The sequence below is a fragment of the Mauremys reevesii genome, linkage group 1, assembly GCF_016161935.1.
Source record: "Mauremys reevesii isolate NIE-2019 linkage group 1, ASM1616193v1, whole genome shotgun sequence".
Lineage (NCBI taxonomy): Eukaryota > Metazoa > Chordata > Testudines > Geoemydidae > Mauremys > Mauremys reevesii.
Genome location: NC_052623.1, coordinates 359,948,283 through 360,090,579, shown reverse-complemented (window position 1 = coordinate 360,090,579; position 142,297 = coordinate 359,948,283). Strand labels below are relative to the sequence as shown.

Genomic DNA, 142,297 nt, shown 5'->3' with positions numbered 1-142,297 from the left:
CCCAACGGGGACCTATGGAGAACCCCCACCAAAGGGGAACATCCAGTGTCAGGTCTGTCCGACCCGTTCGAGGGGACCCACGGGACATGGGCTGCTACCACTGTGGCCAACGAGGCCACATACGGGCCCAATGCCCCAGATTCAGGGACAGACAGAGCAGACCCAACCCGCAGAGGGTTGACTAAGTAAAGACCCAGCCAGATGAGGGGCAGCGTTCCCAGGAGAGAAGGGCTGACAGCGTACCACCTGGGAAGGAGGGAGGAGGGCCCCAGGTCAGCTCCTCTGGGGGGCTGGATGCTCCAGGCTCCGGGTTTTTGGTTTACAGGGTGGGCACGGGGCTGCCCCTCCGGAAACAGTGCCTTGTTCCCCTGGAGGTAGATGAGAGGAAGGTCACTGGGTACTGGGACACAGGTGCAGAGGTGACGCTGGCCCGGCCTGAGGTGGTGGCCTCAGATTGGATGGTACCCAGGTCACCTACCAGATTGGTTGGCCAGGTCACCTACCTGACCCTGATGGGCGTGAGTGGGACCCCATTCAAGGTGCCCGTGGCGAGGGTGCACCTGAAGTGGGGGGCCAAGGAGGGCCCCAAGGATGTGGGGGTGCACCCACATTTGCCCACGGAGGTGTTAATGGGGGGGACCTCGTGGACTGGCCAAGCAACACCCGGGGTGCCCTGGTCGTGACCCGTAGTCAGAGTCGACGCAGGGCACTGCGCCCTGACAACGGGAAAGATACTCTGCCTGAGGTGCAGGACCCTAACCGGGTGGGGAGGTAACGCCCAGGGACCCGGCTCAGAGAGGCTGCAGCCTCAGACCCAGCCAGAGAGAGAGAGCAGGTCCCCATCCCTGTCCCAGCTGCCGAGTTCCAGGCCGAGTTGCAGAAAGATCCCTCCTTGCGGAGGCCAAGGGACCTGGCTGACCTCAGTGCAGTACAGACCATGAGGAGAGGTTGCAAGGAGAGGTTCCTGTGGGAGAAGGGGTTCCTGTACCGAGAATGGGCTCCCCCCGGGGAAGTGGAGTCATGGGGGATCAGGAGGCAGCTGGTGGTTCCCCAGAAGTTTCGCCACAAGCTCCTGTACCTGGCCCATGACATCCCTCTCGCAGGGCATCAGAGAATCCGGCGCACCAGGCAGAGGCTGCTACAGAACTTTTACTGGCCTGGGGTCTTTACCCATGTCCGGCAGTACTGCCAATCCTGTGACCCCTGCCAGCGGGTGGGGAAGGCCCAGGACAAGGGGAAAGCAGCTCTGAGGCCTTTGCCCATCATAGAAGAACCTTTCCAGAAGGTGGTCATAGACATGGTGGGACCTCTCAGCAAGGCGACCCGGTCAGGGAAGAAATACATCCTGGTGGTGGTAGATTTCGCCACTCGATACCCCGAGGTGGTGGCCTTGTCCTCTATCGAAGCAGACACTGTGGCAGATGCGCTGCTGACCATTTTCAGCCGAGTGGAGTTCCCCAAGGAAGTCTTAACGGACCAGGGGTCCAACTTCATGTCGGCCCTGCTCCGGTGATTGTGGGAGAAATGTGGGGTCCGGCACAACTGGGCCTCAGCGTATCACCCCCAGTCCAACGGGCTGGTGGAAAGGTTCAACGGGACGCTAAAGATGATGCTAAAAACATTTATGAACCAGCACCCGCAGGACTGGGACAAGTACTTACCTCACCTGCTGTTCGCATACAGGGAGGTACCACAGGAATATACTGGGTTTTTGCCTTTCGAACTGTTGTATGGAAGGCAGGTAAGGGGGCCCCTAGACCTGATGAGAGATGAATGGGAGGGGAAGGCCGCTCCCGATGGAGAGTCGGTGGTGGAGTATGTCCTGACCTTACGGGAAAGACTTGCCGAGCTCATGGGCCTGGCCAGGGAGAATCTGGCCCGAGCCCAGAGGAAGCAGAAGGTCTGGTACGACCGCACAGCACGGGCCTGCGCCTTCGCCACCGAGGATCAGGTGATGGTTCTCATCCCTGTGAGAAAGCACAAACTCCAGGCTGCCTGGGAAGGGCCCTTCAAGGTTGTCAAGCAACTAAATGAAGTAAACTGTGTGGTGGAGCTGTCGAACCGGGCGCACCACGGCCGGGTGTATCACTGCCGGGTGTACCATGTGAATATGATGAAGCCGTACTATGACGGGGGAATGTGGTGTTGGCCATGTGTGGACACTGGGAGGAGCCGGGAGATGACACTTTAGTGGATCTATTCCCTGGGACAAAAGCTGGTTCCCCCCTGGAGGCAATTCCCCTCTCTGATCAGCTGACCCTGGCCCAGCACGCTGAGATCCGAGGGGTGCTGCAGCTGTACCGACAGCTGTTTTCCAACCAGCCTGGACGCACTAATTTGACTGTCCACTGGGTGGAGATGGGGTCACATCCTCCTGTAAGATGCTCCCCTTTTCGGGTCACTGGGAAAACTGCCCAGGACCTGGAAAGAGAGGTCAGGGACATGCTAGCCTTGGGGGTGATCCAGCCGTCCGCCAGCCCTTGGGCCTCGCCAGTGGTGCTGGTCCCCAAAAGGGATGGGTCGATCCGGTTCTGTGTGGACTATCGAAAGCTCAATGCCAGCACCGTATGCCTACCCCATGCCCAGGCCTGACTAGCTCCTAGACAAGCTGGGAGGCGCTCGGTACCTCACCACCATGGATCTTACCAAGGGCTACTGGCAAGTGCCACTGGACGCAGATGCCAGGCTGAAATCGGCCTTTATCACCCCTCTGGGGCTGTATGAGTTTCTTACCCTGCCCTTTGGCCTCAAGGGAGCGCCGGCCACCTTCCAGCGCCTGGTGGATCAGCTACTGAGGGGGATGGAGAGTTTTGCCGTGGCGTATATTGACAACATATGTGTCTTTATCCAGACCTGGGAGGACCACATGTCCCAGGTTAGACAAGTGCTGGACCGACTCCGAGAGGCTGGGTTAACCGTAAAGGCTGAGAAGTGCAAGGTGGGGATGGCTGAAGTATCTTATCTGGGCCACCGGGTGGGGAGCGGCTGCCTAAAGCCAGAACCAGCCAAAGTGGAGGTGATCAGAGACTGGCCCGTTCCCCAGACCAAAAAGCAGGTCCAGGCCTTTATCGGGATGGTAGGGTACTATCGAAGGTTCGTGCCCCACTTTAGCGCTATAGTTGCCCCAATCACTGAGCTGTGCAGGAAGGGGAAGCCGGACAAGGTGATCTGGACCGAGCAGTGCCAGCAGACTCTCCGGGCACTGAAGGAGTCTCTGGTCAGTGGCCCAGTTCTGGCAAACCCAGATTTTGACAAGCCCTTTATGGTGTTCACCGACGCCTCAGACACGGGACTGGGGGCGGTGTTAATGCAGGAGGATGAAAAGGGGGAGAGACACCCCATCGTGTACCTGAGCAAGAAGTTGCTACCCCGGGAGCAGAACTACGCGGCCATCGAGAAGGAATGCCTGGCCATGGTGTGGGCCCTGAAGAAACTGGAGCCATATCTCTTTGGGTGCCAGTTCACTGTGTACACTGACCACTCTCCCCTGACCTGGCTGCACCAGATGAAAGGAGCCAACGCCAAGCTCCTGAGGTGGAGCCTGCTCCTGCAGGACTATGACATGGACGTGGTCCACGTGAAGGGAAGCGCCAACCTGATAGCGGATGCGCTGTCCCGGAGAGGGGGCTCTGAACTTCCCCGGGTCACTGGACAGAGTGACCCCGCTCAGTTCAGTCTCGAAGTGGGGAGAGATGTGATGGAGTAGGGACTGTCTGCATGGAGGATGGGAGAACCGGGGAGGACTTTAGGTGATGGACAGGACCTGAGCCTGTAACCTGAGCTAGGCAGGGGGGAGGGGAGGTCAACACCTTTGCCCGGGCAACTAGACAAAGGCAGAGAGACGGCTGGAGAAGGTTGGGTCAGTTTTGGTTTTGGGCTGGGGGGTGCAGTGCAGGGAATTCCAAGCTGGGAACTAAGCTCCCTGAACTCCCAGGAGGACTTGATTGAGGGGTCCTGGTTGTGCCTACAAGCTCTGCTGTAGCCTGCGTTCCTGTTGTCCAATAAACCTTCTGTTTTACTGGCTGGCTGAGAGTCTCTGTGAGTCCCAGGAAGAGGGGTGCAGGGCCCCGACTCTCCCCCGCATCCGTGACAGATTCAAACCCCAAATAAATCCATTTTACCTTGTATAAATCTTATACAGGGTAAACTCCTAAATTGTTCTCCCTCTATAACACTGATAGAGAGATATGCACAGAAGTTTGCCCCCCCAGATATTAATACACACTCTGAGTTAATTAATAAGTAAAAAGTGATTTTATTAAATACTGAAAGGAGGATTTAAGTGGTTCCAAGTAGTAACAGACAGAACCAAGTGAATTACCAAGCAAAATAAAATAGAACACCTAAGTCTATGTCTAATACAGTAAGAAAACTGAATACAGATAAAACCTCACCCTTAGAGGAATTCCAGTAAGCTTCCTTTTACAGACTAGTCTCCTTCTAGTCTGGGTCCAGCAATCACTCACACCCCCTGTAGTTACTGTCCTTTGTTCCAGTTTCTTTCAGGTATCCTTGGGGGTGGAGAGGCTGAACACAAAATGGAGGGGTCTCCCAGGGGTTTAAATAGACTCTCTCATGTGGGTGGACATCCCCTCCTCCCTCTGTGTAGAATTCCAGCTCCAAGATGGAGTTTTGGAGTCACATGGACAAGTCACATGTCCATGCATGACTCAGAACTTACAGGTAGCAGCCATGGTTCACATGCTACCTTGAACATCCTCAGGTCGACTTCTTATGTGGATTGGAGCCTCCCAAGATCCATTGTCCGTTAAGTGCTTCTTGACTGGGCACTTCACTTCCACATTCCTTTCTAAAGAAGCTGACCAAATGCCTTACAAAAGCTATTTAAAATCAAACAAGTAGACAGCCAATATTCATCACTTCGAATACAACAACGACACATGCCTACAACCAGGATGAATACATTCAGTAAATCATGACCTTTACAGAGATATGTTACATGGCACATGTAGCATAAACATAGTCCAGTTATGTCATATGTACATTCATAAGCATATTTCCATGAAGCCTTCTGGGGTGCACCGTCACACCCTCCTCCTGAACTTACTGCAGAGACTTGGACACTGTCCCTGGCGGAGGCAGTAGATGTAAAATCCCTGTTTGTCTTTGGCCACACTCCCTTTCAGTACCTTTAAACCATATGATGTCATTCATAAGTGTTCTAGCTAGCAAGGTTTGGGTCCCCAGGCTCCTGAAAAGAGGTTGGGGTGTAGTATTGCTAACAGAATGCAGACAGCAATATCTGTTAAAGTGTAGGTGTCTTGGCATTTAGCTACCAATGTCATGAGGCGGTGTGCCTCAGCTTCCCCTTCTATACAGCAGCAGGGGCCTGTTATGCTTTTGCTGCTGTGCCAAGCTTCCAGCCTGTTGACAGGTATAGGCTGAAAAGTAACATGCTTGTGGGACTGTCTCATCACCATCCCTAGTATGTACAACAGTTTCTTCCACAAACTATACCAGCTATGACAGACCCTTCACTGGCCAGCAAAGTCCCCCCCCCCTTTCCCCTCAGGTTGGGTTTGCTTCCAGCTACAGATTCCTTGGGGTCTGTTCCCACCGCATCGGTCACCAGGACCCCAAATTCCAACCTAGGACACTGTCTCTGTGCTCCCCAGGGCAGGCCCTGCCCCCTGCTGACCTGCAACTTCCTGGCAGTCAGCGGCTGGGGCGCCCCCCTGCTACAAGGTGGTACATCCCCCTCCCCTGGGGAGATGATTGCGGGACAGGAGCTGGCTTCGTCCAGCCCCTCCCTCTGGAACTTGCCTTGAGCCAAGGGGCTACAGGAACTGGCCACAACCATCCCTGCCCCCAAAGCTGCATCCTTTACTGCTGCAGAGGAATCTAAGAGACACCCTCCTATTCCCCCAGCAGCCCCTTTGACTTCACCCCCCCCCCCCCGGGCCTTTTAGCACAAGATGCCTTCTCACTGCTAACCAACCCTGGGACAGATTCTACCACACTAAAGAAATCGTTCCCTAGTAGAAACGGTGCAAAATTGCGCACCACTGTCACAACAGTCAGTTCAGCCTGCAAATGACTAGTTTGCATATTTACTTTAGCTAAAGGTACAAGGACTTTGTAACTTCCCACCAGCTCAAATTCTGCCATTTTCCCTGGCAACAAATCCTTCTCCTGGATCAGGTCCCTCCTGACCACAGAAATCTCAGCACCCATGTCCCTCAGTCCAAGAAGCACGTCACCATTGATTTTAACTGCGTGTATATGCTCCTTGCTTGGTTGTGTGGAAGCAACCTTTCCAAATCCTGTGTGGAAAGAGACCACAGCCTGGCTCTGAAAAGTAGCAGTTTCATGTGTTACCTGCTGCCTGCTCCCACTCAGCAAGGGACATTTATTCCTCAGGTGCCCAGTGGACTTAAAATTATAGCACCTCTTGGACTCCTCTGCTTGTACAGGAGATTTGGGACGCGTACCAAGGGAATGGGGAGGTGAACGTCCAGCCTCCTTTTTCCCCAGGGATAAAACAGTGATTCTGCTTTCCCCCAACCCTGGACCCCTCTGCCAGTGGTTTATGTTTGATTGCAGCTTGTGCTTGCTCATACGAGTCTGCAAACCCAGCTAACTCACCCACTGCATTTACCTTTTTGTCCCACAAATACTGTTTTACATCATCCCTGCACATATTCAGGAATTGTTCCTGAGTAACCAAATCACACATTTCTTCCAAGCTTGTAATGCCTTTCCCCTGCACCCACTTATCTAACACATCTCTCATTTTATTTACATAAGCCACATTACTCAATCCAGATCCCCCCTTAAGACTCCTGAATTTAACACTGTAGGTTTCAGGTGCATCCGACGAAGTGGGTATTCACCCATGAAAGCTCATGCTCCAATACATCTGTTAGTCCATAAGGTGCCACAGGACTCTTTGCTGCTTTTACAGATCCAGACTAACACGGCTCCCCCTCTGATATTCTGTTTCAAAACCAGTTCCTTAAATTTACCATAGTTTGAAGCATCATCAATAGGCATCTTATTGAATATGTCCAGAGCTCTGCCAGTCAATTTTGCTATCAATGTGGTCATCTTTTGATCTTCAGGGATTGCATGGAGGGTGCACAGTCTCTCAAAGGTGATGAAATATTTGGCAGTATCGCTGGATTCATCATCCTGTGGACATAGTCGCTCCCATTGGTGGATTTCTGGGGAAGTGGAACCAGCAGCTGGAGGGTTTTGTCTCTTCAACTCCATAACAGCCAGTTCATGCTTCTGGGCCTCCATCTGGGCGTGTATTTCTCTGTCTCTTAACTCCAGGGCTCTTTTGTGGGTAGCCGCCATCCTGGCTGCCTCTGCCTCTTTGAGTTTCAATGGAAACTCCCGGTCCTTTGCCTTCTCTGCTACCAGTCTAGCCAGCTCCAGTTCAGTAGCTGCTTCCCTGGTAGTCATTGTCCTGCTTTCTTGTGCTGGGCCTCACCCCCTCTGCAGTTCACTGAAACTGGGATGCACTCAGCTCAGGGGCTGCTTAGTTAACAGAGACTTTCGCAGCGCCCAGTGTTCAGCCTTTCTGGGCAATTTGCACCCTGTGCAGTTCTAGCTTCTTCTGATCTTCACTCTTACTTATTTTGCTTCCTTTTCTGTCCCTACTTCCCTCACCCGAAATAAGCAAACAGAAAATAACAAACCAGTAACCACTTTGTCTGCCCTCCAGCCACCATTCCTAAAACTCACTTAAAATCACTACCAGTGTCTCAGAGCAATCAGCTGTGCCCAGACCCTGCTCGACTACGCCACTGTGACGGGTTGGATCACAGAAACCCCCTGGGGGCTGCCAACTGAAGTGCCAAGACTACTTCTGCCCCTGCCCTCCCTGCCAGCCTGGGAATTCAGTGCCCTGCCTGGTTTGAGCCAGACCCGCTAGCCTGCTGCAAACCCAGACCCAGGTCTGAACCACGTCCCCTAACAGCTGTAGGCTTCACTGAAAGCAGGTTAATAAGTGTTCCTGTTTTAACACTCAGATGCCCAACGCCCAGTGGGGTTCAAACCCCAAATAAATCTGTTTTACCCTCCTGAGTGGTGGCCTCCAACACAACCTTCCCGTACATTTTGGAGGCCGCCACGACAGCCGTGGGCCCCACCACCTGCGCCAACACCTGCTTTGAGCAGGGGGTTGGACTAGATACCTCCTGAGGTCTCTTCAAACCCTAATATGCTCTGATCCTACGGTGTGAGTCCAGTGACCCCTGTGGAGCTCTGGCCAGTTCACACCCTCTGGGGTTCTAGCCCCGGTGATTCCAGCGGAGCGCTGAGCAATGCCCCCCCGCTGGGGCTCTGACCCCAAGGACTCCAGTAGCCCCACACCAGCCTGTACCCGCTGGGGATCCCCCCACTGACTTCAGGGGGCTCCAGCTGATTTACACTCCCTGGGGCTCTGCCCCGAACTTTCCATGGGACAAGATGGACGTGAGCAGTTGGGCCAGTCAGGGCCAGGGCACGATGGCTCCCCACAGCCACACTGACCTCAGCGCTGACCGACGGCGGGTGGGGAGGGGGAGGAAACAGCTTTTATTTTATCTGTTCTCTCAGCCCTGACAAACGCTTCCTCCTGCTCCCAGCCCGGCTGGTGGCTGGGTCCTGGCTCCTCTTAGCTCTGTCTGCCTGGGCGTTCAATGATTGTAGCTGCCATCAGCACAGATCTGCATGTTCAGTACTAGCAGCAAAGAGTCCTGTGGCACCTTATAGACTAAGGGCAGGTCTACACTAAGAGCGGGGGTCGAACTAGGGTACGCAAGTTCAGCTACGTGAATAGCGTAGCTGAATTCGAAGTACCCTAGTTCGAACTACTCACCCGTCCAGACGCTGCGGAATCGAAGTCCGCGGCTCCAAGGTCGACTCCGCCACCGCCGTTTGCAGTGGTGGAGTACCGGAGTCGACCGCGGCGCTTCCGGAGTTCGAACTATCGTGTCCAGATTAGACGCGATAGTTCGAACTCCGAGAAGTCGAACTCACCGCGTCGACCCGGCTGGTAAGTGTAGACTAGCCCTAACAGACGTTTTGGAGCGTGAGCTTTCGTGGGTGAATACCCACAGGACTCTTTGCTGCTTTTACAGATCCAGACTAACACGGCCACCCATCTGATACATGTTCAGGATTGACACCCGGTCCCCTCCCTGCACTGGTCTATAAGTGCCCTGGGCCCGGCCAGTGTCCCATGCAGGCTGCACTTGGACTGGCCTTGCACCAGAGCAGCTACCCAGCGAGACACTCAGGTGAGACCCTGGCTTCCTCCAGCTTCCTCCTCCTCCTGCGCTGGGGGCTGGCAGCAGCTGATCTGTTATGGGGGTGGGTGGCCAGGCTCGTCCCATGTGTGTCCCTGAGCCCTGACCCTGGGGCCATCTCTGTCTCCCGCCTTCCTCCCCCCCAGCACAGCCCTGCACGTGGCACCCTAACGCCCTGCGGAGCTGTGCCCAGCGCTCTGCCCCTCCGGGAGCTGGGCCCAGCCTCCAGTCCTGTGTCCAGTCCCTGCTGGAGCATCTCTCTGCAGGGCGGCTCTCCCATTCGACCCCTTCTGCTAATAATGGTGCAACGGGGTCCCAGCCCCCACCATGGGCTGCAGTAACTATAACCCCTCCCCATCCTCCCCGGCCCAAGCACACGGTGTTGGCTTTCCAGACACCCATTGTCCCTGGAGCTGGAGATATGAGTGTGATTGAAACACCTGTTAGTGGGGAAAGGCCCCGGGGGTGGGGTCAGTGGGTGTTTCATGTACCAGGTGCTGGGTGATAACACGAGAGGACTCCATGTTTCTAACACTAACCCAGCTCTCTAGTCAGAGAACAATTGCAGAGGTGCTGCACCTGCAGCTGGCATTCCAGCCCTATGCACACAGACTGCCCTCCATCCTGGTGGCACTGGGGCCTCTTCCAAACTCTCCCTTCCTGCCACCTGCGCCCTCCCCCCAAGTTCCATGTAGGTGGCTACCGAGGGGACCTGCCAGCCCCAGCACTGGGGGAGAGAGGGGCAGCGGGAGATGGCAAATGCCCCTTCTGAGAACCGCTTTGCTCTGCAAATGGGACCCTGTTGCCTGGGACCCAGGTCCCATCTGAGTGACCACGGCCTCCCTGCTGACCCCCCCTTCTCCCCACCTGCAGCCCTGGTCTGGGGAGTCCCTGGAGATGCTGCTTGCAGAGCCCAGCCACTGAGGAGCTGGGACCTGGCTCCCTGCTGGGTGTCCAGTTCTGTCCCTGGGGCCCGGCTCAGGGAGGGGTGGAGGAGGAAGGGCCCTTCGGACCCAGGCAGATGGGCTCCAAGCTCAGTGCCCCAGGGCTGGGGGATGGGATCCCTCTCGGGGCCCTTCCAGCCCAGCCAGGTACTTTAGCAAACAGTCCCAGCTCTGAAGCACCTCCCCCTGTGAAATGCCCCATTGGAGAAGGGGGGCTGCTCTGGGGGGTGTCCCAGCCTCTCATGGTCCCATCTCCCTGGTGTGTTTTCTCCCCAGAGGAAGCGAGAAGATGGGGCCAGTCGCCTACTTCAGCCTCTGCCTCCTCGGCTGCCTGATCTTTAACCCCTCGCTGGCCGGTTAGTCCCTGCCCGCCCCCTCGGGAAGTGGATTCATTTCCCTTGTCGCTCCCAGAGCCACTGCCCATCTCCTGCTGCTGGGGGTCACTGCCTGGGGGGAGCCCAGGCCCTGCAGCCCCTCCCCAGGGAGCGGGTGAGAGAAGGTGGGTGAAAGGCCCCCCAGGGTCGGCTCTTCCCATGAGGATTGGGTGGGGCCAGTCCCTGGGCAACGGGCGCTCAGCCCCCGTCAGCTCCAGGCTCCCATCCCCCCCTCCCGTGGTCCCCTCCCACTGGCCGGCCGTGTCCCCACGGGGTCCCTCTCCAAGGGCTGCTCATGGCTCCGCTCCAGCCCCAGCTTCTCCCTCATCCGGCCTCTGCTCCCGGCTGGGCTGCCCCAGTCCCTGCACACTGTGTCTTTCTCCTCAGACTGTCCCGTTCCCTCCCCCGCTGGGACGCGGCTCCACCCCGTCCCTCTGTGCCCCCAGGCCTGAGAAGGGCAGAGCCTGCCCAGTGTTCCCCTCCCCTCTGCCCCAGCCCCACAGATCCCTGCTATCCCCCCTCTATGTCCCACCTCCCTGGGCACCTCTCTCCCTTCCCTCCTCCTACAACCCCCCAGCTCCTTCCATCCAGAACTGGGCCCCTGCCCCGATTTCCTGCCTAGTCCCAGTCTGTGCCAACCCCACTGCTCCCCTAGCTTCACCCCGTGGCCCTGGGTGCTCCCTTCCTGCCCCCCTGCCGGCTTCCCTGGTCCCACTGTCCCGCATGGCCCAAGGGGAGAGGGGGAGAAGCTCAGGGTGGCAGGAATTCCCTCTGCCCGAGGGCTGCAGCTGAACGGGGGCCACTGTGGCTGGCAGCTCCATATTTCCCTGTTCCCAGGGCTGGGAGTCCATGGGGCTCTGTGGGGCAGGAGAGGGTCTATCAGCCACCCCACAGTGCACTGGCTCCTTCCTCCCCCCCAGGGAGCCCTGGGGAAAGGCACCAGGCCCCATTCAAACCCAGAGGCCCTGCTCTGCTGGGATCCCTGCTCAGGGATTGGTTCCAGGGGCCCCGTTCTGCCAATGTGGGGTCTGGGCAAACCCAGCTTCTTCCTGCAGCGCCAGGGCCTGGAGGGTCCTGCCAGCCAGACACAGCCCCAAACGGGATCCCGATGTTTTTGTGCTAATGGGAAAGCTGTGGCTGTGCCTCTGAAACAGCCTCTAACCACGGTGTCCTGTCCCCACCATTGCCCCAGCCCCCCCTCTCTCAGCAGGGGCACAGGCTGGGCCCTGTCCCAGGGGCTGGCTACCCTTCCAAGGCTACTGATATGGATACTTCTTCCAAGAGAAAACCTGGCTGGAGGCTGAGGTGAGAGGCTGGGGGCATCGGGGCTCAGCGGCGCTGGGCTGGAGTCGGAGGCTGGGGGGATGGGGACGTTTAGGTTGAATATCAGAGTCCGTGGGCTGGGCTGGGGCTGGGCTGGGGAATCCGCTCCGGTGGGAGGGGTGGGAGCCCAGGGATGGCACATTTCCCACTGCCCCAGACAGAGCCCTGGGAACAGGCTGTGAGGGAACAACCTGCCCTGGCCAGGCTGGGGAGCAGAATACAATGTAAACGTAGCTCCCGGTGGGGTACGATCTCCTCTGGACCCGACGCGCTTGTCATGCGCTGTGTCTGCCAGGGACACCAGGGACGGCCTGGGCCCAGGTGGGGTCATGTCTCCCTCTAGCAGCCGGCTCAGGAGGGGCCTGCTCCTTACTCGGTGTTACCAGAGCAGCTCCCTTAGCTCCGGTGGCAGGGCTGTGCTGAAGGTCTCCAGTTCGATCCCCATTGCTGGCTGGCATGTGGCCAGGGAGTCGCTGCACAGGACATGAGGGTGGTGGTGGGCCCTGTGTACATAGGAACGGCCAGACTGAGTGAGAGCAATGGGCCATCTAGCCCAGGGTCCTGTCTTCCGGCAGTGGCCAGTGCTGGGTGCTTCAGAGGGAATGAACAGAACAGGTCAATTATCAAGTGGTCCATCCCCTTCAATGATTTAGTCCTAAGTGATGCACAGGATTTGGTTCAAGAGGTGAATATAGTATAATATATTCTTGCATCTGAAGAAGTGGGTATTCACCCACGAAAGCTCATGCTGCAAAACGTCTGTTAGTCTATAAGGTGCCACAGGATTCTTTGTTGCTGGTACATGGACGTTTCTGGTACTCTTTCCTCTTCTGGAAGTCACATGCCGCCAATTATCCTCGCTGGCCTTCTGTCCCCGCTGCGTAGCCTGCTCTGAATCTTCAGAACATTGTGCCCGCTGAAGCTGATCCTGACGTCTATCCAGGAAATCCTCATTTTCTTTTATGGAATGCAGGGTTGATATTCATTTCTCCAGACCTTGAATCTTCTCTTCCAATATGGAGATCAGCTTGCACTTTGTACAGACAAAGTCGCTTCTATCCTGTGGAAGGAAGACGAACATGGCGCATCCTGTGCAGGTCACAACAGCGGATCGCTCAGCATCCATAGTCTCTTCCTTGTAAGAGCTCCCTTACTTGTGGCAGAGGCTACTTAGAGAAACCTGCGAGAGGGGGGCCTCAGTAGGCTCTCTCCAGGCGAACTCCTTCTGTTTGCCTCTCTGCTGTTCGCTGCTCAGCTGGTTCGCAGCTGACTGCCTTTTTATAACAGTCAGGCCCAGCTGGAACAAAGCACTCCCAGTTCACACTGTTCAAACAAGCAATCAAACACTCAAGCACACGGTCAAACTGCCAAACTGTCCCCTCAACAGACTCTCAGATACTCACCAGTGCAGTCCCCCTAATGCAGCACTTAGCGTACCTCTGCTCAGACAGATCCCAGGCAAACTCCTTCTGTTTGCCTCTCTGCTGTTCGCTGCTCGCCTCTCTGCTGTTTGCTGCATCATCTAACCTGACCCCTCCCCACCCCCTGCATATCACAGGCCTCCTGTAGAGCAAAGTGGCTAGTTAAGGACCAAAGCCTGGTCTTCATTAGAAGACACCAGTAGGTGGAGAAACCACCACTTCCCTAGGGAGTTTGGAGGAAACTGATGCAGTGAGGGGAAGGGAAATGACGCCAAAGCCACACTTGTGAGTCTGTATCACAATAGATAGCACAACGGCTCTGTGCTAAGGTTGTACAAGCAACCTCAACGCTGGCGTTTCCTAATGTGTAAAGGCCTGTTCTACACGCAGTTCTTTGTACTAATACAACTATTCTGGTTAGGATGCATTTATGTATTTAGTGCTACCTAAATAGTTGCTCTGGCACAAATTGTAGGGTGGACACAGCCGTATCTCTGTAAAAGTGCTTTACAGCAATATAGCTTATTCCCCTCCCTGTACTGGGATATCCTGGTACAAAGCACCTTTACACCGATATGACAGTGTCCATACTAGGGGGGTTGTACCGCTTTAACTATACTAGTGGTGCTCAAGCAGCACAACTTTCTAGTGTAAACAAGCCCCTGCTCACCAGCACTCATGCACCTTTATATTGAATTAAAACAAGAGAGTCGGGCTCTTGTTCAGAGGGAAGAGAGATTGCCTCCCCCCAGGAAAAATGGCAGTCGGCTACTTGGCCCTCAGGTACTATGGTGATGGGCACCAACTGAAAAACCTAGATAAATAGCTCCCGTGTTCCATGAAGACTAATGAACGTTGGTGCCGAGGTGTCATGGGGTTGCTGGTCCCTTTAAGGGGAATCTGGCCCAGGTTACGTATGGGAAGCTAATTTAAAAGGAAGGAGCCCGTGTAGCCAGTTGATTGTCTGTCGAACACCTGGCCCTGACAAGGCCCATCCGGACTCAGTGGCAAGGCGGTGCTCTTGGGGACAGGAGCGAAGAAGGAGAGCTACAGCCTGTCAGACTCTCTAGGCTGTCAGGTAAAATGATGGAGTAGAAAGGGGACTGCGTTAGCCCCCAGCTCAGCCAATCAGCGTTGAGACACTGAGGGCAGGAAGCTGAGGGTTCTCACCAGTGAGTCAGCTCATCAGATGATCTGAGCATTAAATGAACATGCCCTGGGTGGGTTGGCTTTGGCTGCAGTGCTAGCATTTAGATGCAGCATTTATAAGCACGATCCTGAGAAATTTATTCACTTCAAAGCACTTAGTATAACCTATTGAGCCACATTCATTACAGTTTGTTTCTGTTGCTTTTGGGAGTTGAAGGGCACTTGTCATCTTCTCCTTATTTGTGCTTTAAATGAAAAGGTCAGACAGCCCAACTTTTAAAAAGCTGTAACCCTGGCTTCTGTAGCCTATTGGTCACCCCACTCTGAAACTGTATTTTGGAATGATTCATTCCCTACAGATTTAACAATCATTTTTCAGCTACAACCACTATTCATTCACTTTCTATCCCTGGGAGAATTATGTGCCCAAAATAAATAAATAAATAAATAAATAACGTATGCACCAAAATTTTAAAAAATGCTGCACACAATATTTTAAAATTCTGCAAAATTCTGCATATTTTATTTGTCAAAATAACACAGTATAATCACACCAGTTTCAATTACTTTGGAAATTTATTTCAAAATACCTGTCAGCAAGTATGTCTGTAACAATACAGACAACAGAACAGATTTGGAAATGTTTATTGACTAATACATTCATTACTAGGCATATTAATACAGAACTCTGAGTAATAGTTCGTTTAAACTATAGTACAGACCTATATTTCCCACGCCCCTTAGAAGCAGTGCAAAGGCTTCGGGGGAGTCAGGGTTGACGGAGGAGCTGAGGAAGAGGGAAGTAATTGCAGGGAAGGAGTCTGGTTATAAACTTGAAGGGTTGTTGGGTATGGGTTAAATAATTATGGAACAGTAGGTTTTTTTGGAGGGCGGAGAGAGATTGTTAGGGAGCATCCCCCATGCAGACCCTCACTGACCCCTGTCTCCTCACATTTAGTCAGGCCCAGCTGCCCCTGTCTCCATGTGTCCCTCCACCCCCCACTCAGACATCCACTCCCGCATCGCCAGGTAGCCCTGTACCCCCTTCCTCTGTCCCCATGTGTGTCTGTGCCCCCACTGAGCCACCTCTCTCCCCAGGTGTCCCTGAACCCCTCAGCCAGCACCCTCCCCTCATTTCCATGTGTCCCTACATCCCTATCCACATGTGTCTCTGTGCCCCCATTCAGCTGCCCCCTCCCCTCATGTGGCCCTGCACCTCCCTCCCCCGTGTGGCCCTGTTCCTCTACTCCCATTCAGCCCCTGCCCCAGTCTGTCCTCCCCCACTAGCCCTTATGAGCCTCTCTCTGTCTCCCCATGTCCCCTGTCTCCTGACCTGTGAAGAAGCTATTTTCTGCAAGAAAAAACAGAAATGTGTGCAGCACATGAAATGTATGTGTGGATAGTGGTGCAGAATTCTCACAGCAGTAATTTTCTTTGGAGATGCCTTGGTTCACCTTCAGCCTATCAAGTACACACGTAAGATCCCCTTTCAAAGAGGCATTTATCCGTGAAATTCTTCTGCTGGCTTTTCACCCACTCTTTGGAAGCAGGGAATTAGTTCTCCTTTTTCAAACAAAGAGGGTCACACTTTTAACATCTTCCCTGAGTTTAGCTGTGGTTCTAGAACTGTATAGTGCATACATTGTGATCACGATAATGTGAAGCTTTCATCTTAGCTTCAAGTAGCATCTGTCCACTATAATGTCTTAGAAATCTTCATTGATAAAGGATCTAGACCTCTTTTAAATTATCGTACTTGGCAAGGGATCAGGGTATAATTCCTGCAGCTAATACAGAGAAGGGTGTAGAATTCAGACTTGTGCTTGCCTTCTGTGACAAAGTGGGACTGTTCCTAATGTTCCCTCTGAATACTGGGTGGGTGCCTCAGTTTCCCCAATGCATTTCTTAAGTCTCCAGTGTGCATAAATGACCAACACTCTGTCTCCTGGCAACAAATGGCTGGGGCCCTTCCCCCCCGGCAAGGGGATGGCTAAAAGTGAACAAAGAGATCAGGTGACCTCCTGGCCAGAAAGGAGGGTCTGAAGGGGGTTTCTCAGTTTGGGGCTGGCTGGGGACGGGGAGTGAGCACAGATAGGGTTGTCTGGCTCGCTGGGCCCCAGAATGGACCCAGCTGAGGTATCCCGTTCTCTGTACCTACAAGCTCTGTTTTAGACCGTGTTCCTGTCATCTAATAAACCTCTGTTTTACTGGCTGGCTGAGAGTCACGTCTGACTGCGAAGTGGGGGTGCAGGGCCCTATGCCCCCCCCAGGACCCCGCCTGGGTGGACTCACTGTGGGAAGCGCACGGAGGTGCAGAGGATGCTGAATGCTCCAAGGTCAGACCCAGGAGGTGAAGCCGTGTGAGCTTCTTGCCCTGCAGACAGTCTGCTCCAAGGGAGAGGAGGCTACCCAAAGTCCTGACTGGCTTCATGGGGAGCAGTTCCAGAGCAGTGCCCAGGGACTCCGTGACACCTTCACCTTTCAATATTAGAGAAAACATAGATTTTAGAACCTGAGAGATTTACTATTTTTATGAGAAATATGGAGCATTTTACTGCTCTTTTTGTGTATAAATAGAAGGCTTGTTGGCTTTGTGTATTTGGGACTGAAAGGAATTCAGATGATTTCAATTATTTAATAAATTCATACTTCCAAAATCAAAAGGAAAGAAAAATTTTCCAAGTTAGTAATTATAACCTGATTTATATTTTTCTACTAAGTGGGCCAAATTCATTGTTGAATCATGCCCACTAAAGTCAGTGGAATTACATCAGTCGTTAGTTCTGCCACATTTCTCTGATAAAGTGAAATTTAAAATGTGGTGCACGTTCCATATTATATTGACAACAAAGATGTCTGCAAATTCTGGTTTTGCTATCTGGACTCCTGCCAGTCAACTGAACCATATTTTATTTACCAGTCCACCAAGTCTTCTGTCATCTGCTAATATCACCATCAACGATTTTAGATTTTCTTGCAGATCGTTGATGCTGATATTGAATAGCACTGGTCTGAGAACCAATCCCTGGATGGGACCTTCTCCCCAGAAACACCCCTGCTGGATGATGTTCACCTTTTTGAGATCTATCCATTAGCCAGTTCTTAGTTTATTTAATATGGGCTACACCAGTGGTTCCCAAACTGGGGTTCGCGAACCCCTGGGGGTTCACAAAATGTTACAGAGGGTTCTTGGAAAAAAATTCCCTAATGGCAGACAGTCCTTGGCAAAGGACCTACAAAGTCAATCTGCAAATCCACCCAAGGACCTTCATACACTTGAGATTTTAAAGACTCATTTCTTTTGGATGGAGTTGGATTGACTTGGGCACTTGCCAGGCAGTTATCACAATATTGTTGCACATCTGTCCTAAGAAGTGGCCACCATCCCACAGATGCAAGATGCTGGACAGTTTTTTCCACTCCCTGCTGTTCTCCTGTAGGAGTGTCATGAACCACGTGCATCATTTCCCTCCGTAAGTGAGCTGGAACTACCCACACAGGGAAAGGATCTCCTGTGTACATGAGAACTCCATCCACTACCTGCAAATGCTGCTTGTGTCTTCTGTACAAAGGATCTACTGATTACTCTCTCTATGCAATTTCTGCATATCTTTTGAATCTGGTATGTCAGCCTGTACAACTTTAGTTGTGGCTATGGGGCATCTGGGACTAGGGGTATTAACGGAATATTCCTGATCCTTTTCTTTCAGGAATTCCCCTGATCAGGCGCCTTCTCGGGCCAATTTATCAGCCTTTTCATTTTCTATAGCATAAAGGTCTAATTTCCAGTGAGCTTTTATTTTATTTTTTTACTTTAATCGGCCACCCTGGAATAGTGATTGTAACTGCTAACCAGTGGATGTATCTCATCAGCAAGGCATGCCTAATAGGTGTGCCATCAGAAGATGTGAACCCATTTGTTTCCCAACATGGTAGAAACTCTGTGAGAGAATTGCATACCCATGCAGAGTCTGAAAACAGACAGATACTTTGGGATGTGGTGGTGATGGAGAACTGCACACAGTACTCCAACACACATGCCACTGCAGCTAATTCAGCATATTGAGCCAAATGTGGAGTGCATGAATATGCCTTCTCCCAAGGCTCCCCTTTCCCCTCGGGAGGAACTGCATAGATTCTGAACCCGGTATATGGTTTGACTTGATGGTAATAACTAGAACCGTCAAGAAAGAAATGATACCTATGTGACAGGTTGGATCACAGAAACCCCCTTGGGAACTGCCATCTGATGTGCCAAGACTACTTCTCCCCCTGCTTTCCCTGTCAGCCTGGGAATCCATCACCTTGTCTTGTTGAACCAGACACGCCCGTCTGTTCCAACACAGACCAGGGTCTGAACCATGTGCCCCAGAGCTGCAGACTTAACCTGAAAGCAGCTCACAGACGTGTTCCTGTCTATAACACTCAGATGCCCAACTCCCAATGGGGTCCAAACCCCAAATAAATCCATTTTACCCTGTATAAAGCTTATACAGAGTAAACTCATAAATTGTTCGCCCTCTATAACACTGATAGAGAGAGATGCACAGCTGTTTGCCCCCACCCCCAGGTATTAACATACTCTGGGTTAAATAATAAGTAAAAAGTGATTTTATTAAATACAGAAAGGAGGATTTAAGTGGTTCCAAGTAGTAACAGACAGAACCAAGTGAATTACCAAGTAAAATAAAATAAAACACGGATGTCTGAGTCTAATACAGTAAGACGACTGAATACAGATAGAAACCTCACCCTCAGAGGAATTCCAGTAAGTTTCCTTTTACAGACTAGTCCCCTGCTAGTCTGGGTCTGACAATCACTCACACCCCCTGTAGTTACTGTCCTTTGTTCCAGTTGCTTTCAGGTATCCTTGGGGGTGGGAGGGGGGGGAGAGACTATCCTTTTAGCCAGCCAAAGACCAAATGGAAGGGTCTCCTAGGGGGTTAAGTAGACTTTCTCTTGTGGGTGGAGATCTCCTCCTCTCTCCTATGCAAAGTCCAGCTCCCAGATGGAGTTTTGGAGTCATGTGGGCAACTCACATGACCATGCATGACTGAGTTTCTTACCAGCCAAGCCATATTCCTGGGAAAGCTCCGCTGTGTACTGGTGTCTTCGAGGTCATTGTTGGCTTAAGTGGATCTTGACTGGGCACTTAATTTGCACACCCCTTTCTCAAGAAGCTGACCAAATGCTTTACTAAGGCTATCAAGCAAGTATACAGCCAATATTCCTAACTTCAACACAAAAATGACACGTGCATACAGGTAGGAGGAATGTATTCAATAGATCATAACCTTTACATAGATATGTTACATGGCATATGTAGCTGTGACGTTATTGATATAAATGGGGACCATATAGAACATGGGTTGCAACCAAGGTCCTGTAGTGGCACCAAATCTTAAGTGAAGGGGGTCATATGAGGTGTCTAAGACCAGGTTCTGGGTTGCTGGTTATGATTATGCTGTCTGTATGTCTGTGTATCATTTTGTAGTTGAAGTTATAAGTATTGGCTCTATACGGTCTGTAGTTTGTATTATGCTCTGCCTCTGGGAAGTGTCCCAGACAAAGCTGATGTTAGCCCGGCATAGCTGGCTTGATGGCCCATTAAAGGGCCATCGGCTACACAATTGACCCATGGAGAGAAGGCAGACACGCCTTGTGACTCAGCAAAGTATGCAGGGACTGGCCCATGTGACTCCAGGCTCCATTTTGCTGTAATTTTCCACAGTGAAGACAAAGGGATTCTTACACCTGGAAAAGTCTATATAAGGCTAATGCCTCGTCTCCATCTTGTCTTCAATCCTGCTTCTGACCTCTGGAAGGACTTTGCTACAAACTGAAGCTCTGCACAAAGGACTGTTGACCCATCCCAGCGGGGGATGTTCCAGAGACTCAATTTGAACTTGCAATTTACTCCAGCACTGCTGCAAGCCTGAACTAAGAACTTTGCCATTACTGTATGTAATTGATTCCATTTAACCAATTCTACCTCTCATGTCTACCTTTTCCCCTTTGTAAATAAACCTTTAGATTTTAGATTCTAAAGGATTGGCAACAGCGTGATTTGTGGGTAAGATCTGATGTGTATATTGACCTGGGTCTGGGGCTTGGTCCTTTGGGATTGAGGGAACCTTTTTCTTTTATTGGGGTGTTGGTTTTCATAACCATTCATCCCCAGGACGAGAGCACTGGTGGTGATGCTGGGAGACTGGAGTGTCTAAGGAAATTGCTTGTGTGACTTGTGGTTAGCCAGTGGGGTGAGACCAAAGTCCTTTTTGTCTGGCTGGTTTGGTTTGCCTTAGAGGTGGAAAGACCCCAGCCTAGGGCTGTGACTGCCCTGTTTAAGCAATTGGTCCTGATTTGGCACTCTCAGTTGGGTCCCGCCAGTATCGCTCCGTCACAGTAGCATAAAACATATTCCAGTTATATCATATATACAGTCATACGTATATTTCCATGAAGCCTTATGGGGTGCACCGTCACAACCTATTAATGGAATCTGTCTCCTGGATTAATGGTTGGAAAAGCTTTCTTTTTCCTCCCACCTTAGATTCAGTTGATCAAGATCGGAACACAGCTGTGGCTCCCCTTGGTACAGTAGGGCAGTTGGTAACAAGGATGGTGTCCTAATAGGTTTGACTGCAATATCTTTCCCTTGCAGCAGCAATGCCCAGTGGGCCAGGCGAGCATTTGAGACTTGTCCATCTTTTACCCTGTTGGTCAGTAAGACCTGAAGGGGAGTGTGCGATGAGTGTAATATGATGGGCTGAGGCCAATTAGAAAAGAAAAGTGTTTTATGGCCCAACTGGTGGCCAATAGATACTTTTCACAATTGTCATACTTCAGTTCAATTGATGACATTAAACGTGAGGCACAGGCCACAGGTCTGATTTTCCCATGCCTTTCTTGTGAAGCCACAGCCGCTAATGCATTAACATTCACCGCTACCTCCAGATGACAGGGTATCTCAGGATCTGGAGTGATCAACACTGGAGCCTTAACAATGGCCTGTTTCAGCTGGGATACTGCTTCCGTTTGTGCTCAGTCCATTTCCATTGGACACTTTTCTTTAACAGTTGGTACAAGGGACCTGCAATGGAAGCAAAATTCAGAATGAAATCCCTGTGGTACCCAGTTAAACCCAAAAAGGATCTTAAAGTCATTGGGTCCTGTGGTAAAGGCAATGTTTGGATTGCATCTACTTTCTGTTGCGCTGGGGTCCTACCCCATTTTGTCAGGGTGAGGACCAAGAAAGAGACACGGTTGGCCATTAGCTGTGCTTTGGCCAGATCACACTTTAGCTCTGCTTCCTTTAGGAGCCGCAGGAGCTCATCAAGCCTTTCTAGATACTTATTTTTTCTCCCTGTTACTAAACACGGGTCATCTACATATCGAAATAGAACAGTTGGTTTAGAAAATTGTGACAGTACCCGCCTCATTTGTGCATGAAATAAAGCTGGAGAATTTTTATACCCCTGGGGTAAACGTGTCCAGGAATATTGGACTCCCTGGAAACTAAATGCAAATTGGTATTGTGAAATACGGGCCAATGGTAGTGTCCAAAAGCTGTTACATCATTACAACTGAGTCCTCATCTTTGTGGGGAGGTGGTGACTTGGGTCTCTGCAGCTGTGAATTGTTCTGGGCAGCATCTGAAAAGAAAAGAACACAGTCCCAGGCTCCTACATGGGATCCAAATGCGTAACCCTGTTGACGGGCCTGGCCACTCCAAGCTCCAGGATTCTTATGTGGGTTAGGGTCGTTTTGCCAATGCTGGTACCTAGGAAATTTAGGAATACCTTGGCCTAATCCTGGGGGTCCCTTAATCCTCACAGTGGGATTAGCTCATGGTTCCTGAAGTATTACAACAGGGGCTCCACACCAACCTATTTTAGGGCCTCCCTGAGAATATGCCTTGGCCAGTAAGGCTAATACCTCCTTTAAAGAAGTATAATCAGTTATATGCATGTAAATGGGGAAGAGAGTTATTGACCAAAAAACTAACGTATGGTGGCTCATCTCTTTCCGCTTTCATATAACTGTGCTTTAGGTAAGACAGGATGGCCACTCCAGCTTGCCCTGGATGCTGTTTATGTTCCAGTAGGGCTACTGTGTCTTTAAAAGATCTCTCTCCTACCTTAAACTCAGATGTCAAAGTACTCCATAATGTTCGATTCACTGTGAGAGGTAAGATTTTAACCCAATCTTTTTTGGTAAGCCAAACACTTTTGCTGTCTCTTGTACATGTTGTGCATGCATTGTCACCGAAGAATCCTCCATCATCCCTACTTGCTTAGCTACAAGATCTAGGGTCTTAATATCTGTAACAACTGTTACAGGACAATCAGAATTAGAATCTGAGGATCTTCTCTCCAGATCGGGATCTGGGCTTCTATCTGAGCTTGAATCGATAATTTCTATGTTTTGACTTCTACCCAAATCCAAATTTTCCTCATCTAAGCTACCAGAACTTTCCATTGGAGATAATCTTGGATGACCAGGGTAACTTTCCAAAAAACCTCTACGACCTACACTCAAGGTATCTCCTCACTGATGCAGGACATCTCTTAGCCTGTTGAGATCTGGTGTAATAGGGTGTTCTACCGGTACACCAGGTGATACCAGCATATACCAAGGGGGTGTAGAGGGTCCATGAAATTCTAGGGACCTAGACAATCTTGTTGATTGCCCAAATGCCAATAATTGTCTATCCAAAGGGGCTGGATCTCCTGATCTATATGGTGCCAACATAACATTGGGTGGAGGAGCAGGAATTGCATCCCTTGGTTGTTTTATCTCTCTCTGTTGTAACCTAGAGATTAATACATCACAGGCACTAGCTACTCGTGTCACTTGTGACACTGTGTCTTCTAGTCCCTGAACAATCACAGTCTCTAAGGTACTCCCTCTTCACTATCAGGGGTGGACACTAACAGAGGAGGGGATATTTCCTCCCCCTTTGCTCTGCTCATCTCATCCTTTACATCACTAGTCGCCTCCTCTATCATGACACTTAACTCCGTCTCCTGTGGTGCCACCCTGGGACTTCCTTTTCCTATCTGTAGATTGCTGGTAGCTTCTGCACTGCTACCTTCCTCTTTTGACTCTCCCTATGGCTCCTGAGACTCAATCTCCAATTCCGCTTCTAAAGGTACTGTATCAGCCTGAGCTAACTCTCTCGTCCTACTTCTAGTCATTGGCCCTGCAGATTTCTCTATCTCCATCAGTTCCACCATACCAATAGGGATGAGAGCCAATTCTTTGTCCTCCTCTAACACATCTCCAGCTCTCTGATTCTTTCCAACAGCCCACCATGGTCTGTTTTATAGCCTTCCAGCAATTTTAAGCTGGCATCCACTCGCTCCTGCCAACAACATGCTTCCTCTCCTGCTTCCTGTATCTGGTACCTACAGCATTCTAATGTTTTTTCTAACTCATGCTTCTTTTCATAGAATCATAGAATTCAAGATCAGAAGGGACCATTATGATCATCTAGTCTGACCTCCTGCAAGATGCAGGCCACATAAGCCGATCCACCCACTCCTTTAGCAAGCGACCCCTGCCCCATGCTTTGGAGGAAGGCGAAAAACCTCCAGGGCCACTGCCAATCTTCCCTGGAGGAAAATTCCTTCCCGACCCCAAATATGGCGGTCAGCTGAACCCCGAGCATGCGGGCAAGACTCTCCAGCCATACCCTCTGGAAAAGGTTATATCATATCATTGACCCATTGTACTATTTACCAGTGTGGCACTTAATTGACCTATTGACTAAGCCCGTTATCCTATCATACCAGCTCCTCCATAAACTTATCTAGCTTAATCTTAAAGTCATGGAGGTCCTTCGCCCCCATTGTTTCCCTCGGTAGGCTGTTCCAGTATTGCACTCTCCTGATGGTTAGAAACCTTCGTCTAATTTCAAGCCTGAATTTCCTGACTGATAATTTATATCCATTTGTCCTTGTGTCCACATTAGCACTGAGCTGAAATAATTCCTCTCCTTCCCTGGTATTTATCCCTCTGATATATTTAAAGAGTGCAATCATATCTCCTCTTATCCTTCTTTTGGTTAAGGAAAACAAACCGAGCTCCTCAAGTCTCCTTTCATACGACAGGCCTTCCATTCCTCGGATCATTCTAGTGGCCCTTCTTTGTACCCGTTCCAGTTTGAATTCATCCTTCTTAAACATGGGAGACCAAAACTGCACACAATACTCCAAATGAGGTCTCACCAACGCCTTATATAACGGGACTAGCACCTCCTTATCCCTACTAGAAATACCTCGCCTAATGCATCCCAAGACCGCATTAGCTTTTTAGACCACATCACATTGCCTACTCATAGTCATCCTACGATCAACCAGGACTCCTAGGTCCTTCTCCTCCTCCGTTACTTCCAACTGGTGCGTCCCCAGCTTATAACTAAAGTTCTTGTTAGTCATCCCTAAATGCATAACCTTACACTTCTCACTATTGAATTTCATCCTGTTACTAATACTCCAGTTTACAAGGTCATCCAAATCTCCCTGGAGGATATCCCGATCCTTTTCCGAATTGGCAATACCTCCCAACTTGGTGTCATCCGCAAACTTTATCAGCCCGCTCCTACTCTTGGTTCCCAGGTCAGCAATAAATAGATTGAACAAAATCGGACCCAGAACCGAACCTTGAGGAACTCCACTGGTAACCCCCCTCCAACCTGACAGTTCCCCCTTCAATACTACCCTCTGAAGTCTCCCCTTTAACCAGCTCCTTATCCACCTCTGGATTTTCAATTCGATCCCCATCTTTTCCAATTTAACCAGTAATTCTTCATGCGGTACCGTATCAAACGCCTTACTGAAATCCAGATATATTAGATCCACCGCATTTCCCTTGTCTAAAAAATCTGTTACTTTCTCAAAGAAGGAGATCAGGTTGGTTTGGCACGATCTACCTTTCGTAAATCCATGCTGTAATCTATCCCAGTTGCCATCGGCCTCATGCTCCGGAACCACTCTATCTTTTAAGATTTTTTCCATGACTTTGCATACTACAGATGTTAAACTAACAGGCCTGTAGTTACCGGGGTCACTTTTTTTCCCCTTCTTGAATATAGGAACTACATTAGCTAATCTCCAGTCAAACGGTACAATCCCCGAATTTAGAGATTTATTAAAAATTATCGCTAACGGGCTAGCAATATCACTCACCAATTCCCTTAATATTCTAGGATGAAGATTATCCGGGCCCCCCGATTTACTTCCGTTAAGCTGTTCAAGTTTGGCTTCTACCTCAGATACCGTAATGTCTACCCCCATATCTTCATTCCCATCGGTCCCTCTATCACTATTCCTTAGCCCTTCATTAGCCTCATTAAAGACCGAGGCAAAATATTCGTTCAGATATTGTGCCATGCCAAGATTATCCCTAATCTCAACTCCGTTTAAAGTTTTAAGCGGTCCCACTTCTTCTTTCTTGGTTTTCTTCCTATTTATATGGCTAAAAAAACGTTTGCTATTGGTTTTAATCCCCTTCGCTAGGTCCATCTCCACCCGTCGCTTTGCCTTTCTCACTGCTTCCCTACACCCTCTGACCTCAATAAGGTAGGTTTCTTTGCTGATCCCTCCCATTTTCCACTCCTGGTACGCTTTCTGTTTTTTCTTAATGACCCCTCTAAGACGCTTGCTCATCCAGCTCGGTCTAAAACTGCTACCTACGAGCCGTTTTCCCCTTCTCGGGATACATGCCTCTGACAACTCCTGCAACTTCAACCTGAAGTAATCCCAGGCGTCATCTGCCTTTAGTTCCCTAAATATGTTAGTCCAGTCCACTTCCCTAACTAGTCGCCTTAATTTAGTAAAGTTAGCCCTTTTGAAATCGTAAACCCTAGTCTCAGATGCACTATTGATTATCCTCCCATTTATTTTGAAACGAATTAGCTCATGATCACTCGAGCCAAGGTTGTCCCCTACAGCAATTTCCTCAACAAGGTCCTCGTTACTCACCAAAATCAAATCTAAAATGGCATCCCCCCTCGTCGGTTCAGCAACCACTTGATGAAGGAATTCATTAGCTATCACGTCTAGGAAAAGCTGAGCCCTATTATTATTACTAGCATTTGTTTCCCAATCTATATCCGGGAAGTTAAAGTCCCCCATGATCAAGCAGTTCCTATTAGTATTTACCTCCTTAAAAACATTAAAGAGCTCTCTATCCGTCTCCAAGCTAGATCCCGGCGGTCTATGGCACACCCCAATCACTATCCCGGGTGAGGTTCTGGTAGTTTTCTTCCCCAATGTGACCATTGCCCAGACAGACTCCGTATTATCCATTGCATTGCTAGTTATTTCATTACATTTCACCTCATTATTGATATACAATGCTACTTCCCCACCTTTACCTTTGCATCGGTCTTTCCTAAACAGCACATACCCTTCCATACCTGTACTCCAGTCATGGCTACCGTTCCACCATGTTTCGGTTATTCCTACGATATCCGGTTTCAATTCTCGGACCAGGAGCTCCAGTTCCTCCATTTTGTTACCTAAGCTTCTTGCATTGGTGAACAAACATCCTAATTTTTCCTGTTGGGCTCCTCTCACTCTTTTCACCCAACTCGGTAGGGACACAGTACTTCCAGTATGACTTTTGGAAAAGTACTGACCGCTCCTCTGACACTATATGCAGCCGATTTGTTAAATCCTGAATGACCTGTCCTCCTTCATCCAAAGTTTGCTGGGCTTTCCTGAGTAACTCTAATTTTTTATTCTATTTCTTTCCCAGTGAACTACAAGCCAGGAGCCGACACTCAATAGCTATTCCCTTCACCAGTTAGCTCCTCTTTTTTTAAGTTCTGTTTCTACATCAAATACCTCACTCACAAAACCCCCTGGGTTACAATGCTCAGAGATCATCTCGCTATTCCTCAGCTGTTCTAAACCTCCTCCATGTTCCCGAATGTATTTCCTGGCCAAGTTTTCTAAAGCCAGACTGCGGGTAACTCCAACCGACTCTACTCTTGCCCTTACTCCATTCACCTTAACACGTAACATAAAACTCATTTCAATTCTAAAACTTCACTAGCTTATGTAATAAACTATATAATGAACACTCTACTGTTTTTTACTCTGAGACTGAAGGTGTCTCTTCACAGAAACAACAGGAAACAATATCCCAAACCAGTTTTTACACTTAGTTCAATAAGTCCTAAGTAAACAATAGAGAGTTGGGGGTGCATTCCCTCTCTTCCATCGAGGGCTCATAGATGATTGAGAGGTCTCTTTCCTCTGTTGGGACCTGCCAAACAGCTGGGAGATACTGAGGCAGATGGATCAGAGGTGCAGCCCGGGAGAGCTGAGGGGATTGAAATAAGGTAGCTCAGACTGTATGAGATCTGAGTTACTGTGTCCTCTTGGCAGCAATTAATACCTAGATTTATCAGCTCGCCCACCACCACTAGTGTGGGACACTGGGCCCGATGCTACTGCTAATATCTTATTGGTACCATTTGTTATAACTTCAACCTTTAACAAAGCCCCTTAAATGCATGTATCACTTGAAATACTAACACTATAACTCTTTATCTTGCAAGATTAAATTCAAAACCTCAAAGCTAAAACTCTAAATCAAACCACAGTACAGAACAGGAAATACTGGGATCACTGCCAAGAAGCAGTCACAGGAAATCAGGTTCCTGTGTTCTTAAGAATAAGTGAGTAAGATACTGATTTTGCTCTCTAACTCTCTGTAATTTTAACTCTTTACTTATGCCTCAGGCGAGCCTCTCAGGGGCTAAGGATGCCTGGAATCCCTGAAAATTCCTGTCACATACTCCTCGAGTCTCCTGGATGGCTCTCCAGACTGTTGCCTGATTTAGGGTATTAATATTAATTTGGATAGTATGGGTTTTAGGCTCTGTCATGGACTCACAGATCGTGCCCACTCTTGGCCCCATGCGGTCCGTGGGGGTTGCCCCTTTCAGTGAGACAGCCCTTCTCGGGGGCCCACTGTCTCCTGGGGGTTAAACCCCTCCACCTCCTGGAGCCGCAGCTCTCTGAGCCTTAGCACATCTGCCTCTGCCGTGGGCCCCTCAGGGAGTCCACTCGCTCTGGACCCCCCAGGTCTCCACTCCCTGAAGGGGTTGATGCCCCCTGTTCTCTAGACCGGAGTGACTCTCAGCCAGCATAAAACAGGAGGGTTCATTGAGCATCTGAACACAGCACAGGAAAGTCTCCGGGCCTCAGGCCTGGCCTCCCTCAGCACAGCACACCCAAGTCTCCCCTGCATCCAGATGGACTCTGCCTGCTCCCACTTCCAGCCCCAGCCCAAGCCCCCCTGCTTCCCAGCTGGGCATCTGACATCACCAGCCCCAAGCCCCCTCTGTCCATTGTCTTCTCTTCAGGTAAACAGGGTCATAAACAGGGTCGCCTGGGCCTCCTCTCCTCTCAGCCCTCCTCTGGCTGGAACCAGCTGGTCAGGTCACCGGGGTCCTCTCTTCGCAGCCCATTGTCCTCCCACTGGCCAGAACCAGCTGTGACTCCTGAGCTGGGCCTCCAGGTCACCAGTCGCTGGGGTCTCCATTCTACAGGCCATCGGCCGGGGTCCCGAGTTCCCTCGCAGGTCCTCTGTAACAACAAACTCCCTCTCCCCTCACCTCGTTAAACCCATAGCACCTAGGGAAACTGAGTCCCACATCCTCTGCATGCAAACCATAGGAAAACCAAGAAAATCCCCCCATAGGAAACAAGGAAAAACAAGAAACTCCCCCACTTCGTCACAGGTTCGCCAATCTGTTTGATCAGAAGATAAAAGTTCTTGTCCGGAATAAGGCTCCACAGAATTTACAAAGGACTCTCGGGGGTATGATAGGAAGCTCGCACTGAGACAGATAGAGCCTTAAAGACTTTTTATTAAAATAAATGAAACAGTAATTAAATGGTAAAATAATCAGAGTTACAAAGTAACAATTGTATTGCTACTGTTCAAAAGATACATATGGTATTATGGTATTATATGCTACAAAGCTTTGGTTAATATACTCACACCCTTTCTTGATAGCTTGGTGGTAAGCGACACAGGACCAACCTCGTCTCGGCGGCTCAGGTTTCTTAACTCTTGAGTGAGAGGTGCAGCGCTTACAAGAAGCCAATGCTAAGAGATATCAAAGCTAACTTAGAGTTTACTTGACTAACTTAAACTTAAAATTAAAACCTAATAAACAAAGCTAAGAATAGCAAAGAATCCTGTGGCACCTTATAGACTAACAGATGTTTTGCAGCATGAGCTTTCGTGGGTGAATACCCACTTCTTCGGATGCAAGCAGTGGAAATTTCCAGGGGCAGGTATATATATATAAGCAAGCAAGAAGCAGGCTAGAGATAACGAGGTTAGATCAATCAGGGAGGATGGGGCCCTGTTCCAGCAGCTGAGGTTTTCACACCTCAGTCCCTTTGAAACTTAAAGTTAAGGAAAACAAGTACAGCCTACTAATAGTAGTAGTCATCATAGCTAGCTAGCTAGATGATAGCAAGGCGGGTTACCTCTTTTATAGGGCACAGGTACTGAAAATCTTTCCTCCTACGCCCAAAGTTTATTTCCTTGCTCACAAAAATGTTAGGGTACACTTACTTCATAGGCTAGTATGTTTGTATGTATTGATGACATGTACATACACACATATGTTATTTTTGTCCTCCATGTGGTGTACCTGTTAAGTTTGTGGGTATAGACTTGGAAACCCCCTATGACATTTTTCCATTATCTATCTGTCTAGGTGAAAGGTCCTAGACATATGCATGGGTGTTACTTGTTATCTAGGTGAAAGGTCTCAGACAGATGTAGGCCAACTTTGCTATCTGGATGAAAGGTCCCAGATCTAGATATGCTAACTTTGCCTTAGCTTAATATACAGGATATGGCCTGTTGGTTCCTTGCATTACAGACAAACTTACTTTAATATAAATCTATAAACCTATTACAATAAACCAAATACTTAAACTATAAGAAAAGATAGATATATATGCAAGCAAGCAGGTTAATCCTATAAGATACACACAGATGTCAGCGAATACCCTAAGCATGGTGAGTTTACCCCAGGGCGAGGGCCATTCTACATGGGGAGAAAAGCAATATGAATGGGTCATGATGCAGTAGACTAGGGACAATATTCTAAATTTTCCCACTGTGACATTATTGATATAATCTGGGACCATATAGAACAGGGTTGCAACCAAGGTCCTGTACTGGCACCAAATCTTATGTAAAGGGGGTCATATAAGGTGTTTAAGACCAGGTTATGGGTTGCTGGTTATAAATATGCTGTCTGTGTGCATGTATCATTTTGTAGTTGAAGTTATGAATATTGGCTCTGTTCTGTCTGTACTTCAAACTTATGCTATGCTTCTGGGTGACATCCCAGACAAGTTGGTGTTAGCTCTGCCTAGCCTGCTTGATGGCTGATTAAGGACCATCAGCTACACAATTGACCCATGGAGAGAAGGCAGATACGCCTTGTAACTCAGCAAAGTATGCAGGGACTTGCCCATGTGACTCCAGACTCCATTTTGCTGTAATTTTCCACAGTAAGAACAAAGAGGTTCTTACACCTGGAAAAGACTATATAAGGCTGATGCCTCATCTCCATCTGGTCTTCAGTCCTGCTTCTTACGTCTGGAGGGACTTTGCTACAAGCTGAAGCTCTGCACAAAGGACTGAATGACCCATCCCAGCGGGGGATGTACTCCAGAGACTTGATTTGAACCTGCAGTTTACTCCATCACTGCTACAAGCCTGAACTAAGAACGCTGCCATTACTGTATGGAATTGATTCCATTTAACCAGTTCTAGCTCTCATCTCTATCTTTTTCCTTTTATGAATAAACCTTTAGATTTTAGATTCTAAAGGATTGGCAACAGCGTGATTTGTGGGTAAGATCTGATTTGTATATTGACCTGGGTCTGGGCCTTGATTCTTTGGGATTGAGAGAACCTTTTTTCTTTTACTGGGGTGTTGGTTTTCATAAAAGACGGTTACTCAACGTAGTAACTGTTGTTCTTCGAGATGTGTTGCTCCTATCCATTCCAGTTAGGTGTGCGCGCCGCGCGTGCACGGCTCTTCAGAAGATTTTTACCCTAGCAACTCCGGCGGGCCGGCTGGGCGCCCCCTGGAGTGGCGCCGCTATAGCGCAGGATATATACCCCAGCCGGCCCGTCCGCTCCTCAGTTCCTTCTTGCCGGCTACTCCGACAGTGGGGAAGGAGGGCGGGTCTGGAATGGATAGGAGCAACACATCTCGAAGAACAACAGTTACTACGGTGAGTAACCGTCTTTTCTTCTTCGAGTGATTGCTCCTATGCATTCCAGTTAGGTGATTCCCAAGCCTTACGTAGGCGGTGGGGTCGGAGGTAGATGTCGCAGAATGCAAACTGCTAAGCCAAAGGCTGCATCAGCTCTGGACTCTTGGACCAAAGAGGCAATGGTCTGGATAGAGGACCAGGTAGTAGCACGACACATCCCCTGAAAGGGTATGTGAGCCAGGAAGGCAGCAGAGAAACCTGAGCCCTGGTGGAATGTGCAGTAAGGTGGCTCTATGGAACATGGGCCAAAACACAGGAGGTGCGGATGCACAACATCATTGAAGATGAAATCCTCTAGGAGGAGACAGGTATGCCCTTCGTCCGGTATGCCGGTACAATGAAGGTTTTGGGGGCGTTATGAGAGGGCTCTGTCCGCTAGATATAGATTGCGGACACCCTACGGATGTCAAAGGAGGGCAATTGTTGCTCTCCTTGCAAAGAGAGTGGCTTCGGAAAGAAGACCGGAAGGAAGATATCCTGGTAGATATAAAAGGCCGACACCTCCTTAGGGAGGCAGGTCGGACCTGGTAATAACTGCCCTTGTCCTTGAGGAACACAGTATACCTTGCGTCTATTGTGAGAGTCTGAAGCTCGGAGACTCGTCTGGCCGCAGGAAAGGCTACAGGAAAACTGTCTTGCAGGACAGGTATATCAAGGAGCATGTTGACATTGGCTTGAATAGGGCAGTCATAAAACTGGTTAGAACCAGATTGAAGAGGCAGGTTTATGGCGGGGCCCCACTGGGGGTGTGTGTATAAACGCTCCAAGCCCTGAGGAACCAGGTGGAATGGAGTGGGACCTCGGTGGGAGAAACATTGCATGTTTCGGAGCAGCAGGAGAAACGCTTCCACTTGGCCAAATACTTTAACCGAGTGGAAGATTTTCTACCACCCCGGAGAATCCTGTAGAACCGAGGCAGAACAACATAACTCGGATCGGTTTAGCCACGCAGGAGCCCTGCTGTGAGGTGCAGGGATTACAAGACCGGGCGGTGAAGGCTGCCGTGATTCCGTGTCATGGGGTCTGGGCCAAGAGGGTTGCTACCGACAGGTGTAGCAACATGGTGTACCAGTGCTGTCCGGGTTACGCTGGAGCGATCACGATCAGGGGTGCTCTGTCCCTGTAGAGTTTTAGTAGGACCCTGTGAACCAGCGGGAACATTGGAAAAGCGTACGGCAGATGGCTGATCCACGGCTTCAGGAAAATCCTCCAAGACCGAGCCTGGGGAGAGGCCTTGGAACGAGGAGAATTTCTCTCTCTTTCCGTTCTCGCGAGAGCGAGGAGGGCTATGCGGGGAAAGACCCACTTCTGGAAAACGGGATAGATAAAGCCCCGAGGAAACGACCACTTGTGAGACAGGAAGGATCTGCTGAGACGATCCGCCAGTTGAATCGCCTGATACACAAGGCAGACTGCTCTCAGCTCTCGGACATTGATGTGTAAGGCCAGCTCTTGCGCTGACTGAAGGCCGAGTGCGCGAACTACGCCAGGTGTGCACCCCGCAGAGAGATGGGCTGTCTGTCATGAGGGACCGCGAGGGGTGAATGAAACAGCCTCCCTGGATACACCAGGGAGGGTGCTGACTCACGGTCGAGGGAGCGTAGGATGCTCGGGGGGAACGAGATGACCACGAGTATGCTATCGCTGCCCGGGTGGCACACCCAGGTGAGCCACGATAGAAGTGAACAGAGGCGAAGCCTGGCATGTTTGGGTGCAAACGTGCAGACAGCCATGTGACTCAGGAAACCTAGGCAAGTGCGAGCCCAAGTTGGCGGGAAGGTCCGTAGACCTTGTACAATTGTTACCCTCGCCTGAAACCAAGGCTGAGGTAAGTAGGTTCTGGCGAGTCTGGAGTCCAGGACGGCCCCAATGAATTCCCTTCCCTGTGTGGGAATCAGCATGGATTTTACTATTGATCATCTGGCCTAGACACAGGAATAGGTCCGTGTCGATGCCCACATGACTGGTAACTTGGGCCCGGTGGTCCTTCGAATGAGCCACTCATCTAGATACGGAGAACGTGTATTCGACGGTGGCGATGAAAGGCGGCGACTACTGCCATGTACTTTGAATACCCCTGGGCTGTATAGAGGCCAACCGGGAGGGCCGTATACTGGGACTAACGATGGAAGGCCCCAAACCGAGGGTACCTTCTGTGTGGAAGAGAAATGGCGACGTGAAAACACGCGCCCTTCATATCGAGGGCGGCGTACCAGTCCCCGGGATCCCAGGATGGGATGACAGTCGCCCTGGGTACCATGCGGAACTCATCTGCATCATGACTTGTTGAGTTCCCGCAGGTCTAGGATAGGTCTGAGACCTCCCTTCGCCTAGGGGATTAGGTTTCGCCCTTAGGTACCTCCTGTATAGCTCCGATGAAGAGGAGCGTCCGCACCTCTTGCCAGAGGAATCGCTCGTGAGAGGGGTCCTTAGGAGGGACGAGGATGGGTAGGCTTTTGCCCCATTGGTGGTCAGAAGGACCCTAATTTCGGCTCCTTTGGCGTCTGGATTGATGGCCATGACCGTGTAAGCCACGCCCGCTGGCCAAGTCCTGACTTTGTCAAGGCGCAGGGTAAGAGCGGAGGTTGGGGACGGCAACGTCGGCGCTGAATCACCGGCGTTTGCATGCCAAGAGAGAGAGAGCAAAGTGACCCTGCTGCCCTTTAGGCTTTGCAGCCTAAGGCCAGTGTTTTCAGAGGACAGGCTTGTGCCGTTGAAGGGCAAGCCCTGTATAGCGTGCCGCAGCTGCGAGGGAAGGCTCGATAACTGGAGCCATGAAACGCGTCGCGTGGCAACACCCGAGGCCAGAGTCGTGGCAGTGGAGTCAGCTCCGTCCAACGAGGCCTGGAGGGAAGCTCTCTCCAGCTCCGTCCTTTGCTGCAGGAGGGCGTCGAACTCTTGACGGGAGTTCCGAAGAACCGACTCTGTAAATTTGCCCACCGCCACCCACAGTAGCGGCTAAGCAGGGCTTGCTAGTTCACTACATGAAGTTGCAGGGCCCCCTCCAGGTACATCTTACGGCCCAGTAAGACCACACGCCCAGCCTCTTTGGATTTAGGGGCTGGTTGCGTTTCGATTAGAGGAGGGCCGGAGGGGTATGTTCCTGCCCCCGCCTCATCTGGGGAGGAGGAAGAAGAAAGGCCAGGGACAAGCGGGTCCTGTGTGGGCCCGAGCTCCTGGACGACCTCCTGATCCGGTGGGATCTGGGAGCCCGGTGCCGAACCGGGGGTTGCTCTGTACCGGTCGGATGGGGACGACTAATTGTCGCCTCTGGCACCCAGAGCTCCGAGGGAACGGAGTGAGATGGGATCACCGGTACGTCTCTGGCGTGGTAGTACACCCAAGGCGTCTGGAATGACCACTGATAGGTCTCCTGGAAGACTCTGGAGGGCACATCGGAAAACAGAGAACTACGCATATGAAGTGTCCGCACGGGACGACACTGATGCGTGGCTGGATGGCCCTGGAGGAGCTGAAAAGCCCTTGGTAGAGTCTCCGTCTGTAACTGACGTCGCTCGATGCGGCACCGGGGATCAGTACCGGTAGACATACCAGTACCGAGAACGGGACCTGCCCCCAGAGCAGTGTGCCGGGCGGTCGACTGAGGGTGCGAGGCTCGATGATCAGGAGTGGCTATGGGCGTCCCAGTGCCTGGGGCGGTGCCGGGACCTGGATCGGTGCTGAGTGTCCCGGACCAGCGAACGGGATGCTGACTGGTGCCGCGAGTACTACTGGTACCAACATGGAGAACGGTGCCGAGACCGTGAGCGGCGTCGGGACCTAGATTGGTGACGGGACCAATCTGCGGGACCGCGATCATGAACGGTGCCGCTCTGCGGTGCTGACGGAAGGTGGTCTGATCAAGGCAGGCTTGCCCATCGACTATGTAACCCGCACCGGCGGTGCCGGGGGTTGTGGCATCGCAGACACTGTCATTGCAATCAGCTCCCTCGCCGTGGACACTGTCTCCGGCGTGGAGGAAATAGTGAGCTCGACCATAGCTCGCACCATGGACGCAGCTTCATAGCGAGCCCGACCATGGTCCGTACCGGGGAGTGTTCCAGCGCCGGACTCGGCGGCTTTTGCCTGGCCGGAGTTAATGGTGCGGGCATCGTTGGTGCCGCGGCAGACATCGGTACCGGGCGATCCGACTGAGCATAGCACTCGGCTGCGGAGCAGGCGGCTGGGACGCAGCTTCAAAGCGAGCTCGACCACGGTCCGTACCGGGGAGCTTTCCGGCACCGGACTCGACGGCTCTTGCCTGGCCGCAGTTAATGGTGCGGTTCTTGTCGGTGCCACGGCAGACCTCGGTGCCGGGCGATCCCACTGAACATAGCGCTCGGCTGTGGAGCAGGTGGCTCAGATGCAGGTTCCTAGCGAGCTTGACCACGGTCCGTACTGGGGAGCTTTCCAGCACTGGACTTGACGGCTCTTGCCTGGCCGGAGTTATTGGTGCGGGTATTGTTGGTGCCACGGCAGACATCGGTACCGGGCGATCCGACTGAGCATCGCGCTTGGCTGTGGAGCAGGCGGCTCGGACGCAGCTTCCGGGCGAGCTCGACCACGGTCCGTACCGGGGAGCTTTCCAGCACCGGACTCGACGGCTCTTGCCTGGCCGGAGTTAATGGTGCGGATGCTGTCGGTGCCGCGGCAGACATCGGTGCCGGACGATCCGACTGAGCAGAGCGCTCGGCTGCAGAGGCGGCGGCTCTGACGCAGCAAGGACATTGTGTATCTTCATCCTCCAGGAGAGGGATCCATGCCGAGGTTACGTCGGAGCCAGCGACGGTCGTGCCAGGAGGCCTTGGCGGTACCGGCGATCCGGTGCCGAGGGAGCGCGCCTTGAAGACTAACTAGCGCTCGGCGCCGAGAGCGGAGGAGCAAGAGCTGCCTCCCTCAGGAGCTGTTTAAGACGAAAGCCCCGCTCCCCTTTGTTCTCAGATCAAAGGCCTCACAAATGTGGCACTTATCTGTGAGGTGAGATCCCTCGAGGCACTTAGGAGAGGATCTCTTATCGGCAGCGGCTTGTGGCCGGCCGAGCATTAGAAAAACCTGTGGACCGGGCATCGGACCCGGCACCGGGTGAGGGGAAGGGGATAAACCCTGAAGCCCTGTAAAATAAATACACTAAACTAAACTATTCTACCAACAAACAGAGTTAACTACAACTATAAACAGAACGAGAGAAAACTACGAGTAGCTAGGGAAGTGGAGGTCAGCTAAGCTGCGCTCCACTGTTCCAACGGCCGTCACGGGCGGTAAGAAGGAACTGAGGAGCGGACGGGCCGGCTGGGGTATATATCCTGCGCTATAGCGGTGCCACTCCAGGGGGCGCCCAGCTGGCCCGCCAGAGTTGCTAGGGTAAAAATCTTCCAAAGAGCCGTGCACGCGCGGCGCGCACACCTAACTGGAATGCATAGGAGCAATCACTCGAAGAAGAACCATTCATCCCCAGGACGAGTGGCACTGGTGGTGATACTGGGAAACTGGAGTGTCTAAGGGAATTGCTTGTGTGACTTGTGGTTAGCCAGTGGGGTGAGACCAAAGTCCTCTTTGTCTGACTGGTTTGGTTTGCCTTAGAGGTGGAAAAACCCCAGCCTAGGGCTGTGACTGCCCCGTTTTAAGCGATTTGTCCTGAATTGGCACTCTCAGTTGGGTCCTGCTAGAACCGCATCGTCACACCCACCCTTTCCCACAGGCGGGGGTCATTGTAGCAGACATCTCACCCCTGAGAGTAAGGGTATGTCTACATATGAAATTAGGTTGATTTTATAGAATTCGATTTTTTAGAAATCGCTTTTATGCAGTCAATTGTGTGTGCCCCCCTAAGTGCATTAAGTCAGCGGAGTGCGTCCACAGTACCGAGGCTAACGTTGACTTTCTCAGTGTTGCACTGTGAGTAGCTATCGCACAGTTCCCGCATTCTCCGCAGCCCATTGGAATTTTGATTTAAGCTCCCAATGCCTCATGGGTCAAAAACATTGTCACGGGTGGTTTTGGGTACATGTCGTCAGGCCCCCCCTTTTCCTCCATGAAAGCAACGGCAAACAATCATTTCTCACCTCTTTTCCTGGGTTACCTGTGCAGACGACATACCACAGCAAGCATGGAGCCTGCTCAGCTCACTGTCACCGTACGTCTCCTGGGTGCTGCTGGCAGTTGTGGTACCGCAGTGCTACATAGCAGCAGCTCCTTACCTCCATGGCAGCAGATGGTGCAGTAGGACTGCTAACTGTCATCATTGTCTCCTGGGCAGACATGGGTGATCCTGACAGACCTCGGTGAGGTCAGCCAGAAGTGCCTGGACATAAATGGGAGTGATTCCAGGTCATTCCCTTCTTTAAGTTTAATGAAGATTCAGTCCTGCCTGGAACATCAGGCGAGCTGGAGGCTTCTGCCTCAGGCTGCTCTCCCAGCCGGCAGCACCGCATGGTCGCACCCACCCCAGCCTGCCCCTTGCTCCCAGGGCTCGTGAAGCCTGGACAGTAGCAAGGAGCAGTTCAACTATAGGCTGAGCAAGTGCAGAATGGTGGTATGTCACAGAGTGTGGGGGAGTCCGGCTCTGCACCCCTCTTCCTGGGACTCACAGGGACTCTCAGCCAGCCAGTAAAACAGAAGGTTTATTGGACAACAGGAACGCAGTCTACAGCAGAGCTTGTAGGCACAGCCAGGACCCCTCAATCAAGTCCTTCTGGGGGTTCAGGAAGCTTAGTTCCCAGCTTGGGATTCCCTGAATTCCACCACCCAGCCCAAAACTGAAACTGAACTCACTCCCTCCAGCAGGCTCCCTTCTTTTGTCCAGTTTCCTGGGCAAAGGTGTCGACCCCCGCCCCCCCCTTCCTGGCTCAGGTTACAGGATCAGGTCCTGTCCTTCACCTAAAGTCATCCCCGGCTCTCCCATCCCCCACACAGACAGTCCCTACTGCATCACATGGTAGAATGTGCCTTTGGATGTTTAAAAACTCTCTGGCGCTGTTTGCGATTAGAAGAGCACAGCAAGGCGTGCTGCACATCACAGAGGCTTTGAAAACCAGTTTCATGACTGGCCAGACTTCGGTGTGACAGTTGTGTGTGTTTCTCCTTGATGCAAACCCGCCCCTTTGTTGATTTTAATTCCCTGTAAGCCAACCATGTAAGCCATGTCATCAGTCACCCCTCTCTCCATGACAGCAACGGCAGACAGTCGTTTAGTGCCTTTTTTCCTGCACAGACGCCATACCACAGTAAGCATGGAGACCGCTCCGATCACCATGGCAGGTCTGAGAACTGTAAACACCACGCGCATTATCCTGCAGTATATGCAGCACCCATGGGCGGCGAGTTCTATGGGTGGGCCCAGCTCCAGCAATGTTTGGGCCCCAGGCCCTGTGCTTTCAGGGGTCCCCGCGCTGCCATGCCGGGCGCTCTCACTGCAGCAGCAGCTCCCGGCAGAGGCTCCAGCAGCGACAGGGCTCACAGCCCATTGGCCGGGAACCCCAGCCAATGGGAGCTGCCGGGGGCGGTGCCGGAGCTGCCTGGCCACGCCTCCACAGCAGGGAGGGGGAGCGAGCCACCGGCAGCGTCTGAGCCCTGAGCAGAGCAGCAGCAGGGTCTGTGCCTGTCAGACAGACTCAGCCGGTGAGCTGTGGGGGCAGCCTGAGCCAGAGACACAGCCGGGGAGGGGGGGTTGGTGGGGACAAACAGACACAGCTGGGGGTTGTGGGGGCAGCCAGCCAGACACAGCCGGGGTTGTAGGACAGACACACACAGCGGGGATGGGACAGACAGACACAGCCGGGGGTGGTGGGGGCAGCCAGACACGTACACAGCTGGGGGGTTGTGGGACAGACAGACATAAGGACACAGCCAGGGGGGTTGTGGCACAGACACACACAGCCGGGGGTGGTGGGGACAGACAGACACAAAGACGTAGCTGGGGGGGGGCCTTGGTGGGGACAAACAGACACAGCTGGGGGGTTGTGGGACAGACACACACAGCCGGGGGTGGTGGGGGCAGCCAGACAGACACAGCCGGGGGGTTGTAGGACAGACAGACACAAGGACACAGCCAGGGGGTTGTGGGACAGACACACACCAGGACACAGCCAGGGGGGTAGTGAGGACAGACAGACGGACACAGCTGGGAGGTTGTGGGGACAGACAGATGGAGCTGTGGGCGGGGAAAGGAGCAGCAATGGGCACCCCGGGGCTGGTATAAAATACACAGGATGGGGGGAGCTTCCTGAGGGGACTATAGCAACACCCCCCGTAGAGCAGACCCTGGTTGCAGCTGGCTCTGCCCATCACAGCCCCCTGCCCCACAGAGACCCACACAACCCTCTGCCCCCTCGAGAGACTCCCAATGACCCCTGTGCCCCTGTCACTCCTCTCCAGAGAGCCCTCCCCTTTGTGCCAGCCCACTCCCCTCCCCCACTGCCTCCCCTCCTCCAAAGCTCCCTACAATCTCCCCCTTTGCCTTCCGCCCCCCAGCCCAGCCCAGCCCATTCCATTGGCCGGGAGGCTCCCAGTCTATTGGCTATCAGGGCCCACGGGAGCTGCACCTGAGGCAGGGTGCCTGCTTACAGATGCAGACCTGCCTGGCTGTGCCTCCACAGCACAGGGAGCGGGAGCCACAGGTGAGCAAGCCCTGGTCATCATCACAGGCCCAGTAATTCTCTGGATATTTAATTTCACTGAGGCAAAATGTGTGCAATTTTATGGGTTGAATGATTGAATGACATAATACCCACCTGCCCGCATTGTCCAGCACTAAGTCCAGTAATTTTGTCAAGTGTTTGTTGCACAACATGGTGGTGCCTACCCCTACCTTGTGCTTCAGGGGGTGATGGGGTCCAGGGCAGCCTGTTATAGAACTACCTGATTAGTAATTGGATATGTTGGCTGGCATCTTTTTTTACATGTTTGCTCCCCCTGACGTTAGAACCTGGCTACACCACTGGGGAGGGGAGCTTCCTAGACCTGTGCAGCTGGGGCTTAGGTGAATTTTGTGATACTGTGCCCCTCCCCAGCTACCACCCTGCAGTCCCCACTCCTGCACCATGCTGGGCAAGGGGCAGCCCCATCCCCAGTGGCAGCAGGGGAGGCCACACGTGATGGCAACCTCCCCCCTCGGTACCCACCATAGGGGAGGCGAGTGGGCTTTCTGGACCTGAGAGGGACCTAGGAGCATGTGCAGTGAACTGCGGGGGAGAGGAAGGGTCCCTCCTGGAGCTTGCTGCTGCCAGGGAGGGTGGAGGGAGTCCTCTTTGGCCCTAGCCCTGGGGCAGCCTGTCTGCACCCCAAGTTCCTTATCCCCAGCCCTGCCCCAGAGTCCTCACCTGACGGGAAAAACACGCAACTTAAATTTGGTGGTCAGTTTAGAGTATCATAGAATATCAGGGTTGGAAGGGGCCTCAGGAGGTCATCTAGTCCAACCTCATGCTCAAAGCAGGACCAATTCCCAACTAAATCATCCCAGCCACGGCTTTGTCAAGCCGGGCCTTAAAAACCTCTAAGGAAGGAGATTCCACCACCTCTCTAGGTAACCCATTCCAGTGTTTCACCACCCTCCTAGTGAAAAAGTTTTTCTTAATATCCAACCTAAACCTCCCCCACTGCAACTTGAGACCATTACTCCTTGTTCTGTCCTCTGCTACCACTGAGAACAGTCTAGATCCATCCTCTTTGTAACCCCCTATCAGGTAGTTGAAAGCAGCTATCAAATCCTCCCTCATTCTTCTCTTCTGCAGACTAAACCATCCCAGTTCCCTCAGCCTCTCCTCAGAAGTCATGTGCTCCAGCCCCCTAATCATTTTTGTTGCCCTTCACTGGATTTTCCAATTTTTCCACATCCTTCTTGCAATGTGGCGCCCAAAACTGCACGTAGTACTCTAGATGAGGCCTCAACAATGTTGAATAGAGGAGAATGATCATGTCCCTCGATCTGCTGGCAATGCCCCTACTTATACAGCCCCAAATGCTGTTAGCCTTCTTGACAAAGGCCAGAGGAGGGAGTGTTAGTGCCTTTGCGGACTTCTGGGAAGTGCATGGGGTGGAAGGGGATGCTGGGATGCTCTGGAACCACTCCTTCAAAGCCAGTCAGGACTCTGGGGGAGCCTCCTCTCTGAGCAGACTGTCTCCAGGGCAAGAAGCTTACACCTTACTGGGTCTGACCTCAGAGCATTCAGCATGCCCTTCCACATCATGCACTTTCCGCAGTGAGTCCGCCCAGGCGGGGTCCTGGGGCAGCCAGAGGTCCCTGCACCCCAATTCCACAGTCAGATGTGACTCTCAGCCAGACAGTAAAACAGAAGGTTTATTAGATGACGGGAACACAGTTTAAACAGAGCTTGTTGGTACAGAAAACAGAACCCCTCTGTCAGGTCCATCTTGCGGGGTGGGGAGCCCAGAACCAAATTCTGAGTCTCTCCCCATTTCCCCAGCCAGCTCCAAACTGACACTCCCTCCTCTGGCCTCTGTGTCTCTTCCGGACAAGGAGGCCACCTGATCTCTTTGTCCCCAACACCTTCAGTTGGCATCTTGCAGGGGAAACTGAGGCACCCACACAGTATTCAGAGAAAATATTAAGAACATTCCCACTTCATCACAACAGGTGCCTACTTCAATATACAGTATTATATTTTGTTGTAAGTGCTGCTTCTGACTTTCCACTTTTAATTGACCCTTGTAATCTTGTGGCGCTGACGCGTTGTAGCTTCATTTTATATCGGCTTACAGGGCAGGAGCGGGGGGGCACCACCATTTTGGGCCCCACCAAAAATTATACAAACCTGCCGCCTATGGCAACACCAGAAACCTCAAAAGCAGGTGAGGAGGTGACGGCAGCATGGTGACAAGCAGGGCCGTCCTTAGGATTTATGGTGCCCTAGGCAGGCTTATTAAACTGGTGCCCCTGTTAGGGTGTTAAATGACAATATAAATGGCAACACAGCACTGCTTTCATGCTTAGTTCACCCCCCAGCCTGCTGGTCAAACAGCTGCAGTAGAGGAGGAGATAGGTGGAAAACTGCAGGACCCCAAAATCCACCTCTTGGGGTGCAGAGTGGCAACAGCAGCAGCAAACTCTCAGGTCCGATCACACGCCAATGGGCACCAGTGCCAGCCCAATGGACCACGGTGAAGTTAGCACAGCATCTGATCTCAGGGACGGGGCACCCATGGAACCACTGGAGCTCATCCTGCCCTGTGCAGCTCCCTCTGGATGAGATGGATCACTGCCAGTCCGGAGGAGAGAGGTGTTCCCCAGCTAGGGTGACCAGATCCAGATGTCCTGATTTTATAGGGCCAGTCCCAATATTTGGAGCTTTGTCTTATATAGGCACCAATTACCCCCATCTAGGGTGACCAGAGAGCAAGTGTGAAAAATCAGGACAGGTGGTGGTGGTGGGGAATAGGAGCCTATATAAGAAAAAGACCCAAAAATTAGGACGGTCCCTATAAAAGTGGAACATCTGCTCACCCTACCCCAACCCGTGTCCTGATTTTTCACACATGCTATCTGGCTATTCCCAGCCCAGCCCTGTGCGACCATTCCAATCCTGGCTGCCTACCGAGGAAGTGAGTTACTTTCACCTTCATTCCTCAGCAGGCAGCCAGCCAGCCTCCCCCTGCCCCCAGCACCTCACCCAACCCAGCCCTGGGAGAGAGACAGGGTGGGTGCTCCACGGGGCAGGGGGGGAGAAGAATGGACATTATGGGGGACAACAAAGGATACTGCCAGAGCCGCGGAGCCTGCCTCACCTCCTGCCAGGGGAAAAAGTCACACTCACAGGTGAGTTCCTTCCCCACTCCTCCTCCCTCCCCTTCCCAGAGACTTCCCAGCAGCCAATCCCCTCCCTCAGACTGTGCTGCATTTGACTCTCTCTAGGACCCAGCAGCCTGCTCTTCCGTGCTCCACTGCTTCCCATCTGTCCGGGCTCCCGGCAGAGCGGTGCCCCCAGACCTAGTGGTGCCCTAGGCGGCTGCCTGTTCTGCCTATGGCTAAGGATGGCCCTGGTGACAAGAGTGATGAGGACATGGACACAGACTTCTCTCAAAGCACGGGCCCTGGCAATTTAGACATCATGGTGGTAATGGGGCAGGTTCGTGCCGTGGAACGCCTATTCTGGGCCTGGCAAAAAACATTGACTGGTGGGACCACACAGTGTTGCAGGTCTGGGATGATTCCCAGCGGCTGCAAAACTTCCGCATGCGTAAGGGCACTTTCATGGAACTTTGTGACTTGCTTTCCCCTGCCCTGAAGCGCAAGAATACCAAGATGAGAGCAGCTCTCAAAGTTCACAAGCTAGTGGCAATAGCCCTCTGGAAGGTTGCAATGCCAGACAGCTAGCGATCAGTCGAGAATCAATTTGGAGTGGGCAAATCTACTGTGGGGGTTGCTGTGATGCAAGTAGCCAACGCAATCACTGAGCTGCTGCTATCAAGGGTAGTGACTCTGCGAAATGTGCAGGTCATAGTGGATGGCTTTGCTGCAATGGGATTCCCTAACTGTGGTGAGGCAATAGACGGGACGCATATCCCTATCTTGGGACTGGAGCACCGAGGCAGCCAGTACATAAACCGCAAGGGGTATTTTTCAATGGTGCTGCAAGCACTGGTGGATCACAAGGGACGTTTCACCATCAACGTGGGATTGCTGGGAAAGGCACATGACGCTCGCAACTTTAGGAACTCTGGTCTGTCTGAATGGCTGCAGCAAGGGACTCACTTTCCAGACCAGAAAATAACTAATGGGGGTGTTGAAATGCCAATACTTATCCTCGGGGACTGTGACGGTGCTGCCCGTGGGAACCAGCTGAGGTCACTCAATCAGGGTGAACTGCAAACCAAACGGGGCAGAGAAACCCCAAACGCTGGTGGTTATTCCAATACTTAGATTTACCAACCAGCAGAAGACAGCTTCTATAGCACCTCACTGGTCACTTAGAAGTCCAAACCGCGCAGTTCCCTTAAAGTACCCAGCCCCAGGCCTCTGTCCAGACACACATGTCAGAGATGATGATGATTCCTGAAAATCTTACTTCATCATATAAAAGAAAAGGTTCTTCCAATCCCAAAGGATCAGCCACGTACCCAGGTCCAATTATAACTTAGATCTTACCCAAAGTACACGCTTAGAGCCAAGTCTTATTAACTAAGCTAAAATTTATTTAAAAAGAAAAGAGAGAGAGTTGGTTAAAAGATCAATATACAGACAGACCTGAATTCAATTCTTGAGGTTCAGATACGTAGCAGAGATGAGCTTGTAGTTGCCAAAAGTCCTTTTAGAAATAGTCCATAGGTTATAGTCCAATTTCCATATTCAGGGTGACTCCAGTCAATGACTGGGGATCTCAATCCTTGTGGCTTAAGGTTTCCCCCTCTTGAAACCCAAAGCAGATCTGAGATGAAGTAGGATCGTGTCCCAGGCTTCTTATACGTTTCCAGCAGCCTTTCGGCCTGAGAAAACAATAGGCTTAACTCCTTCTCCCAAACATCCTGGCAATTAGCACAGAGTAATTTATCCATTAAACAGTTCAGATACAGGTTACCACAACCTTCAAAGAGACACATAGACAATAATACTATTTCACTCAAGTATCATCATAAATGTTAATATTCATTTTTTTGATCTTTGAATTAAAACTATAGCAATAGACAAGACTTGTTTGCTGACATCACAAGACCTGAGCAAACATCTACCCTTCTACCTCTAACAATGCAGACTTGCATTTTAAAGCTCTGTTCATTTACATATCTTCCTAACCAGTCCTTAAGGTTCACCCATGGGCCAGGTCAGTCTGTGAGTTGATTAACTCTTTCGGGCCCTGTCATCTTCCAATGAAATATTATATTACACTCATAACGTCACAGGGACCCAGCCTACCCTTTAATGCCATGGCTCATGAAGCCATATACAGACACCCTGAACTGTAGTCAGGAGCTGTTCAACTATAGGCTGGGCAAGTGCAGAATGGTGGTAGAATGTGCATTTGGACATTTAAAAGCACGCTGGCGCAGTTTACTGACTTGGTTAGACCTCAGCGAAACCAATATTCCCATCATAATTCCTGCTTGCTGTGTGCTCCTGCTGCCTTTCCTGAACCTCAACCATACACTGGAGAATATCAGTTTGATTTTCAAGTAGCCTCAGCATTGCACCCTGCATCTTCTCATCACGCTGCTGCCACCTATCCTTTTGCTCCAGCCATCTATCCTTTTGCGCGTCCCTCCTGTCCTCGCATTCATTTTGTGCTTTCCTGCACTCTGACAGTGTCTGCCTTCAGGCATTCTGCTGGGCTCTTTCAGTGAGGGAGGACTTCATGAGTTCAGAGAACATTTCATCCCGAGTGCATTTTTTTCACCTTCTAATCTTCGCTAGCCTTTGGGACGGAGATGATACGGGGAGCGTTGAAACATTTGCAGCTGCAGGAGGAATGAAAAGGGAGAGTAGTCTTTAAAAAGACACATTTTAGAGAACAATGGGTAGACTCTTTGACAGTGAACCAAGCTGTTAACATTACATAGCAAATGTGCTTTCTTTTCAAGGTTGCATTTTGCCTCTTATATTGAGGGCCTGCCAGTTTGGTGTGAGAGATCATACATGCAGGGCCGGCGGGCAACAGAATTCGGCTTGCAGGCAGGCATGGTAAGCCACAGTCTTTTGGCTTCTTCAACCTTCATAACGTGGGAATGGTTTCAAACAGCAGCACCCTCATTTTACATACCAAGCACCCGTTGGGTTGGCCATTTAAAAGGGGGGGCTGCGGTTTTCAGGTTAACGTGCAGCACAAACCCAACTAACCTCTCCCCCCAATTCTCTGGGATGATTGCTTCACCCCTCCCCACACTGCATGGCTAAGCGCGGGGATGATTTCTGTTCAGCCACAGGCAAACAGTGCAGCAGGAACGGCCACCTCTGAATGTCCCCTTAATTAAATTCCCCTATTTCAACCAGGTGACCAGGAATGATATCACTCTCCTGAGGATAACACAGAGAGATAAAGAACAGATGTTGCTTGAATGCCAGCAAACACCGGGACCATATGCTGCCATGCTTTGTTATGCAATGATTCCAGATTATGTGTTACTGGCCTGGCGTGGTAAAGTGTCCTACCATGGAGGACGGAATAAGGCTGCCCTCCCCAGAAACTTTTTGCAAAGGTTTTTGGAGTACATGCAGGAGAGCTTCATTGAGATGTCCCTGGAGGATTTCCGCTCCATCCCCATACACGTTAACAGACTGTTTCAGTAGCTGTACTGGCCATGAATGTATCCCAAGTCTTCAGGGCAAATTAATCATTAAACAAGCTCGCTTTTGAACCATGCTTTATATTTACAAACGTACTCACCAGAGGTCCCTTCTCTGCCTTCTAGGTCCGGGAGTCTGCCTTCGGTGGGTTGGGAAGGTACTAGATCCAGGGTGAAAAACAGTTCCTGGCTGTCAGGGAAAATGGTTTCTCCGCTTGCTTGCTGTGTGCTATCTTCAACCTCCTCCTCCTCCTCAGCTTCCTTGTCCCCCAAATCCATATCCCTGTTGTGTGAGAATCCATTGATGGAGTCCATGCACAGGGCTGGGGTAGAGGCACCCCGTAGAATGGCATGCAGCTCATCATAGAAGAGGCATCTCTGGGGCTTTCACCCGGAGTGGCCATTTGCCTCGCTGATTCTTTGGTAGGTTTGCCTGAACTCCTTAAGTTTCATGCGGTGTCTACACTGACATTTTGTTGAGAAAACTTTTGCTTAAAAAGCCCCATGTCTCTCATCAAGGTGGTTTTATTATGTCACCATAGCTGGAGAGTTTTGTCAACAAATGTGGCACAGCAGTGTGTACATCTCCACTATTTGGCCACCAAAACCTGCCTTTTTCTGTAGTGTAGACAAGGCCTAGTGTCACAGACGTATTAACAGCAAAACTTGAAGCAGGACCAGAGAGATTATTTTACAACTATATTTGGCACTGCTGCAACTGCTGCAGGAATCCTGCATCCAGTCCTGGTGTTCACAATGAAGAAGGATGTTGGTCAATTGGGGAGGGTTCAGAGAAGAGCCACAAGAAAGATTAAAGGGTTAGAAAACCTGCCATAGAGTGATAGAGCTCTAGGAGCTCAACCTATTTTCATTTAACTTGATAATAGTCTGTAATTATCTATATAGCAAACAAATACGCAATAATGGGCTCGTCAGTCTAGCAGAGAAGCTGAACGCCATCCAATGGCTGGAGGTTAAAGGTAGACAAATTTTGATTGGAAATAAGGCATAACTGTTGAACAATGAGAATCATTACCCCTTGGAATAATTTACTAAGGTCATGGTGTATTCTCCATCACTGACGGGTGTTAAATCCAGACTGGTTGTTTTTCTAAAAGCTCTGCTCTAGGAATTATTGTGGTCACCTTCTCTGGCTTGTGTTACATGGGGGGTCAGAATAGATGGTCACAATGATCCCTGCTGGCCTTGGAATCTATGAACCCCCTGGCTGAGTTGGGAGGGCAGCAGGGTTGTACCGGAGACATGAGGCAGCCAGGCATTGCTTTCCCCTCACTTTCCCCCCTTGTTTTTCTGTATCTGGGTGGTGGGTTCCTTGGCTGCATCCTTAGAACCCCCTTGTGGACATTTTCCCCCTGACAAACGCTGCTTGAGATCAGGACCCTATTGCCCAAGAGTCTCCCCTCTCCTCCCCAGTGCACCAGATGCCACCCATTCCCCATTCAAACTCCACCTGACTGTCCCTGAAACCCCCCCGGGCCCAGAAAACCCCCAACCCAAGTGTGAGAGCCACAGCCCCTCCCAGTGCACAAGGCCCCCCAACTCTCATTAATACAACAGCCCAACAGAGGCCCCAAAGTGCCAGCCAAAGGGCATTACCCAGATGCTTCCCCATCCCCTGGTGCTCTATGGGCTGGGCAGACAGTCGCTGACAGCTCCTGCCGCGTGGCCAAGGTTCATAGACGCACAGGCTTTAAGCCACAAGGGACCATCATGGTCATCTGGTCTGACCTCCTGCACATCGCAGGCCACAGAACCTCGCCCACCCCATCCTGTAATAGACCCCTCACCTCTGTCTGAGTTCCTGAAGTCCTCAAATCATGGTTTAAAGACTTCAGGTTACAGAGAATCCCCCATTCACCTGAGTTCAAACAGCAAGTGACCTGTGACCCATGCTGCAGGGGAAGCCGAACCCCCCCCCCAGGGTCTCTGCCAATCTGACAGAAGAATTGACAGAATTTCCTTTGTCATCTAGCAGCCGAGTGACCAATTTACCCAGACTACAATGAGAAAATTCCTTCCCACCTCCAAATATGGTGATCAGTTAGACCCTAAACATGTGGGTACGACCCACCAGCCGGACACCTGGGAAAGAATTCTCTGTAGTAACGCAGAACCCTCCTCTTCTAATGTCCTGTCACCGGCCGTTGGAGATATTTGCTGCTAGCAGGTGCAGACTGGCTACGTGCCATTGCAGGCAGTCACATCATCCCCTCCCCTCCATAAACGTATCAAGCTCAGTCTAGAAGCCAGTTAGTTTTTTTGCCCCCACTGCTCCCCTTGGGAGGCTGCTCCAGAACCTGATGGTTCTGACGGTTAGAAACCTTCCTCTAATTTCAAGCCTAAACTTGATGGCCAGTTTATATGTATTTGTTCTTGGGTCCACGCTGGCGCTTCACTGAAATAACTCCTCTCCCTCCCTGGTATTTATCCCTCTCATGTGTTTATAGAGAGCAGTCAGATCTCCCCCCAGCCTTAGGCTGAGAGGGGGTTTTGGTTGGGCCTCCCCAAATACCAGGAGAAAGGGGAAGGGCCGAAGAAGAATCAGGAACCTGAGACTGACAGTCCCCAGGCCAATGGGGAGAGGCCAATGCTCCAGGTCAGCCTAATTGACAGGGCAGGCAGACCAATGAGGGAGTCAGGAGCCTGGGGCCCGTCTCCAGTGTGAGCTGTGGCTGCCTGAGCCAGAGTAGGGCAGAGCTAAGGGGAGAGCCCTGAGCCAGAGGAGACAGAGGTGGTGAGCTGGAGGCAGAGCTAGGGAGCTTGAGCTGGCCAGCCCAGAGCCGGGAGCTGGGACATTCCTTGTTCAGTCCCTTTCTTGCCCCTCAGGGCCTGGCTCTGGGGTGCTGGGGCTGGGGCCAGGCAACACAGGGAACTGTCCATGCTAGAGTCAGAAACACGAGAAAGGAGACACAGACTGAGCTGAATGCTGGAGGGAAAGTTTATTATCACTGCACTATGCTGAGATGGCTGAGAAGAGCAGAGTGTGGGAGCGACAGGGAGAGAAGGGAGCAGAGCAGAGCGGGAGTGACACAGTGTAACTCAGCGATGCTTTGCAGAAGGGACTTTGCAGCCGGGGACACAGGATCTGGTCTCCCCGGGGAGCTGGAGGGACACGATTCACTCACAGCCCAGGTGTTGGGAGCCCCCAGGTGCGGGCGACCTGCCTCCTGTAGGCTTTGCGTTTACACATGAAAGCGAATTTGGAGTCACAGGGATAATCGTGCCATTTTGGAAAACCTAGAAAGAAAAACAGAAATGACCCCTGGGGTGGGGCAGGCTGGGCCATACAGGGACCTCTGCTCCACCCCATTCTCTGCCCCTCAGAGAAGATCTCAGCTCCTGGGCAGGGGACCCGAGGAAGAGGAGGGTGGGATAGAGACCTAAGCGCCCCAGCATAGGCAGAGTTTGGCTTCTAAATTTTGGAGGGAGGGAGCTCCTGTCAGCCAACGTCCCTGTGCAGGGGGGAGGGGGGAGGATTTCTTGCCCACCCAGAGTGACACCATTTCAGATTTGGGGGAGCAGGCAACTTTAACTGAAAATGCTGGGGTTTCTTTTTTGCGGGAGGGAAGATAGCTTAGAATTTATTTGACAGGAACATTGTATCTAATTCCTATATCAATTAAGAAAATTAAATAAATATTAGATCAGGGATGGGCAAACTATGGCCCGCGGGCCGGATCCAGCCCTTCAGGGCTTTGGATCCGGCCCGCAGGATTACCCCTGGTGGTGCTGCGGGCCCAGCGCTGCTCTCAGAAGCAGCCCCCAGGCCGGGAGGCAAAGGGCTCCATGTGCGCTCGCAGAGCCCTCTGCCCCCACCCCCCAGGGGCCACAGCACTTCCTGGAGTGGCGTGGGGACAGGGCAGGCACGCAGGGAGCCTGCCTTGGCCCTGGTGTGCGCCACTGCCACCCCGGAGCCACTTTAGGTAAGCGGCACCGGGCTGGAGCTCAAACCCCTCCTGCCCCCCGCCCCCCAACTTCCTGCCCTAAGCCCTCTGCCTGTACCTCGCACCCCTCCTGCACCCAACTCCCTGCCCTAAGCCCCTTTCTGCACTCCTGTGCATTCCAACCACCTGCCCTGAGCTCCCTGCTGCACCCTGCACCCCAACTCCCTGCCCTGAGCCCCGTCCTGCACTCCGCACCCCTCCTGTACCCCAACCCCCTTCCCTGAGCCCCCTCTTACACTCTGCATCCCTTCTCTGCCCCAATCCCTTGTCCTGAGCCCCTTCCTCCACATCCCGCACTCCACCCGCCCTGCCCCGGCCCTGCATACAATTTCCTCACCCAGATGTGGCCCTCGCCCCAAAAAGTTTGCCCACCCCTGTATTAGACCCACTCAGCTCTAATACTAACATGTTCTGACATCCTGTGGCAAGTTAGGTTTAACATTGTAATGTGTATTCTTACTCAGATACTCTTCCTAATGTCCAAAGGGACCATCTGGTCTGACCTCCTGCACATTGCAGGCCACAGATCTTCACCCACCCACTGCTGGAACAGACCCCTCACCTCTGGGTGAGTTACTGAAGCACACAGTGTGGAAGGGGATACTGAGTGCTCCAAGGCAGGTCATAGAATGTCAGGGTTAGAAGGGACCTCAGGGGGTATCTAGTCCCACCCCCTGCTCAAAGCAGGACCAATCCCCAGACAGGTTTTTGCCCTAGATCCCTAAGTGGCCTTCTCAAGGATTGAATTCACAACCCGGGGTTTAGCAGGCCAATTCTCAAACCACTGAGCTATCCCTCCCCCCATCAAAGCTGTGGAAGCTTTTTGCCTGGAGACAGTCTGCTCAGAGAGAGGAGGCTCCCCAGAGTCCTGCCTGGCTTCGTATGGAGCAGTTCCAGAGCATCGCCCGGTGATTTAGGGGCACAGTGAGAAGGATTTATAGATTGCAGCACTCTGGTGCATAATGCTTCCAGAGTGCTGCAAATGACCAAGATCTCTTTCTTGATGGGTAACAGCTAATTTAGGCACGGTAATTTTGAATGTATAGTTGGGATTATATTTTGCCATGTGCTTTACTTTGCATTTAACATTGAATTTCATCTGCCATTTTGTTGCCAATTCACTCAGTTTTGTGAGATTCCTTTTTAACTCTTCGCAGTCTGCTTTGGACTTAACTAGCTTGAGTAATTGTGTATCATCTGCACATGTTGCCACCTCACTATTTACCCCTTTCTGCAGATCCTTTGTGAATATGTATCAGAGGGGTAGCCGTGTTAGTCTGGATCTGTAAAAGCAACAAAGAATCCTGTGGCACCTTATAGACTAACAGACGTTTTGCAGCATGAGCTTTCGTGGGTGAATACCCACTTGCATCCGAAGAAGTGGGTATTCACCCACGAAAGCTCATGCTGCAAAACGTCTGTTAGTCTATAAGGTGCCACAGGATTCTTTGTTGCTTTGTGAATATGTTGAACAGCCTTGGTCGCATTACAAGCCCCTCAGGGAAACCGCTATTTACTTCTCTCCATTCTGAAAATGGACCATTCATTCCTACCCTTTGTTTCCTGTCTTTTAACTTGAGTGCCTGGCAATGCTTTCAGGATCCTCTAATGATCCTTAATTTAATTTAAATGACGAACCTTTTGTTATCTTAATCACCTGCCTCTGTGTATAACCAACTCCCTGCCCCAAGGACAGACATTGTAAGCAGCACAGAACTCATCACATTCCACAAGCTCTGGCTCCTGGGTGCTGAGCACCCATTATTTTTTTCCCTAGTACCCATGGAGTCAGCGCCTGTGCCTCAGAGCATCCTGGTAGCCATTCTCTGCACCTGTTGGAGTTTGAATGAATCTTTACTAAACATGGGAGACTAGATCTGCACACAATACTCCAGATGAGGTCTTACCAGTGCCTTGTGTAATGATTGTGACACTACACCACATATTCATTCTAGAAACATTATTATGATCTGATCATGGCACAACTATGATGCATTCTGTACTAGACGGGTCATGTGAGGTGTCATTGGAAGAGTTATGATTTGCTGAATATGATTACTCTATTTGTGTGCATGTATCATTTTTGTATCTGAAGTTATGAATATTGACTATGTATCTGTATTTCACATGTAGTCACGCCTGGGTGACACCCACTAGGCAAGATGCTTCCAGTCTAGAAAGCTGGTTGGGAAGGGCCCATTCAGGGGAAACAATGGGCCCTAGGAGAAGTTTATCCCCCACCTGGTGAGCCTTCCTGAGACCGCTCCAGACAGCCTGTCAGTAATGGCTGCTCTGATTCAGCAAGGGCATGTGACAAGCTCACATGACTTTGGACTCCATTTTGGGTGCCTGTGTTTTTCCACAAACTGGCCTGGGAACCAAGCTTGAAACAAAGGGTTCCCGCCCCAGGTTAAAGCTATATAAGGCCGGGAGTGACATCATCTGTTGTTCTTCACTCCCCCACAACTGAACACCGAGAGATGCTCCTAAGGAAAAGGACTTGGAACCAGGGTGGGGATCCCAAGCTGCAAAGTAAATGCACTTGTCTCTTAAGAATCTACAAGCCTGCCTGTGCCCCAGCAGTCAGAGCGAGAAGCTGCTAATTCATATCCAATCTAGCTAGTGTGTTAAGTTTAAGTTGCATTTTTGTTTATCTGCTTTGATCTGTTTGCTATCCCCTATAATCACTTTTGTTCTTAATACACTTGTTTTGCTTCATCTAAACCAGTGAGTTTGAATGAAGTGCAAAGGCTGTTATATTTCCTCTCCACACTGAGGGAGAGGAGAACTTTTTGTGCCACATTTTGTGCCAAAGTCAGTAATAAAAATGTTTGTTAAATAAGATTGGTCCCAGGACCAATCCCTAAGGAACTTCTATGGTAGCCTCCCTCTAGCCTGACCGTTCCCCTCTCAGTGTGACCCACTGAAGGCTCCCCTTTAACCAGTTCCTTAGCCACCTTTCAGTTCTCATATTAATCCCCATCTTCTCCAATGTAACTGATAATTTCTCATGTGGAACTGTATCCAATGCCTAACTGACATTGAGGTAGATAAGATCTATTATATTTCCTTTGTCTAAAAATTCAGTTATCTTCTCAAAGAAAGATATTAGTAACTTTGTTACCACCCCTTGAATACAACAATTGAAACCATTCTACAAAAACCTACAGTTCCCAGCCAATGAGAGCTGCAGAGCTGGCTCTGGGGGCGGGGAAGCATGTGGAGCTCCCCTAATCGCAGCTGTGCCTAGGAGCTGGACTTGCCGGCCGCTTCCGGGAGCCACACGGAGCCAGGGAGCTGCACCGCTAACTGGACTTATAATGGCCTAGGGTCACCAGGGTCACTTTTCTATCTGGTGTTCCAGTCAAAACCTGGATGCCTGGCACCCCAAGATAAATGGAATTGGTCTGAGAGCCCCGGCTCTGCCCCTCGCTCCCCACACCTACTAGCACTGCAGGCCCCACACAGACACAGCACTCAGTGATTGGGGACAGACAGGGGATTAGTTGTGATTTTCGCCCCTTTCCTGTTCACAGCCAGTCTGCAAACCGACCCTTCGTCATACACCAACACTGGCTAGTCGCTGTTGCTGGCTGGGCCATTCAGAACTTCTCTCCCTCCCCGCTGGTACCGTGAAAGCCGAATCACTAACCCCACCTCCTGCAGGTTCTGCTCCCTGGCTGGAACTTTTCCTAATGATCCTCCCCCAGGGCCAATTTCCATGGGAACAGTCATTCGTGCTCATTGTATGAACGTTCCGAGGCTGTGCAGCACTTTCACAAGCAGCCGGCGTGTGTGCGAATGCTTGTGAGTAACACGACCCCACGAGGGGGCCAAATGCAGCTCCTGTCCCCAAATCACTGTGGGGATCAGTGTTTGCACAGCTCAGCCTGCTCGACACCCTGGTGCAGTGGAGTAGGGGAGCAACAGCAACTCAGAGCCATCACCCTTAACAGCTCCGCAGAGTCCTGCTCTGGGGCCAGGGGTTCGTGTGTGTGTGTATGTGTCTCCCTGTCCGTCTGTCCGTCCTGCCTGTCACTGGAGCAGAGATGTGAACTGTCCCAGGGAAGCTGGTCAGTAGGATTTTACCAGGTGAGACAAGGGGTTTTCTCTTAACTGCCCTCCCAGCATGGGGCAGGGAAGAGAGAGGAGCAAGGATCTGCACTCCAGAGTGTGCTGAAGCCAGCCCGGATCAGTATCTCAGGACCTGTGTGGTCAGAGGGCTGCCAGGGTGGTAGGTCCATGGGGTCTGAGCCGCCTGCTTACCTGTATGGTAAAATAACACCGCACAGTGCTCGTTTCCCACCAGATTATTGGGTTGCCCCTTATCCCAAGCTTTGAAATTGAACCGGGAATTATCTGACCATCTCCAGCATTGATTCTGCAGAGACAAAGGAGAGCAGAGCCCCTGTCAAACCCAAGGTTACACAGCTAGAGACGTACCCCAGAGCCGAGGGGCCATGGGCTGGCCACGGGCTGACGCTGCCCCAGGCTCAGTGGACCCCCCGAGGGGCGAAAGGCTGCGACGTGGCCCAGGAGGTCTCTGTCTCTGGCATTTTATCACAGTGAGAAGTGAGGAGGCCAAGAGCAGCCTGTGGGCTGGAGGGAGCCTCGTGCAGGAGTCTGCGCCGTCACCCTCCCCCAACCCCCAAAACACCAGCCTCTCCCGTGCCCTGGGGCCAGACAGGAGCGGCTGCAGCAGGGTGTGTCTGTGCTGCCAGCAGTGCTGCCCCCGGAGCTCCCCCGTCTCCCATCAGTGCCACCGGCGGCATTGCTCTGCGGCTGCCGGCCGGCCAGCAGGGCCAGCAGCACCCACCACGTGCGCCCAGCCCCAAGCTCTCAGAAACGTCCCGTTCAGCCTCTGCAGCTGGGAGTGTGGATTGAATAGAAGATTTGTCCTCGTGCAAGTCCCACGTCACACACACAACCACACACATTATCCCCGCCGGCGTCCTGCCCTGAGTCCCCACCTGTCCCATGAGGCATGAATTCAGCTGGAGGAATCAGAGGTTGGCCGTGACCTGGGTTGGGGATAACCAGTGACACAGCGAGCCCAGAGCAGCAGAGACCCTGGATACAGAGGAACCGACTGAAGAACGGCGTGCAGAGCCGGCTGCAGTAGGATCCATGGAGCAGGCTGTGACTGTCAGACACTGCAGCCGGGGGCAGCTCTGTGCAGGGTTTATGGGGGAACAGCAGCAATTGGAAAGGACCCCAGGGAGAGACACTGACTGAGCCTGGCCTGGAAACCAGCCTGTTTACTGGACTGGAGACCCCCCCACCCCCCAGCACTGGCCTGCAGAGCCCTGACTGGCGACTGGACTGGCCCCGGGGCCAAACAAGAGCCGCGGTGGCTCCCTTTGAGCTGTAAGTGATGAAGCCTCTGTAGCCAGGGGGGATCTGCAACCTCCCCGTTCCCGCCAGCCCCAGTCGCTGCCCTTTCCTGGGCTTGTGTCGGGGGGGTATCGGGACCCACCGGGGCTCCCCCTACAGGCCTGGAGCTGACGCGCCGCTGGCCAGGTGACCCCCCCTCCCTGAGCCCACCCTGAGGACGAATACACAGAGCGACAGCACTCCCAGGGCTCTGCTGCCCTCGCATTGGTCGCTCTGCCCGTGGGGCTGCCCCTTTCCCCGAGCCCTCGTCTAGACGTCTCGTCCGTGTGGGGCGGGGCTGACTCTCGTGCCGGGCGTGCACGGTCTGAGCACAACGGGCTGGTGTGGTGGGTCCCTGGGCGCTAGTGTCACGAACGTGAATATTAGTAACAGCAGCTTATACTCTGCACCGGGTGCTGGGGATCGATCCTGTGACTGAAAACCCAGGCGGTTACAGCCCCTTTTCACCCCGTTCCAATGGAAATCCTGCTCTGGTGCCACCCCCGCCCCAAACAACAACCTCACTGAGCAGAGACCCAGAGCCCAGGGGCTGGGGAGGGGCTGCCAGAGGCAGAGCGGGCACCGGGCACTCACCGCCTCAAGATCCCACAGTCCGATCCAGAAAAAACTGTAAATTTTGTGGTACCGCTTGATGTAATGGGCCAGCATGTTATTTTCTCCAGCACTGTGAATGGAGACGAGATGGGCCCCGGGCCTCTGGTGCTGGCAGTGAGCCTGGGAGAAGAAGAAACAAAGCCCATTAAACAGGGACCAGCTGTCATGCTGGGAGGAGAGCACGGGTGGGGCGGATGAAGGGCACGGTGCTGACCCAGGCACTCGGACTCTGCCAGGTGCTCGGCTTGTGCCCGTGAACAATTAGCACCACATGAGCTCAGTGCAGCCCTGGCCGAGGGGATTTCCTGGCAGATCTCACACGGTCCGGGTGCCCGGGCTCCAGCCAAGCCCAGATGCCTACACAGCAATGAAACTGCCTGAGCCCTGTGAGCCTGAGTCGGCTGGCACGGGCCAGCTGCGGATTTTTCTGTACTGTGTAGACAGATTCACAGGGGCCTGTTCTCGGCCCAGGGCTATTCAGACTCTGTCTCAGGGATCTGGGAGACAAAACAAAATCAGTGCGGGTGAAGGCTGCCGGTGACAGTGAGGTTGCTGGAGCGGTAAATAGTGACGGACGCGTCAGGTCTACGCAGGGATCGGGATCGCATGGTGAGCTGGGCTGACTTGATCCACGTGTGCTGTAATACAGCTAAACGCAGGGTCGCACGGCCGGGAACCAAGGCAGCCGGCCACACTGACAGCCGGGGGATGTAGCCTGGGAGCCGGGACTGAAAAGCACTGAGGGGTCATGGCCGCAACCAGCTGAATGTGAGCTCTGAGTGCTGAGCTGCACACGAGGGCAGGTGTAAGCCTTGAACGTGCAAGCACAGGGTGATCGCGTTGGAGCAGGGACGGAGTGTTACACGTACACGGCACAGTGAGACCAGCACGGGGTACTATGTCCCGGTCTGGGATCTGCTCATCAGACAGGACGTTAACAAATTGGAGAGCTCAGAAAAGAGCTCCAAGAATGACACGAGGTCTGGAAAACCTGCCTCACGGAGGGAGACTTGCAGGAAAGCCAGAAGATTTCTGACTGTCCCTCCTTCCAGGCCCAGCTTCCCAGAGAGACGTGGCCAGAGTTTAGCATAATAGCTGCCCTGGGGACAGGGGCGGCTCTAGACACCAGCGTGCCAAGCAGGCGCTTGGGGCGGCCGTTTCCCGGGGGGCGGCATTTGGCTCCAGTGGAGCTCCCGCCGGCATGCCTGCGGCGGGTCCCCTCTTCCCGCGGCTCCGGTTGAGCTCCCGCAGGCATGACTGCGGCAGGTCCGCTCGTCCCGGGCTCCGGTGACCTGCCGCTGGCATGCCGGCGGGAGCTCCACCGGAGCCGCGGGAAGAGGGGACCCGCCGCGGGACCGGGGAAGGGCGGCGCAGCGCTCCGCGCTGCTTGGGGCAGCGTCATTTCTAGAGCCGCCCCTGCCTGGGGAGGCACCGTCCCTGGGCCAGCTGCCAGCCCAGCCGGGCACTCCTGCTACCGGCCTTTCCCCTCCCCCAGCTCCATGAGGAGAGGAAGCCTTCCCTGGCTCCTAGCTGAGGTCCCCACAGACGGCCTTGCCCTGTCCCCATGCCCCACACACAGCCCTGCTGGGTAATGGGTCTGTGACCTGCCCCTGTTCTATGCCGACCTGGAGCAACTGCTCCCACAATAGCTACAGGCCAAAGCACTAAACAGCATTGCAGAGCAGAGACAGCAGAAACCACAGCCCCTCCCAGAACACAGGGAATTCCCAGCCTCACTGGCACAGCCACGTTCACTCAGTGCCCCACACGGCATTACACGGGGCTCCAGCCCCCCATCAGGTCCCGTGCTGCAACTCCCTGGCCACATGCCAGCCAGCCAGAGACCTTAGCACAACCCTGCCACTGGAGCTGCTCTGGTAACACTGAGTAAGGAGCAGGCCCTTCCGGAGCTGCCTGCTAGAGGGAGACATGACCCCCCCTGGGCCCAGGCCGTCCCTGGTGTCCCTGGCAGACACAGCGCATGACAAGCGCGTCGGGTCTGGAGGAGATCGTGCCTCACCGGGGGCTACGTTTACATTGTATTCTGCTCCCCAGCCTGGCCAGGGCAGGTTGTTCCCTCACAGCCTGTTCCCAGGGCTCTGTCTGGGGCAGTGGGAAATGTGCAGCCCTGGGCTCCCACCCCTCCCACTGGATCGGACTCCCAAGCCCAGCCCAGCCCAGCTCACTGACTCTGATATTCAACCTAAACCTCCCCATTCCCCCCAGCCTCCAGCTCCAGCCCAGCGCCCCTGAGCCCTGCTTCTTCCACCCCCACCGCCTCTCACCTCAGCCTCTATCCAGGTTTTCCCTTGGGTGAAGTATCCATAGCAGTAGCCGTGGAAGAGTAGCCAGCCCCTGGGACAGGGCCCAGCCTGTGCCCCTGCAGAGAGAGGGAGGTGGGGGGCAATGGTGGAGACAGGACACAGTGGTTAGAGGCTGTTTCAGAGGCAGAGCCATTTCTGCTCAGGCCTGGGGGCACAGCGGGACGGGGTGGAGCCGTGTCCCAGCGGGGGAGGGAACGGGACAGTCTGAGGAGAAAGACACAGTGTGCAGGGACTGGGGCAGCCCAGCCGGGAGCAGAGGCCGGATGGGGGAGAAGCTGGGGCTGGAGCGGAGCCATGAGCAGCCCTTGGAGAGGGACCCCGTGGGGACACGGCCGGCCAGTGGGAGGGGACCACGGGAGGGTGGGGTGGGAGCCTGGAGCTGACAGGGGCTGAGAGCCCGTTGCCCAGGGACTGGCCCCACCCAATCCTCATAGGAAGAGCCGACCCTAGGGGGCCTTTCACCCACCTTCTCTCACCCGCTCCCTGGGGAGGGGCCGCAGGGCCTGGGCTCCCCCCGGGCAGTGACCCCCAGCAGCAGGAGATGGGCAGTGGCTCTGGGAGCGACGAGGGAAATGAATCCACTTCCCAAGGGGCCGGGCAGGGACTCACCTTCCAGCGAGGGGTTAAAGATCAGGCAGCCGAGGAGGCAGAGGCTGAAGTAGGTGACTGACCCCATCTTCTCGCTTCCCCTGGGGAGAAAACACACCAGGGAGATGGGGCCAAGTCCCCCCGGAGTGACACCCCTCATAAGAACAGAACATAAGAAAGGCCGTACCAGGTCAGACCAAAGGTCCATCCAGCCCAGTATCTGTCTACCAACAGTGGCCAATGCCAGGTGCCCCAGAGGGAGTGAACCTAACAGGCAATGATCAAGTGATTGCTAGGGACACCATTCCTTACCCAGCCTGGCTAATAGTCATTAATGGACTTAACCTCCATGAATTTATCCAGTTCTCTTTTAAACACTGTTATAGTCCAGCCTTCACAACCTCCTCAGGCAAGGAGTTCCACAGGTTGACTGTGCGCTGCGTGAAGAAAAACTTCCTTTGATTTGTTTTAAACCTGCTGCACATTAATTTCATTTGGTGACCCCTAATTCTTGTATTATGGGAATAAGTAAATAACTTTTCCTTATTCACTTTCCCCACAGTACTCATGATTTTATAGACCTCTATCATATCCTCCCGACATGGGGTATTTCCCGGAGGAGGTGCTCCAGACGAGGGCTGTTTGCTGAAGGGACTGGCAGGGCTGGAAGGGCTGCGAGAAGGATCCTATCCCAAAGCCCCAGAGGACCCAACTCGGAGTCCCCCATGGGGCAGGGGAGCTGACTGGGGCCCATCTCCCTGGGCTTGTTCCCAAGGGCCCGTCTGCCTGTGTAGTATTAGGATTTTATGTTTGTATTTTGTATAATTGAGAATGAAGGATAAAGAATAATAAGGTAATAATGCAGCATGTATTAAATATTTTGATGTATGATTTGACCGTGTCCTGCCAGCCTCCCTTTCTGAAAGCAGGAAGGAATGGCCTAATGCGCCATTGGTAGAGATGCATCAGTCAGAATCTGTGTCTGGGCTGATTTCAAGGCAGTAACAGACCTTTAGGGTCACCACTTTGTTGTAGGTTAAGCATTTTAAAATAAGTAAAAGAATGCAATGGTTGCAATGCAAAAGAAAATCAATTTGATGATCCTAATCAAATGTTCTGTGTAAATCAATCCTGTTTTGTGTGTGAATGAGGAATGTGTGTGTTAGAAGATAAGTGGGAAGGCCATCACCAGACCAGATGTTCTAGGAAGGAACAAAGGACAGACGCAAAGGTGCCAGGAGATTTCAGTAGGGGGGTGTTGCAATGTCAGAGGAGGGCAGATTGACGACGCTAAAGATGAGACAGGCACCTATTAATGGGGACAAGGTAGCTGTGATCAAACCCAGCCTGGGATAACTCCCTGAGAGACTTCATGAAAGAACAAGATGAAGGATGAGAAGGACAATTTGAGAAAACGTGCACTCATCAAACAACAATCGATTACAGCATTACAGTGCAAAACTCATTGGTCCTAATGAAAGAAAATCACTCTATAAACAGGGTCCTTGCCATGAACCTTTGGGTTCATCCTGCCAAGACTTTCCCGGAGCATCATGTCACGACTGACAGAACCTGGCTCCTCCCTACCAGTGATCAACCTAGCTGGCCACTAGATGGATCCGGACTCTGGACTGTTAACTATAACATTGATTGGCAGGACAGTGTGTGTGTGTATCTGTGTGTGCGATTGAATGCATATGCTAATTGTTGTATTTCCAATAAATGCAGCATATTGCCTTCTCCCCTGAAAAAGATCCCATGTGCTTCTTATAAGCATAATGTTTTTGGTGGAGAATTGCAAAAGGGGGAAGACGCGCCGTGACTGTTGAAAATACTGCTAAAAGGTGTACCATACATATAAAGTGCACACCCCTGGTTGTAGAGATACCAGGCCATAAGGGGGAGGATTAGCATCCTCGCTGCTCCTACCCATCTGTCAGGGAAAATTGCATAGGTGAATATACCCTTGGTCATAGCGGGATTGAGCCCAAAAGGTAGGGGCTTAGCGTTATCCCCTCCTGCTCTGTCAGTCAGGGTTTTTAGTGGGTATAGATGTCTTCTGTTGTGTAAGTCCCAGCATGAACGTGGGCACAGAAGAGTTATAAAGGTAAAAGATTCATAACGAAAATATGTTCAGGTGAAATGAGTCCCCTAAGGACAAAGCTCAAGAAGAGCAGGAAAAATTGCCATTCATACAGGAAATGATTCCTTTTAAGAAAATTTTGCAAAAGTTTGGGAACAGCCCATGGATTGAACAAGCATTAGCTAATGTCCATACTATGGCTGATTTGGAAGATAGATTGGCAAAATATTTGTTAGTCTACAGGCCATCAACTCCAATAAAAAGAGACTTGGCTACAATTTGGCTATTGTGGGGAGCATGCAATGAGGCATTCCTTCGCTTGGCTAGCTACCATGAGGAAACCGCCGCACTGCATGAGAAACTTGGTGTATCTGAACGAGAAACTGATACATGGAAAATACTGGCCCCTGGGGTCCAAAGCCAGTTAGATATTCTCAGAGGTACACGAAGAGAAGTTAAAATGCAAGAGGGGGGACTATCTAAACAGATAGAGGAAAAAGATAAAATACAAAAAGAGAATCAGGTTTTACAGGGAACGGTAAAGCAGCTAACGTTAGAACAAGGTAGAACCCCCTGCCAATCAAAACTGCTGTGAATCTATTATTAAATATCTCAAAATAAAACTGGGCTTTGCCACTCACCAGGTAGCGGCTGGGACAGCATAAGGATGGGACCAAGCCCAATATGGTGAGATCCTCGAATGGGAGGGAGACTGGGACCCTAGTGAAGCTTGGAATGGAGCTACATGGGAATAAGCCCCAGGGATTGGAACCTATTGAACAAAACAGCAGCATATTGACTTTAATGGGACGTTTTGGGGAGCAAATGGGCAGGCGCAATTTCATAGCACAAGCCATAGCCAGAACCTAAGAGCCCAGTGAGGACCCCGAGAATTACTTAACCCGATGGGGTTTGATGCAGGCCATGGCCAGCTTAACACTGGTGGGTAGCGCCACCGCGCTGGACACAGTGACATTCAGCATACAATCCTTAGGAGACTGCTGCTTCCCTAGCTCCCTACTACGCCAGCAGACTTGGAATTTGGCAGGAGAGTCACTCAGCTACCCTAGGGGAACTAAGAGGCTTGGTCCAACAAATAACCACCCGTTCCGGACCACAGCCCACCATAAAAAAAGAAACAGCTGCCCATGGAGCTGTGTTAGAACCAGCCGTTACATACACCAATGAGAGCGGCACAAAGGGAATCACGGGGTCCTGAGAAGGATACACTAGAGGCCGCTCCCATGGCTGGGGAAACCGGGGGCGACAAGGAGATCGGTTATTCCCAGACCTCCGGCAGTATCAGACAGCTTCCTCCCAGCAATCAAAAGAGGGAGGTGGGTACATGAAAAATGGGGTTCGCCGGCTAGCCTGGCGAACACTAACACAGCACGGGGCAAACTGAGAACAGTGGAATGGGGCCCCCACCCTAGAACTACTCAGGGAAGCCAGGAGGTTGCAAATCCCATCAAGAGAGGTCGCTAGCGTAACTCCTAGTGCATCATAACCTTCTTCCTCGCTGCCATGCTTCCTGGACTCACTCCCTTTTCTGGGACATGAATAGAGGGGCCTGCTGAACGAGGAACCCCACCACCAGTAGGGGCACAGAGTGGAGGTTCATGGGCAAGTCTTCTGGGATCCTGGGGGATGACCATGTGTGTACGTTCAACAGAGTGGACACACCGCTACAGTAGCTTTAATACCTACTGGGGCTGCTGTCTCCTTAATCAAAACAACCCCAAAGCAGGGAAAAGATTAAAACAAGTAGCTCTGAAATACTTTCAAGGGAAACCTCGTCTCGAGTGGAATGGACCCAAGTCCCCTTTTCGGTAAGAGGGTTTGAGACATTAGGGGCTTGGATCCAGACTCCCGATATGGTTGATGAAATTATTCTGGGATCTGATTGGTTGGTCAAAAACAATGTGGTGATTGATATGCCTAGAGGTACCCTTGGGAAGTTAGAAATTCCCCCTTCCCCGTGCAGGAAAAATCAGGCAGGACGTCATATTAACAAAAGGGGGAGAGACCAGTAGCCACACTTACAGCTCAACAAGCTGAAGAGTGTCGCTTGAAATTCCCCTCAGTGTGGACTCAGAAGAAAACAGACTGCGGTGAAATTAACGCTTGTGTTAAGAATTTGTGCCGCCCCAAAAACAATACTCCCCCCGAGAGAGGCAGAGGCCCAATTAGTGCAAACTGTCCAGGAATAGAGCAACAAGGGGTCATTCGAAAAACAAATTCACCCTTTAACTCCCCTGTGTGGCCAGTGCTAAGGCAGACGGCCAGTCCTGGCGTTTAACATCGATTATAGAAGAATCGGTAAGGGCACCATTGTAGCTGATATGACACAGGCCTTACAAACAGTGCAGGCCACAGCTAAATATTCCTCACTTATTGATCTGGCCAAGTGTTTCTTTGCCCCCCCCCCCACTACATCTGGACTCCCAATGTCCGTTTGCCTTTACAATAAAGGAGCAACAATGGACCTTTTGTCGGTTGCTCGGGGATATCACAACAGCCCGGCTATGGCCCAGCGGCAGGTTGCGGATTTGCTAGACCAGCTGAGCCCGCAAGAAAGGCCATTTGTGTTTTCATATGTAGAGGACATTATAATATTTGGGGAAACTGAGGCACAAACTCAAACACTAACGAAAAAGTGATGGTGCTAATTCAGGACATGAGGTTCAAAGCAGCCTTAGACAAGGCTCAGTTGGTGCCACCTCAGGTTCACACCTGGGTGCAGACAGGTCAAACAGAGGACGATCAGGGCACTGGTAGAAATGCCAGCCCCTACCGACACCCACTCTTTAAGGGTACTGCTAGGAGGACTCAATTTTCTTAGACCGCACATTTATAAATATGCTGAACTAACTCCCCCATTATGGAAACTGCTAAAGAAAAAGACAACATGGGAATGGGGAGAGGAGCAGACTCCGCTTGAACCCTGCTAAAACCGAAGGCTCCCACAGCCCCAGCCCTGCGTTTCCCTGACGAATCTCAGCCTTTTCTTATTCGTTTGGTGGCTAATAACACACTATTACAAAACAATGAAGAGGGAAAGCTAGTGCCCAGGGCCATTCCTAGATATTCTGGGGCCCTATTCAGCCCCCCCATGAGGGGGGCCCCAGGCCTCTGTGAAAGGAGCGGGGTGCTGGCCCCAGGCCTCCGTGGGGAGGGGGGGGCGGGCGAGAAGTAGGACCCAGGCCTCTGTGGGAGGGGCAGGGCTGGCTTGGGGGGCAGAGGGGAACCACCCCCAGCACTCACCACCACCGCTGGTGAGTGCATCCCCGGCCCTGCTGCAGAGGAGTGGGGGAGGGGCGGGGGCAGAGCAGGGCCGGGGCCCTGGGGAAGAGCCAGAGCAGGGGCTGGAGTAGTACATTTCCTGGGGCCCGACGCAGCTGTGTACTTTGCCTGTGGGTAAGGGCGGCCCTGCTAGTCCCGGTAGCATGTGAATCCAGGAAATTACAAGGAAATAAATTCTGATCCCTGTGAACATAAACGTCTAGCAGCCGTCTGGGCAGCACAATCTTTTGAACCACACACAGGAACAGCCCCTGTTACTATCCAAAGCAGCCACCCTCCTCTCAAGGACATTTTATCTGGTGGACTGAGGGGAGGTAAAGTCTCAAGCACCCAAATGGCTCAATGGAGGCTTATTGTAGTTAACAGAGGGGTGACCACAGAAACAGTGTCCAGGCCGGACATGCTGACACATGCCCTGATTGAAAAGAGAACCAACATGACTGTCCAGAGGTCACGCTGGAGCAAAGAATTGCCTTGGCAGAGGCACCCCCAGTGGAAGAATTCGATACCCTGGGCCAAGAAAAGCACGTCTGTTTCACTGATGGGAGTGCAATGCTAGTAAAAGGGAAAAGATGTGTAAAACATGCTGCCATTAACTTGGAAGAGGAAGTCATTCAGGGACATTTAGAGCATGAATCAGCTCAGCATGCCGGGCTCCAGGCAATTTATAAGGTTTAAGGTAATATGAAATTTCCCCATGGCCCATGTCTATTTATGCTGACAGTGATTTGTATGTGACGGGGATACAGTTTTGGATACATGATTGGTATAGGAATGGGTGGAAGCAGCAGAGGGAAAGGATATTGCATATCCAGAGGAATGGAAATGGATTTACCAGAGGGTGACAAAGAACCCTAAACAGTTAAAGGTGTGACATGTTGTGACATTATTGACATAATCTGTAACTGTATAGATCACTGTTGAGACCACTGTTATATATTTGCAGCAAATATTGTATAACGGTTGTCATGTAAGGGGTCTATGGAGAGGTGATGGTTTGCTGGTTATGATTATGGCGTCTATGTGTGTATCATTTTTGTAGTTGAAGTTATGAATATTGGCTCTATACTGTCTGTATTTCAAACTTATGCTGTGCTTCTGGGTGACACCCCAGACAAATTGGTGTCAGCTCTGCCTAGCCTGCTTGATGGCCCATTAAGGACCATCAGCTACACAACTGACCCACTGAGAGAAGGCAGATACGCCTTGTGACTCACAGAGCCAGCTCTAGACCCCAGCGTGCCAAGCGCGCGCGTGGGGCGGCATTTTGCCGGAAGGGCGGCAGGGGGCTCCGGCGGACCTTCCGCAGGCATGACTGCCAGGAGCCGCGGGACCGGCGACCAGGAGCGGGCCCCCTGCGGCATGCCGCCTGCTTGGGGCGGCCAAATTATTAGAGCTGCCCCTGGTGACTCAGCAAAGTATGCAGGGACGTGCCCATGTGACTCCAGACTCCATTTTGCTGTAATTTTCCACAGTAAGAACAAAGAGGTTCTTACACCTGGAAAGCCTATATAAGGCTGATGCCTCATCTCCATCTTGTCTTCAATCCTGTTTCTTACCTCTGGAGGGACTTTGCTACAAATGGAAGCTCTGAACAAAGGACTGATGACCCATCCCAGCTGGGGATGTTCCAGAGACTTGATTTGAACCTGCAGCTTGTTCCATCACAGCTACAAGCCTGAATCAAGAACTTTGCCATTACTGTATGTAATTGATTCCATTTAACCAATTCTAGCTCTCATCTCTACCTTTTTCCTTTTATGAATAAACCTTTAGATTGTAAAGGATTGGCAACAGCGTGATTAGTGGGTAAGATCTGATGTGTATATTGACCTGGGTCTGGGACTTGGTCCTTTGGGATCGAGAGAACCTTTTTCCTTTATTGGGGTGTTGGTTTTCATAACCATTCATCCCCAGGACGAGTGGCACTGGTGGTGATGCTGGGAGACTGGAGTGTCTAAGGAAATTGCTTGTGTGACTTGTGGTCAGCCAGTGGGGTGAGACCAAAGTCCTCTCTATCTGGCTGGTTTGATTTGCCTTGGTGTGCAAAGGAACCCAGCCTTGGGCTGTGACTGCCCTGCTCTAAGCAATTAGTCCTGAACTGACACTCTCAGTTGGGTCCTGCCAGAACCAGCATCGTTACACATGTAGGGGCACACAGTAAAAGAACAAGTATGGACGTTACCTGGAGTAACCGAGTAGATACAGTAGCCCAACAGCGACATAGCAGTTGTAACCAGGGTCAGAAAAGGAACGTCTGTGCTGACACATCTGAGCCAATAGATGGCGCTACAAACTGCCCAAACTGAGTTCCAGGAAAAACAGAGACAGGAGTTAATGTTGCCCATCAGTTTATGCATGGAGGAGTGGAAGGAACTTTGAAAAAGCGAAAGCAAGTAGCAGAATGGGAGTGTATGGAGGGTGATGTTAAAACATGGGTGTGAAATTGTGTGCGGTGCACTCAGGACAAGGCTCATCCTCCGCACTGGCAACCCAGGATGCACCAACAAAATGTTATTGATAAATTGCCAAGGAGTAAGGAAGGATTCCAGTACTTATCGGTGATAATTGATTCCTTTTCAGAAAGGGTGGCTGGCAGGATATGGTCAAATCATACACCCACACATATAACACATGCTAAAATATTATTCTTTATCATTCCTTCTAAATTATACAAAAGACAAAGATAAAATCCTATGATACCACCTGTGGCTCTCACTGCCCCTCCTCTCCAGCTTTGCAGGGTAGGGATGCAGGAAGCAGAGCCCCAGGGAGAGGATGTGGGGCACTGACACAAGGGGATGGGGTGCAGGCTGGGCCATTCCCACCGGGAAAGGGGTGGGACAGAGATGGCCCCAGGGACTCACACAGGGCATGTCCGTCCATGAAGCTTCGTCCCAGCGCTTGGCTGCCACGGAGTGTCCAGCACCCAGCGTGGAGGAGGGAAGGGACAGGAGGGGGCAGGGACTCACCTGTCTGTCTGGGCAGCTGGTCTGGAGCGATGAGGATCGGAGCTCAGCCTGTGCAGGGCGCTGGATCTCTGGGGTATTTATAGACCTACTGAGGGTGCAGGGAGGCAAGAAAGGGAGGAGCTGAGGATGCTGAACATGCAAATCAGCCCCGTTGACAAATACAAGGGTCCCAGTCCACAGCAAACAGAGACTCTGTGAGCCACCCAGCAGCTGAGCTGGGACCATCACAAAGCCTTGGTTAGGGTGAGATCAAAGGCAGAGGCTTTGGGTAACGTGCCCATCCTTGACCTCTGTGTAAGGGCACTGTTGGGCCATTAGTGAAACTTGGTGTGGTTTTTGGTTGGTCATTTCCCAATGTCAAAAGAAAGGGGAGGGGCTGAGGAGAAATCAGGACCCTGAAACTGACAGAGTGGGGTTACATGTTTTCCATTAACCTTTCCCATTTTTCCTTATTTTTAAATTGGTTGCTGTTTAATAAATTGTATTTGCTTTGAACTGTGTATAATGCTGAGTGGGCCAGGGACATGTCCAGAGTGGAGGGAGCACATCAGAGTGGGCCACCCTAGCCCCTGTCCTAGGTGACCACAACAAGATTGGGGGTCGAGCCCCCTGGGAATCCTGGGCCAGCCTTGTTGGGGTTAGGAGGACTTTGCTGCACAGGAAAGTGGAAGGGGAGTCTCCGAGGTCAGGCAGGGCTCTGGGTGAAGGGAGTGGGAGCAAGAACTCAGATCCTTTCGCTAGCTCACTTCACCAAGGTAGTGTATAAACCAGGAAAGTTCCCCACAATAGCGGGACCCTTCCCCCTCTTACATAATTGCCATTACAAAGAGGGTCCTATCCACAGGGTCCACCCCATTGGTTTACTGGTTGAGTTCTGGTAGCACATTCCAGGCCTGATCAAGAACCCCACCATGGAGAATTACGGGCTCAATTTTTTGAACTTCAGTGCAGATTATCAGACCAAGCTGAGGCATTAAAACAAGCTAGAACAGAACAGAGAGAAGCCTTATCGCTGACTAAGGCAGTCATAGACCAACAGGGAGCAGAAGCTAAGAACCTCCCTACTATTTATGTCCCACGGGAACAGAAGATCACAGAGTTCCTGACTAGACCAGGAGACATTACAGTAGAGGAGTTGGTCAAGTCTTGAAGGTGGCTCTGCGTTTTCTAAGAGTAGCTGAAGAAGATTGTGTGGACTTCAAAGAGCAGCACTTCTCAAATTGTGAGTCACAATCATGTTCTAATGGGCTCCATGGAGCTAGATTAAGTGTAGTCTCCGTTTTTATCAGTTTAATGTCTTTTTGAAGGACCTGCTGACTGGGTGGGGCTTTGCTTCAATGCAAAGAAGTGTGCAACTCTCCACATTGACGGCAGCAAAAAGGACTCGGTGCAGGTGATGGGTTTCCAGATCCAGGGCGAGCCCGACATCCCCCTGGCAGAGGGGCAGGCGTACCAGCACCTGAGCATGCCAGTGGGTTTCCATGTCTGGCAGACACCCAAGGACACCATCCAGGAGATCTTGCAGGGTGCCACCAAGATTGACGCCTCCCTGCTGGCACCGTGGCAGAAGATAAACACTCTGAACACCTTCCTGATCCCCCACATCTCATTTGTCCTAAGGGGATCCACCGTGGCGAAGGTGCCCTTCAACAAGGCAGACAAGATTGTCGGGTAGCTGGTGAAGAAGTGGCTGTTCCTTCCCCAGAGAGCCAGCAATGAGCTGGTCTACATCAGCAGGGCGGCATCAACGTCCCCTGCATGGACAACCTGTGCGATGTCACGGTGATCACCCACACCTTCCACCTGCTGACATGTCCCAACCCCATGGTAAGGAACATCGCGGTGAACGTCCTCTGTGATGCAGCAAAGAAGGGGCTTGACAGAGCCCCCTCCCACCAAGATATCACCACCTCCCTGAGCGGCTTGCTGGATGGCGAATTTGGATGGGACGGGTGTGACATCGCTTCACTGTGCCTTGCGTTGCCTGGGGAAGCGTGTCGGCTGCCGCTGGGAGTGGTGCGAGGAGCGCCAGGAGCTGGGAGTCCTGGTGCCACAGATCAGGTCCAACGACAACACCATCATCACCCCAAGCGCCAGGGGCATGCTGGAGAGGACCCTGAAGGCCTCTGTCCACTCACTGTACATGGAAACCCAGAAGAATAAACCAGACCAGGGTAAAGCCTTCGAGTTCACCAGCAAGTGGGATGCCAGCAACCACTTCCTCGCCGGGAGCAGCTTCACCCGTTTCACTGACTGGCGGTTCCTCCACCATGCCCGGCTCAACTGCATCCTTCTCAATGGAGCCGCGTGCCATGGGAACCGAGACAAGCATTGCAGGAAGTGCGGCTACTCCAATGAGATCCAGCCCCACTCCAGAGCCTGGCAGCTGTGCCACAAGCCACCCAGAACCTCCTGGTGGAAGCCATTGCACCATGCCTGGGGGAGGTCGTTGAGAACTGCACCATCCCAAGTACCGACATCCAACTGTGACCTGATGTCATCGTCACCGATGAGGCCCAGAAAAAGATCATCCTCATCAATGTCATGGTCTCCTTTGAGCAGGGCTGGCGCCAGCGTTTTTGCTGCCCCAAGAGACAGAAAAAAAACGTGATCGGCAGCACTTTGGCGGCAGTTCTAGCGCCACTGCTTCGGCGGCAATTCAGCGACAGGTCCCTCCCTCCAAGACGGACTGAGAGATCCGCCGCCGAATTGCTGCTGAAGAGCCCAACGTGCCGCTCCCTCCCCTTGGCCTCCCCAAGCACCTGCTTGCTGCACTGGTGCCTGGAGCTGGCCCTGCCTTTGAGAACAGGACCCTGGCCTCTCACGAAGCCCATGCTCTTAAGCTGGAAAAGTACACTCCCCTGGCCGACACCCTTATAGCAAAGTGTAGGGATATTAAAGAAGGTACTAACAGTGATTCCCCCAAGTGACAGTGCCCCACCCCCAATTTGTCCCCCACACTTTAAAAATCTAACAGTTTCATCAAGTACAAAAATCTCTTTTACTTCTTCTGCTAAAACTTGTAAGCTACTGTCTGTAGAAATCATTGATTGTATCTGTCCTGTGAAAGATACTCTATTACTATGTAAAACTTACAAACAAGTTAATTGACTTTGTTCTTGAAGTGAACACTATGCTACCACCCTTGCTGTGAGCCTTAAGCTGTAATTGATACAATGTAAACAAACGCTGTAAGCCCTTAAGTGACTTTCACTTCATTGTAACAGCAAGGGCTTCTAGAAACAGACCCCCACCCTCTGTGATTAAAGGGCCGGGAGTCTCAAATGAATTATCAAGTATCAGAGGGGTAGCCGTGTTAGTCTGGTTCTGTAGAAGCAGCAAAGAATCCTGTGGCACCTTATAGACTAACAGATGTTTTGCAGCATGAGCTTTCGTGGGTGAATACCCACTTCTTCGGATGCAAGCAGTGGAAATTTCCAGGGGCAGGTATATATATATATAAGCAAGCAAGAAGCAGGCTAGAGATAACAGTCTGTCCTATCTCGGGGACTCTCTTTCTGCCCTGCCACCCCCACCAACATGATACAGTTCTGCGGCGATCTGGAAGCCTACTTTCGCCGTCTCCGACTCAAAGAATACTTCCAGGACAACACTGAACAGCGCACTGATACACAGTTACCCTCCCACCAACAGCACAAGAAGAAGAACTCCACATGGACTCCTCCTGAGGGTCAAAATGACAGTTTGGACCTATACATTGAATGCTTCCGCCGACGTGCACAGGCAGAAATTGTGGAAAAACAACATCGCTTGCCTCACAACCTAAGTCGTGCAGAACGCAATGCCATCCACAGCCTCAGAAACCATCCTGACATTATAATCAAAGAGGCTGATAAAGGAGGTGCTGTTGTCATCATGAACAGGTCTGACTACCAAAAGGAGGCCATCAGACAACTCTCCAATACCAAATTTTACAAGCTACTTCCCTCAGATCCCACTGAGGAATACACTAAGAAACTGCACCATCTACTCAGGACACTCCCTACACTAACACCGGAACAAATCAACATACCCTTAGAACCTCGACCAGGGTTATTCTATCTACTACCTAAGATCCACAAACCTGGTAATCCTGGACGCCCCATCATCTCTGGCATTGGAACTCTCACTGAAGGACTGTCTGGATATGTGGACTCCCTACTCAGACCCTATGTTACCAGCACTCCCAGCTATCTCCGTGACACCACTGATTTCCTGAGGAAACTACAATGCATTGGTGACCTTCCAGAGAACACCATCCTAGCCACCATGGATGTAGAGGCTCTCTACACAAACATCCCACACACTGATGGAATACAAGCTGTCAGGAACAGTATCCCTGATGATGCCACAGCACAACTGGTTGCTGAGCTCTGTGCCTTTATCCTCACACACAACTATTTCAAATTTAATGACAATATATATCTCCAGATCAGTGGCACCGCTATGGGCACCCGCATGGCCCCACAATATGCCAATATTTTTATGGCTGACCTGGAACAACGCTTCCTCAGCTCCTGTCCACTCACGCCCCTTCTCTACCTACGCTACATTGATGACATCTTCATCATCTGGACCCATGGGAAGGAGACTCTAGAAAAATTCCACCATGATTTCAACAGCTTCCACCCCTCCATCAACCTCAGCCTGGACCTATCTACACGGGAGGTCCACTTCCTAGACACCACGGTGCAAATAAGTGGTGGTCACATTACAACCACCCTATACCGAAAACCTACCGACCGCTATGCCTACCTTCATGCCTCCAGCTTCCATCCCGGGCACACCACAAGATCCATTGTCTACAGCCAAGCACTGAGGTACAACCGTATCTGCTCTAACCCCGCAGACAGAGACCAACACTTAGAAAATCTCCACCAAGCATTCTCAAGACTACAGTACCCACATGAGGAAATAAGGAAACAGATCAACAGAGCCAGATGTGTACCCAGAAGCCTCCTACTGCAAGACAAGCCCAAGAAAGAAACCAACAGGACTCCACTGGCCATCACATACAGTCCCCAGCTCAAACCCCTCCACCGCATCATCAGGGATCTACAACCCATCCTGGACAATGATCCCACACTTTCACAGGCCTTGGGTGGCAGGCCAGTCCTCGCCCACAGACAACCTACCAACCTGAAGCATATTCTCACCAGCAACTGCACACCGCACCATAGTAACTCTAGCTCAGGAACCAACCCATGCAACAAACCTCGATGCCAACTCTGCCCACATATCTACACCAGCAACACCATCACAGGACCTAACCAGATCAGCCACACCATCACCGGTTCATTCACCTGCACGTCCACCAATGTAACATACGCCATCATATGCCAGCAATGCCCCTCTGCTATGTACATCGGCCAAACTGGACAGTCTCTAAGGAAAAGGATAAATGGACACAAATCAGACATTAGGAATGGCAATATACAAAAACCTGTAGGAGAACACTTCAACCTCCCTGGCCACACAATAGCAGATTTTAAGGTGGCCATCCTCCAGCAAAAAAACTTTAGGACCAGACTCCAGAGAGAAACTGCTGAGCTCCAATTCATTTGCAAATTTAACACCATCAGTTTAGGACTAAACAAAGACTGTGAATGGCTTGCCAATTACAGAACCAGTTTCTCCTCCCTTGGTTTTCACACCTCAGCTGCTGGAACAGGGCCCCATCCTCCCTGATTGATCTAACCTCGTTATCTCTAGCCTGCTTCTTGCTTGCTTATATATATATACCTGCCCCTGGAAATTTCCACTGCTTGCATCCGAAGAAGTGGGTATTCACCCACGAAAGCTCATGCTGCAAAACATCTGTTAGTCTATAAGGTGCCACAGGATTCTTTGCTGCTTCAAATGAATTAGCACACACTATGGAATGTATGTTGATGAATGTTTGATGCACATGAATGGTTAGGGAGGTGCCAGCCTAGAAAGGGAGTATCCATCGGCCGAAGAATGTGTCAAGTGGACCACCAGACAACCCCCCCCCCCCCGAGGGTAAACTGGGATCCACCCCAACACCTGGAAGGATGAGAAACACAAACTTTGGACAGTGTGGAGCCACCAGGAATGTGCCATCTGCTGATTGAGTCAGCAACAGCAGCATGAAACAGCTCCCATAGACTAACATAGGAATTAATTCCTGTAAGAATGGACTCTAAAAACTCAGGACTTTGAGTCCCGGGTTCTGCTGCCAACATCCAGGAGCATCAGATGCATCTGACACAGACTCGGCTCCATCCTCATGACCAAGATACCTGGCCAGTAAGTTGGCATCAGCAACTTCTAGGTTGGTAACTATAACACCTATACAGAACCTGAATGAATGATTGTGTGAATGAATATATGTGTGTGTGTGTATAAGGAATTAGTAGTGATAGGAATAAGTAGTTAACAATGTTGTTTATGTTTATCTTTTGCTTTATTATTATATTTACAATAAATGTGGCATCTTTGCCTTACCCCTCTTAATAAGATCCTGCTGGTTTTTAGTCTATTGGTATAACAAACGGACTATGAAGTGCACATGGATGCCCTGATTGTTGGAGCCCTGGGCACCTGGGACCCCTGCAATGAGCGTGTGCTGCGGACCTGTGGGATCGGTCAATGCTACGCATGGCTCATGTGGTGCCTCATGGTCTCAGACTCCATCTGATGGTCCAGGGACACCTACACCGAACACATCACCAGCCACCGACAGTACCAGGAGGCGTGAGCCGGAGCGACATCACGCTTCGACTATGAGAAGGGGACCAAGAGACCTTCTCCGTTGCATTATATGAACTGGAACCATAAACTCCCTGAATTTAAATCTCACCAAATGAGGGTCAATCCATCCTCATCATCATATCCACTCATTATACTCCACACCCGAACATAGCCACTATATGAACATCATATCTCAACGTCTGTACTTTGACCCGTCAACCTTTTACCCCCAGTCGGGGATATTGCAGATTATCTATTCCTTACGCCATCTGATCTTAAACTCAACTTCACACCCCTTGATAATCTGTACGTTATTCCCTGATAACCCGAAATTTCTATGTTTAAACTCTGTACTATTCATCATTTTTAAACATCATCTTAATAAAATTTACATATTAACTTCAATAAAAGAGTGTGAAGTTATTAACTCCGTGCTTACTTGACCATTGGGTCAAGGGGAACAACCACTGCAATAAAAAAGCCTGTTTCCTCACTTCGTCTCTAGGTCAGCCTGCTCCTTCTCTAACAGGGCTGTGGCTTCATCTCTGCACCGCTAGACTCTGGCTCCAGCTTCAGCCCCGGGCGGCTGGGATTGGGCTGCTCAGCTGTGACTTGATACCCAGGTGGCAGGGCTCAGGTTTCAGTTTCAGCCCCAGGCAGCTGTGCTCAGGCTATGGCTTCCACTCCGGGTGGCTAGACTCAGGATTCAGCTTCAGCCCTGGGTGGCTGGGCTCAGACTCTGGCTTCAGTCCTGGGTGGCTGAAACACTGGGCAACTTTTTGGAGGACTGGAGGAAAATGAATTTTATGCTAATATTTAAGAAGAGAAAGGGGTTGCCCTGGGTAACTATATGTCAGTTAGCCTGACACTGATCCTGGGCAAAATCAGGGAAAGGTTGATCTAGGGGGCAATCAAGACTTCAAGACTCCTTACAAGAAATGGAAAGGGAGGGGGATAGTTTTTGCTGTTTTTAAAATTAAATAGGCAGCTAGTCTTGTTTTTAAAATTATTATGAAGAACAAGTTTAAGCTTTGTTGTAACGTGTGTTGTTTGCCCGGACTGCTCAAGACCTGAATGCTTGTGTAGGAGGAACTCTTTGAGTTGGCTTCTTAAATACCTTCATGCTGTTTCACATCTGATACTTCTTGATGAAGCATAGGAACCTTGTCTTATAACAGGTTTATTCAAAGTGATATAACCCACGAAAGTGAGATCTTGGAAGAGTGTTGCCATTTTCCTAATGTAATAAAAACACTGGAATGATAAATAATAAATGGTGTTTAATAAGCATGTCATAAAAACAAATTTTATATTTCCAAGTCACTGCTTTTATCATTTATACTTGGGTAAAGGAGAAAATCCCTGGAAATACTCATTTTTAGGAGTGGGTTCGCGAGACTTGACATTTTAGTGAAAGGGGTTCACAGGTTGTTAAAGTTTGGGACCCACTGAGCTACACTGATTGTGTAAAGTGCAGATTTAATCAACTGTTCCGAGGCACTGAGCGAATAGAAGCTGCTGTAATGTGCCAGCTCTTTATGTCCTTCAGGGCTAACCCAGGCCAAGCCTGGGGATCTCTTCACCCCTCAGAGTTCAAGCAACACAGAGGTAACACTTTTTTTCTGACAAGGATATTTATTCCTTTCCCCCGGAGTTTGGGCTGCACGTCTCCTAATCATGGGTGTGTGGGGGAAGCAGTCAACAAAGTCTCTGTTCTTTGATGTTTCACGATGCCTCATTTGGTTTCCAGGGGTCACCTTGGTGTGCAGGACCTAGCACCTTCTGTAGGCAGCCAGCATTTCTATGTTAATGAGTGCTTGTTTCCTGTTTGATGACTTCCACAAGCACAGAGGGTTGCAATGCAAACAACTAACATAACCTGATCCCATAGGGTTCCGGTGTTATAGGTAAGATTAAGTGTCAGAGGAGTAGCCGTGTTAGTCTGAATCTGTAAAAGTAGCAGAGTCCTGTGGCACCTTATAGACTAACAGACATATTGGAGCATGAGCTTTCGTGGGTGAATACCCACTTTGTCAGATGCATGTCATGTATTCACCCACGAAAGCTCATGCGCCAATACGTCTGTTAATCTATAAGGTGCCACAGGATTCTTTGCTGCTTAGGTAAGATTAAAACATGCAGCGTCCTACAAGCATTTCATAAAGTCTGAACCCTAAACACATTCTTATAAATCTAACCCCTATTTTAACAACGCTAACACCTGGGTGAGCCGGACTGGTTTCCAGCCATTCATTTGTCAGTGTTTGGTGAGGCCTGGGGCCTTGGCATGAGCAGGGACTTGCTCTGCCAGAGTAAAAAAGCTGAGTAGAAATGTTGCCTTTCCAAACTCTGGGTGCCTTGAACAATTGTTTAAAGTCACAACTAACCATAAAGGCAGAAACTAGCAGCAGCCTCGCCCTGCACAACAGCAGCTGGCCAATCCTAATGCAAAGGCCAAGCCATACTGGGCTCTGTCTTGCGGCAGGGAGAGTCAAAGGAACCAGGTTACCCCAGAGAGCAGTGAGCTCCTCCAGCCCCTGCCGAGAGGCAATGAGCCAGCATTTTGTTATCTCAGCTCATTGTAGGTTGGGTAAATTGCTCACTCCAAGCTGGGTCCTAACCTACCACAACTGTTAGATTACAAAGAAAATTGCAATTGTGGGAACAACTGTCACCTCTTAATGGGGCAATAAAATGGTGACACCCGTAACGGTCTGTGCAGGAATGCTCTGTTCCTGGCCCTTCGCTCCATATTCCTAGCAGTGTGGGGTGGGTGCTGAGCAGGACGGGGAGAGGCTGCTCCCTGTGGGATGTTCTAGAGGAGATGTGGGGTGCTGGAGGGGCAGGAGCTGGTTCCCGTCACAGGTCTGTGGGTGCTGCCTGAGAGGGGTGGCTGGAGCCATCTCAGCACAATGCCCCTGCCCCCTGCTACATCTGGGAGGTGGGACAGCAGGACATGAGTATGGCTGGCTGGCTCCGGAGCCTGGCCAGGAAGAGATCAGCCCTCAGAGCTCCCAGTGCCATGTGGTGGGGGCCTGGCCTGTCTGGATAGTTTCATCAGCTCTTGACCTCTGGGGCCATGGGCTGTTCCCACCACTAACCAGGACACCCTGGTCTCCTCAGCGGCTCCCAGAGGGCTGTGCTGGGAATCAATACCTTGGGGTTATCAGCAATGAGTGTGAGTGACATTTGCTCTGTAACACAATGTTGGACAGGGAATTGCTAATGCACTGCAGGGAAAGCTGAGTGCCACAGAGCCGGCCAATGAACCACAGCCCCACACAGAGCCAGCCTGGGGCAGCAGGATTAATACATGCAGCATCTTCTCTCAGATGGAAACATTCCCACATCCTCTTTGTTAGCCATAAGCACCGCATTGATGTTATCAACCAGCCAGCTGGGTGGGATTATCTCAGCTAATTTGAGCCCAGATATACTCATCCCTTACAGTGCTATAGAAATACCTGCTATTCCGTAACACAATTTTTAATGCAGCAGAACTGGATAATTGGCACCCAAGGGTATTACAAGACATGGCTGAGGAGGTGTCTGAAGCACTAATGATGATTTTTAAGAAATGTTGAAACACTGGGCAACTTTTTGGAGGACTGGAGGAAAATGAATTTTATGCCAATATTGAAGAAGAGAAATGGGCTACCCTGGGTAACTATATGTCAGTTAGCCTGACACTGATCATGGGCAAAATCAGGGAAAGGCTGATCTATGGTGCAATCAGCAAAGAATCAAGGCGTGGCAGCAGAATTACAGGCAATCAGCCTGGGGTTTTGTTCAGATAACAAATATGGTTGATAAAAGTAACTGTGTTGACATGATAGACAGACTGTGTAAGGCATTTGGCTTAGTCCCGCTGGACATTCTGGTTAAAAACCTACCACAGTATAAAATCATCAGTGTCCCTGATACTAAGTACAGTAAGAACTGGCCAACTAATAGACCCTAGAAGGTAACTGTCAATGGGGAATCACTATCCACCAGGGGTGGATGTAGCAGAGTCTTACAGGGATCAGTTCTCAGCCCTATGACATTCAATATCTTCTGCAATGACCTGAAACAAAATATAAAATCTCTGCTAGTGCTATTAGCAGGTGAGAGCAGAATTGTGGAGTGATAAATAACAGTGGGGACTGGGCAGTTCTACAGATCTACCCCAGTGAAACCAGACACTCTGGGCCGGACACAGAACTCACTGGCGAGGTCTCTGGTCCATGTGATGCAGGAGGTCAGACTAGATGATCTGATTTGCACCATCACTGTACAGTTTGGGTTGTCTCCCCTCCCACCCCATTCTCCACCTCCCCTCATTATCAGCAAATACAAATGAACTGGGGGGGAGAGAGACCCCAAGTTACAGCACATGGCATGAGGATTCCTGCCCCAACAGCCACTCAGAGCTTGGCTGTGCAGGACAGATGTGTGTGTGTGTGTGTGGGGGGGGGTCGTCACTCAAGCTGGCAGTTAAACCTTTGCTGTATCAGCCCATCACCCCCTGTGGTGCCATTGGAGCAATGAGCCTGGGCTGCCTGTTACAGACCGTGCTGTAGACTCAGGGTGTGTTATCCAGGGACTTGGGCACAGGCTTAATGTCGCTGAACCAAAGGCCTGCAAGGGGCCTGGGGCTTGCTGGGAGCCTTGGTTATCACAGATGTTAAAGCCAGGTGGGGTCTCCTGTACAGCACAGGCCAGAGAACCAGCCAGGTGCAGGGGCTGGTGGTCTGAGCTCTGGAGTGGGTGACTGTACAGAACAGCTGGACTCTGATTGGCTGGGACAATTGCACCCAGCAGGTGACTTCTAACACCAGTGCTGTCCCTGTGGCTAACAAACGGGATGTGGGAAAGTTTCTGTCCCACCTGTCAGGTGCTTTAACGTGCTCCTGTCCCAAGGCATCTGCTGAAAACCTTCTCCTCCCCAAACATTTCTTCAGGGCTCTGGCTTTGAAGGCTGCTGCTCTGTGTTCTTTGGCCAAGACTTTCAACAGTTCCTCAGTTTTGGGTTCCTCAGCTGGGGACCTGTGACGGGGCAGGACTCACCGCTGCAGTGCCTCCTGCTGGTTGTCTCTGGGAATTAGCGTTTCCAGACTCCAGAGTGCCCTCTGCAGGCTGGTGTCCTGCTGCCGTTGGTCCCCGTGTCCCTCCCAGGACCCAGTGCCACTTGTCTTTGGGGTGCTGCCCCCTGATAATACCCCTCCAGTCTCAGGATCTCCCCACCCAGGGAAACCTCTAACCCCTTAGCCCCACCTTGCCTCAGTCATAGGCTACTGCCAGTCACCATCCAGCCCCCACTCCCTGTAGCAAACTGCAGTGTAAAAGCCACTCATCATAGGCAAGGGGGGTTTGGACCCGCTGCCTCTGCCTACCCATGGGCTGTTCCCTGCAACCTCAGTACCTAATTGGCCTTCCACTAGGCCACAGCCTGGGGGGTTTCGAGGCCATAGCTCCCCACCTCCCTTGGCCTTCCCCCAGCCCTGCTCCACTCCAGGTACCTTCTCTCAGCTTCCTGCAGCCAGGTCCCTCCCTCTCAAAGCTAGAGAGAGTCTGTCCCTGCTTCTGGCCCCAGCCCTCTTATAAGGGCCAGCTGGGCCCTGATTGCACTGGCTACACCTGTGGCTGCTTTCCCCATCAGCCACAGCCCTCTCCCGGGCAGCTTTAAGCCCTACCAGGCAGGAGCAGGGTGACAAGGCATGAAAAAAGGGAGGAGGTGTTGGGCCGAGGCTGAGCTGGAAATAGGAGACAGGCCTGTTGAAAGTCTCTGGGTCAGGATAAAAGGGGTAAAAAACAGGATGATGTCATAGGTAATAATTGGAGATATACCAATCTCCTAGAACTGGAAGGGACCTAAAAAAGGTCATTGAGTCCAGCCCCCTGCCTTCATTAGCAGGACCAATTTTTGCCCTAGAACCCTAAGTGGCCCCCTCAAGGATTGAACTCACAATCCTGGGTTTAGCAGGCCAATGGTCAAACCACTGAGCTATCCCTCCCTCCCTCATGGTAGGGATCTATCACAGACCACCTAACCAGGAAGAAGAGGTGGATGAGGCTTTTTTAAAACAACTAACAAAATCATCCAAAGCACCGGACTTGGTGGTGTTGGGGGATTTCAGCTACTCAGACATTTGTTGGGAAAATAACACAGTACCCTCCCCTAGTAGCTTTCTTCACCTCTTTATTTCAGGAGGTGGAGAAAGCTACTAGGGGAGAGGCTGTTTGTGAGGGGGTGTGACTCACCACTCCAGCGCCTCCTGCTGGTTTTCCTGGGGATTAGTTCTGCATGTTTATGCACCCTCTTCGGGTGGTGTCTCCTCGTTGTCACTCTTGCTCTAGGGCCCATGTCTCCCTAAGGACCGTGGCATCCTCTTCAAGGACACAGCCCTCTGGCCATGACACACACTGTGCTTCCCCCTTTCGGGGGAATGTCGCTGTCCCTTAGTCCAGCCATTTCAGTGGCGAGGGGGTGGGGACCCAGGCCCGCCCACTACTCCGGGGCCCGGCCCAGGGACCTGTAGATGGCAGCTGCTTGCGGTACCCCCTCCGACTCCTCAGTAGATTTCCCTGGGCCACTTCCCCGCAGCCCCAGCACCCTCTTGGCCCTTGCCTCAGCCTGCAGATCCCTGCAGCCCACCAGGAGCTGCCTTTAGCTCCCCGGGTCTCTGCCACCAGCTCTGTCCAGGGTGCTTGCTGCCTTCAGCCTGCAAGGCAGCCAGTCCTCCTCCCTCCTCAAGCTCCAGGGAGTCACTGAAGCTGCTCTGCTCTGCAGCCCTTCTTATATGGACCAGCCCGGTCTTGATTGGCTGCTCCTCACAGCCTTTCTCTGATTGGTCGCCTCCTGCGCAGCCTCCCTTAGGGCACAGTGTGGCAGGTGCCCCATCACGCTGTTCTAGATTTGATATTGACAAATAGGGAGAAACTGGTTGAGAATTTGAAAGGGGAAGGCAGCTTGGGTGAAAGTGATCTTGGAATGGTAGAGTTCATGATTCTAAGGAATGGTAGGAGGGAGAACAGCACAATAAAGACAGTGGATTTCAAGAAGGCGACTTTAACAAACTCAGGGAGTTGGTAGGTAAGATCCCATGGGAAGGAAGTCTAAGGGGAAAAACAGCTGAAGACAGTTGGCCCTTTTTCAAAGAGACATTATTAAGGCACAAGAGCAAACTATCCTGTGGCACTGCTTCCCATCTTTTTCATAGTAATGTGATATGATTGTGTCGTAATCATAACATATTTTATATAAGTTAGGTCTTGTGAGACATCACTGGAAAAGTTATGATTTATTGAATATGATTATCCTATTTGTATGCATGTATCATTTTTGTATCTAAAGTTAGGAATATTGACTATACGTCTGTACTACAAAAGTGTTTACACCTGGGTAACGCTCACGAGACAGAATGCAATCAGTCTGGCTGGCTAGCTGGTAACAAGTCAATGGACCATTAGGGAGAACAATAAATCTTTGAAGATATTAATCTCCCACATTCCTCAGAAGCTTTCCTGGGATGCTACAAACTGCCACTGACTCATAGCTGCTTTGAGACTGCAGGGTCATGTATTCCAGTCACCTGGTACTGGACTCCATGATAGAATACCAGTATTTTTCCACTGGGACGAGGGGAACCACCCTGGAAAACAAGAGATTCCCACCATATATAAAATCTATTTAAGGCAGGGGAGTGACAGAATGAATGTCCTTTCTTCACTGAATCCCCACCCAGGAGACTACTGTGAACATCTAAGAAACAAAGACAAAGCGGGGCCTGGGGTGGGGAGAAGGACTGAGCCCAGGCTGGAAAAGTGTCTGGCCTGTGAGAGAAATACCTGGAGTTTTAAGCTGCAAGCAAGAGCAGCTTCCCTACAAGAACCTCTGCAATATGCCTAAAACAACATTTAGGGTGAGAAATTATTGCCTGTAACCAGTTTCTTTAGCTTCTTAAGCTTATATTGTGTTTTTGTTTTATTTGCTGTGCAATCTGCTTTGATGTGTTTGCTACCACTTACAATCACTTAAAATCTATCTTTTGTAGCTAATAAACTTGTTTTTGTTTTTTCTAAAACCAACTTATGGAATTCATAATGGGGAGGGGAGGGCGGGAAGCTGTGCAGATCTTCCTCCACATTGAGGGGGGCACATTTCAATGAGTTTACGCCCATGGGCGGCAGGTTATATATTTGTGTGGGGCCCGGGCCCCAGCAATATTCAGGGCTGGGCGCCCTGCTCCAGCAATAGTTGGAGCTGGGTCTCTTCCCGCCCCCCCCCGGTCCTGCCTGGATCGGCCCCAGCCACCGCAGGTCTCCTCCCGCCGCCGCGACCCTGCCTGGAGCAGGTCCCAGTCCCCGCCTGCCACCCCCCCTCCGCGTGTTCCCCCCCCTCCGCCGCGTTGTGTTGCGTCCCTGCCTGACAGAACGCAGCGCGCCTCTCCCCTGCCTGCTGCCCGGAGGGCTCCCAGCAGATTTGCTGTCTGCTGCCGCAGGGTCCTAGTGCCTGCCCTCCGCCAGTACTGGCAAGGCAGGCTGCCCTTACCCTGAGCCTCTCCAACCCCAAACCCTCAGCCCCAGCCAGAGCCCTCCTTCCCCGCACCCTAATCCTCAGCCCCAGCCCTGAGCACCCCACATCATGAACCCCTCATCCCCTGCACCCAAAACCTCAGCCCCAGCCAGAGCCCTCATCCCCTGCACCCTAATCCTCAGCCCCAGCCAGAGCCCTCATCCCCACACCCTAATCCTCTGCCCCAGCCCTGAGCGCCCCACATCATGAACCCTCATCCCCGCACCCTAAACCTCTGCCCCAGCCCTGAGCGCCCCTACATCATGAACCCCTCATCCCCCCACACCCTAATCCTCTGCCCCAGCCCTGAGCGCCCCCACATCATGAACCCCTCATCCACAGCCCTCACCCACAGCCCAACCCTCTTCCCTAGCCCTGAGCCCCCTCCTGCATCATGTACCCCTCATCCTCAGCCCCACAGTCCTCACCCTGCACTCCCTCCTATCCCCAAACTCCCTCCCCCTTCCCACACACCCCTTCCCAACCCCAAACTCCATCCCAAAGCCTGCACCCTTCACCTCCTCCTGCACACCCACCCCCTGCCCCAGCCCAGAGCCTGCACCCAGCACCCTTCCTGCACCCTAATCCCCAGCCCAGGATCTGCACCCCAGACCTCCCCCGCCGAGCCCCCTCCCAGAGCCTTAGGCAGGTGGGGGCGGAGTTGGGGGGGCGGAGTTGGGGGCGGGTTCTGGGCCCCACCAAAATTTTTACAAACTTGCCACCCATGTTTACGCCGTACAGTTCTCTGTGCAGCGCCATGTGATACCATTTGGGGTTTGCACTCCAGAGGGGGTGAGCACTTGAGTGCTTGGCAATTCCCTAGCTGGAGCCTTCCCACGCAGAGCCGATTTCAGTGTCTGTGTCTGTCTGCAACTGGGTGTGTCCCTGCCTGTGTGTGCTGGAGGGGTCTTGAGGGCCTGGCTCAGCAGGGCAGGGTAAGGGAGCCCAGGCTGGTGGAACGGGCAGGCTCAGTGGTACCCCAGTACATCAGGTGGAACCTTAGACGGGGTGGTAACCTGTCACACATCTCTCTGCACAGGAAAGCCAGGAAATATGGGAAGAGACCATCCTGGCTGAACTAGGAGCTCTTCAGTGAGCTAAAACTCAAAAAAGAGTCCTACAAAGAGTGGAAACTAGGTCAAATTACAAAGGTTGAATATAAACAAATAACACACGTATGTAGGGACAAAATTATAAAGGCCAAGGCACAAAACAAGATCAAACTAGCTAGAGACATATAGGGTAACAAGAAAATATTCTACAAATACATTAGAAGCAAGAGGAAGACCAAGGACAGGGTAGGCTCATTACTCAATGAGGGGAGAAATACAATAATAGAAAATGTGGAATGGCAGAGGTGCTTAATTACTTCTTTGTTTCACTCTTCACCGAGGAGGTTGGTGGTGATTGGACGTCTAACAGTGAATGCCAGTGAAAATAAGGAACTATCAGAGGCTGAAATAGGGAAAGAACAAGTTAAAAATTACTTAGACAGGTTAGATGTCTTCAAGTCACAAGGGCCTGATAAAATGCAACCTAAAATACTAAGGAGCTGACTGAGGAGATATCTGAGCCATTAGTGATCATCTCTGAAAAGTCATAGAAGACGGGAGAGATTCCAGATGACTAGAAAAGGGCAAATATAGTGTCCATCTATAAAAAGGGAAATAAGGACAAACCAGGGAATTACAGACCAGCCAGCTTAACTTCTGTACCTTTAAATATAATGGAGCAAATAATTAAGCAATCAATTTTCAAACATCCATAAGATAATAAGGAGATAAGTAACAGCCAGCATGGATTTGTCAAGAACAAATCATGTCAAACCAATCTGACAGCTTTCTGTGACAGGGTAACAAGCATTGTGGATGGGGGGAAGCAGTGGACTTGGTATATCTTGACTTTAGTTGAGCTTTTTATACTGTCTTGCAGGACCTTCTCCTAAGCAAACTAGGGAAATGCAACCTAGATGTAACTACTATAAGGTGGGTGCAAAACTGGTTGGAAAACCGTTCCCAGAGAGTAGTTATCAGTGGTTCACAGTCATTCTGGAAGGGCATAACAAGTGGGGTCCCACAGGGATTGATTCTGGGTCTGGTTCTGTTCAATATCTTCATCAATGATTTAGATAATGGCATAGAGAGTACACTTATAAAGTGTGGAGATGATGCCAAGCTGGGAGGGGTTGCAAATGCTTTGGAGGATAGGATTATAATTCAAAATCATCTGGACAAACTAGAGAAATGGTGTGAGGTAAACTGGATGAAATTCAATAAGGACCAATGCAAAGTACTCCCCTTAGGAAGGAACAATCAGTTGCACACATACAAAATGGGAAACGACTGCCTAGGAAGGAGTACTTAGGAAAAGGATCTGGGGGTCATAGTGGAGCACAAGCTAAATATGGGTCAACAGTGTAATGCTGTTACAAAAAAAGCAAATATCATTCTGGGATGTATTAGCAGGAGTGTTGTAAGCAAGATGTAATGTTGCTGGCTTTGGTGGGACACTTCTGAGAGTGCCAATTCAGGACAAATTGCTTAGAGCAGGGCAGTTACACGCCCAAGGCTGGGTTCCTTTGCACACCAAGGCAAACCAAACCAGCCAGACAGAGAAGACTTCAGTTTTACCCCACTGGCTAACCACAAGTCACACAAGCAATTCCCTTAGGGCATGGCTACACTTGCGAGTTACAGCGCATTAAAGCAGCTCACTGCACTCTAACTCACAACCTGTCCACACTGGCAAGGCATGTAGAGTGCTCTGACTCTGTGGCTAGAGGTATGTTCCCAAACTCATCCCCACAGGGCAGGGGGGAGCCCATTCAGATCCCGCTCATATAAAGGAGCTGTATTGTGGAGGGTCCCTACCCCTGGTGCCCCTGAACGGGGCTCACGTTTGTGGCTTTGCCAGAAGGCCAGTTCGGTTTTAAAGCTGAAATCTCTCAAACTGGGTTTGGCAGCTTGGTGACTGTTCTAGCTGCTATTTGAATGGGATTGAAGCAGGAGAGCCCCTGTCCCTGGAGGAGAGGCCTGGGGCCAGCACAATAAAGGGACGCTCTGGGAGAGGCTGTATGAAGGCTGGGGTAGAGAACACCCCATCAGTCAGGGACGGAGATAAATGTAACAGGGAAGAGGAGAAGGGATGTTCCCAGGGTCACGCAGGATCCCTCCAGCAGGACTAAGATTGGAACCCAGGAGTCCTGGCTCAGTCTTTTTTGGTTTGTATTCCTGTTCTGCAAGATGAGCAGGTGCATTGCAGGCAAGTTAGACAGGTCCTGCTCTGGAGAGCGCTGAGATGAGGACAGGAGGGATGAGCGCCCAGGGTGGAGGGTTGCGGGCAGGGGCGGCTCTAGGCACCAGCAAAACAAGCTGGTGCCTAGGGCGGCAAAATGTAGGGGGGCGTCCCCTGCCGCTGGGGGTGGGCGGCAAGCTGGGCCGGCGGACCTGCCGCAGTCATGCCTGCGGGAGGTCCACCGGAGTCCCGGGACGACTGGACCTGCCGCAGGCATGACTGCGGACGGGGCGCTCGTCCCGCAGCTCGGCTGGACCTCCCGCAGGCATGACTGCGGCAGCTCAAGCGGAGCCGCTGGACCCGCGAACTGTCCGCAGCCGCGGGAGGTCCAGCCGAGCCACGCGGGACCAGCGGTCCCTCTGCAGTCATGCCCGCGGGAGGTCCGCTGCTCCCGCGGCTCCGGGGTGCCTCCCGCGCATGACTGCTTGGGGCGGCCAAAAACGTAGAGCCGCCCCTGGTTGCGGGGGCAGAAGGGAGGTCGATGAATGGGCCGTGTCTCAAGGGTAGCGATGCCCCATGTTTTTACCAGAAGGTCAGGGCCCTCATTCCTTTTTCAGTCCCTTTCCTGCCCCTCAGGGCCTGTCTCTGGGGTGCTGAGGCTGGGGCCAGGCAACACAATAAACTGTTCATGCCAGAGTCAGGAACACGAGAAAGGAGACACAGACTGAGCTGAATGCTGGCGGGAAAGTTTATTATAAGAACATAAGAACATAAGAAAGGCCGTACTGGGTCAGACCAAAGGTCCATCTAGCCCAGTATCTGTCTGCCGACAGTGGCCAATGCCAGGTGCCCCAGAGGGAGTGAACTTAACAGGCAATGATCAAGTGATCTCTCTCCTGCCATCCATCTCCACCCTCTGACAAACAGAGTCTAGGAACACCATTCCTAACCCATCCTGGCTAACAGCCATTAATGGACTTAACCTCCATGAATTTATCCAGTTCTCTTTTAAACCCTGTTATAGTCCAGCCTTCACAGCCTCCTCAGGCAAGGAGTTCAACAAATTGACTGTGCGCTGCGTGAAGAAGAACTTCTTTTTATTTGTTTTAAACCTGCTGCCCATTAATTTAATTTGGTGACCCCTAGTTCTTGTATTATGGGAATAAGTAAATGACTTTTCCTTATCCACTTTCTCCACATCACTCATGATTTAATAGACCTCTATCATATAAGACTGAGAATATATTATTGCCGTTATATAAATCCATGGTACTCCCACATCTCGAATACTGTGTACAAATGTGGTCTCCTCACCTCAAAAAAGATATTCTAGCACTAGAAAAGGTTCAGAAAAGGGCAACTAAAATGATTAGGGGTTTGGAGAGGGTCCCGTATGAGGAAAGATTAAAGAGGCTAGGACTTTTCAGCTTGGAAAAGAGGCGACTAGGGGGGATATGATGGAGGTATATAAAATCATGAGTGATGAGAAAGTGGATAAGGAAAAGTTGGGTTTCGTCGCTGGCAGGGAGGCCCTCTGGAATGGTGGACACCAGGAATGCAGGATGGCAGGAATGGTGGTGACAGGCCTCCTGTTCCTCAGTCTCACAGTGGGACCGATGGGGTTCTTCACTCTCCAGCTCGGGAGCACTGTGAAGACCCGACCGTGTACGGGCCGTCGCTGGGGTGGAACAAGTCCTTATATCACTTTTGTGGCGGGAAAGGTTCTGAGGAGATGGAACACTGAGGGCTGGTTTTGGCGGGAAAAACCGGTTTGGACTGGTTTGAGCCAGTGTCTTGATGGTAAACAAGTCCCCTCTCAGAGATGGAGTCCAGGGGTCAATAGTTCATTTGCTCCATATTGGATCTTATTTTAAAGTCAGTGATTTACTTCATGAACATCTTATTAAACAACTAATTGAACATTTAAACAGTTTATACTTCTTACACCTAACACTGCAGAGACAAAGGAGAGCAGAGCCCCTGTAAAACCCAAGGTTACACAGCTAGAGACATGCCCCGGAGCTGAGGGGCCATGGGCAGGGCACGGACAGAGGCTGCCCAGTGACCCTGGAGACACTGATCATTGCTATGAAATGTCAGCGCTGACAACAGGGCTACATTTACTGGCAGCTGAAGTTACACCAGGACCTGCCCAACCCTCAGAAGCATGAAAATAGCAAGTGAAGGGAGAGTCTCCAGCACCCCCTGCCCCTGCCATCCCCACATTGCCGAGGGGAGCGCACCCCGACCTGCCCTCAGGTTCCACGTCCATCTCCAGCACAGCCCGACAGGCAGCACCTGCAGTGTCATCCCACGCGCTGTCCCCCAGCCCCACGCTGCTGCCCCCGGTCTCTCTCGTGTGCACAGACCCACGCGACGACGCTCCCAAAGCTCATCCACAGGAGAGTTACTCTGCTCCCCACTGCAGAGATCACGGTGATCGGTCTGGGGGATGGGGGCGCTGGATGAAGCTGGGGGTCGCACTGTCGGGGATCAGGGGCTGCAGCAGAATTAGTCACCTGGCGACCCACCCAGCGCAGCCAGCCGGCTGCAGGCCGCCCGCCTGACTGCACCCCCTGCCTGGGCAGGAAGGGCAGCTGGCCGGCTCTTAGCCCAGCAGCTCGCGGGCTGCTCCGTGTGTTCATGCCACGGCCGCCATCCTCCCTGTGCCTGCTGCTCCTCCCCGTGCTCCTGTCCTGCTCCAGCCCTGCTCCTCCTCCTGCTCCTGCTTGTTTCCCAGCCCTGCTCCTGCTCAGTCCTGGCCGCCCCAGCTTGCTCCTGGTCCCGGCTTCCTTCCCCTGCCCCTGGGCTCCGGCTCTGACCCTTGATGTGCCGCCTGGGTCCCCTCCTGCCTCTGACCCTCGGCTTGGCTCTTAATGCCTGACTCCGGCTCTGGCCCTTGTATTGGATCCGCTTCCTGCTCCTGCTCCGACCATTAATCCTGACAGCCCACGGCCCCGCCTCTATCGTGTGTCCCTTGGGCTGTTTGCTGGGGAGGGAAGCAGAAGCCGTATGCGCCTGGAGTGGGCTGCCAGCACCTGAGCCGATGGAAGGAGCCGGGAATGTTGGTGACGATCCCCTTGTTCTGTCCATGCGTTCAGGGATTTGGGTGGGTCCTGATCCCCCCTCCCCTGTCCCTGAACAGAGTTCTGGGTTATTAATTCCCCAGGGTTTTGTACGGGGCCGTGTCCCTCGTGGGCAGCTCCTCCGTGGGCGGGTGCAGGGGGAGCTGCCGAGGGGTAGAGGCTGATGCTGCCCCGGGCTCAGTGGACCCCCCGAGGGGTGAAAGGCTGCGACGTGGCCCAGGAGGTCTCTGTCTCTGGCATTTTGTCACGGTGAGAAGTGAGGAGGCCAAGAGCAGTCGGGCGTGTTTAGCAAGTGACGACAGCCTGTGGGCTGGAGGGAGCCTCGTGCAGGAGTCTGCGCCGTCACCCCCCCACCCCAAAACACCAGCCTCTCCCGCGCTCTGGGGCCAGACAGGAGCGGCTGCAGCAGGGTGCGTCTGTGCTGCCCACAGAGTCCCCTTTGTGTAAGAGGGGGAATGGTCCCATTATTGTGGGGAACTTTCCTGGCTTCTGCACTACCCCAGTGGGATCGGATGGCAAAAGGGTCTGAGTCCTCACTCCCACTCCCTTTACCCAGAGACCTGCCAGACCTCGCGGGCTCCCCTTCCACTCTGCCGTGCAGCACAGTCCTCATAACTCCGAGAAGGCTGGGCTCAGGATTCCTGGGAGGCTTAACCCCTTTTCGCATCGTGGCCACACAGGATGGGGGCTAGGTGGTCCCTGCCCCTGGGTGCTCTCTCGTCACCAGCTGCTTCCCTGACCCCCTGCTCTCTGCATTAAGTTCCATCCAATCCCAATCTATTAAACAGCAGCTGTAGGAGAAAGAAGAGAAAAGTGGAGAAGGTTGAAGGAACAAGGTACCCGCCCCATGGGCAAGGGGACGCCGCAACCAGCCATCTCTGGCATGTAAGGGAAGTTCACAGCCTGATCCTCACATGTCCCAGACCTCCTGCCCTCTTGCAGTATCCACACTACAAGGCCTCTTATCAGTGATGTGCCCCCCACTGGGCCCTGCTGCCCAGGACCCCTCTCGCTGCCCCCAGCCGCTCACCACGCTTGGCTCCAATGTTACTTGTGGCACAGCCGGCACCCACTACCCTGTGTCTGGCCCTGTGGCTCCCTGTTAGTTCAGCCCTGGCTGCACGTCGGCGTGGCTGGTGATGGTGCCCCATCTCCTGGCTCCAGGCTGCTCCTGCTGCTGCTCTGCCCCCAGCCCAGCTCAGGCTGCGGCTCCCCCTTAGCTCTGCCCTGCGCTGTCCAGCTCACATGAAGTGTGGGCCCCCAGGCTCCTGACTCCCTCATTGGCCTGCCTGCCCTGTCAATCCGGGTGACATGGAGCACTGGCTTCTCCCCATTGGCCCTGGGGACAATCAGTCTCAGGATCAAAAGAACATAAGAACGTCCATACTGGGTCCATCTAGCCCAGTGTCCTGTCTGCCGACAGTGGCCAATGCCAGGTGCCCCAGAGGGAATGAACAGAGCAGGGAATCATCAAGTGATCTGCAGAAAAGGACCTAGGGGTTATGGTGGACGAAAAGCTGAATATGAGTCAACAGTGTGCCCTTGTTGCCAAGAAGGCTAATGGCATTTTGGGTTGTATAAGTAGGGGCATTTCCAGCAGATCGAGGGATGTGATCATTCCCCTCTATTCAGCACTGGTGAGGCCTCATTTGGAGTACTGTATCCAGTTTTGGGCCCCACACTACAAGAAGGAGGTGGATAAATTGGAGAGAGTCCAGCGGAGGGCAACAAAAATGATTAGGGGGCTGGAGCACATGACTTATGAGGAGAGGCTGAGGGAACTGGGATTGTTTAGTCTGCAGAAGAGAAGAATGAGGGGGGATTTGATAGCTGCTTTCAACTACCTGAAAGGGGGTTCCAAAGAGGATGGATCTAGACTGTTCTCAGTGGTAGAAGATGACAGAACAAGGAGTAATGGTCTCAAGTTGCAGAGGGGGAGGTTTAGGCTGGATATTAGGAAACACTATTTCACTAGTAGGGTGGTGAAGAACTGGAATGGGTTACCTAGGGAGGTGGTGGAATCTCCTTCCTTAGAGGTTTTTAAGGTCAGGCTTGACAAAGCCCTGGCTGGGATGATTTAGTTGGGTTTGGTCCTGCTTTGAGCGGGGGGTTGGACTAGATACCTCCTGAGGTCCCTTCCAACCCTGAGATTCTATGATTCTATGATCCATCCCCTGTCACCCATTCCCAACTTCTGGCAAACAGGCTAGAGACACCACCCCTGCCCATTATATAGATAATTACAAACTATAATCAAGTTACCTATTAACCTTCTCTTTGTTAAATGGAATTGACTGCGCTCCAAGGGGTCTATCACTGTAAGGCAGGTTTTCTAATCCTTTAATCTTTCTTGTGGGTCTTCTCTGACCCCTCTCCAAATTATCAACATCCTCCTTGAACTGGGAACACCAGAACTGGGCACAGGATTCCAGCAGCGGTCACACTAATGCCAAATGTAGAGGTAAAATAACCTCTCTGCTCCTGATCTCCCTCTTTATACATCCCAGGATTGTAAAGGTAATAAGGTAATAATTGGAGATATACCAATCTCCTAGAACTGGAAGGGACCTCAAAAGGTCATTAAGTCCAGCCCCCTGCCTTCACTATCAGGACCAATTTTTGCCCCAGATCCCTAAGTGGCCCCTTCAAGGATTGAACTTACAACCCTGGGTTTAGCAGGCCAATGCTCAAACCACTGAGCTATCCCTCCCCCATTTGGGCATAGTGTCACACTGGGAGCTCATATTCAGCTGATTATTGCCTGCGACCCCCCCCCCCCAAATCTCTTTCAGTGTCGCTGCTTCCCAGGGTAGAGTCCCCCAGCCTGCAACGATGATCAACATGCTGTGTTCCTCGTCCATAGAGATGGCCATGGCTGGAGATGGGACAATGGCTGGGGGAGGCTAATGCTCTGGGGTGGTGCTGAGAATTCGCTTTCTCAGTGCTTGGCCGATGGGCCTTGCACACGTGCTCAGGGTCGGGAATTAATTTCCCCCCAGGTCAGATTGGCTTGGCCCTTAGGGTTTTTTTGCTTCCTCAGCAGGGTGGGGTGAAGGCCATTTGCTAGGATCACCTGGACTTAACCATGTCACTTAACCAGATCCCTGCCATTGCAGGACCTTGGGTATTGGGGCACCTGGGTCCCTCCTGTTCTCTGCCTGTGGCATACAAAAGGTTAGTCTCCCAACTTCGTATCATGTGAGAGATCCACAGATTCCAAGGCCAGCAGGGACCATTGTGATCATCTAGTCTGACCTCCTGTACAGCACAGGCCAGAGAACCCCAGCCAGGTGCAAGGGGCTGGTGGTCTGAGAGCTGAATCAATGACTGTACCGGACAAGTGGACTCTGATTAACTGAGACAATTCCACCCAGTGGGCAGGCTCATGACATCAGTGCTGTCCCTCCGGCTAACAAACGGGACGTGGGGAAGTTCCTGTCCCATGTGACAGGTGCTGTAACATCTTGCTGCCCCAAGGTCTCTTCTGGAAACCTTCGCCTCCCCAAGCATTCAGGCAGAAGCCAGCAGTGGCCTCGCCCTGCACAGCAGCAGCTGGCCAAGCCTAACGCAAAGGCCCAGCCATACTGGGCTGTGTTGAGCCGCAGAGAGAGTCAGAGGAACCTGGTTACCCCAGAGAGCAGCGAGCTCCTTCGCCCCCTGCCCAGAGGCAATGAACCGGCACTTTGTTATCTCAGCTCATTGTAGGCTGGGTAAGTTGGTCACTCAGAGCTAGGTCCTAACACACCACAACTGTTAGATTACAAAGGAAATTGCAATTGTGGCAGCAACTGTCACCTCTTAATGGGGCAATAAAATGGTGACACCCGTAACGGTGTATGCAGGAGAGCTCTGTGCCTGGCCCTTCGCTCCATATTCCTGGCAGAGTGGGGTGGGTGCTGAGCAGGATGGGGAGAGGCTGGATCCCTGTGGGATGTTCTAGAGGAGATGTGGGGCGCTGGGGGGGCAGGATCTGGTGCCCATCACAGGTCTGTGGGTGCTGCCTGAGAGGGGTGGCTGAAGCCATCTCAGTGCAATGCCCCTGCCCTCTGCTACATCTGGGAGTTGGGACAGCAGGACCCTCTGGTCAGTCGTACCTGGTGCTGGGGAGCGACATGAGTATGGCCGGCTGGCCCCGGAGCCTGGCCAGGGAGAGATCAGCCCTCAGAGCTCCCAGTGCCATGTGGTGGGGGCCTGGCCTGTCTGGATAATTCAATCAGCTCCCGACCTCTGGGGCCCTTGGGCTGTTCCCATCACTAACCAGGGCACCTGGGTCTCTTCAGTGGGTCCCAGATGGGCTCTGCCAGGAATCGATCCCTTGGGGTTATGAGCAATGAGGATGGGTGACATCTGCTTTGTAACACAACATGGGGGACAGGGAATTGCTAATGCACTGCAGGGAAATCTGAGTGCTGCACAACCAGCTAATGAACCACAGCTCCTCGCAGAGCCAGAGCCTGAGCAAGTGTTTGGGGAGGAAAAGGTTTTTGGCGGAACCCTTGGGGCAGCAGGATGCTACAGCACCTGATCTCTGGGACCGAACCTTTCCCATGTCCCCTTAGTTAGCTGTAGGCACCACACTGAAGTCATGAACCAGACTGGTGGGTGGAATTGTCTCATCTCATACACTCATCTCTTACAGAGCGATAGAAATACCTGCTATTCCGTGATAGAATGTTAACTAGCAGCTGTTAAAGAGAATAATTTTTAATGCAGCAGGACTGGATAATTGGCACCCAGGAGTATTACAAGACATGGCCGAGGAGGTGTCTGAAGCACTAATGCTGATTTTTAAGAATGGTTTAAACACTGGGGAACTTTTGGAGGACTGGAGGAAAGTGTAAGAAGGGATATGGGCTGCCCTGGGTAAGTTGAGGTCAATTAGCCTGAGACTAACCATGTCAAAATCATGGAAAGTCCGATCAAAGGTCCATTCAGCAAAGAATCAAGGTGTGGCCAGGGGCGGCTCTAGACATTTCGCCGCCCCAAGCACGGCGGCACGCCGCGGGGGGCGCTCTGCCGGTCGCCGGTCCCGCAGCTCCAGTGGACCTCCCACAGGCATGTCTGCGGAGGGTCCGCTGGTCCCGTGGCTCCACCGAAGCCGCAGGACCAGCAGACCCTCCGCAGGCACGCCTATGGGAGGTCCACCAGAGCCCTGCCTGCCGCCCTTCCGGCGACCGGCAGAGCACCCCCTGCAGCATGCTGGGGCACGCGCTTGGCATGCTGGGGCCTGGATAACAAATATGGGTGATAAAGGTAACAGTGTTGACATGATAGACTGAGACTGTGTAAGGCATTTGGCTTAGTCGCACGGGACATTCTGATTAAAAACCTACCACAGTATAAAATCATCAGTGTCGCTCATACTAAATACAAGTATCAGGGATAGCTCTGTTAGTCTGTATTCAACAAAAACAACAAATAAATCTGTTAGTCTTTATGGTGCCACCAGACAACTTGCTGTTTTTATACTGAGTACAGTAAGAACTGGCTAGCAGATAGACCCCAGAAGGTAACTGTCAATGGGGACTCACCATCCACCAGGGGTGGATGTAGCAGGGTCTTGCAGGGAGCAGTTCTCAGCCCAGTGCCATTCAATATCTTCATCAATGACCTGAAAGATAATATAAAATCACCGCTGGTGATATTAGCAGGTAACAGAAGAATTGGTGGAGCGGTAAATAATGGTGGGGACTGGTCAGTTCTACAGATCTACCCTTGTGAAACCAGATGCTCTGGGCTGGACTCAGAACTCACTGGTGGGGTCTCTGGCCCGTGGGACGCAGGAGGTCAGATGAGATGATCACAATGGTCCCTTTAGACTTTAACATCTGTGAAAACCAAGGCTCCCAGCGAGCCCCAGGCTCCTCGCAGGCCTTTGGTTTAACGATGTTGAGCCTGTGCCCAAGTCCCTGGATAACAGACCCTGAGTCTACAGATACAAGTGAACAGGGGGAGAGAGACCTCGATTTACAGCACATGGCATGAGAGCAATTCCTGCCACAGGAGCTACTCAGGGCAGGTATATGTGGGGTTGGCAGATTCCCGCAGCGGGGTGCTCAGGGACACAAGTGGGTGGATAGGGGGGCTGAGAGACAGTTGTGTGGGAGGGGGGGTGGATTGCTCACAGATGCCTGATCAAGAACAGGGGTGAGGGGATGGTGGGTGTGCAGGGACAGAGTCACAGGGGCTGGCTCACAGCTGGCTGCTCAGGGACGGGGTAGGTGGGTGGTAAGTGCTCATGGCGGGGTGCTGTGGGACAGGGTGAGTGGATGGTGGGTGCTCAGGGACAGAGTCCGGGGGGCTGGCTCACAGCTGGGTGCTCAGGGAAAGTAGAGGGTACTCTGTATGGAGGGTCCTCACAGCTGGCTGCTCAGGGATGGGGTGGTGGGTGGTGGGTGCTCACAGCTGGGTATGATCACAGCTGGGGGCTCAGGAACAGGTCTGTGTGGTTGGTGGGTGCTCACAGCTGGGTGTTTGGGGACGGGGTGGGTGGTGAGTGCTCACAGCTGGGTGTTTGGGAACAGGGTGGGTGGTGGTTGCTCACAGCTGGGTGCTCAGGGACAGGGGTGAGTAGTGGGTGCTCACAGCTGGGTGCTCAGGGACAGGGGTGGGTAATGGGTGCTCACAGCTGGGTGCTCAGGGACAGGGGTGGGTGTTGGGTGCTCACAGCTGGGTGCTTGGGGACAGGGGTGGGTGGTGGGTGCTCACAGCTGGGTGCTCAGGGACAGGGGTGGGTGGTGGGTGCTCACAGCTGGGTGCTTGGGGACAGGGGTGGGTGGTGGGTGCTCACAGCTGGGTGCTCAGGGACAGGGGTGAGTAGTGGGTGCTCACAGCTGGGTGTTTGGGAACAGGGGTGGGTGGTGGGTGCTCACAGCTGGGTGCTCAGGGACAGGGGTGGGTGGTGGTTGCTCACAGCTGGGTGCTCAGGGACAGGGGTGGGTAATGGGTGCTCACAGCTGGGTGCTCAGGGACAGGGGTGGGTGGTGGGTGCTCACAGCTGGGTGCTCAGGGACAGGGGTGGGTAGTGGGTGCTCACAGCACGGTGCTTGGGGACAGGGGTGGGTGGTGGGTGCTCACAGCTGGGTGCTCAGGGACAGGGGTATTGGAGGCGGGTCACTCAGGCAGGATGTTAAACCATTGCTGTGTCCCCCCCATCACATCATCCCTGCAGAAATGTGCCCCATGTGACCCTCTGGGCCGTCTGTCTGCCTTAGCGCCTGCCCCAGCGCCCCCTTCCCAGTGCAAGGCTGTGACTCAGCAGCAATAACGCTCACCCTGCCAGCCATGCCAGGGCATCTCGGGGGGCAGCAGGGAGCTGAGGAGAAGCGGCGGTAGATTGTCATCTCTTATCTGTGCCATCACAGGGTTTGAACGGTCACATCTGGGCCCATTTCCAAATTTACCCGCCTCCTTCCCCATCCCGTGAACCCTCCCCCTTGCTGGGCTATAAACTCCCCGGGTGCCCATAGCCCAGCACAGGCTGAACTCCAATACCTAGTGCTCTGGACCAGAGAGACAGACGGACAGGTGAGTCCCGGCCCCCTCCCATCATTCTCCCCTCTGCACTGGGTGCTGGGCTCTCGGTGGCAGCCAAGCCCTGGGACGGGGCCTGGTGGCCGGACTTGCCCTGTGTGAGCTGTCTGGGCCCTGGGACAGTGTCTAACCAGCTCTCCACCACCCACAGCCCTGCCCCCTGCCCTACCCCTCCCTGGCTGGCACTGAACTGGGTGTCTCCCCCCTTGTGAGGCCTGGCACATCACACCCTGCCGGGTGACCCCTGGCGGGCCCTCATCTCCCTTTGGCCCTCCCCCACCCCAGGGATGGTGCACAAGCCCTTCCAGCCCCCACCTCGTTGGAGAAGGTAGGGCCGATGGTGGGGGGGGAGCCCCCAAAGGCATAGCTGGGAAGCAGACGAGGTGGGGGGAACCCCCTCGGTGGAGCAGGCTGCTGTGGCAGGGAGCTGATAAACAGGCTAATCTCCAGTGAACAGGGGCGGCTCTAGAAAATAGGCTGCCCCAGGCAGCGCGGTGTGCTGCGCCGCCCTTCCTCGGTCCCGCGGCGGGTCCCCTCTTCCCGCGGCTCCGGTTGAGCTCCCACGGCAGGTCCACCGGAGCCCCGGGACGAGCGGACCTGCCGCAGGCATGACTGCGGGAGCTCCACCGGAGCCGCGGGAACAGCGGACCTCCCGCGGGCACGGCTGCGGACGGTTAGCGGGGCCGGCGGCTCCGCTTGAGCTGCCGCAGTCATGCCTGCGGGAGGTCCAGCCGAGCCGCGGGACGAGCGCCCCCTCCGCAGTCATGCCTGCGGCAGGTCCGGCCATGACTGCGGCAGGTCCACCGGCCCAGCCTGCCGCCCCCTAGATTTGGCCGCCCTAGGCACCAGCTTGGTTTGCTGGTGCCTAGAGCCGCCCCTGCCAGTGAAGCTCACCCTTGCTGCGGCCGTAGGGTAACATGGGGACCCACAGCTCTGGGTGTCCCCAGCGGAACATTCCAACCATGGGGCGGGTTTGTTTCCAGTGGGGTCCTGCAGGAATCAGTTCTCGGCCCTACACTAGTTAACATTGTTATCAGTGACCTGGAAGGAAACATAAATCCAGCACTGCTTAGTTTGCAGGGGGCACAAAGTTTGGGGGATGGTAAATAATGACGAGGGCAGGTCAGTGGTGGAGAGCGATCTGGATCTCCTGGTAAACTGGGTGCAGCAAACAATACGGCTCATCATGGCTAAATGTAAATGCCGACACCTAGGAGCACAGAACACAGGCCAGACTTACAGGATAGGGGCCTCTGTCCTGGGAAGCAGGGACTGTGTAAAAGATTTGGGGGTGGGGGTGGGTAACCAGCTGAACATGAGCTCCCAGCTCAACGCTGCGGACAAAAGGGCTAATGCAAACCTGGGATACAAAACCAGGGGAATCTCAAGTCGGAGCGGCGAGGTTATTTTACCTCTGTGTTTGGCAGTGGTGCGACTGCTGCTGGGATCCGGTGCCCAGTTCTGGTGTTCCCGGTTCAAGAAGGATGTTGATAATTTGGAGAGGGGCAGGGAAGAGCCACGAGAAGGATTAAAGGATCAGAAAACCTGCCTTCTAGTGCTAGACTCAGGAAGCTCAATCTGTTCAGCTGAGCAAAGAAAAGGTTAAGGGGGGACTTGATTCCAGATACCTACATGGGAACAGCTATTGAGCAATGGGCTCCCCAGTCTAGCAGACGAAGGTGTAACACGGTCCAGTGGCTGGGAGCTGAAGCTAGATAAATCCAGAACGGAAATGAGGCAGAAATTTTTGCCTGTGAGAGTAACTGGAACAACTTCCCCAGGGTCGTGGTGGATTCTCCATCACGGGCAATTTTAAAATCGACACTGGATGTTTTCCTAACAGCTCCGCTCTAGGCATTATTGTGGCGCAGGTCTCTGGCCTGTGTTTTACGGGGGTCAGACTAGGTGATCCCAATGGTCCCTCCTGGCCTTGCAATCTATGCATAAAATTCACAGTAGGAGTCAGCTGGTGCTTGGAAATGAGATGAGGGACGTTACCAGGTGTCACGAATTCACAGGGTCTGTGCTGTGCCCGGCCTTTAAACAGCCTCACTAGCCCCAGATACCAGCAGCCAAGCCACAGACATGTGAGATCAGAGTCACTTTGGGGGCAAGTCTGACACCGCTTTCATTGGGCCACGGTCGGCACCTACAGACCAGGGTAATGGGCTCCCTTGAAATGCAGCAGAGACAGACCCGAGGGAGCGTGGGCAGCGCAGAACAAGGCCAACCCCTCGGCCACAGGCAGCACCCGCAATCCAGTCCTCGTGGGCCTGACTGTCCCCGGCTCCATACGTCACCATTTACACCAGGGCCCGGAACGTGTAAATCGCCGCCCAGGGAGGATGGTGCTTTTCCCAGTCTCTTTGCACAGGTGCAAATGACAACACCCAGTGCAGGGTGCTGAGGAGCCAAGCACAGGGCGCGTAATGGGCTGAGGGCTCCCTGGGCTTGAGGGCCGGGAATTGGGAAGTTGCCGTTTTACCCTGCACTGATGGGGGCCAGGCCCCAGCTGGTGTGAGTCCAGTGACCCCCGTGGAGCTCTGGCCAGTTCACACCTGCTGGGGTTCTAGCCCCGGTGATTCCAGCGGAGCTCTGAGCAACGCCTCCCCGCTGGGGCTCTGACCCCAAGGACTCCAGTAGCCCCACACCAGCCTGTACCCGCTGGGGATCCCCCCACTGACTTCAGGGGGACTCCACCTGATTTACACTCCCTGGGGCTTTGCCTGGAACTTTCCATGGGACAAGATGGACGTGTCGGGGGGGGGGCATGAAAGGTCAAGTGCCCCCCACAGCCGGCCTGGGCAGGAGGCAGAAAGGGGGCGGGATAAAAGCCTTTTCTGGCCGCTGGGACCCTGCCCACTGCAGCTGCCTGGGAGACACGTGGGCAGGGGTGGCTCTATGTATTTTCCCGCCCCAAGCACAGCAGGCAGGCGGCTTTCGGCGGCGCGCCTGCGGGAGGTCCGTTGGTCCCGCGCCTTCGGTGTACCCACCGCCGAATTGCCGCCGAAAGCGCGGGACTGGCAGACCTCCCGCAGAAATGTCGCTGAAGGCAGCCTGACTGCCGCCCTCATGGCCACCCGCAGGCTGCTCCCTTTTGCCTGGAGCTGCCCCTACATGTGGGGCACCCACGTGTCCTCCCTTTTAGCTTGTGCTCCCCTATAGGGGGAGGCACCAGTTTCCTATTAGCCACCTGCACTCAGACTGGCCTCCACCCTGGTGGCACTGGTGCCTCTTCCAAACTCCCCCCCCTGCCACCTGTGCCCTCCCTACACGTTCTATGTAGGTGGCTACCGTGGGGACCTACCAGCCCCAGCACTGGGGGAGAGAGGGACAGTGGGAGATGGCATCTGAGAACTGCTTTGCTCTGCAAATGGGACCCTGTTGCCTGGGACCCAGGTCCCATCTGAGTGACCACGGCCTCCCTGCTGACCCCTGGCTCCTCCCCACCTGCAGCCCTGGTTTGGGGAGTCCCTGGAGATGCTGCTTGCAGAGCCCAGCCACTGAGGAGCTGGGACCTGGCTCCCTGCTGGGTGTCCAGTTCTGTCCCTGGGGCCTGGCTCAGGGAGGGGTGGAAGAGGAAGGGCCCTTCGGACCCAGGCAGATGGGCTCCGAGCTCGGTGCCCCAGGGCTGGGGGATGGGATCCCTCTCAGGGCCCTTCCAGCCCAGCCCAGCCCCGTGAGGGATGGTGGGGGGGATCATTCTGGGGGGTGTTTGAGGCTCTCGTGGCCCCATCTCCCTGGTGTGTTTTCTCCCCAGGAGAAGCGAGAAGATGGGGCCAGTCACCTACTTCAGCATCTGCCTCCTCGGCTGCCTGATCTTTAACCCCTCGCTGGAAGGTGAGTCCCTGCCTGGTCCCTCCAAACTGGAGCCCCAGGTGCTGTTTGCCCTCGATGGGAAGTGAATTCATTTCACACGGGGGCCTCCAGCCCCACTATGGGGGAGCAGCCCTCACAGCTGGGTCCCCAGAGCCCCTTCCCCACCAAACCCATTAATCCAGACCCCAGCCATCAGCTCAGTGCCTGCCCGAGGAGAGAGGCTGCTTCCTGCTCCCCCTGGCTCTGAGTGCAGAAGGAATCCCTGGGACCCACTGGGGCTGAGTGTGAGAGACAGGCTGGGAGCTAAACCCTCCCCATCTCCTGCTGCTGCCTAGGGAGTGACTTTCCCCTCTCTGTGCGGGGTCCCATCCTACCCAGGAAACAGAATGTGCCAATAACGTCCCAAATGAGTCACGTCCATCTCTTTTCATTGGGCTCAAAATGGCGCCTCTTCGTCAACTTCATCTCTCTGATTTTGATACTCCAAAACCTTCCCTCTTTCTCCCCTCCAAAGGGAAATCCTGGGACCATAGACTATTTCTCTCGCCCGGCACCTCTTCCTTCCTTCCCCCACAAGTCTCTGCAGTTACTCCACGTACTGCTAATCCCGCCCCCACCCATCGGTCAGTAGCTCTCTGCATTCCCTTCCCTCTGTGGGCCTCAGCTCTCGGAGAATCATAGAAATGTAGGGCTGGAAGGGGCCTCCACAGGGCACCTAGTCCAGCCCCCCCATACTGAAGCAGGACCAAGTAAACCTAGATGATCCCTGACAAGTGTTTGTCCAACCTGGTCTTAAAACCCTCCAGTGACAGAGGTTCCACAACCTCCCTTGGGAGCCTGTTCCAGAGCTCCCCTGCCCTGAGAGTTAGAAAGTTTCTCTTAATATCTGACCTAACTCCCCCTTGTTGCAGATTAAACCCAGAGCTGCTTGTCCTGCCTTCAGTGGACATGGAGAACAATTGATCACAACCCTCTATAACAGCCCTTAACATACGTGAAGACGGTTCTCGGGTCCCCCTCGGTCTCTTCTCTCAGGACTAAACATGCCCAGTTTTTAACCTTTCCCCATAGCTCAGATTCTTTAAACCTTTGATCATTTCTGTTGCTCTCTGGACTCTCTCCATCTTATCCACGTCTTTCTGAAAGTGCGGCACCAGGCCTGGACACAGAACTCCAGCTGAGGCCTTGCCAGCGCAGAGCAGAGCAGGACTATGTCCTCCTGTGTCTTACACACAGCACTCCTGTTAACACACCTGTGACAGTCCTCGCTCGGGGGTTGGTCAGTAGGGAGCGTCCCCTAGTGGTCAGGGCTTAGGCCCATGACTTACTGGGGGTTTGCTGGCAGGGGAGCCCAGGCCCTCCCACTCCACCGGGCTCCGACTCAGGACCCTTTGAGGGCTCTCAGTGGTCTCACAGCCACAGCTGCTTACGGCTGTCCTCCCTGGGCCATTTCCTCCCACCCCCACCCCCGCGATTGTCCCCAGGTAGGGACCTTCTGGCAGCTGCATGCAGGAGGTAGCGCTCTTCCTCTCTTGGGTTGGCAACTGCCTCCTCCTTCGGTATGGCCCCCCTCCTGGGCCAGATCAGCCCTAGGGCCTTCCCCTTCTAGGGCCATCCAAGCCAAGTGCAAGGGAATTAGCAAAACTCAGAGCCCATGGGAGAGGGGGATACTCCCCTCCCAGGCTGTCTCTGTAACAGGTCCTCCATTCCCTCAGCTAGGGACCTTCGGGCAGCTGCTGTGGGGAGAGATTCTGCCTTTTCCTCATCTCATCTCTCCTCTGCTGGAGCTGCAGGTCACAGGTCTGCTCTCTTCCATGCTCTGTCACCAAATGAGCTGCTCCCTTGCCCTTTAACTCCTCCTCCAGCTGGGGCATTTCCTACAGGCGTGGAATGTCCTTAACTCCTGGTTGCCCAGTGTGGGGTTTGTATACGCCGTCACAACACCCCAGGATGATATCAGCCTTCTTCTCAACTGCATCACATTGTTCACTTATATTCAATTTGTGACCTACTAGAACCTCCAGATCCTTTTCAGCAGTGCTACCACCTAGCTAGTTAGTCCCCATTCTGTACTGGTGCATTTGATTTTTCCTTCCTTTACACTTGTCTTTATTAATTTCATCTTGTTGATTTCAGATGAAATCTCCAATTTGTTATGGCCATTTGAATTCTAGTCCTGTCTCCCAAAGTGCTTGCAACCCCTCCCAGCTTGTTGTCATCCACAAAACTTATAAGCATACTCTCTCCTCCGTTATACAAGTACTTAATGAAAATGTTGAATAGTACCAGAGCCAGGACAGACCCCGAGGGACCCCACTAGATATGTTACCTTGTTTGACAGCAAAGCATTGATAACTACTTTTTGAGTACCAGTGGCACACCCACCCACTTAGAAATTTCATATGGATCACATTTCAATAGTTTGCTTATGAAAGAATCATGTGGGACTGTGTCAAAAGCATTACTAAAATCAAGATATATGAAGTTAACAGCATCCTCCCATTCACGGAGCTAGTAACTCTGTTAAAGAAGGAAATTAGGTTGACTTGGCATGACAAGGCATGTCAATCTGATCTTGACAATTCCATATTGGTGATTACTTAGAACCCAAGTATCCTCTAGATACTTACAAATTGATGTTTTAAATAATTTGTTCCAGTATCATTCCAGGTATCAAAGTGAGGTTACTGGTCTATAATTTCCCAGAGCTTCATTGTTCCCTTTTTAAAGATAGTTACATTGCTTTCCCTTCTCCAGTCCTCTGGGACCTCACCCAGCCTCCAGGACTTCTCAAAGATAATTGCTAATGGGTCCAAGATTGCTTTAGCTAGTTCCTTAAGTATCCCAGGATGAATTTCATTAAGCTCTGCCTATGTGAAACATAAATTATCTAAACATTCTTTAACTGGTTATTTCCCTATTTTGGCTTGCATTCCTTCCCCATTGTTGACAATATTGATTGTGTTAAGTATCTGGTCACAATTAGGGTGACCAGATGTCCTGATTTTATAGGGACAGTCCCAATTTTGGGGTCTTTTTCTTACATAGGCTCCTATTAAACCTGCCCCCACATCCCGATTTTTCACACTTGCTGTCTGGTCACCCTAGGTCACAATTGACTTTTTTAGTCAATATTGAAGCAAAATAGGCATGAAACACCTCAGCCTTCTCGATTCCGTTGTTATTAGCTCTCCTTCCCAGACAAATAGTGGACCTACACTTTCCTGCATGTTTCTCTTTCTCCTAATGTATTTATAGAACCTCTCATTGCCTTTTATGTCCCTTGCTCGATATAAACATTTTGTGCCTTAGCTTTTCTGATTTTGTTCCTACAAGCTTGTGCTGTTCTTTTGTACTCCTCCTTCACAATTTGTCCATGTTTCTACTTTTTGTAGGATTCCTTGTTGATGTTCAGGTAATTGAAGAGCTCTTCATGGAGTCATACTGGCCTCTGACTCTTGTTGTTCTCATCTTTCCTTTGCATCAGGATAATGTGCTGTTGTACCTTTAATATTGTCTCTTGGTGAAACTGCCAGATTTTCTGAACTCCTTTTCCCCTCCGATTTACTTCTGACGGGACCTTACCCATAAGTACTCTGAGTTTCTTAAAGTCAGCTGTGACGGGGTGTGAATACCCCACAATGGGCTGGAAGGGGTTAACCCCACACTATGGGTGGAGGAAATTCCATCCCTCCGACTGTACTGGGCATGCTCCAAGTGCTAGGCTAGTATAAAAGGGAGCAGACCGGCTCAGTCTGTGGGGCAGGGGGCACTGCTGGAGAGGAAGGACCTTTGATGGAGGCTCCAGCTGAGGAGCTGTCACAGCACTTGCCTGTGGGAGCCAGAGATCTGGACTGGAGATCTGTGGCCAATGGAGCCCCAGGGAATTACCTGCGCTGAGATGCCCAGAGACCCCAGCGCTCCATAGACTGCGATTTCAGGAAGCCCGGTAGGAAGTGACCAGGAAGGGTGAACAAGTGGTATCTCCCACCAGCGTGAGGTCAGTGTCTTTCAGTGGATTCTCCGCTGACCCAGTGGCAGACCACTCCATCACTGTTAGGGCCCTGGGTCAGGGGCTGGTGGAGTTGGGTGGGCCTGGGCCCCCCTACCTGGACCACCACTGCCCCTGGTGGCAGCCCCTGGGGTACTGGCCACTAGGCCACACTGCCCTGTATCTGAGGGCTGCTATATTGATTCTGGATGCTAGGCCACGCTGCCCTGAACACAAGGGCTGCTGTATTGACTCAGACCCCTGGACCTCAGCATGGTGAGCCCGGGGCCCAAGACAGGTACACAGTAACTGTGGTGTCTGCACACCCGCTGTCCCCACAAGAGGAGTGCATGCACTGCCACATCAGCTTTTTGAAGTCCACTTTGTTTATTCTGCTGCTCTCACTCCTTCCCTTCCTTAGAATCATGAAATTTGTCACTTCATGATCCCTTTCACCCAATTGTCTTCAAAATCCAGATTCTCAACCAATTCCTCCCTGTGAGTAAGAATTAGGTCTAGCATAGCTGCTCCCCTTGTTACTTTCTGCACCTCTGGAAATAAGAAGTTCTTCCCAATACATTCTAAGAATGTTGTGAAAATTTTATGTTTTGCCATATTACTTTTCCAACAGATATCGGGGATACTGAAGTCCCCCCATTATTACCAGGTCTTGTCTGTTGGATATTTCTGTTATTAGCCCTATAAATGTCTCATCCACCTCCCCCTGACATGGTGGTCTATAGTAGACACCTACAATGACATCAGCTCTGTTTTTCCCCTTTTATCTTTACTCAGAGACTTTCAACTGGCCTGCGTCTCACCTTCTGAACCAAGTGGATATATTATTGGTGTATAACGCAGCACCTCCTCCCTTTGTTCTCTGCCTGTCCTTCCTGAACAAGCCAGACCTCTCACTACCAATAGTCCAGTCATGAGATTTATCCCACCAAGTCTCTGTGGTGCCGATTAAGTCATAATTTAGCTTAGATACTAATACTTCCTGTTCTTCTGTTTATGTCTCATACTCCTTGCATCTATTTGTGTATAGACATCTGAGATGTAGAGCAGGTTCCCACACAGTTACGCCTCTTGTTGCTTCTACGATCCTGTAGTTCTTTTCTGTTCCCCCTCCCCCAACGCTTCTTTTAAGGTCACCTGTGGGATTCTGTCACCTGCCCCTTTTAGACCTAGTTTCAAGTCCTCCTCACTAGGTTGGCAGATCGGTGTGTGGTGTCCCTTCATCCTCTACTATACTCCAGTGTCCCCAACGTCCCGTCTGCTCCCAGCCTCACCAGTGTCCCCATGACACCCAGTGCGGCCCCACCTCACCCCACAGTCCCTTGTGTACTCTGACTTCACCCCCTTGCTACCCCTCCCCGTCAGGCTCCCCAGTGCCCCTGCACAGAAGATAGGAGGTGACCATCATCCCTCAGGTCAGCCCAGCTCCTGTCCTCTTGGGAAGGGAGACAGGGGTAATTGTCACTAGGACAGTCGCACTGCCGCAGACAAAGGGGGAGAGGGAGTGGCAGCTGTTTAACTGAGTGGCTTCAGACCCATTGAATGTGATAGGAGATAGTGGCTGTTCTGAGAGAAGTCAAAAGTTCACAGGATATTTGAGATCCGGAGAAGCTGGAATGACGACAACTGAGATCTCTGCATCCATTCTCTTCTCCGAAACAGCGTCTCCCCGCACTGTCCTCTCTCCCCGTCCCTTCCCCTCTCTCGGATCAGGAGTAGAGGCCAGGTACTGTCGCAGTGGCTGGAAGCCCTTCCGACGCTGTTGCTACAAGTTCTTCCCCCAAAGGATGACCTGGTCAGAGGCTGAGGTATGAGGTTCTTCTCAGGGATCTGTGGGGTGAGGCAGGTTAATTGGCAGGGGCAGGGACTGAAGGGGTTTGGTGACATCACCATTGGCCCCTGGGCGTATCCCTGCAGGGGTGACGTGGCTGGTGCCAGGCCCTGGGGCTTGGGAAGAGGCACAGAGAGGGGGCTCTCTCCCCTCACAGCCGTCCCTGCTCCTGCTGCAGCCTGGCGGGGCAGGACCCCACGCCAGTGCCAAACAGTGTCCTCGTGCAGGGGGAGTGACAGACTCTGCTGATGTCCCTGCTGCAGGTGCAGTGTCAGTATCTCCACAATGGGGCCCATCTCGCCTCCATTCTCTCTAAGGCAGAAGGGAATATGGTGGCCAGATACGTCATCCAGTCACGCTCCACGGATGCTGTGTGGATCGGACTCCACAACCCCGAGCATGTGAGTGCCCAGAGCCTGCCTTGCCCCTGGCAGCTGCTTCCCCCCATGACTCTGTTTCCCAGGGGCTGTGCAGAGACCATTTCCCATGAGCCCTTCAGAGGGGCTGCCAGGATCTCCCTCCCCCTCTCCTACCCCCCTGCCCCCTGTCATGGGCACCAGGGTGTCCCATCTGCACTCCACCTTTAACCTCTGCCCTCCCGCTCCCGCTCCCTTTCCATCTCCATCCTTCCGTAAGCTCCAACTCCCCTTTGGCTTTTCCCTTCTAAATACAACCAGGCCCTGCTCTCCTTGGTCATCAAACCGAACTTGGACCTGCACCTGCCTCTCCAACGACTGCCCCATTTCCCTTCCCCACTCCCAGCTCACACAATGTGCCAGGCCCTCCCCATACACCCCACATCCCATCTCCACTCCACCCTCTCCAAGTTTTCTAGTAACGTTTTCCTGCCCAAGACTTGACCTCTGCACTGCCCCGACACTGCCTGTCGCTCCCTCAGCTAGGGGAACCCATTCTCACGTGGTTTTCTGTGGAAGACCCCCCAGCTCCTTAGGCAGGGAGACGAAGGGGGAGCCATCACAGGCTGGGAAGGAGGCCCCAGAGGAGGAAGGAGCCGTTATGAACATAGGCCTGGAAAGAATCTCTGGGTCACCGAGTCCAGCCCAGGCTATGGCCAGCAACCCCGTTGCACCACCCCCTGCGTAAACTTGTCACGCTCCACCTGAAGCTTTGTCGCCATCGGTTTCCTTTCTCCTCTCTTTGTTCAGGGTGGTGCTGGGCTCAGGAAGGTCCCCAAACAGTGCACACAGACTCAGGCCCTGGATCCTCTGCCTCAGACCCCAGGCTCGACTGGACCCAGTGCGGGAGCAGTGAGAGACTCTGTATCCCATTCTCAAGTATCCTCAGCCCTCCAGCTCCCCCTGGCCTGGCAATGGATTGGAACTAGCACTCTGGCCCCCAAAGCCAACCAGTCCCCCCATGAGCTGGGGCCAGGCCAGAGCCAGCACCCCTAGAGGTGAAAGGCCCCATTTTCCCCTTCTCTGATTCTACTGAGGTAGCCAGTCCTGTTAACTTGGGGTCAGACTGATGCTGAGCCCCCTAGAGTGGAAAGGCCCCATGTCCCATTCCCTGACCCATCCAGCATTTCCATCACAGACGCACTTTCATTTTGCTTACGCAGGATGAGCTCACCCACATTAAACCCCCAGTGCCACACGGCAGGCCATGCCATTAGGGACTAGAACACACTCCAGAGCAGCTGCTTCATGGCAAGGAGATTCGTTAATTCGGGCAAAGAGCTTCGAAGTAGAAGGTGAAGTTCATGTGCTAAGTGTTACTATTAGATCAGCGTCTCCAGAGCCCGTCCCCCTGAGCTGACCTCTCCCCACCCACTGCTCCACGGCCCTTCCCCGACTCTCTCCCTCTGCCTGCGGAGGGCACTTCTGTTTTGGATTTAGGTGTTTCTGTGGTGCCTTATCACCACGGTCTCTTCTCCCCGGGACCCCATGACCTTTCTCCCCTGTCTCTGCAGAACAAACGCTGGAGGTGGACAGATCGCTCCCGCTTTTGCTACAGTAATTGGAGAATCGGGGAACCAAACAACCAGGGCGGCAACGAGTACTGTGGTGAGCTGTGGAGACAAACGGGTAAGCAGATGCTCAAACGCACATGCACCAGCAAAGGAGCCAAGACGGGACCCTGGCCACACCCTCCACCTCTGTCTGCGGCCATGGCCTCTTGTCCAGGCACCCTGCCTCTCTCCCTCAGCTCACACTGCCGCTCTGCAGAGAGAATCCCCTGATCTCACCTGGTGACTCCTCCCCCACGTGTCCCAGGCTGAGGCTCAGCTCCAGTCAGAGACAGGCCATACGGTACATTTGGCCCCAGATGCTCAGTTAAAGGGAAAGACCAGAGCAGAGCTATTGCCCACGAGTTGATACCTAGGTGGGGTATGTGTTCTTCAGTTGGTGCATTGGTGGCTTTTGCCACCCTGATTCTGGAGGCAACCAGGGGGCTCTTTGGGCCCCAGGGCAATTTAGAGCAGCCTCAGGGCAGTACCAACCTGGATGGCCAGAGCACAGTGGCTTCAGCCACACCCCGCCTGTCCCCTCTGCTGGGGAGGCCAGGGCTGGGTAGGACGGAGACTGGCTGAAAGGGAAAGCTCATTCGCCAGTTCATGAGTGACTCATTGTTCATAGGCCATGCTAGTCACATGACTCACCCAGCCTCAGATGGAGTTTGAGTGTTCAGCAGCGTTGGCACGAATGCTCCTTCCCTCAGACTCACACTGGGCAGGATTTGCTTTTCCATTATCTCCTACTGAAAAAGAGTCACTCATCCAGTCATGCAGCAGGAGCAATGCCATGTGACCTGCATGACCAGTCACACACTCAGCAAACAGTAGAAGTGAAAAATTTGCAAAACAAATGTGGAAAAGGTTTCTGAATAACGCTCCCGGGCTGTGTGGGTCTGCGAATGGGAGAGTGTGACGTTCCCCTCTGGTGTTATCTGGACCGGTGATCTGCTAGGTCACCCCAATCCTTGACTCTGGGAGCCAGCCTGACCCTGCTCTGCTGTGAGACCCCCACTCCTGGGCTGTTCACGCACAGCCTCTGCCATGTAAGCTGCTCCTATGATTGTGCAACCGAATGACACTAGCCAATATCTCTGGCCCCAGACACGACCCTAGGAACCTCCATCTTCCAATGTCCAATTATGGCTGCTGGACGCTGCAAGCTTATACGAGTTTGTCAATTTAACAAATAAATTGATATGTACCAGGCTTGTTATCCCAAGGGCAGTCTCTGAAATGCTTCAAACCAAACACACTGCTTCAGGTAGAACAAACAAACACATCTATTAACTATAAAGATAGATTTTAAGTGATTATAAGTCAAAACACAAGTCAGATTTGGTCAAATGAAACAAAAGCAAAACACATTCTAAGCTGATCTTAACACTTTCACTGCCCTTGCCAACTTAGATGCTTCTCACCACAGGGGCCTGGTTGCCTTTCAGCCAGGCTTTCCCCTTAGATCAGCGCTTCAGCCACTTGGTGGTGATGTCTGTAGTCGGAGGTGGAAGAGAGAGGAAGAACATGGCAAACGTCTCTCCCTTTTATCATGTTCTCTCTTCCCTCTTGGCTTTGCCCCACCCCCTTCAGAGTCAGGTGAGCATCACCTCATCGCAGTCCCAAACTGACCAAGGGAAGGGGGGTGACTCACTCGAGAGAGAGTCCAACAGATCCTTTTGTTGCTGCCTAGGCCAGTGTCCTTTGTTCCTGCAAATCTGGGCTGGGTTTGTCCCATCCATGCCCTGATGAGGTGTGAACTGCCCCTCTGTTCCTGGAACTTATTTTAAGCAATGAAGATACATTTTTAGCCTCATAACTACAAACATGAAATTATAACCTATACCATTACTATAACATCACTGTAGCAACAATGCTCAGTCCATCATGAGCCTTCCGAAGACACCCAACATGATAAACTTTGCATTGGATACCACACAATCATTTTACAAGGATGAACATGGGGGTGCTTGGTGTTCTCCTGTGGTACAGAGCGTCACAGAGAAAGGGTGAAATTCACAACAATCCATCAACCAGAATCCTTAGTGCTGCCTCTGGGCCATGCCCATACCCAGATGAGCAGGAGATGGCGGTAGGGCCGGCTCATTCAGCACAGAGTGAGCTGGCAACCCTCTTCCTGAGCTTCAGCCCTCATCTCACACTGACACAGCATCCCTCAGGGAACGATGGAGCCTGTCCCTGTCTGAGGCACATGGGCCTTCATCTCTAGCATCCTCATCTTCACAGCCACATGCCCAGCAGCTGGGGTCTTTTCTCAGCAGTGTGCAATGGGGGGCGGGCACTATGAGGGCAGGAATGGCCCCACTCGCCCTTCCCCTGCCCCAGTGATTTCTGTTTTACCTTCTAGGGTTTAAGGAATGGAACGATGCTCCCTGCCGCAAGCAAAACGCCTACATTTGCAAGTATCGACGCTAACGAGGGGAGTCACTCGCCCGTGCCTGAAGTGGGAGCTCAGCGCCTGGGATGCAAAAGAACTGGGCTCCTTGGCCGTGATCGGACAACGTCGCAGACATTCGGATGCTTTTGCTGCTTCAAGGGCCAGTCCCCTCCCTCCCTGAGAGACCAGATCTCACTTCCCCAGCTGCAAACCCTGTTCCCCCAAGTGTCTCTGTTCTAGTTACACACCTGCCCCTTCCCTCCCTTCCCCTCAATGGCTGCAGCCCACTGCAAGAATAAACTCTCCTGAGCATGCAGGTCTGTGTGTATCTCCTCTGTCCCATTCCTGGCCCTGCTGCAGATGAGTCCATCCAGCCCCCCCGCCCCGCACTTTGTCCTTAACTGCCCAATTCCCACGGGAGGAGAGGAAGGGACCCCCAGAGGGAGGCAGGTTGGGCCTGGCCTTTAGGCTAAGGGACAGGACTTGGTCTCCCTGCAATAACCAGAGTTCTCTCTCTCTTCTGTCCCACCATCCCGGTGTCATCTCCTCCTGCTCTCATCTTCACTGAGACACTGAGCCCCTCAAAGCAGGGACGTGTCTGTCTGTGGTGTAAACATCAGGGACCTCCACTGCTGGAGCGAAAGGACTAAGAACGCGCTGCTGAGAGCTGCAGCAGACACCTGGGGATCAGGCACTGAGAGGGACACGTACCGTGGGGTACATGGGCTCCGTGCACATCTAGCCCATTCATACCAACAACAGACTGAGCCAGGACTCCTGGGTTCCATTCCTGGCTTGGCCGCCAACGGCTTCCTCAGTGACCATCTGTGGGGAAAGCCCCTCCCCATCTCGGTCTGTGCTGGGGGGGCTAATGACACCGACCTGCCGCTTGGAGTGGGGGTGGGGGGGTAACGCCAGGAGTGTCTGTGATGCACTTGGGGATTGTGGGATGGGTGGGGCTTAGGGAACATTGTTAGTGTGGCTGAGGCATCCCCAGCTCTGCACCTCGAGAGGAGGGCCGGTCACGCCGTCCAGTCCCTGGAGCTCACTGGTTGGAGGGGTCTAGCCAGCTGTGCCCTGGGGGGGTGTAGGGGTGGGCCCTGTCCCTTGGGGGCTGAGTGGGGAGAGGCTCAGGGTCTCATGCTCACCCCTCTCTGAATGTGCCGAGGGGGGCCCTGGCTCCTGTGCCAGTGAAGTGGCTGCTGAGACCCTGTCTCCCTGTGGGCACTAACTCACTCTGCCCTGGATACACACAGCTCACAGCTTGGGCCTTCACCGGGAGCACTTCACACCAGCTGCTCCCAGCTGTGAGCCCCCCACACCGCAGCCTGCCCCCCCTCCTTCCCCAGCCAATGAGTGTGAGCCAAGAGCACCACCCGCCACTACATCTGGTCTCTTTGGACGTGGGCTCTTTGGTGCTGAGCCTCTCACTGGGTCTGTGCAGCACCAAGCACCGTGGGGCCGGTGTGTTAACTGGGCCCACACATTTATCCTCATGGTCAGCTCAGCTGTGAAAAGTAAGTGTGAGCTCCTAAGGTGTCACAAGAACCTCTGACAACTGTCCCTGGGAACAGAAGCACGTACTCTGCATGCTTAATTTCCAAGCAGGCAAATGGGTATCAGCCCAGTTGTCACAACAAAAACATAAAGGTGATTTGATTGTGTTACCTACTGACAGTTTGGAAACTTGTAGCAAGAAGGAAAAGATTCCTGAGCTTGTGTGTGGCAAAGGGAAGGAGAATGTTTCTGACGGTTTGCCTGAGAAGGGATTATGTAGGAATCTGCCCGATGAGCCAGTGGTGATCCTGGACATAAGTGAGACCCAGAGTCTGTTGTTGCTCAGGGAAGTGTTCCTTTAGAGCAAGCCCTAGGTGAAGAGGGGTGAATTGTTGCTTAGAGAAGCTCCTAGGGAAAGGAATCCTCATGGTAATCTCAGTGGCGTAGCCAGGATTGCTGCCGAGGAGGAGCGGCAGAGAAAAAAGGCATATGTCCTTCGGCGGCATTTCGGCAGCCATGCGCATGCGCCGAAATGCCGCCGAAAGACAGAGCAGTGCATGCGCAGGGCACCAAAATTATTCTTATTTCAGCAGCCCTCCGCATCGCCACTCTGTCTTTCGGCAGCATTTCGGTGGCCCTGCACATGATCTGAAATGCCGCCGAAAGACGGAGTGGCACATGTGCAGGGCCTCCAAAAAATATTTTTTTTCCACAGCCCTGCTCATGTGCCAAAATGCCGCCGAAAGATGGAGCGGCGCATGCGTAAGGCCACCGAAAGATGGAGCGGCGCATGCGTAAGGCCACCGAAAGATGGAGCGGCGCATGCGTAAGGCCACCGAAAGATGGAGCGGCGCACCGCCAAAATCACGGATGAGTGGAAAAGGCACCACTTGGGGAATTCTGGGCTTGGGGGAGCAGGTATTCCCACTGCTCCCCCCCAGCTATGCTACTGGGTAAGCTGTGCAAGCAGTTTGCTGTAGCTGAAGGGTGTGAAAGTGATTTGATCAAGGAAGTTTCAGTTCCGAACAGTCAGAAATTTTCTGTTGTAAATGGATCCACTGACTTTCCTTTTGAAAGATCCAGTGTGGGTAGCTCTGAGAAGGTCTCAGATGGAGTAAAAGCTGTTAAGGAAGTTGAACAGCCCTATAACCACGTGGTTGCACTTGACCAGTTTGTTGGGGAGATAAGGTTGTTGAGCGAGAAACATCTCCATGCTAATTCTGTGCATGAGCAGTCTGTGCTTCAGGGTCTGAGGACAGATTTGGTTACTGCTGTTTCAGAGCAGAACAGTGTAACGGCTGAATGCTTAAAGATGCAGGGGAGAGCAAGCAAACTCTCACCCTCAGACTCTTTGGATTTGTGTGGTATCTCTGGGCTTGGCTACACTTACAAGTTGCAGCGCTGGGAGTTACAGCGCTGGTCATGCAGCTGTGTAGGGCCAGCGCTGGAGTGTGGCCACACTGACAGCTACCAGCGCTGCAGTGTGGCCACACTTGCAGCATTTCCAGCGCTGTATTGAGAGGTGCATTGTGGGCAGCTATCCCACAGAGCACCTCATCCCATTTTGGCGCTGAGTATTGTGGGAAGGGGAAGGAAGTGTGCGGGTCATTCCGCTTCCTGTCCCAACGCCCCGTGGTGCATCGCTTCACATCCCAGCATTCACAGTCTTTCCGGCCACGTTTGGCGCCATTGTGAGTCTCTTTCTGTTTTTTACTCTCTGTCTGTGAATCGCGATTTCTGTTGGAAATGGAGCCCGAGCTGCTGAGGACTGTGATGATGAGTGTCGTCAGCACAACACGTTTGGCAGTTGAGCTATTCCTTCAGCTCCAAAGTGACAGTGAGGAGTCTGACGATGATATCGATGGTATCGAGTCGCCTGCCACGTGTGACACTACAGTGCTTGTGGCATTCACGGAAATGCTCAGCACCGTTGAACGCCGCTTTTGGGCTCGGAAAACAAGCACTGAGTGGTGGGATCACATTGTCATGGAAGTCTGGGATGACGAGCAGTGGCTGCAGAACTTTCGTATGAGAAAAGCCACTTTCATGGGACTGTGTGCTGAGCTCGCCCCCACCCTGCGGCGCAAGGACACAAGATTGAGAGCTGCCCTGATGGTGGAAAAGCGGGTGGCTATTGCAATCTGGAAGCTGGCAACTCCAGACAGCTACCGGTCGGTCGGGAACCAGTTTGGAGTGGGAAAGTCGACTGTTGGAATCGTGTTGATGCAAGTTTGCAGGGCAATTAATCACATCCTGCTAAGAAGGACCGTGACTCTGGGGAACGTGCAGGACATTGTGGATGGCTTTGCACAAATGGGTTTCCCTAACTGTGGAGGGGCGATAGATGGGACGCATATTCCTATTCTGGCACCCCCCCACCTAGCATCAGAGTACGTTAATCGGAAGGGGTATTTCTCTATGGTTCTCCAGGCGCTTGTGGATCACCGTGGGCGTTTCATTGACATTTACACAGGCTGGCCTGGAAAGGTGCATGATGCACGCATCTTTCGGAACAGTGGCCTGTTCAGGAAGATGCAGTCAGGGACTTATTTCCCAGACAGGAAGATCACAGTAGGGGACGTCGAAATGCCCATTGTGATCCTTGGAGACCCCACTTACCCGTTACTGCCATGGCTCATGAAACCCTATACAGGGAAGCTTGACAGGAGCAAGGACCGGTTCAACTACAGGCTGAGCCGGTGCCGAATGACTGTGGAGTGTGCTTTTGGGCGTTTAAAAGCACGCTGGCGTTCCTTGTATGGGAGGCTAGACTTGGGGGAAAGCAGCATCCCTGCGGTTATATGCGCTTGCTGTACCCTCCATAATATTTGTGAAGAGAAGGGTGAAACATTCAGTCAGGCATGGACCACTGAGGTTCAAGTCCTGGAGGCTGAATTTGCACAGCCAGAGAGCAGGGCTATTAGAGAAGCCCAGCACAGGGCTACAAGGATTAGGGATGCCTTGAGGGAAGAATTTGAGGCTGAAAGCCAACAGTAATGTTTGCTGCCTTGCATGGGAGTGAAGTGCAGTGGTTACACTGTTAGGATTCTATTATCCCTAACATGATTTCCAGTGACTGTTTCTTTACTGGGATAAGGTATCTTTCACTATGCAATAATAAAGACTGTTTTCAAAGCCAAGATTTATTTTATTGAATAGAAAAATACTTCATTGACAGACACACAACATTTCAGGAACCTAGGGCAGGGGGGTGGGTGGGTGAACTGTACAGTCACAAGTTTGCATATGTCCTGTCTGGAGTGCTGTGCAATGGCTGCTGCACTTCAGGGTGCCTGTACTGCATGGTGATGGGGATTGAGTGCAGAGGGTAAGGGTCGTAGTTCTCAGGGCTGGTTGGTGAACGTACAGGTGTTGGAGGCAGCTGGTGGTGGTAAGAACCTGGATGCTGGGGAAGGGGGTTGGAGCTAACATTGGGGCAGAAGAGAATAAAATTTGGGACAGGGGGGGCTGTGGGGCAGCACGGGACTGCTCTGCCTGCATAGCTACGAGTGCCTGGAGAGAATCCGCTTGGCGCGCCAGGATGCCTAGCAGCTGGTCTGTGCTTTTCCTCTTTGCCACAGCATTTCTCCGCCAGTGTCTCTGGCAGATCCTGCTGTCCCTCTGGCGGATCCTGCTTTCCCTTTCTCTCCACTCCTGCAGCTGTTTACTCTTTCGAGCAGAGTGATCAATAACTGTTTTCAGCATGTCTTCCCTGGTTTTTCTAGGCTTTTTCCTCAGATTCTGTAGTCTCTGTGCTGTGGTAGATCTGGGCAGTCCAGCAGTCAAGGTCACTTCTTGAAGGCAAAAATGGCAACATTTAACAGGGTAGCATTGTTAATTATCTCATCCAAACAGTAATTCCCACACACTGAAGGAGTTTTCAGTGTTCACTTTAGCATTCTTTTCCCATACCAAATAAGACTACACATAACACAACAGGAGACAGGAAATGGTGAGTAAGGGGTACTGAGATTGCTTCAGGGCTGTGCAGGGGTTTCTGTGCGTTGGGAACAGCAAACAGCTGCATGGGGGATCTGCACTAAACAGTCTCTCAACATTTTCCACAGGAGTTACTCCTGGAAGATATCTCCCTGCTGCGGGTCACTAGGGAAGAGCGGGAAGGTCTTCTACAGCAATGCGGATTCCGCCCTGGCCCCTATGCAGCTTGCCTGTGTGCAGCAATGGTCCCCCCACCCCTCGCAGCACAGTGGCGTGGACGCATTAGCCTGACTGGGACAAGGACCACAGTGGCCCTCCCTATAAACCTGCGCAGGCACATTGCCCACGCTCTGGCTGAAACTTTTGAGGAGATTACTGCAGCCGATTACCGCGACGTGATAGACCACACCAAAGGGCTATTCCACATCTAGGCATGCATGCATGCAGCCCTAACCCCCCCTCCTCCTCTCCCGAAACATTTCCACCCTGAAAATAAAAGACGCTTACCGGTAACTCGCCCCTCTGCTTGTCCTTCAGCAACTGCTGGCTGCTGCGACTGGCTTCCTTCCTCCTGGCTTGAGAAGAGCTCCTGGCTGCATGCCTCCTGGGACTCTGGGGTATCTTCCCCCATCCCAGTAGCTTCACTCGCGGTTTCCACCCCCCCGCCTCCTCCTCCTCCTCCTCCTCTTCCTCCTCCTGCTGCTCCTGTCCCCCACCATGCTCAGAAGTGTCCATCGTGGTCCTCGGATTGGCAGTGGGGTCACCCCCAAGTATCGCGTCCATCTCCCTGCAAAAACGGCAGGTCGTGGGGGTAGCACCGGATCGGCGGTTCCCCTCGCGGGCTTTGTAATAGGCACTCCGCAGCTCCTTTACTTTAACCCTGCATTGCAGCGCGTCCCAATCATGGCCCCTATCCAGCATGGACCTTGATACCTGCTCAAAGATATCGTAATTCCTACGGCTGGAGCGCAGCTGGGACTGCACAGCTTCCTCCCCCCAAACACTAATGAGGTCCAGCAACTTGCCATTGCACCATGCTGGGGCTCGTCTGCCGCGTGGAGGCATGGTCACCTGGAAAGATTAACTGATTGCACTCCACACCTGGCTGAGCAAACAGGAAGGGGATTTTTAAAATTCCCGGGGCTCTTAAAGGGCGGGTCACCTGAGGCCAGAGCAGTAGAGTGCAAACTGATGAGCAGAGTGGCTGAACAGGAATTCTGGGATTCTCCTTATTCCCTGGAGGCCAATTAAAGCGCTGGTGTGTGTCCACACCTGATGAGCAGTGCTGGATCACCAGCGCTGCATTCCTTATACCCCAACCCGAACGGGTGCACAGCCAGCGCTGCAGCCAGGGAGTTGCAGCACTGGATGTGCCTTGCAAGTATGGACGGAGAATAATTGCAGTGCTGGAAAGCCTCCACCAGCGCTGCAACTTGTAAGTGTAGCCAAGACCTCTGTAAAACAGAGTCCAGCCTAGGAATTGGTAGCAGCTAAGGATCTGAAAACTGGTGAACAGGCTCCTGTCTGTGTTGATGCAAATTACCTGGCTGTCAGGGAGAAGAAACACTTGCTATTAGCTGTTAGCACAGAGAGCCCACCCCATCAGCCAATGAATTCAGTTAAGCAAGAGAGATCAGGGTTTGATCCTTCAGGACAAGAAGGAAAGAGAGAACTTAATTTTGCAAAGGGAAGCCACAGATTATTGGGCCAAAGGTATGGCATGACAAAAATGATTGTAAATGGACAGTTGTAATGGATTTGTGGTTATTGCTAATGGCGATTTTTGTAACTTATATGTTGCTATTACCAAGAATTGTAAAAATGTACAATGTGCCTAATCATAGACTATCAGGGTTGGAAGGGACTTTAGGAGATCATCTAGTTCAATCCCCTGCTCAAAGCAGGACCAATCCCCAGACAGATTTTTACCCCAGTTTCCTAAATGGCCCCCTCAAGGCTTGAACTCACAAGCCTGGGTTTAGCAAACCAATACTCAAACCATTCGGCAGTACAATATGGGGAGGAGATGACCAGCCCTCTGTGGAAAAAGAAGTGGTTCGGGACTATATAGAAAAACTGGACGAGCACAAGTCCATGGGGCCAGATGCGCTGCATCCGAGGGTGCTAAAAGAGTTGGCAGATGTGATTGCAGAGCCATTGGCCATTATCTCTGAAAACTCATGGTGATCAGGGGAGGTCCCGGATGACTGGAAAAAGGCTACTGTAGTGCCCATCTTTAAAAAAGGGAAGAAGGAGGATCTGGGGAACTACAGGCCAGTCAGCCTCACTTCAGTCCCTGGAAAAATCATGGAGCAGGTCCTCAAGGAATCAATTCTGAAGCACTTAGAGGAGAGGAAAGTGATCAAGAACAGTCAGCACGGATTCACCAAGGGCAAGTCATGCCTGACTAACCTAATTGCCTTCTATGAGGAGATAACTAGGTCTGTGGATGAGGGGAAAGCAGTGGATGTGTTATTCCTTGACTTTAGCAAAGCTTTTGATATGTCTGTCCACAGAATTCTTGCTGGCAAGTTAAAGAAATATGGGCTGGATGAATGGACTATAAGGTGAATACAGGGCCGGCTCCAGACCCCAGCGCGCCAAGCGCGCGCATGGGGCGGCACTTTCCCGGGAGGGCGGCAGGCGGGTCCGGCGGACCTTCCGCAGGCATGACTGCGGAGGGTGTGCTGGTCCCGCGGCTCGGGTAGACCTCCCGCAGGCATGACTGTGGACGGTTCGCTGGTCCCGCGGCTCGAGTGGACCTCCCGCAGTCATGCCTGCGGAAGCTCCACCGGAGCTGCGGGACCAGCGAACCCTCTGCAGCTGCGGGAGGTCCACTGGAGCCGCGGGACCAGCGGACCCTCCGCAGTCATGCCTGTGGGAGGTCTGCTGGACCCGCAGCTCCGGTGGACCTCCTGCAGGCATGACTGCTTGGGGCGGCCAAATTCCTAGAGCTGCCCATGGGTGAATAGAAAGCTGGCTAGATCATTGGGCTCAATGGATAGTGGTCAATGGCTCCATGTCTAGTTGGCAGCCGGTATCAAGTGGAGTACCCCAAGGGTCGGTCCTGGGGCCAGTTTTGTTCAATATCTTCATTAATGATCTGGAGGATGGCGTGGACTGCACTCTCAGCAAGTTTGCAGATGACACTAAACTGGGAGGAGTGGTAGATATGCTGGAGGGTAGGGATAGGATACAGAGGGACCTGGACAAATTAGAGGACTGGGCCAAAAGAAACCTGATGAGGTTCAACAAGGACAAGTGCAGAGTCCTGTACTTAGGATGGAAGAATCCCATGCACTGCTACAGACTAGGGACCGAATGGCTAGGCAGCAGTTCTGCAAAAAAGGACCTAGGGGTTACAGTGGACGAGAAGCTGGATATGAGTCGACAGTGTGCCCTTGTTGCCAAGAAGGCTAACGGCATTTTGGGCTGTATAAGTAGGGGCATTTCAAGCAGGTTGAGGGAAGTGATCGTTCCCCTCTATTCGACATTGGTGAGGCCTCATCTGGAGTACTGTGTCCAGTTTTGGGCCCCACACTACAAGAAGGATGTGGAAAAATTGGAAAAAGTCCAGCGGAGGGCAACAAGAATTACTAGGGAGATGGAGCACATGACTTATGAGGAGAGACTGAGGGAACTGGGATTGTTTAGTCTGCAGAAGAGAAGAATGAGGGGGGATTTGATAGCTGCTTTCAACTACCTGAAAGGAGGTTCCAAAGAGGATGAATCTAGACTGTTCTCAGTGGTGGCAGATGGCAGAACAAGGAGTAATGGTCTCAAGTTGCAGTGGCGGAGGTTTAGATTGGATATTAGGAAACACTATTTCACTAGGAGGGTGATGAAGCACTGGAATGAGTTACTTGGGGAGGTGGTGGAATCTCCTTCCTTAGAGGTTTTTAAGGTCAGGCTTTACAAAGCCCTGTCTGGAATGATTTAGTTGGGAATTGGTCCTGCTTTGAGCAGGGGATTGGACTAGATGACCTCCTGAGGTCCCTTCCAACCCTGATATTCTATGATTCTATGATTGAGCTATCCCTCCCCTTGAACATGTCAAGAGTAATACATAAAAACACACTCTATGTTAAAAGACCTTGTTATACTGATGTTTCACAGTTAATGCCTGGAAACAGTATTGGAACTTTTCACAGAAGAAAAGACATTCCAGACCTAATGTGCTGTATAAAAAAGGGAAACTGAGACACACGACCATATTGCTTTCACAGCTAAAGGCCAAAATTCCTGTACAATGCACAAGAGTTATATCTACATTGACTTGATATTAATTGGGTTTCAAACCTTTGCCAGAGCTTGTATGGATAAAGTAGCTATTTTCTTTAGCTCTTGGCAAGATCACGTGAGACATACAGGAACCTGCTGCAAGAGCAGATCCAATCCACTATTGTTCTAACCAAGTTTTCCCTTGAGTTTGTAAAGAGATTCAATAATGTTATTGAACATGACTTTGATAAACCATTTCTGTTATACACCAATACTAGCTGTAGTAAGACAGAACCAAGGATGGGGAGCTCTTGGGATGCAGTCAGTGATGTTTGTGTCATCTCTTCCTGCATCAATTTTGTGTTGGGGATGTGATGTTATTAATATGAACTGTGACATGTAGATCATTGTTGTAACCACTGTTGTATATTTGCAGCAAATATTGTACAAATGTTGTCATGTGAGGTGTCTATAAAAAGGTTATGATTTGCTGGTTACGATCATGCTGTCTGTATGTGTGTATCATTTTTGTAGAGTTACGAATATTGGATGTGTACCTGTATCTCAATGTGTTTTGATTCTAAGTAGCTTCAGTGGATCAGCGTCTTGAGAAAGGACTGGAGTGTCAAAGCAAGTCCTTGTATGACTCCTGTTTAGCCTGTGGGGTGAGACTGAAGTCCTCTCTGTCTGGCTGGTTTGGTGCCTTAGAGGTGGAGAACTACCAGCCTGGGGCGGTGACTGCCCTGCTCTGAGCAATTTGTCCTGAATTCAGAGTAGCAGCCGTGTTAGTCTGTATCTGCAAAAAGAACAGGAGTACTTGTGGCACCTTAAAGACTAACAAATTTATTTTAGCATGAGCTTTCGTGAGCTGCAGCTCACTTCTTCGGATGCATAGAATGGAACACACAGACAGGAGATATTGATACATACAGAGAACATGAAAAGGTGGAAGTACACATACCAACAGGAAGTCAATCGATTAGACTCTTCCTGTTGGTATGGGTACTTCCACCTTTTCATGTTCTCTGTATGTATAAATATCTCCTGTCTGTGTGCTCCATTCTATGCATCCGAAGAAGTGAGCTGTAGCTCACGAAAGCTCATGCTGAAATAAATTTGTTAACAGACGTCCTTGGTAGGTCAGGGCTGTCTGGATAGGCGCGGGCCAAAGGTGCCACCAGGGGGATTCTGGCTGGAGAGATTGGCTCTGAACTGCTCCTGGACCATCAGGAGTCAGTTATTGCCTTGGTTACTTGGAATGGTAACTGTACGGGCCTAGGTACCATGGTGATGGATACTGGAGAGAGAGATTCTCCCCTTAGTGTGTGCCTGTAGCAATGCTGATCCTATGGTGACATGGGCTGTATAAATATCTGCTTAGCTATAGGTAAGTGTAATAAGGATTTGATCCATGATCTCTGGGTTGTGGGATGTTGCTGATCTCCCTCTACAAACATACAGCCCTGAGTACATTTGCTGGAATATCTTCAATGTAAATGTTGATGGTTCTGTTACTGGGGTGTGTGTGGGTGGGTGGTGGTGGTGGTGGGGGCTGATGGATCCAGTGCCCAGACAGGTCTTTATCGTCTGACATGTAATGAGTTAACATTTGTCAGTCTCTTCCAAGATGTAGGTCATGCAAGTGCCAAGCATTGTTGTTGTTACTGGATGAAATGCAGGTTGCGCCCATCTCTGATATTCCTGCAGAGAAACCAGTTTCAAAACACTCCTGCCGATTCCCCTCTGCTCTGGGTGAATACGGAATGACTCCTCCGGCATCTGTGTAATTTGACTAGTGTAAAATTGGTGCAAGCCAAACTCAGTTCCTGCTTTCCCTCGGTCAGACAGTGGGTGGCACTGTGCGCTCACATGCTCTCGGTTCGTCTCAGTCTGTAAAGGACCCAGGATGAGCAGAGCTGTAGCAATCCGCTTGCTCCGGGCACCCCACTCTACTGTGATTTTTCTTGTGCCTTTACATTTTACCAGGTGTCCCAGAAATCGAAGCAACAGCTGGGGGTCATGGAAGTGGGAAATACAGTTCTCTCAGACACAGCTGACAACTGGCCTGAGTATAGAGCCTCTGGGGTCTCTTATAATAATTACTTTTGGGGAAAAGAAACAGACTCCACCCACCCATTCCCTCTCCCTCCCATCCCCAGACCCCTAGCTACTCTCTCTGACTCTCTGAATGCTTATTTGCGTAACCCCTTCCAGTCCTACAATTCTATATGGGGGGGAGGGGTTTGGCCTCATTAAGTTAGGACATTTTTTAGGACGAGGAGAAAAGATCCAGGGTTTTAGGACAAAGTGGAGGTGGTAGCTGTGTAACCCTTCTGCCCCTCTGAGCTGGCAGCAACAAGGGCCGGGTTCAGTATCCAGGGGTTCCGTGTCAATAACACAATGCAAAACCGGCTCAAGCCCCCACCCAGTGACCTGGGACAATTACATATCACACCCCCGGGCGCCTCTAGGAGGCAATACTTCCCCACTCACACGCAGAGTCTGAGTGTAGCAAAATCCTTTTAATAAAGGAGGGGAACAATGCGGCATCACGTTAGAGAGACACCACAAACAGGACTATACACACACCATAAGCAAAAACCCACCTCCAAGTACATTTGGCACTGTCCTTTCCCCTTTAGGGTCTTAAGTCCAATCACCCCAAAGTCCAACAACCCAAAAGTCTCTGTCTCTGGTCAGTGCCACCCCAGAGTTCAAAAGTTTATCTGCAGAGTTTTACCCCCGCCCCTCCCAGCCTGGGTGGAAATGGGGGGGGGGGCACACAGGGTGTTAAGGGACACCTTACGTGGGCCAGGGCCGACTGCCCCGCCTCTCCGTGGAGTTCTGCTGCAGCCTTCACCACGACCAGCTCCCCTCCACCAGCTGTGCTGCTCCTCCAGCCGATCCGTGAGCCGCTCCAGCTGCCCCACAAACCGCTTCACTCCACTCACTGTTCCATGGGCTGCTGCTCCGCTCTGCCAGCTGCTTCGCCATAAAGCTTCAGGCTCCCCCACTAATTAACACAGCACTCCATGATCTTAGCTCTTTTAGCAATTTCAGCTTGTAGTAGGGGAGCCCCAGTGCCACATTGGCCCAATGTGACTTCAGGTCAGCAGTCTCTAGATGGACTCCTAAAGGATTCAAAATTAGCTCTGCTCTTCAACAATGGAGAGAGGAGGCTGTGCAATTGGTTTTCCAAGCCCTCAAAAGGGCACCCACACCATCAAGTACACACACCAGTCCCCAACCTCTCTCAATTTACTGGGTTTTGGAACCCATGTCCCTTGTCTAGCAAGTGCTATTTAGTTTAGGTTGGGTCATTTCTGTCATAAAGCAGTCTCATAGTTCCTCATTTACTTAATCAGGATGACAACATTTTATTTCTCCTGCCCCAATAACAAAGAAATTGGGGATCCCACAGCTGTGAAAATAACCATCCCAGGCAGCTGTGTGCTATGCTAAGTGGGGTGGGAGTGTCAATGCAAATAACTGAAATTCTTTCCACACTCCCCACAATTTACCATCAGATGTCAGTGTAGAGCTCATCCTGACTCTGCTTACATCTGTGACAGTATTATAGTAGCTTTTGTTTAATCTATTATTTTAGTTGGTTGGTTCAGTCTTAAGGGTTTTTTTTAATGACTTGGAATAATGGGTAGAATAGGTCATTTTATATTATTTTGTTTGTTAATTAGGTTTAATATTTTCTGAATTGTTGGTGTCATTAGGCATGACTCTAGGTAACTCAGGAGGGTGGAAAACCACAGTGTCAATGAAGCCTTTTTGTAGTAGGCCTGAATGAACTAAAGTCACTCCATGTCTGACCAGAGTGCCCCCATGTTAAACTCTAATCGACCTAGCAGGCCAGTAACCGAGAATGGAATGTGTAGCAGCTAGTTATCACTGCAACACTGATACCAGGAGGCAATAATGAGGCCTGCTTGCACCTGGCTGGGGGGGTGGGGGCAGAATAACAGATCAAGGAAAGTAAAACAAGATAACTGTTCACAGAAGAGTTACTAACGAGCTAAAGTGGTTTTTGCCAAGTATGACTTAACTGCTTAGTGTAATTGCTAGCTGCATAATGTATCCGCTATATGGGAAATAGGAGGGGGGAGGGTAGAGGGGGATGAGTAGTGTGGGGGTAATGGGAATGCTTAGCTGAAATCATGTATAAAGAGAGAAAGGCTGTTTGTATCTGGGTGCTTGATTTGAGACGTGTCTGTGTCTCCCTGCACCGCTTTGAGGTCTCAAATAAACTTTTTCTGCTTCTCCACCTTGGTGTGTTTATTGGAGCGAAGCACACCGGGCAAAGAACCACTGTTGCTGTCCTCGGGTCTCTCTGCCAGCAACAATATTATTTTGATTTATTAATGTTTGACTTTGTATGTTTTTGTTAAGTATAATTTTGTATAGTGTTTGAATCATATTAATGTGTTTTTTGTTTGGACTTATTTGGATTTTTTTTCTTTTTTGTTTATAATATTTTAATTGACAATATCTTGGAATAATTTGGAATTTTTCTTGTCTTTGTTTTAGGGCTGTCAAGCAATTAAAAAAATTAATTGCAATTAATCACGTGATTAATCACACTGTTAATAATAGAATGCCATTTATTTAAATGTTTTTGGATGTTTCCTACATTTTTGAATATATTTATTTCAATTACAACACAGAATACAAAGTAAATAGTACTCACTTTATATTTATTTGTTTTTACAGCACAAATATTTGTAGTAAAAAAAGAAATAGTATTTTTCTCTTCACCTAATACAAGTACTGTAGTGCAATCTCTTTATCTTAAAAGTTGAACTTACAAATGTAGAATTATGTACAAAAAATAACTGCATTCAGAAATAAAACAATGTAAAACTTTAGAGCCTACAAGTCCACTCAGTCCTACTTCTTGTTCAGCCGGTCACTCAGACAAACAAGTTTGTTTACATTTGCAGGAGATAATGCTGCCTCCTTCTTGTTACAATGTCACCTGAAAGTGAGAACAGGCGTTCGCATGGCACTGTTGTAGCTGACATTGCAAGATATTTATGTGCCAGATACACTAAAGATTCAAATGTCTCTTCATTTTCAACCACCATTCCAGAGGACATGAGTCCATGCTGATAACTGGTTCTGCTCAATAATGATCCAAAGCAGTGCAGGCTGATGCATGTTGGGCAGCAGTGACCATGAGATGGTTGAGTTCAGGATCCTGATGAAAGGAAGAAAGGAGAGCAGCAGAATATGAACCCTGGACTTCAGGAAAGCAGACTTTGACTCCCTCAGGGAACTGATGGGCAGGATCCCCTGGGACGCTAATATGAGGGGGAAAGGAGTCCAGGAGAGCTGGCTGTATTTTAAAGAAGCCTAATTGAGGGTGCAGGAACAAACCATCCCCATGTGCAGAAAGAATAGTAAATATGGCAGGTGACCAGCCTGGCTTAACAGAGAAATCTTTGGTGAGCTTAAACACGAAAAGGAAGCTGACAAGAAGTGGAAACTTGGACAGATGACGAGGGAGGAGTATAAAAATATTGCTCGAGCATGCAGGGGTGTAATCAGGAAGGCCAAAGCACGGTTGGAGTTGGGGTGTGAAGGGTAACAAGAAGGGTTTCTTCAGGTATGTTAGCAACGAGAAGAAGGTCAGGGAAAGTGTGGGACCCTTACTGAATGGGGGAGGCAACCTAGTGACAGAAGATGTGGAAAAAGCTAATGTACTCAATTATTTGTTTGCCTCCGTCTTCACAGACAAGGGCAGCTCCCAGACTGCTGCACTAGGCAACACAGTATGTGGAGGAGGTGAGCAGCCCTCTGTGGAGAAAGAACAGGTTAAGGACTATTTAGAAAAGCTGGACATGCACAAGTCCATAGGGCCGGATGCACTGCATCCAAGGGTGCTGAGGGAATTAGCTGATGTGATTGCAGAGCCATTGGCCATTATCTTTGAAAACTCATGGTGATCGGGGAAGGTCCCAGACAATTGGAAAAAGGCTAATGTGGTGCCCATCTTTAAAAAGGGAAGGAGGAGGATCTGGGGAGCTACGGAGTGGTCAACCTCACCTCTGTCCCCAGAAAAATCATGGATCAGGTCCTCAAGGAATCCATTTTGAAGCACTTGGAGGAGAGGAAGGTGATCAGGAACAGTCAGCATGGATTTACCAAGGGCAAGTCATGCCTGACCAACCTGATTGCCTTCTATGATGAGATAACTGGCTCTGTGGATATGGGGAAAGCAGTGGACGTGATATAGCTTGACTTTAGTGAAGATTTTGATACGGTCTCCCACAGTATTCTTGCCAGCAAGTTAAAGAAGTATGGGCTGGATGAATGGACTATAAGGTGGATAGAAAGGTGGATAGATCATCAGGCTCGATATCTAGTTGGCATCTGGTATCAAGTGGGATGTTCCAGGGGCTGGTCCTGGGGTCAGTTTTGTTCAACATCTTCATTAATGATCTGGATGATGGGATGAATTGCACCCTCAGCAAGTTCGCAGATGACACTAAGCTGAGGGGAGAGGTAGCTATGCTAGAGGGTAGGGATAGGGTCCAGTGTGACCTAGACAAATTGGGCCAAAATAAATCTGATGAGCTTCAAGGACAAGTGCCGAGTCCTGCACTTATGATGGAAGAATCCCATGAACTGCTACAGGCTGGGGACCAATGTTCTAAGCAGCAGATCTACAGAAAAGGACCTAGGGGATTAGAAAATGGATATGGGTCAGCAGTGTGCCCTTGTTGCCAAGAAGGCTAATGGCATATTGGGCTGCATTAGTTGGAGCATTGCCAGCAGATTAAGGGAAGTGATCATTCCCCTCTATTCAGCACACGTGATGCCTCATCTGGAGTACTGTACAGTTTTGGGCCCCACACTACAAGAAGGATGTGGACAAATTGGAGAGAGTCCAGCAGAGGGCAACAAACATGATTAGGAGGCTGGAGCACATGACTTATGAGGAGAGGCTGAGGGAACTGGACTTCTTTAGTCTGCAGAAGAGAAGAATGAGGGGGGATTTGATAGCAGCCTTCAACTACCTGAAGGGGGGTTCCAAAGAGGATGGAGCTCAGATGTTCTCAGTGGTGGGAGATGGCAGAACCCTAATCTTCTATGATTCTATTATTCTATGTTCACTTTCATCATCTGAGTCAGATGCCACCCATAGAAAGTTGATTTTCTTTTTCAGTGGTTCAGGCTCTGCAGTTTCCTGATCAGAATGTTCTCTTTTAAGACTTTTGAAAGCATGCGCCACACCTCATCCTTCTCAGATTTTGGAAGGCACTTCAGATTCTTAAACCTTGGGTCGAGTGCTGTAGCTATCATTAGAAATCTCACATTGGTACCTCCTTTGCATTTTGTCAAATCTGTGGTGAAAGTGTTCTTAAAACAAACAACCTATGCTGGCAAGTATCAGAGGGGTAGCCGTGTTAGTCTGGATCTGTAAAAGCAACAAAGAATCCTGTGGCACCTTATAGACTAACAGACGTTCTGCAGCATGAGCTTTCGTGGGTGAATACCCACTTCTTCAGATGCAAGTACTTGCATCTGAAGAAGTGGGTATTCACCCACGAAAGCTCATGCTGCAGAACGTCTGTTAGTCTATAAGGTGCCACAGGATTCTTTGTTGCTTTTACAGAACCTATGCTGGGTCATCATCTGAGACTGCAATAATATGAAATACATGGCAGATACTGTTCTCTCCCAAAGAGTTCAGTCAAAATTTAATTAACACTTTTTTTTTAATGAGTGTCATCAGCATGGGAGCATGTCCCCTGGAATGGTGGCTGAATCATGAAGGGGCATACGAATGTTTAGCATATCTGGCACGTAAATACCTTACAATGACAGCTACAGAAGTGCCATGCGAACGCCTGTTCTCACTTTCAGGTAACATTGTAAATAAGCAGCCGGCAACGTTATCTCCCATAAATGTAAACAAACTTGTTTTTCTTAGCGATTGGCTGAACAAAAAGTAGGACTGAGTGGACTTGTAGGCTCTGAAGTTTTACTTTGTTTTGTTTTTGAGTGCAGTTATGTAACAAAAAAAATCTACATTTGTAAATTGCACTTTCACAATAAAGAGATTGCACTACAGTACTTGTATGAGATAAATTGAAAAAGACTATTTCTTTTGTTTATCATTTTTACAGTACAAATATTTGTAATAAGAAAAATATAAAGTGAGCACTGTACACTTTGTATTCTGTGTTGTAATTTAAATCAATATTTTTGAAAATGTAGCAAAGCATCCAAAAATATTTAATACATTTCAATTGGTATTGTTTAACAGTGTGATTAAAAGTGCGATTAATTGTGATTAATTTTTTTCTTGAGTTAATCCCATAACTGCAATTAATTAACAGCCCTAATTTGTTTACAATATCTTTTATTGCAAATAACTTGACTTATTCTGATAAATTTTTAAGCAGGTAAACGTAATAGGGTATTTGTTATAACTTTTTTTTAAATGAACCAATTACATCTGGGATCGGAAATTTGTTTATGAAACCAAAATTACAAACAAAAACTTTATTTTAGTTTAAGCATTTAGAAAAAAGGAAAAGAAAATGGTTCTTGGCTATATATTAAGATTTGTAAATATTGTATTTTAAAATTGGGACTTACAAATTTTAATTGACTAAGTTTTACAAAATTTACAGTTAAACTTTTTAGATATTAACAAAGCTTAAGAATTTATAACTTCCTCTTTTTGTAGCTAAAAATAAAATGGAAACTGTTGCTATTATACGTTTCTAGGATGGGTTTAAGAACAAATTAGCTTTTTTTCTTTTGTGGCTGTATGCCCAGAATGGGCAAAAATGAAAAAGAGATCCCCCCGTTTTGCTGCTTACACAGTTGTGACAGAGCGATTCTGGCGGGACCCAACTGAGAGTGCTAAATCAGGACCAATTGCTTAAACTGGGCAGTTACAGCCCTAGGCTGGGGTTTTTCCACCTCTAAGGCAAACCAAACCAGCCAGACAAAAGGGACTTTGGTCTCACCCCACTGGCTAACCACAAGTCACACAAGCAATTTCCTTAGACACTCCAGTCTCCCAGTATCACCACCAGTGCACTCGTCCTGGGGATGAATGGTTATGAAAACCAACACCCCAATAAAAGAAAAAGGTTCTCTCAATCCCAAAAGACCAAGCCCCAGACCCAGGTCAATATACACATCAGATCTTACCCACAAATCACGCTGTTGCCAATCCTTTAGAATCTAAAATCTAAAGGTTTATTTACAAAGGGAAAAAGGTAGAGATGAGAGGTAGAATTGGTTAAATGGAATCAATTACATACAGTAATGGCAAAGTTCTTAGTTCAGGCTTGCAGCAGTGCTGGAGTAAACTGCAGGTTCAGATTAAGTCTCTGGAACATCCCCCGCTGGGATGGGTCAACAGTCCTTCGTGCAGAGCTTCAGTTTGTAGCAAAGTCCTTCCAGAGGTCAGAAGCAGGATTGAAGACAAGATGGAGATGATGCATCAGCCTTATATAGACTTTTCCAGGTGTAAGAATCCCTTTGTCCTCACGGTGGAAACTTACAGCAAAATGGAGTTTGCAGTCACATGGACAAGTTTCTGCATACTTTGCTGAGTCACAAGGCGTGTCTGCCTTCCCTCCATGGGTCAATTGTGTAGCTGATGGCCCTTAATGGGCCATCAAGCCAGCTATGCAGGGCTGACATCAGCTTGTCTGGGACACTTCCCAGAGGCAGAGCATAATACAAAATACAGACAGTACAGAGCCAATACTTATAACTTCAACTACAAAATGATACACAGACATACAGACAGCATAATTATAACCAGCAACCCAGAACCTGGTCTTAGACACCTTATATGACCCCCTTTACTTAGGATTTGGTGCCACCACAGGACCTTGGTTGCAACCCATGTTCTATATGGTTCCCATTTATATCAATAACGTCACACCCCCAACGCAAAATTGATGCAGGAAGGGATGACAAAACATCGCTGACTGCATCCCAAGAGCCCCCTTTCCTTGGGTCTGTCTTACTACAGCTAGTGTTGGGCTAGAGGCCGTACCAGTGTATAACCGAAATGGTTTATCAAAGTCATGGTCAATAACATGAATGAATCTCTTTACAAACTCAAGGTATAACTTGGTTAGCTTTTGCAGCATGGTTCCTGCATGTTTCATGTGATCTTGCCAAGAGCTAAAGAAAACAGCTACTTCATCCATACCAGCTTTGGCCAATGTTTTGAACCTGATTAACATTAAACCAATGTAGATATTGATGTTGTTCATAGTACAGGAATCTTGGCATTTAGCCATGAAAGCAATATGGTAGTGTGCCTCAGTTTCCCCTTTCATACAGCACATCAGGTCTGGAATGTATTTTCCCCTGTGAAGAGTTCCAACACTGTTTACAGGCATTAACTGTGAAACATCAGTATAGCAAGGCCCTTTAACATAAAGTGTGTTTTCATGTATTTCTTTCAACATGTTTAAGGGATTTTCTAAAAGATTAGGCCCATTGTACATTGTTACAGTTCTTGGCAATAGCAACACATTAGTTACAAAAATTTGCATTAGCAATAACAACAAATTCATTGCAAGTGTCCATTTACCATTATGTTTGTCATGCCACACCCTTGGCTCAATACCACTGGAGTTTGTGCATTTTAGGGTTAACCTGTGGCTTCCCTTTGCAAAATTCAGTTTTCTCTTTCCTTCTTGTCCTGCCGGATTAAACCCTGACTTCTCTTGCTTAACAGAATTCACTGGCTGATGGGGTGGGCCCTCTGTGTTAACAGCTATTAGCGATTCTTTTTTCTCCCTGCCAGCCAAGTAATTCGCATCAACACAGACACTAGCTTTTAACTTCTTAGCTGCTATGGATTCCAAGGCTGGACTTTGTCTTACAGAGATACCACACAAATCCAAAGAGTCTGAGGGTGAGAGCTGGCTTGCTCTCCCCTGCCTCCTCAAGCATTCAGCCCTAAAACTGTTCTGCTTTGAAACACCAGTAACTGAATCTGTCCTCAGATCCTGAAGCACAGACTGCTCACTCCCAGAATCAGTCTGGAGACATTCCTGCCCCAACACCATTGTCTCCCCAACAAGCTGGCCACACACAGCCAGGTGGTTATAGGGCTGCTCAACTTCCTTAACAGCTTCTACTCCACCTGAGACCTTTTCAAAGCTGCCCACACTGGATCTCTCAAAAGGAAAGTCAGTGGATCCATTCACAACAGAAAATTTCTGGCTGTTAGGAACTGAAACTTTCTTGATTAAATCACTTTTACACCCTTCAGTTGCAGTAAACTGCTTGCACAGGCTACCATGAGGATTCCTTTCCCTAGGAGCTTCTCTAAGCAGCAATTCACCCCTCTCAGAAATTCTGCCCTTCCCCTCTTCACCTAGGGCTTGCTCTAAAGGAACACTTCCCTGAGCAACCACAGCCGCTTTCTGGGTTTCACTTACATTTAGAATAACCTGAGGCCCAACAGGCGGATTTCTACACAATCCCCTTTTAGGCACACCTACAGACTTTCTAGACAACAGGTCAGAATCAGTCTCCTTCCCTTGGCCATGAACAAGTTCAGGAATCTTTTCCTTCTTGCTATAAGTTGTCAAACTGTCAGTAGGTAACACCATTAAATCACCTTCATGCTCTCCTTGTGCCCTGGCTAGGGTATCACCCTGATCAGACAGAGCTGCTACACCCTTTTCCAACCACACATCAGCAACTGGCAAACTACAAGCACCAGAATTGTCTGTTCTCTGGGATTTTGCTAAGACACTAACTGGATGCAACCTAGTCACAGTGCCATTCTCCCCAGCAGACACAAACTTAGGACCATTCCCTTCCTGGGCTTTAGCTGTATTTACAACCAACTCCGAGACAACTAAATCACCCTCAACCATCACAGGCTGACTGGCCCCTTCTGTCTGCTCCACATACACAGAAGAGCCGGAGACACATTCTCCTTCACCAGACACACAGCTTGGGATCTCATTTCCGTTGTCCCAGCACACAGGGCTGTTCACAGACAACTGCTTGGAGACCGAGGTAGCTCCCTTCATAGGCAAGTCAATACTCCTGACAGAGACAGGCACATTCCCCTCACTGTCACATTTCTCCACACAGGACACAGGTAAGGGATATGGACACTCATCTTCCACTATCCCTCCCTTCCCAAACTGCTGATTAGACAAAGCCATCAGCTCACAAGGCTGCCTAGGCTCCTCCAAACTTTCCCTACCAGGCACATTGCCTCTCCCAACAGATAAGCTGCTGCTCTTTTCACTACACTGAGCTACTTTTAGCAAATCACAGTTACCCATTTCAGGTTTACTTCTACAAGCTGCACTAGCCAATAATTCATTACCCATTACAAATTTACCCTCTCCTTCCTCAGTTAGGGATTTAACCTGAGAAACATTTTCCTCCCAAATGAGATCTTTCTGCTCTTGATCTAACTCCAGATTTCCTTCTGAGACATCAGACAGACATTCAGAAACTTCATTCCCAGACAAGCTGCTGTATGCCCAGAATGGGCAAAAATGAAAAAGAGATCCCCCCGTTTTGCTGCTTACACAGTTCAAGCCATACATTTGCACGAACTACGATAATACTGTGTATTAGTGGTTAAGGTTGTGTACTTGGAGAAAAACGTAAGCTCTGATGGCATTGTTACCCAAGTGTGTTGTGTCTTTTAAAAAGCAACAAAATGACAGTACTTTGGAACCACTTTTGCATTTGGTAGACATTTGTAATACCCAAAAGCAGGGGGAGAAACAACAAATAAAAAAAACAAACAAAAAAGTGCAATAACAAGGAAAAAATAATTTAAAAAATAAAACAACAAAAAAAAATTGCAAAAACAAAACAATTAGACAAATCACGAGAAAGTTTGGTATTGTGGAGCTCTTGGTTTTGGTGGTTTGAGATTTAATTTCAATGAATGCAGTAGCAGCTTTGAATTTGTCTGGTACCATAGACGCTGACTCCATGATACTTCAGGGCTGGAGCACCCACAGGAAAAAATGGTGGGTGCTCAGCACCCACCGGCAGCCCCACTGATCAGCTATTTCCCCTCCCCTCAGCACCTCCCACCCACCAGAGATCAGCCGTTCAGCGGTGTGCAAGAGGTGCTGGGGGGATTGGGGGCAGGAAGAGGTGGGACATTGGGGGAAGGAGTGGAGTGGGGGGCAGAGCCTGGGGCAGAGTGGGGTTCGGTCACCCCCAGGGAAACCAGAAAGTCGTTGCCTCTGGCTGGTATTTTGTTAACAATGGAGGGTTACCCAGGGCCGAGCTGTAGCAGGGAGCCGCAGGGCCAGAGCCAGGATGGCGGACGCTGGCCATGCCACAAGTAACATTGGAGCCGAGCGCAGGGGGCGGATGGGCAGAGTGAGTCGGGATGAGGGCAGAGGGCCCAGCACAGGGAGACGTCACCAGACTAGAAGCCCTGGCAGGCCAGATTCGGGGGGGAATGTGAAGCCAATGGGGGGCTGATGCTGGGGAGAAGAGTCCTTCCACCTGGTGCCTGAGGGCGTCTACTGCCACCAGAGGAGGTGTCTGACCCGCGGTGTCACCACAGCACAGCCAGGGCCCGGAAATGTAGGGAACAGGCTGTGAATTTCTCTTGAGGCCCAGAGACCCTTGTCTGCTGTGCTGACCCCGGGCCCAGCAGGCGGGTTCCTGGGCCCTTCCACCTTTTCCATCTTACCCTTATTTTTTGCACTTCCTGTTTAATCAGTTGTGTGTGGCTTAAACTCAATGCAGCAATTGCTGGGTTGGGCAAGTGGCTGGTGAGCAGAGATTACCCCACAGTGGGGACAACCTAGCCCCTGTCCTGAGCCACCCATGGCGATACTGGGGGTCAATCCCCCAGGGATCCTGGGCCCGGCCTTGTCGGGGTTATGAGGACTCTGCCAGGTGGGAGAGGGAAGAGGAGTCCTGGAGGGACAGACAGGCAGGCAGGCATCCAGGGACGGGGCTCAGATCCTTTCACTATCTGAACAATCAGGGTAGCACAGAAGCCAGAAAACCTCCCCATGACCATTCCCGATTACATGTGCCTCAGTTTCCCACTCTGCAGTCTGAAAGTTGGACGGACGAATGTCCCTTAATGCACTGTGACATTACGCCCCATATTCTTCATAGAAATATGCTTATGCAAGGTGGGGCATGAAAGGTATCACTGGAACGGTTATGATTTACCTGCTTAAAACAACGTTTAAGGTGAGAAATTATTATTTGTAGCAGTATTCTGTAGCGTATTAAGCTTAGTTTGTGTGTTTTGTTTTCTTTGCTCTGTGATCTGCTTTGATCTGTTTGCTCTCCCTTATAATCGCTTAACATTTACCTTTTGTAGTTAATAAACTCGCCTTTTGTTTACTCTAAAACCCATTTTGTGCAATTGATAACTGGGTGGTGGGCAAAAAGCTGTGCCTGTCTTCCTCCTCCTTGAGGGAGGGGGCGGAGCTCATGAGCTTACGCTGTAGAGAGCTCTGTGCACTGCAGGACAACATCATTTTGGGTTTACACTCCAGAGGGGGTGTGCACCAGAGTGCTGGGCAATTCCCCGAGCTGAGTCTCCCCACGCAGAGCTGATTGCAGACTCTGTGTGATTGTACAGCTGGGTGTGTCCCTACGTGTGTGTGTGTGTGTGTGTGTGTGTGTGTGTGTGTGCGCGTGCGTGCAGGACAGGGTGAGGGAGTCCAGGCTGGTGGAACAGGTGGGCTCAGGGGGACCCCAATACATCAGGAGGCACTCCAGAAGGGGGGTGCAACCTGTCACATGCACCACTCTCCTTTCCCCTCCACCGCCCCCCACTCCCCAGTGGTTTCCCGCATCAGAGAAGTCCCAGAATTCAGGGGTGATTCATGTAGCTTCACCTCCTGCCCTTGGGGTGCTGAGCGATGGCCCTGCTGCTGCCGCTGCTCCCACTGTCGCTGCTGTCTCTGTCCCTGCCCCTTTGCTGTGGGCTCATCGCTGGTTCTGCCACATTTGCCATTTGCCGCTTCTGCCTCGAGCTGCGACACTGAGTTCTGAGGCTCTAGCAATTCGCCCAGCGCTTAGTGATTTCCCTGGGTACGGGGGGGAACCCCCTGCTGCTGCTGCATCCTGTATCGATCTGGGGCACGTTGTCTTTAAACAGAGCCCCCAGCCCAGGGAGGAGAGAACACCTGCCCCCCCACCTCGGGCTCTCACTGGATGTGGGGTCACTCGCCCCGCTCAGCGCGTGAGGGTCCATCAGGCAGGCTGGGGACGGTTCTGCTGCCCCCGACTGGTACAATGAGGATAACAACATTTCACACCCCTGCCTCCCAGATTAACCCCGACCAGCCAAACGGAGCACTGTGGCAAAGCAGGTCTGTCTGTCGAGCACCTCGGCAGCCCAGGTGTGTCAGATACAGTCTGCTCCTGAGGTCTGTTCCCCAGCTCACCCCACAGGGCAGGGGGAGCCCGTTCAGATCCCGCTCACACACACAGGGCTGATTTTGTCCAGCTTGTGCTAAACCAAGGGATTCCTTGAAAGGAGCTGTACTGTGGGGGGTCCCTACCCCTGGTGCCCCTGAACGGGGCTCACGTTTGTGGCTTTGCCAGGAGGCCAGTTCGGTTTTAAAGCTGAAATCTCACAAACTGGGTCTGCCAGGTTGGTGACTGTTCTAGCTGCTATTTGAATGGGATTGAAGCAGGAGAGCCCCTGTCCCTGGAGGAGAGGCCTGGGGCCAGCACAATAAGGGGATGCTCTGGGAGAGGCTGTATGAAGGCTGGGGGCAGAGAACACCCCGACAGTCAGGGACAGAGATAAATGTAACAGGGAAAAGGAGAAGGGATGTTCCCAGGGTCACGCAGGATCCCTCCAGCAGAGCTGGGATTGGAACCCAGGAGTCCTGGCTCAGTCTTTTTTGGTTTGTATTCCTGCTCTGCAAGATGAGCAGGTGCATTGCAGGCAGGCTAGACAGGTCCTGCTCTGGAGAGCGCTGAGATGAGGACAGGAGGGATGAGCACCCGGGGTGGGGGGTAGAAGGGAGTGGGATGAATGGGCCGTGTCTCAGGGGTAGTGAATATCCACTTTTTAACCAGAAGGGCAGGGCCCTCCTCATTCTTAATACAGTCCATTTCCTTCCCCTGAAGCGCTGGCTCTGGGTGCTGAGGCTGGGGCCAGGCGACACAGGGAACTGTCCATGCCAGAGTCAGGAACACAAGAAAGGAGACACAGACTGAGCTGAATGCTGGAGGGAAAGTTTATTATCACTGCACTGTGCTGAGATGGCTGAGAAGAGCAGAGCGTGGGTGCGACAGGGAGAGAAGGGGGCAGAGCAGAGCGGGAGTGACACAGTGTAACTCAGCGATGCTTTGCAGAAGGGACTTTGCAACCTGGGACACAGGATCTGGTCTCCCCGGGGAGCCAGAGGGATCCAATTCACTCACAGCCCAGGTACTGGGAGTCCTCTGGTCCAGGCGAGCTGCCTCCCATAGGGTTTGTGCTCACAAATGAAGGGGTGTCTCTCTTCACAGGGATAATCGTGCCATTTCTGAAAACCTAGAAAGAAAAACAGAAATGACCCGTGGGGTGGGGCAGGCTGGGCCGTTCCTGCTCATACAGTGACCCCTCCCCCACCCCGTTCCGTGCCCCTTGCAGAAGATCCCAGCTCCTGTGCACAGCCCTGAGGAAGAGGAGGGTGGGATGGAGCCCTGAGCGCCCCAGATTGGGGCAGCCCCATCCTGAAAAGAGAGGCCGAGACTCAGTGTGAAAGGGGAGACGCCTGGTCCATGTGCTACTGCTCCTACCTCGCCCCCCATTCCGTGCCCCCCACCCCAGCCAGAGGGCAGAGGAGAGAGCGAGAGCCCTGCCCCGCGACTGGGGCACCCATCTCCTACTGCCCCAGGAGTCAGTGTCACCGGCCTGCTGTGCACGGAGCAGCACGTTCCTCCCTCAGACCCCGTTACCCCTCTGCTCTGGGGGTGTCTGTGCTCGTGCCCGGGGGCTGCCCGGCAATAGGATTCCTGCGTAGTCAGGCCAGAGAGAGCCCAGGGAAGGACAGTCCTGGGGCTGGGCTGGGTGGGCTCAGCCCCTGTCATAAACAGATAAGGGTTAAGGTCTCTTTTACCTGTAAAGGGTTAACAAGCTCAGTAACCTGATGAACACCTGACCAGAGGACCAATCAAGGGACAGGATAACTTAAAATCTCTGTGGAGGGAAGGCTTTGTCTGTGTCCTTTGTTTGATTTGCCGTTCTCTTTTTGGCTTTAAGAGAGGCCAGACAAATCTTCAAGTTCTCCAAGTTTTCCTGAAGTATTTTCTTCTATTCAGTCTAGTGAGTATTAGAAAGGCGGACTAGTCTTATAATTTAATTTCTGCATTTGCAATTGTGTGTTTTGCTGAAGGAATATCTTTATTTCTGTTTGCTGTTACTTTGATTATTCTGAGGAGGAGGGAGGGGAAGTCTCTCCAGTTCTTATAAGTTAGACCCTGTATTTTTCCATCCTGGTATTACAGAGATAATGTACTTTCTTTCTTTCTTTTAATAAAATCTTTTCTTTTTAGAACTTGATTGATTTCTTCCCTTGTTTGGATTTTCAGGGGAAGGGGAGGGGGGAAAAGTGAATCCCTCTTTGTTTGATTCAAGGAGTTTGAATCAAGGTATCTCTCCCAAGGACAAGGGGAGGGGGAAGAAGGTGGGGGAAATGGATTATTTCCCTTTGTGTTGAGATTCAAGGTGTTTGGATCTGTGTTCCCCAGGGGAAGTTTTTGGGGGAACAGGGAGTGTGTCAGACACTTAAAACTTGACTGGTGGCAGCAAGAACCAGATCTAAACTAGTTTAGTTTAGAGGAGTCCATGCAGGTCCCCATCTTGTGAACGCTAAAGTTCAAAGTGGGGAATAAACCTATGACAGCCCCTCAGCAGCACCCCAGGCCCAGCAGGGAGCAGGGCCGCCCAGAGGATTCAGGGGGCCTGGGGCAAAGCAATGTCAGGGGCCCCTTTCATAAAAAAATTGCAATACTATACAATGCTATATTCTTGTGGGAGCCCCTGCGGGGCCTGGCGCAAATTGCCCCACTTGCTCCGCACCCACGGGTGGCCCTGGGAAAAATAAACCTTTTGCATCTCGGCACAAACCCAGTTTTGAGAAAACTTCTTTACAAGGTATCATTGGTTCTCAGCATCAGCTAGTGCTAAAAGGCACTAAAGCTCATTGAAAGGGTTGGACAAATATTTTCCGTCAAAACTTTTTCTGGATCGAAAACTAGGGGTTTTTAAAAAGCAGAAAAAAATCACGGACAATGTCTGCTTTCCTTCAAAATTTGTTGTGGTTTTTTTAATTGAAAAGCTGAAATTAGTTTGCCAAAACCTGAATATGGTTTGGGGTTTCAGAGGTGTGGGCCAAATATTGGCTGCTTGCTGTGTTTGATTGTTTAAAGAAACAATAAAAAACATTCTGCTTAAAAAAAATCCAAAACTTTTGAACCACCTCAGCTTGTGACCAAACGCCTGAGCCCATCCAGGCAGAGATTTTTCCAGGTTTCTGATACTCTGCTGGCTTCCTTGACTCATATCTGTCTCCATAACTTCGGGTTCATTTAGCTTAGAACATAAGAACAGCCATACTGGGTCAAACCAAAGGTCCATCCATCCCAGTATCTGTCTACCGACAGTGGCCAATGCCAAGTGCCCCAGAGGGAGTGAACCTAACAGGCAATGATCAAGTGATCTCTCTCCTGTCATCCATCTCCACCCTCTGACAAACAGAGACTAGGAACACCATTCCTTACCCATCCTGGCTAATAGCCATTAATGGACTTAACCTCCATGAATTTATCTGTTTCATAGAGACTGGCTCTGTGGAGTCCCTCACAAACTGGAGACGGTTACTGTGGGTTTGTCTTTAGTATAGCTTATGTACATACGCCACAAACTGAGCATTTGAGCTTGTTCCGGAATCTGGGATGAGCCTATGTTGTGAAAACTGAAATGCTCAAAATAGCACATGCATGTGAAGGGACACAGGGTGCTAAAATTCAATTAACCCAGGGGGTCTCAAACTGAGGGTCAGGACCCCTCAGGGGGTCACGAGGTTATTACTGGGGGTCACGAGCTGTCAGCCTCCACCTTAAAGCCCACGTTGCCTCCAGCATTTATAATAGTGTTAAATATATAAAAAAGTGTTTTTAATTTATAAGGGGGGGGGGTCACACTCAGAGGTTTGCTATGTGAAAGGGGTCACCAGTACAAAAGCCTACTTTGAAGCCTCAGGGAATGCAGGGGAGGGGGCTAATTTTAAATGAAGCTCCCCTCCCCTGACATGAATCTCCCTATGGCACTGAAATTACATACAGACTAGAATTTGGCATTTGAGAAGTGAAAGGGATGGGAGCCCTAAGGGAGAAGCTAACAGCTTGGCTCTTCTGCAAGCCCCAAACTGCTGAATGAGCTTTAGGGTAGGGAAGGCTGTGCCTCCCAAACAGCCTGGCCCTGCCCCCTATCCATCCCCCACCCACTTCCTGCCCCCCGACTGCCCTCCCCCCTGAGAATCCCCGACCCATCCTGCTCCTTGTCCCCTCACCGTCCCCCACAGACCCCACCCCTGCTCCCTGTCCCCTGACTGCCCCGACCACCATCCACCCCCCCGCTGGGTCCTGACAGACCCCCGGAACGCCCACAATCCAACCCCCCCATTCCCTGTCCCCTGGCCGCCCCAACCTCTGCCCCCTCCCTGTGCCCTGACTGTCCCTGGGACTCCCTGCCCCTTAGCCAACCCCCACCCCCGGCTCCTCCCTCACCCGGAGCCTCAGCGCATCCAGCAGCGTCGCTTGACAGCTGCACAGCATGGCTCCGGCGGGGCTCCTGAGCCCCTCCCCACTCAGAGCCACATGGTGAGGGGGCGGGGCCTGAGCCCCTGCCCCCTCAGAGCCACGTGGTGAGGGGGCGGGGCATGAGCCCCTCCCCTCTCAGAGCCACGTGGTGAGGGGGCGGGGCCTGAGCCCCTCCCCCCTCAGAGCCACGTGGTGAGGGGGCGGGGCATGAGCCCCTCCCCTCTCAGAGCCACGTGGTGAGGGGGCGGGGCTGCGAGCTCCACGCTGAGCTCAGCTCCCTCCGCTCGGCCTGGAGCTCGCAGCCCCGCCCTCTCGCCACGCGGCTCTGAGCGGGGAGGGGCTCGGGCCCCACCGGGGCCACGCTGCCGCTGGCGAGCGAAGCTCCTGGATGCGCTAAGGCTCTGGGAGAGGGGCGGAGGCGGGGTTGGGTCGGGCTGGGCCAGGGAGGGAGCCTCAGCCACTCTCGTGGGGGCCCCTGCAGAGCCCGGGGCCTGGGGCAAATTGCCCCACTTGCCCCCCCCTCTGGGCGGCCCTGGCAGGGAGCTCCGCAGGGGGGGGGCATAGACCATTCTCAGTGCCCTGTTCCCTGGGGTGCGGGTTTCTGCTGCTCTTTGACTCTATCCCCGTCCAGTGACTGCGGCCCTGGCTGTGCCCATCTGCCGGCACCAGGCCTGATGGACAGTGAGCCTGTAACTGAACATGATATGATGACACATATGAACCAGGGTCTGAGTTAAGGTTATGGGGCAGCCTTAGTCTGGTACTGCCTTGACTTTGTGACCTTCAAGCCCCTTTAATGTAGGTTTTTGGGTGTAATTTATGAATAGTTTATGAAAGTAACAAATAATTAATGTTTTAGTTAAAGGTTAATTGATTACTAATAGGACTGTTGATTAATCACAGTTAACTCATGTGATTAACTCAAAAAAATTAATTGCAATAAAAAATTTATCGTGATTAATCACGATTAATTTTTTTAATCGCTTGAGAGCCCTAATAATTTATGCTTTAGTTAAAGGTTAATCGATTATTACAGAGCCCAGTGTGTCAATTGGCTGCTTGTCACTGTCTGACACACCCGGCTCAGGGCTGGACCAGTGATAAATGGAATTGGTCTGAGAGCCCCGGCCCTGCCTCTCGCTCCCCACACCCCCTGGCACTGTAAGCCCTGTACAGACACAGCCGCCAATGACTGGGGCCGGCAGGGAATTTGTTGTGTTTTTTCTGTTCACAGTGTGTCTGCAAACCGACCCGTTGTTACCCACCAACGCTGGCTAGTCGCTGCCTGGGTCATTCAGAACTTCTTCCCCTCCCCGCTGGCGCTGTGAGCACCCAGTCACTTACACCACATCCTGCGGGGTCTGCTCCCTGGCTGCAGCTTCTGCTTAAGATCCTCTGAGGAGACTGTGCAGCACTTTCACAAGCAGCTGTTGTGTGTGCAAAT

At 51.6% G+C, this 142,297-nt stretch overlaps 3 protein-coding genes across 10 annotated transcripts in view; 1 reads left to right on the top strand and 2 right to left on the bottom strand.

The window, feature by feature from the left end:
- Positions 1-49,976: 49,976 nt before the first annotated feature.
- On the bottom strand, positions 49,977-81,366 carry LOC120395675 (C-type lectin BpLec-like). Of its 6 annotated transcripts, none has more exons than XM_039520305.1 (8): positions 80,471-80,517; positions 79,839-79,997; positions 68,256-68,343; positions 59,919-60,029; positions 59,271-59,365; positions 56,965-57,105; positions 55,264-55,378; positions 49,977-50,290 (listed from the first exon to the last, which is right to left on the bottom strand). In XM_039520305.1, exons 4-8 carry the CDS (start codon positions 59,983-59,985, stop codon positions 50,175-50,177), a joined length of 534 nt encoding a protein of 177 aa, XP_039376239.1. In that variant the 5' UTR covers positions 59,986-60,029; positions 68,256-68,343; positions 79,839-79,997; positions 80,471-80,517; the 3' UTR covers positions 49,977-50,174. The 6 variants fall into 6 exon arrangements, with proteins under 6 accessions (XP_039376239.1, XP_039376234.1, XP_039376235.1 ...); XM_039520300.1 differs by having other exon boundaries at positions 59,919-59,998; XM_039520301.1 differs by having other exon boundaries at positions 59,919-59,998; positions 68,256-68,340.
- A 9,289-nt stretch (positions 81,367-90,655) lies between these two features.
- Positions 90,656-111,709, top strand: LOC120395674 (C-type lectin lectoxin-Thr1-like). Of its 2 annotated transcripts, none has more exons than XM_039520297.1 (6): positions 90,656-90,731; positions 101,140-101,219; positions 106,870-107,015; positions 107,302-107,439; positions 108,969-109,083; positions 111,376-111,709. In XM_039520297.1, exons 1-6 carry the CDS (start codon positions 90,694-90,696, stop codon positions 111,441-111,443), a joined length of 585 nt encoding a protein of 194 aa, XP_039376231.1. In that variant the 5' UTR covers positions 90,656-90,693; the 3' UTR covers positions 111,444-111,709. The 2 variants fall into 2 exon arrangements, with proteins under 2 accessions (XP_039376231.1, XP_039376232.1); XM_039520298.1 differs by lacking the exon at positions 90,656-90,731 and adding an exon at positions 97,332-97,373.
- A 25,565-nt stretch (positions 111,710-137,274) lies between these two features.
- Positions 137,275-142,297, bottom strand: part of LOC120395671 (C-type lectin-like) — an 18,026-nt gene continuing 13,003 nt past the window's right edge. For both annotated transcript variants that reach the window (XM_039520292.1, XM_039520291.1), the window contains exon 6: positions 137,275-137,581. In XM_039520292.1, the coding sequence (XP_039376226.1) occupies positions 137,466-137,581 (116 nt within the window). In that variant the 3' untranslated portion in view covers positions 137,275-137,465. The remainder of the gene's footprint in view (positions 137,582-142,297) is intronic.

What these genes read in the sequence shown, in the direction of transcription:
- LOC120395675 (XM_039520302.1), bottom strand. Translation starts at nt 59,985, where the DNA reads ATGGGGTCAGTCACCTACTTCAGCCTCTGCCTCCTCGGCTGCCTGATC. An exon ending in CTTTAACCCCTCGCTGGAAG is followed by an intron (nt 59,366 to 59,918) that starts GTGAGTCCCTGC and finishes CTCTCTCTGCAG; the next exon opens with GGGCACAGGCTGGGCCCTGT. An exon ending in GACTGTGGGATCTTGAGGCG is followed by an intron (nt 55,379 to 56,964) that starts GTGAGTGCCCGG and finishes TTGTCTCTGCAG; the next exon opens with AATCAATGCTGGAGATGGTC.
- LOC120395674 (XM_039520297.1), top strand. Translation starts at nt 90,694, where the DNA reads ATGGGCAAGGGGACGCCGCAACCAGCCATCTCTGGCAT. An exon ending in CAACCAGCCATCTCTGGCAT is followed by an intron (nt 90,732 to 101,139) that starts GTAAGGGAAGTT and finishes TTTTCTCCCCAG; the next exon opens with GAGAAGCGAGAAGATGGGGC. An exon ending in CTTTAACCCCTCGCTGGAAG is followed by an intron (nt 101,220 to 106,869) that starts GTGAGTCCCTGC and finishes TCTCCGAAACAG; the next exon opens with CGTCTCCCCGCACTGTCCTC.